Source organism: Mus caroli, unplaced genomic scaffold (genome assembly GCF_978045245.1).
Source record: "Mus caroli unplaced genomic scaffold, Mus_caroli_1 scaffold_8, whole genome shotgun sequence".
Taxonomy (NCBI): Eukaryota; Metazoa; Chordata; class Mammalia; order Rodentia; family Muridae; genus Mus; species Mus caroli.
Window position 1 is genome coordinate 103,626,182 of NW_028227263.1, and position 113,655 is coordinate 103,739,836.

At 46.0% G+C, this 113,655-nt stretch overlaps 5 protein-coding genes and 2 pseudogenes across 8 annotated transcripts in view; 3 read left to right on the plus strand and 4 right to left on the minus strand.

Moving 5' to 3' along the window:
• Klk14 (kallikrein related peptidase 14) overlaps nt 1-10,153 on the minus strand; it is a 10,584-nt gene extending 431 nt beyond the window's left edge. The window contains exons 1-5 of the mRNA XM_085842454.1: nt 10,065-10,153; nt 8,378-8,433; nt 2,517-2,685; nt 419-672; nt 157-293 (exon numbers count right to left, since the gene is read on the minus strand). Of these exons, the coding sequence (XP_085698580.1) occupies nt 157-293; nt 419-672; nt 2,517-2,685; nt 8,378-8,433; nt 10,065-10,153 (705 nt within the window). The remainder of the gene's footprint in view (nt 1-156; nt 294-418; nt 673-2,516; nt 2,686-8,377; nt 8,434-10,064) is intronic.
• Nucleotides 10,154-15,635: 5,482 nt separating this feature from the next.
• Nucleotides 15,636-23,129, minus strand: Ctu1 (cytosolic thiouridylase subunit 1). Its single transcript, XM_021168173.2, has 3 exons — nt 23,068-23,129; nt 18,745-19,287; nt 15,636-17,516 (listed from the first exon to the last, which is right to left on the minus strand). Exons 2-3 carry the CDS (start codon nt 19,250-19,252, stop codon nt 16,762-16,764), a joined length of 1,263 nt encoding a protein of 420 aa, XP_021023832.1. The 5' UTR covers nt 19,253-19,287; nt 23,068-23,129; the 3' UTR covers nt 15,636-16,761.
• A 9,211-nt stretch (nt 23,130-32,340) lies between these two features.
• Nucleotides 32,341-33,133, plus strand: LOC110299085 (ubiquitin-fold modifier 1 pseudogene; annotated as a pseudogene).
• Nucleotides 33,134-36,448: 3,315 nt separating this feature from the next.
• Nucleotides 36,449-45,575, plus strand: LOC110299045 (sialic acid-binding Ig-like lectin 12). 3 transcript variants are annotated; one of them, XM_085841814.1, is made up of 8 exons: nt 36,449-36,897; nt 37,103-37,381; nt 37,571-37,618; nt 38,790-39,047; nt 40,214-40,307; nt 40,659-40,740; nt 40,990-41,039; nt 44,919-45,041. In XM_085841814.1, exons 1-7 carry the CDS (start codon nt 36,468-36,470, stop codon nt 41,017-41,019), a joined length of 1,221 nt encoding a protein of 406 aa, XP_085697940.1. In that variant the 5' UTR covers nt 36,449-36,467; the 3' UTR covers nt 41,020-41,039; nt 44,919-45,041. The 3 variants fall into 3 exon arrangements, with proteins under 3 accessions (XP_085697940.1, XP_021024293.1, XP_085697941.1); XM_021168634.3 differs by lacking the exon at nt 40,990-41,039 and having other exon boundaries at nt 44,919-45,575; XM_085841815.1 differs by lacking the exons at nt 37,103-37,381; nt 40,990-41,039 and having other exon boundaries at nt 44,919-45,575.
• A 2,652-nt stretch (nt 45,576-48,227) lies between these two features.
• On the minus strand, nt 48,228-67,756 carry Ceacam18 (CEA cell adhesion molecule 18). Of its 2 annotated transcripts, XM_021167520.2 has the most exons (6): nt 67,705-67,756; nt 66,274-66,627; nt 63,885-64,157; nt 60,982-61,257; nt 57,364-57,501; nt 48,228-48,369 (listed from the first exon to the last, which is right to left on the minus strand). In XM_021167520.2, the coding sequence occupies exons 1-6, from the start codon at nt 67,754-67,756 to the stop codon at nt 48,332-48,334; spliced, it is 1,131 nt and encodes a 376-aa protein (XP_021023179.1). In that variant the 3' UTR covers nt 48,228-48,331. The 2 variants fall into 2 exon arrangements, with proteins under 2 accessions (XP_021023179.1, XP_085697942.1); XM_085841816.1 differs by lacking the exon at nt 63,885-64,157.
• A 1,917-nt stretch (nt 67,757-69,673) lies between these two features.
• On the plus strand, nt 69,674-70,093 carry LOC110298340 (small ribosomal subunit protein eS24 pseudogene; annotated as a pseudogene).
• A 16,612-nt stretch (nt 70,094-86,705) lies between these two features.
• On the minus strand, nt 86,706-97,147 carry LOC110298338 (uncharacterized). The gene is made up of 6 exons (XM_029479564.2): nt 97,042-97,147; nt 96,514-96,583; nt 94,002-94,194; nt 92,770-92,896; nt 92,253-92,345; nt 86,706-88,507 (listed from the first exon to the last, which is right to left on the minus strand). The coding sequence occupies exons 3-6, from the start codon at nt 94,071-94,073 to the stop codon at nt 86,967-86,969; spliced, it is 1,833 nt and encodes a 610-aa protein (XP_029335424.1). The 5' UTR covers nt 94,074-94,194; nt 96,514-96,583; nt 97,042-97,147; the 3' UTR covers nt 86,706-86,966.
• Between the last annotated feature and the right edge of the window lie 16,508 nt (nt 97,148-113,655).

Sequence of the window (113,655 nt, forward strand, 5' to 3'; positions counted from 1 at the left end):
GAAGAATAATAGAGTTAAGTCCAAAGGGTCTGAGTTATCCCTGTATCTCTGTGCCCTGAGTTCTCCCAACCACATCCTCTGAGTTTTCTGTTATTGAGACAGAGTGGTATCCAAGACCTAACTCCATATTGTCCCAGAATGGAATCTGAGCCTCACCTGACAGGAGTCCTTCCCGCCTTCGGGGACCCCAGCACAGACCATGCCAGATGTTATGATTCCAGGGTAGGCTCGATGGCATGCCTGCTCCGACATGATGTTGACATTCACACACTGCAGAGCAGTGGGGTACCTGGCTGATGGGAATGGGGGAGCACAGAAGAGTCACAAATAGAGTACTATGAACCCAGGAGTCCAACATCAGCTTCCTCCCTCAGACCCAGAGGTCCAGCTTTGTACTTTCAGGCCCAGGGCTCCTTACCAACGGGACTGGCTATGGTTCCCCAGCCCGACACTAGGCAGGGAGTCCCTGGGCTGGCACAGGAGCTGGCCACAGAGATGGTCTTCACTGCTCGTCCCAGCCGCACCTTCTTCTGCAGCTTCAGCAGCATGAGGTCATTATTGTGGGCCTGGGGTTGGTACTGGGGATGTGGCACCTGGCGGACCACACGCACCAGCTGCTGAGTCGCTTCCCACCTTCTTATGTTGTGCTTGCCCAGGGCTACATGAAGAATCCTGTCCCATAAATTCAAAGAGTGAATGCTGCTTAAAGTCTGACCAACCCCAGGCCATGTTCCAGCCCCATTTTCTTCCATGGTGATGAGTTTCCCTCAGAGTCTAACCTGTGAACTTCTAATTGTAAGCTGAGCATTTTGTGGCCTCTTGTATACTTTCTTTCTTCATGGCCTGGGCATTCTCTCTTTACCCAACCTCATTTGCTATCCCTTCCTTTAGAGGAATATACTCAAGGGCCATTTCAACTTCTTGACTCAGTTTCTGAATCCTTGAGGGTTTCTCAGTGTTTCTGGAGACTAGAAATCAGAGTTGATATTCTAGGGAAAACTCCATTATTGTCTCTGTTCTAGACATTTTCTAGGCAAGGGTTGGGGTTCTAGATTTTGTCTAGATTATGGCATAATTTCTGGATTCAGATGTGAGCTTAGTGTTTCAGAATAAGCTATGGGCTCTGCCTTTAGCTCTGTAATGCAGATTGAATTTGAGTTCTAGATGTCAATATAGGTTCTCAGTTCATCTTGAGTTCCACTTTGAACAGTGACTTATGATATTAGCAGATTGATTCTGGATTCTGAACACTGATGAGAGCTCATGTCCTAGATAAGACTCTGGGTTCTAGGCTAACCTTTGTTTATGAGCTGAGTTCTAGGCAATGGTTTTAGGTTCTGGGCTGTGGTTAGGCTCAGGTTTCTAAATATTCAGCTTATACTCTAGACAAAGCTGTCTCAAATTGCACAACAGGTGATGATTCTAGACTATGCTCTGTGTCCTCAACCATGAAGCTTTAGGTTCTAGACTAAGCTATACATTATCACCTATATACAAGGAAATACAGTCTGGTTTTCATCCTTGGCTCTGAGTTCTGCTAGACTCTGTTCTGCTCTCGAGTCTCTGGGTTCTAAGTTAAATTTTTTGGTTTTGGCAGTCAACTAGGTCACGGTCATGGTGTGAGCTATATATAGGCTTGACTTTACTTCAAGGCTGAAGTCTGAGCTCTAAATTCTTGTTGCAAATCTGGAAGGAGCTGAGTTCTAAAGCACAAATTATGGTCAGTATTTGGCGATTCAAAATCTGGGATGGAGTCAGGGTTCTAGGATGCTCAAAAAGGATCTGGTAACTAGACTCAGAATTCAAACATGGATTTTGAATAAGTTCTAGGTCCAGACTATTCTTCTCTGTGTGAGGTGTGCATGCAATGCCACACATGTGTAAGCCTGAAGCCAACCACCTTGTTTGAGAGAAGGTATCTCTTGTTTTTCAGTTCTTCATCTTCCAGGATAGCTAGTCCCCCAACCTCTCTATAGGAATGTTGTAGTTACAGACATGTATACTACCATATCCAGATTTTAGGTGAGGTCTGAGGATTTCAGTTCAGGTTGACAGTTTTGTATGGTAAACACTTTACTCACCGAGTCATGTCCCTTGGCCCTGACTATTCTCACAGTTGTGTGTTCTAGCTGCAAAATAATTTCCAGACTTGTGTCTGGGTCATGTGCTCCGAACTGGATTCTGGGTTCCAGGTATGTTCTGAGTTTCTAAATGTAGACTATGTACTAGTCTGGGATGGGCCATTGCTGGTCCTGATGTGACACTTGGTAACTGGATGAATAATACAAGCTTGTGACTTAGACCACCTGACTGGCTTTTGTTATCTAAGCACCACTCTAGCTTGATGGCAAGGGTTCTACATACACTCTGAATTATGCCTCTCAGCCTAGATTCTCTTCTAGTCTCCAAATCAGGACCCAGCCTCTGCACTGTTCTATGCATGGATCTGGGTTTATAACTAAACTCTGGGACCCTGGGATTTGGAAGTCATTGACTTAACAAAAAGGAATACTCACGGGCGGGCACAATGAGCAGCAGTGATGACCCACTGATCTGACAGCAGGACTCCTCCACACAGTAAGCTACGCCCAGGCCCTGCTTGCAGAGCGACCTGCCATGGCTGGGAGTTCCGGACGCATGTGTAGCCACCAATAATTTTATGATCTCCTTGGCTCTGGGCTATGGCTACAGGGAGATGGGTTGGGATGGGGGAGAAAGGAGATGAACCAATGCCCAGCAGACAGAGATCTTTCCATAATGCCCAACACCTAAACCATCTGCTTCTTTCTGCCCCACCAAGTGTGATACACATTCAACATCATCCCCAACAAGACAAGGACTTCTCTGACCCCTCCCTCAATTGACATTAATGGTTTCTACTATGAGAAACCTCCCGTGAGCACTTTATTTCCTTTAGGTTGAGACAAAGTCTCACTATGTTCCTGGCTGGCCCTGGACTCCCAGCATTCTTCCTGCCTCAGACTCCCAAGTGCTGGCAATCTCAGCACACACCAGCACTCCTGGTTCCCATGAATATTTTTGTTTTCCCATTTTCATGTGGAGATTTCCTTTGGTATTTCCTTTCCATTTCCTTTGGGGATCCCCTGTTGGGCCCTCCAAAGCTGAAATTAAACATCACAAACAGCTGCCGTGTAGGCTCTGGGGATCCAAATTCTAGTCCTTACGGTTGCATGGCAGGTGCCTTAACTGCTGAGCCAGCTCCCTGGCTCTCTAGTGCTCCCCTCAGAATGCCATATGCCACTTTAGTCCTTCTTCAACACATCTAAGGAGTTCCTGTGCCTTTCCAAACCCTCCTACTGGGTTGGTCCCCAGAGCTTCTTTGCCCCGGACTCCTTCCACACCTTCACACTCCACTTTCATCTTCCCTGACACAAGAAAGACAGCCCCATGAACCTCTTCAGAGATGGCAGAGTCTTCTCTGATTCCTTATTTTCTCTATTTTCTGTAGTTGCCTCTCTCTGGAATCCTATTTCTTGGTATCTCCAGACTTAGAATGTGGACATGAACTTCGAGTTAAGTGAAGCCCTCAGCATCAATCCCCAAGCTACCCCTCCTTTGTATGTGGATCCAATCACTCCCTGCTCTGTGTATGCATCCCTGTGACATCTGGTCTACCTGAGTCCCAGTACCAGGCCTAGAGATGAATATGCTGTGTGAAACCCAACATGAATGGTCACAGTGGGGCTGCTCCTCTGTGCCTCTGACCCTGAATCATCAGAGATTCTTTCTCAGAGCATGTTTCCACACTCATCTTACTCCTGAGCCTTCAGATCAACTAGTAGATGAAGCCAAAGATTAACCTCAAATGTTATTTATTAGGCACTATCCATCTTCGTTTGTTTTGAGGCAGTGTCTCTCAGTGGTCTAGAACTTGCTGACTAGGCTAGGCTGGCTGACCAGTGGCTGACAGATGTTCCTGTCTCTGCCCTCCCAGTGATAATTACTGTACCCCACTGCTTCCATTTTGTTTTAAAGGGGTGAGCTCCGGAGGGATCAAACTCGGGTCCTTGTGCTTACAAGACGGAGCCATCTCCCAGACCCTCTGGAACTCTTCATAGCAGACTGTCCCCCAAAGCATGCTGATACCCCAGAACACATCCCTAGCTCATCTCAGAGTTTCCAGGGGACCACAGTGCTCTTACCTACAGCCAAGGCTTGGAGTATGATCAGTAGAAGGAACATTCTGGAGCTGGAGGTCCAAGTCTAACAAATGCAGAGAGCAAGTGGAAGGGGGGGGGGAATCAAAGGCAGAAAAAAGACTCAGGGGCCGTGAGTACCACTCACACTGAGGCCTAGACCCCCAGTGACATGGAATAAGAACAGAGGTGTAGATGGCAGAGTTGGAGAGGGTAGGGGTCACAGGCTCCCCCAGACTGTGAAGAAAAGATGCCTACCAGGATCCAGTCACTTTGGCTCCTTGCAAGCTTGAAAGAGGGAGGGGTGGTGTCTTGGAAGACACACCAGCAAAGCCTTTTATCCCTGGTCTGGGCAGTGGCCCCACCCACCCCCTTCTGCCTCTTGTTTTTATTGGCTAGTTTCCATTCCAAGATTTTTTTTTGCTCCCTTCCCTCCCATCTCTGACCAGAGAAGCAGACACAATTTTTAATGGGAACCTGCCTGGTGAAAGATGCTATAATCTGGAAAGAATGGAGTGGGGAGGGGAGGAGGGGAGGAGCTGATCCTGGGCAGGGAGAGTGAGAGAGGTACCCAGCCTGGTCAAAGAGCATGCAGTGGATGGGTAGAATCTGGGTGGGGGCCCTAAGGATGATACTGGGGGAGGGGCAGAGGGGAAGAGAGGGAGAGAGAGAAGCAAAGACCCAGAAAGAGAGGGACCTAGACCTTGAGAGAGTAGGAGAGATGGAAAGTGAGTTTACATGAGCCTGTAGTGAGCTCTGGAGCTGAGGGGGGGGGTCTCACTGCAATCTGCCCCCTCTTGGTCCCTCCCCCAGCCTTTTAAAGTATCTAATGATTATAATTTGTCCCTAGGTCTTGGCAGCCCCATTCCTGGACCACGCAGTGACTCAGCCTGTAGCCTCTCCCCTCACTCACCCCACCTCATTTCTCAGTGACTTTCCTCCCAGAGAAGCTCCTTTATGGCTGTCCCTCAAGGATGGCACTTCTCCGGGACTCATCTCCACACCTGAGGAGAGCTACATGCCTGACTTTCATTGAACTGTTTCTGCTCACTGGGAGCTTCATCTACTAATTGATCTGAAGGCCCAGGAGTGAGATGAGTGTGGAGACATACTATGCTTTGAGAAAGACTCTCTGATGATTCAGGGTCAGAGGCACAGGGGAGCAGCCCCACTGTGACCATTCATGTTGGGTTTCACACAGCATATTCATCTCTAGGCCTGGAACTGGAACTCTGGTCCACCAGATGTCACCATTGGGGTGCTCTTCAGGGAAAGGAATGTGGGTTTCTCCTTTGTGCCTGTGAAACTAAGGCTGGGTATGTAATTATCTCCATTAAAACTTTAAAACAATAAAATTCCTTTTCTTCAGAAGAATACCTTGAATGGTAGTTATTGTGTCTCACACCTGTACTCTCAGCACTTCAGACGCTGAGGCAGGAGGATTGCCATGAGTTGAGGGCATTTTGGGTAATATAGTTTCTGGCCAGAAGAAGAGGAGGGAGACCAGGAAGAAAATGAGGAACAGAAGAAGAGGGGACAATCAAGGGGCCATGGTGCCCACAGGGCTCTTGGCAAACGGTTGGGGGATGAAGCCATGGAGGAGAGATATTGCCATGACCTGCCAACCAATCCATAGAGGAGACAGTGCATCATGTAGACCCAAGGAAGTCCACAGCCTTAGAGTGCAAGACATGACCTGGGTGCTAGAAAGGAGGATGTGGACGCCAGGAGGAAGATGAAGAGATGGAAGTGTCCCAGGAGCTGACACACACTACTTATTTCAGTAATCCGTTGTATGTATGTGTGGTGCAGATGTAGAGTGTGCACATATCTGGGTGCACACACCTGTGTGCATGCGGGGAGGCCAAAGGAGGATGCCTGCCATCTGTATCTATTCCTCTCTTTCTATTCCTTTGAGGCAGGATCTCTTGCTGAGCATAGGTTAGCAGCCATCAAGTGCCTGTGGTCTTCCTGCCTCCACCACCAAATTGCTAAGATTACATACTTACATGTGGTCAAACATGTTTTTTGTATGTGGATAGTGGGAGTCTGAACTCAGATTGTCATGCTTAAGTAGCCAGCCACCTACACAGAACCATGTCCTCTGATGCCTGAGCATCTTATATGCAAGTACCACATGTGTTCCTGTCACCACAGAGGCCAGAAAAGGGCTTTGGATTCCAAGGACTGGAATTACAGACAGTTGTGGGACACTATGTAGATGCTGGGAACTGAACCTGTGTCCTCTGTAAGAGCAGTAAGTGTTCTTAACTGCTGAGCCATCTCTCCAGCTCCAACCCTGGATGCTCCTAAATAGGATAGTGGCCTTGGAGGACAGAAGACAGCAATGATAAGGGGTTCTGGGGCTGTGTTGTGTGTGGAGAGAGCTAAGGAAGCTGTGATGGGGAAGAAGAAGGAACAACTGGGTATCCTGGAAGAAAAAGACAGCAGTGTTGTCCTGTGCCTTTTTCCTCTTAACTGCTTTCAGGGCAGGCCAGTGAGACTAAGTGTATCCACACTGCTGAGCTCTATGGGTACCACCCAACTCACCCACAGGCTTCTCTTTCCTTCCCTTTCTCCCCCTCCCCTTCCCTTCCTCCCTCCCTTCCTGTATGTGATATATGCATGTGTCAGTCTTCATGTGTATGCACATATGTGTCAGCCAGAGGTTGATGTTGGGTGTCTTTCTCAATTGCTCTCCACCTTAAAATTACCTCTGTCTGTCTGTCTGTCTCACTCTGTGTGTGTGTGTGTGTGTGTGTGTGTGTGTGTGTGTGTACAACTCATAAGACAACTTATAGAAGTTAGTTCGTTCTTTCTACCATGTGGGACCTAGAGATGGAACTCAGGTTTGGTAGCAAGTCCCTTCATCCATTGAGCCGCCTTGCCAGCCCCACCCCTGGTTTTTAAAGATGGGTGTCTACATAGATCAGGTTTGTCTTGAACTCTTTTCCTCCTGCAGCCTCCAAAGTACTAGAGTTACAAACATCTTCTACCATGTCCAGCTTTCCTAGATATGTTCTTTTTATTTTTATTTTGACAGGGTCTCGTGTAGCCTAGGTCTGCCTCAAATTTGCTAAGTAGCAGAGAATGACCTTGAACATTCTGATGTTCCTGCCACACTACCTCCTGAGTACTGGGATGACAGGTGTGTACCACCGTGCCTAGTGCATCTGGTTCTGGGGATGGAGCCTGGAGATTTAAGCATGCTAGGTAAACACATGCTAGAGAGGCACTCCATCCACTGAGCCACATCCTCAGCTCTCTAGCTCTGTTCTGTATGCAAGTTAGCTTCTTTCTTTGGAAAACAAAGGGACTCTTTCTATTCTCCAATCTACCTTTCTTTCTCTTGCCTCCATACTTATAACTAATATTTACTAAGCTCCCAGGAAACAGGGGCACCATAATAAACAAAACTGACCAAATAAGAAAAAAGAAATATTCTGCCTTGTATTCTGGAAGGGAAAACAGAGTAAATAAATGCAATATGTAATTAAAATTATATGCCATATAATTTTAGAGACTATATGAAAAGAAGCAGGGGCTGGAGAGACGGCTCCGAGTTAAGATGAGCATTGCTCTTGCAGACAGCTGGAGTTTGGTTCCCAGCCACTTTTGGCTGCTCAGAACTGCCTGTAAGTCCAGCTCCAAGAGATCCAGTGCCCAACTTTGGCCTCTTGGGACGCTTTACTCATGTGCACATACACAAAAAGACATACATGCTTCTGCATAATTAAAAATAACAAAAAAAAACTTTTTGTTTAAAATGGAGTAGAAGGGTCTGGCAGATGTGAGACCACAGGGAGACCACCATGCTTAGAGGAAAATGGAAACCCAAGGGGTGTCATGGGAAGTCTGTGGACACTATCTCGTGTCAGGATTACAGATTGGGAACTGAGGCTGGCTGAGAGGAAGCTGCACATTTACCTAGCTGAGAAGAGAAGGAAGCAGCATACAAAACGCACAACTGTCCTGAATCTTTCTTCTGTCACCTCAGGGAAACTGCCAACTGCGTCAGTACATCCGCTTATGTGACCAATAGGATTTCACGCATGTTGAGCAAGTTAACTGGATGGATCCTTCCCCTACCTGCGTGAGAACTGAAGCATCCCGGTGTCATTCTGACCCTCCATTGTACTAGACAAGGAAGTCAAGATGAAGTCAGCTCCCTTGCCCAGGGTTGCACAAAGCCATGTAGCCACATGGAGATCTGAACCTACCTGAAGGGCTCTTCCCAACTGTAGTTGGGAAATATTCAAGTGGACGGTACAGCCGGCTAAGTGGTGAGATTAACCCCAGATAAGAGGAAGGACGCCTATTCCATTGTCCAGGGAAGGAAGAAGGAAGGGCGAGGTTCTCTGTGGGGCGTGGGTCAGGTGGCAGGAAGCAGAGGACGTGCCTGTCTAATGGCTCGGTTGGGTTTTTTGTTTTTGTTTTGTTTTGTTTTGTTTACTGAGAGAACTCACCCAGATCACCTTCAGGACCACACATGCTCAGGTGATGGGGGAAGAACTGGAAATGACTGGGAATTGGTGCCCAGGTTCCTGAAAGGGCACTGTTTTGGCAAGTGGCCAGAACAAGGAAGCCAAGAAAACACTTGCCTTGATGCTGAGCCAGTGGAGTTGAGGATGGTCAGGGATTAGGTCCGGGTGAAGGAGAAGCAAAGGCAGGAAGGGTTGGTGGTGAGACCTGCGAACAACAGTTATGGGTGTGCTATCTGCAGCACCCACCACCAGAAGTGTGCCTTAGAAAGAGCATTTCTTCCTAGAGGAGATAAGAGGCTCAGCTAGGCTATGGAAAAGGGAGTGGAGGTAGGGGAGGCATTCTGTGGCCATTGGAAGATTATAGATCTGTAAAGTTGGTAGTACTTCCAGGCTCTTGACCTTTTGCTGACAGGTGCTGAGTTAGGCAGTCTATAAGGGACATATCTTGACCCCCACATCTTCTCTGGGGGTTCAATAGACTCCTGCTTGTTTGTTTGTTTGTTTGTGACAGTGTCTCAAGTATCCAGGTTGGTCATAAACTCTCTACGAAGCTTGCAATTCTGCTCTTCCTGCCTCCACAAGTATGATTTCTTTTGGAGTTGGGAGTGGGATTCTTCCCTGTGTTAGGTCTCGATTCCCCGCACACGTGCTGACACATATTTTACAGGTGAGGAGACCAATCAGAGTCCCAGCCCTCCTGACTCAGCGGCCCTCTCTGGCTCTGGAGCTCACGTGGCTCTCTGGTTACTCAGACTTCATCTGGCAAAGGAAGTGTCTACAGAATCCAAGAGAGGGTGTTGGATTCCTGGAACCGTAGTTACAGGTGATTGTGTGCTCCTTGAGGTGGGTGCTGGGAACTGAACTCCAGTCCTCTGGAAGAGCAATGCGTGCTCTTAATCACTGGGCCATCTCTCCAGCACCATCTCTAGATGTCTACGTTAGCATCCACAGCTGCTCATGCCTGCTAACACCAGGCATCCTTCATGGTGGTGGACACCCTCTGATTCCTCTGTCTGTACTGTCTCCGTGGTCCATTTGAACCCAACCTCTCCTCAGCTGCTTAGGTCAAAAGCTGGGAGTGGTCTCCAACTGCTGCCCACAGTCCCACCTCCCAACCACAGTCCCGCCTCTCACTTTGGCAGAGAATTCCCCCACTTACCTCTTCTCTGTCACATCCACCCAGCCTCCCAGCCCCCTCACCTACACAGGTGAAGTAGCACACAGCCTGGTCTCTCTGTTTCCACCCCCACCTGACCCTTCCCCCTCCCCCTCCACCAGGCCAAGCCTGTTCTCCATGTAGCAACTATGGTCCTAAAGCTCAAAACAGCACCTTGTTCAAAGCTAAAACCTATCTAAGACCTTGCTGTGGAAGCATACTAAGTATACCAAACGCCCCAGGCAACAGTGTCTCCCCCCCCCCAGCCTTTCCATCATGTCCTCTGCCTTGGGCCCCTGTGCTTCCTTGATGTTCTCAGCATGGTTGATGCCTTTGCACCTCAGGGGCTTGGTCATTGCTGTTCCCTCTGCCTGGCACACATTTGCTACCACCCTGCCCATGTCATCCCTCCAATTACCTTCTCTGAACCGTGCATTCTCTTCTTGTCTCTGCCTTTCTCACACTTAGCGATGCACTTATCAATGCTCAATGTCCTTCGTGGGTATTTTTTAATTTACTTTGATTCAGAATAAAATTTTATTCAAGTCTGTCTCTAACAACTTGAGTGTCAGCTCTGACGAGGGAAGATGTTCAACTACTTAACCCTCTGCCCCCTCCAATAGAAAGAACCCTCATAGAAAGAAGGAATGTGTCTCCCAGAGGATTCACGAGGGCAGGGACCTTTCCTACCTGGTCAACCACTGAATTTACTGTACTGATCTGGTGTCTGGTGTATGGGAAGGGATGATATACTGGGTTCTCTGTGTTTCAATGGGGTGGAGAGGGGGAGCCGCAGGCTTCCTTAGGGATGCCCAGCTCTTCTTCCTGCCTCAGCAAGCCCCCCAGCCTCTCCAACACCCTCCATTATCTGCAAAGCCCACCTGAGTGGGAAATTTGTTTGCTCTGCTCATCAGGAGGGACACCCTATATCATCTTTTAGCATTTTAAAGTGTGTGTGTGTGTGAGAGAGAGAGAGAGAGACAAACAGACAGACAGACAGACAGAGACAGAGAGAGTGAGAGGGAGACAGAGACAGAGAGTGGGAGACGGAGACAGAGAGAGGGAGAAGGAGAGGGAGACAGAGACAGAGACAGGGGGACAGAGACAGAGACAGGGGGAGGGGGAGGGGGAGGGGGAGGGGGAGGGGGAGGGGGAGGGGGAGGGGGAGGGGGAGGGGGAGGGGGAGGGGGAGGGGGAGGGAGAGGGGGAGGGGGAGGGAGAGGGAGAGGGAGAGGGAGAGGGAGAGGGAGAGGGAGAGGGAGAGGGAGAGGGAGAGGGAGAGGGAGAGGGAGAGGGAGAGGGAGAGGGAGAGGGAGAGGGAGAGGGAGAGGGAGAGAACTATGAGTGCCTTCAGAGGCCACAAGAGGGCATTAGATCTCTTGGAGCTGGAGTTACAGGATGTTGTCAAGCAGCCAAACTCAGGTCCCCTGCAAGGGCAGTGTTAGCGTTTTTGTCTATAAAACACAATAGGCAGTACTTGCTCTCAGTGGATAAGCTACCTCTCCAGCCCCTATTTATATAGTCTATGAACTCACACAGGAAGGAGTTCTTTAAAGTTTTAAAAACACACCCAGTGTCGGTAGGATTCACAATTCTTGGTGAGAGGTTTAAGCCCTTGCACCTGTTCTCAGCATTACCAGGTCTTCCACTCTCTCTAGCACAGATCCTCAACCTGTGTGGTCTTAGTTTTAGTCTCCATGGCCGCTCCCACAGAGCTCTTGGTGTTTTGAGACAGCATCTCCTCCTTACCATGTACCTTAAATTCATGAACCTTCTGCTTCTACCTCCCCCGTGCTGGGATTAGGGCTGCGTGTACCAGCACACCCCATTTACCCCCATTTACGCAGCATTGAGGATGGAGACCAGAGCTTTGTACATGCTAAGCAAGCAATCTATCCACTGAACTACATGCCCAGCCTAGCCTTGTCTGCCTTGAGTCTTTCCAGACAGGCCCTGTTCCCAGCTAAGGCAGCATTCTGACTTCTGCACCAGGAGCAATGCTTCCCCACAGGGAGAGGTGCTTCTTGTCGGGGGCTGAGGCCCACCGCCATCCTACCAGACACCACGCCCCTCTCTCATGCCTTTCCTGGCCTCAGTCTTACTCAGCTCCTGGGTCTTGGTTCAAACATCACCTCCGCATTCTATGACGCACCACACCGTGCTGGGCGCCCCACCTCTAGGCTCCCTTCTGAAGTCTCACAATGGCAACAGTGGCATGTAACCCTCTGGTCCTGACTTGTCAGTGCCTGCACCCGCTTCCTTCACCAGAGGGAGAGCCCACTGAGGGTAGGGACCAGCGCTGAGTCAGGTCTTTCCTCACTAGCCTAGGCTGAGAGGTGTTAGGAAATGTCTGCATCCGAGATTCTTATCATCCCCTGCTGGGAGAGTTCAGGGCTTGCTTCTGCATCTCAACACCTGCCCCTCACACTCTCTCCTCTGTCACTTGTCTTGTCCTCCAGTCTCTAGGCTAGCCATTCCCTCTTCCAGGAACGCTTTCCAGCAGTCAGCCAAGTACCGCCTCACTTTGCACGGTTCTCTGCTGGTATGGGGCTATCTCTTTTAGGCCACCCCTTTTCCGCTTAAATGGACAGGACACAATCCTTACCGACACCTGTCAGAATCGAACTGTTGCAGTACATTACTGCTGTGTGTTCCTTCTTTTTCTTTTTCTCCCTCTCCTTCTCTGGCCTCTTTCCATCTTCCCGGCCCCTTTCTTCTTCCTCTCTAGCCTTTAGGCTCTGTCCTGAGCAGTTTCTGCAGTTTAGCTGCGTTACCGGGTCTCATGCTCAAGAGTCTGTGCAAGGCAAGGAAGGACACAGCATCGTTATGGAAACTCAGGGGTTTCAGGCCTCTCTAGATCCAGTGCTGTCTGGACCTGGGCTGGAGACCCAGTTTTGATGCGCAGATGTGGTCACAGCGCCCCCTTGTGTTCAAATGGGAACACAGCACCTTTCTCACACCAGAGGCCCAGGAGCAGGGCAGAGTCCCAGATACTCCAGAAATGAGAGGTGCCCTGCTGTGCATGCATTTGGAAGCAGGTCCTCTGGATTCCAGTTTAAGAACCTAGAGTCCCTGCTCCCTCCCTGAGTCACAGTTATGTGAGTCTGGGCAAGTTACTTCACTGGGTTGCATGTTCATCTAGCGTAAGTGAGTATTAAACAAGCATTACTCTCCTATCACTGCACTAGCCGGGATGGAACGCCCTCTTGGTACGGGTCCAGTCCCACAAGAGGAAAGCTTGGAGTTGTACAATCTGCCTAGAGAGTCTTCAGTCACACCCTTACTGCCCCCAGCCCTTCCCCTGTTCCCCCATTCCTGTCCACAGCCACTTCTCTGTCACAGCAGTTGTTGGGTAGACCCAGAATAGAGACTGGCCTTCACTGTTAGAATAAAATTCAAGTCTTGACTCCACACACCTGGTCCAGCTGCAGATGCCTGGAAGAGATCAAGGTTATTCCTATACCCTAGTTGCTGAATTGGCGGTTCCCTCCTCCAGGGGGAACTCCCTCCCCCATACTTTTGAGATTTGTCCCCCTAGCTTTATGTGGGTCACTGCTCAAAGGCCACCTCCCCAGAGGCCTTTCCTTCATGGCTCCTTCCTTCCTCCCTCTACTCTATTTTTGACAAACAAACCTTTGTGCTGGGGATGTAGCTCAGAGATAGATTGTGTAGGATCCCCCTGTGAGGGGCTGAGGGTGTGGCTCGGCATGTTAGGTCCTTAATTCAATCTTCAGCGTTGAAAAAGGGGGAAAAAACTTCTTCAAAACTGACCATATAATCAGTCACAAGACAGGCCTCAACAGACATAAGAAGATTGAAATAATCCCCTGCATCCTATCAGATCTCCACGGATCAAGGCTGGTCTTTAATAGCAACAAAAACAACAGAAAGCCCATATACACATGGAAGCTGAACAGTGCTGTACTCAATGATAACTTGGTCAAGGAAGAAATAAAGAAATAAATTAAAGACTTTAGAATTTAATGAAAACGAAGGCACAACATACCCAAACTTATGGGACACAGGAAAACTCATAGCTCTGAGTGCCTCCAAAAAGAAACTGGAGAGAGCATACACTAGCAGCTTGACAGCACCCCTGAAAGCTCTAGAACAAAAAGAAGCAAATTCACCCAAGAGGAGGAGAGGGCAGGAAGTAATCCAACTCAGGGCTGAAATCAACCAAGAAGAAACAAAAAGGGCTATACAAAGAATCAACAAAACCAGGAGCTGGTTCTTTGAGAAAAATCAACAAGATATATAAACCCTTATCCACACTAACTAGAGGGCACAGAGACAGCATCCTAATTAACAAGATCAGAAATGAAAAGGGAGACATAACAATAGAACCTGAGGAAATCCAAAACACCATCAGATCCCACTACAAAAGGCTATACTCAACAAAACTGGAAAACCTGGATGAAATGGACAACTTTCTAGACAGATACTAAATACCAAAGTTAAATCAGGATCAGATAAACCATCTAAACAGTCCCATACCCCCTAAAGAATTAGAAGCAGTCATGAAGTCTCCCAACCAAAAAAAAGGCCAGGATCAAATGGGTTCAGTGCAGAATTCTATCAGCCCTTCAAAGAAGATCTAATACCAATACTCTTCAAACTATTCCACAAAATAGAAACAGAAGGAACACTACCCAGTTCATCCTACGAAGCCACAGTTTGCATATTCTCCCTTGGAGATGGGACGGTTTCTGTCTAATCAGGAACTTGTCACAATTCCCTTTCATAGAGGACTTCATGAGAGATTTTTTTTTCTACTTCTATCATGTTTAATGTTCCAAGTAGATTTTAAAAGCTAGTTGAGTGCATATTACTTTTAGCTTCAGAAGAATTCATGTATATTTAAGAGGCATTTAACTATTATAAATTATTTTGATGACTTAAAAATGTCAATACTGAGCTGTATATTTTTTAAAAAATTAAAAAAAAAAAAAGGAAAAAGCGACAGTCACAATCACTCGATGTTATTTGTTTGCAATGGCCCTCCCTCCGCCCCCACCCCAGACTGAAAATTTGTGGAGGGGCTCCTGTCTCTGCCCATTGCAGCTTCCTGGCACTTGCAGGAGGACCAGACAAAGAGATGTCCAATATTTGCTGAATGAATATTTGACCTGGTGCTTTATAAGCCTAGGGGGACCTGATGGCGGCAGGGCATCCACCTTTGCTTCTTAACTTATCTTAATTTGGTAAATAGAGACCGATGGAGTCACTTCCAAGAGGACAGGGCCACAGAGGCTAAGGAGCACCCTCTGCCCAAGGTTGGGGGAATGATCGGGGGAACTTTTTAGTACTCGGAAACAGCTTTTGAGGAGCCCTCTTCTTGGGGAGGTTCTTCAGCCTCTCAACTTCTTAATATGGCAAGGCAGCACCCAGAAGAAGCCTGGAGCCCCCTGGTGGCCAATCCCCAGTATACAGAGCCAAGCTGGACATGGACTTTGATAACTAGACTCTCATCTCCCAAGATAGGGGTGAAGGCAAGACAGTTCCATTTTCACAGTAGGAAATGGCACCTTAGAGAGGTTAAGGCAGAGACTTAGCACAAGTTCTGTCTCCAGAGTCCAAGCTTGGGGTGCCCTCCTCACTCACAACATCTGTTGTGAGTGAGGACTGGGCAAGGCAGTCACCCTATTATAGATAGGACTGGTGACAGGCCCTGTGGTCCCTTGAAGTTGCTATGGGGAAGAAATGAGAAGGTACATATAAGCACTCCAAAGCAAAGATGAAGTCCCCTTGAAAGCAACATGTGTGTTGAAGGCCCGTATGTGGACACTCTTATTTTCATTTCCTATTGCTATGATAAAACACCAGATCAAAAACATCTCTCGAGAAAAAGTTTTATTTCAACTTACATTTTAGGTCACATTCCATTACTGAGGGAAGTCAGAGCAGGAACTGAGGCAGAGGCCATGAGGGAACACTACTACTGACTGGCTTACTCAGCTGGCTTTCTTATAGTATCCAGGATCACCTGCCTAGGGACTGGACCGCCCACAGTGGGCTGAGTCCTTCCATATCAATCATCAATCAGAAAATGCCCCACAGGCTTGCCTGTAGGCCAATCTTATGGAAGCATTTTCTCAGATGATCCCAGCCTGTGTAAAGTTGACAAAACAAAACCAAAAAATGGCCAGCCAGGACACTAACTCAACAACCATGTGAAAACTACAGATTTGGTTCAGAATGTATCAGCTCAGCAGACCACTGGCTTCCAAAGACCCACAAGCTAAGAAAGTCATCAGATAGTTCCTGAGACTGACAGAAGGGATTTTAGCTTTGCTATAACCTGTCTACCTGCAGTTCACACCGACGTATTTGACCAAAGTCTTGATTAATGACTTTCTATTGTCCTAGGGCTGTAAAAGTTTGTGTAACTGCTCCCATGGCAGTGTTTCCCGGGCAACCTCAACATACCCGCCCATGGAAGGTCCCAACTGGTTCAGAACAAACTTTCTCCGGTTCCCGTAGGTGCGAGAGCTGTGCCTGGATGAGACGGGTATAGTGATGACTGTGAATATTCCTAGTACACATGTGACTTTGTTTACCTGACTTGGGAAAACAGAAAAGGTGGGCCAGGGCTACCTGAGCCCAGAGGTGTGCGGGAATGCATGGCTGTTGGTCCCTTCTCTCTTAGACCTGGTAGCTGTGCCTAGAGCGCCCTATACTTCAAGGTTCAGGTTGCTCTACAGGGCCCATCCTTCCATGGGGTACAGGTAGGACACAGGGCTCAGGTTGCAGGGCACTGGACACTTTAAATAATCTGCAGGGCTCAAGCGACTCTGCACGGTACAGCCACTCCACAGTGAAACAGGTCAGTCCCAGGGTGCAGTGCACTGAAGGGAAATCACTTCACAGTGTATAGATTACTCCACAGTTACAGGGCACCGGGGGGGGGGGGGGGTACAATCACTTCCCCTGGCACAGGGCAATGTAGAGTTCAGAGCTCAAGTCACTCCGCCACGGGGCTCAGGTCACACTGCGATACACAGGTGGCTCCTGCCCGGTCCCCTCCATTCCCAAGGCTCAGGTCACTCTGCGATATACAGGTGGCTCCTGCCCGGTCCTCTCCATTCCCAGGGCTCAGATCACACTGCGATACACAGGTGGCTCCTGCCCGGTCCCCTCCATTGCCGCATAGGTTGGCTTTATCTTTCGGTTGCTTGCAGGTGCAGGGTTCTGCTGGAGCCACAGGGTCACTGGTGACTAGGCTTGGGTTCCCAGGCTGTGGCGGCTCAACTTGCAGCACACGGCGGCCCTTGCCGATGGCCAGGCGCGGCAGGCCTCGGTTGAGGCCATCCAGGAGGGCACAGGCCTGGCAGAGCTTGTGGCTGGCCAGGGCTCCGCAGCGGGAGCAGGTGCCTGGAGGAGGGGGCCTTGCTGCCGGAGCCAGAGCTAGGCGCTCTGCCGAGTGCACGAGGTCCAGCACGGCTGATGGTCTGGCCGCCTCCAGGAGCTTAAGCAGGTCCCGGGCATGGCCACGGAAGGCCTCAGGGGCATACACGCACTCCTCGGAAAAGTAGCGTAGATGGCGGAAGTGCGCATACAGCACCACCTCCTTCTGCGAGGCAAACTGCAGAGGCCGGCACCGGGGAAGTGCGCACCCCTCGCCCGTGGAGCCCAGCACCCCACCCCTCGCCAGCCTCCCAGCATCACCGCGCAGGAAGTTCATGAGCACTGTCTCAGCCATGTCGTCAGCGTTGTGGCCTGCAGGAGAGAGAGCTCAGGTCAGGGGAAGGATGAGAACAAAGAAGAGAAGGTAAAAAGTCCCAGCTCATTTCCTGGTTTGAAAAGTTACCGAACTAGCAAGATTTTGCTGAAAGGACCCAGATATAGCTGTCTCTCGTGAGACAATGCCGGGGCCTAGAAAACACAGAAGTGGATGCTCACAGTCAGCTATTGGATGGATCACAGGGCCCCCAATGGAGGAGCTAGAGAAAGTACCCAAGGAGCTAAAGGGAACTGCAACCCCATAGGTGGATCATTATTATGAACTAACCAGTACCCCAGAGCTCTTGACTCTAGCTGCATTTGTATCAAAAGATGGCCTAGTCAGCCATCACTGGAAAGAGAGGCCCATTGGACTTGCCAACTTTATATGCCCCAGTACAGGGGAATGCCAGGGCCAAGGGGGGGGGGGCACTGGGGGGGAGTGTATTGGGGACTTTTTGGATAGCATTGGAAATGTAATTGAGGAAAATACCTAATTAAAAAAAAAAAAGAAAAGTTACCGAAATCCACCAATCCCTGAGCCTGAAAACCCAGCACTCGGGATTGGCTTGAAATGTCACCAATCCCTACCTTGGAAATCTTCATCCTGTAAACTCTTCCCTGTTAAATACTCTAAGCCTGTCCCCTGCTCAGTACTCCATGGCTTCTCACTGCAGCAGAGCCACCTTCTTGTGTCACTTTCAATCAATCTCTTGTGCGAGGTTTGTTGTAAGGTGTGACTCTGTGGTATTCCTTGGCTCCCGACTGCCAGGATACCTTTCTCTTCAGAGCTGTGTCACCGCACTCATAGACTGTTGTTGCTCTTGCCAATGGCCAGACTCAGTAGGCCCCAGCTGAGGCGTGTGCACAAGCCTGGCATTTACACAAGGAGGGGGACCCCAAGAAGCCCTGGACAACAGGAAAAGTGGAGAAGAGGCCGGGAGCCCCTGGAGCAGGAGGGGATGAGAGGACCCGGTAGATCCTCCCTAAGGAGAAAATGTAAAAGGGACCATAGAGACACTGGGGCCTGGGAGAGTGGAGGTGGGCATTGGAACGAACACTCAGAACCCATTGATAAAAATGAGGGACAATGGAACTTCTTGGCACCATAAAAGATGGGGGGGGGGGGGAGAGAGTGGAGACCCCAGCCCACCCCACTATCTTGCACTTCCTGGCACGCTACTCTTCCGCACCCACACCGTTCCTGCTGCACACCAGTGCTCACCTGTCACAATATGTGTAGCTCCCACAAGGCGCGCACCCTCCTCCAGCGCGCGCCTCCGCAGCACCCCGCAGAAGGTGCAGCAGGAACGACTGCGACCGGAGCCTGCGGTGCTGCGGGCCACGGCGTCCATCGTCCAGCCCCCGAAGAGATCTTCGTAGGCCACGATGGTGAGCGGCAGCTCCCAGCGCGCTGCCTGACTGCGCACTGCCTCCAGCGCAGCGTCCCGGTAGCCACCGATGCCCTCATCCACGGCCACCAGGTGCAGGGTGATGCCCAGGCGGGGCGCAAGCTCGCGCAGCACGTGTGCCAGCACTGTGGAGTCCTTGCCACCAGAGGCACCCACGGCCACTACAGCGCCTGGCGGCAGCAGGTGCCCAGCAAGCACTGTATGTAGCACCTCAGCCTCAAAGGCAGCACAGAAGCAGGAACCGCACAGCGCCTGTCCAGAACGTGGGCGACGGAGGGCAGCACGGGTCTTGTGACAGGAGAAGCACGTCGGGGCGGGCATCTTGAAAGAGAACTGGGTCGTCTGAGAGGTCTACACTGTGGAGGAGAGAGAAGGGAGTCATCTGGGGAGTCTACACTGCAGGGTTGATGGGAGAGAAGAGGGGAGGGGACCACACAAGATACCCAAAAGGGAAGCTGGTCATCCAGGATATCTGCATTTCAGAGCTGAGGGGAGAAGTGGATCACACGGATAGTCTGTGTTTTGGGGAGGCTGTGGAGATGGCGTCCTACTGAGTGGCCCTGACACAGGGGAGCCCACGGGAAGGGCAGCTTCTTCCTATACCAAGAAAATAAAAACCCGACGACAGGGTTTCAGGGAGACAGAGGGGGAAGACATGCAAAGGATAGACAGAATGGAATTGTGTCTGTTTTAGGAAATGGAGCACAGTTTTGCAGTCACTCTTGCTACAGTCTCGATCATAGACAACTTCCAGAGCTGATCAGATCCCAGAAGAGCTTGCTACTTGGAAGTAGAGGGCAGATGTTTGGATTTTAGTAGGGGAGGTAAGATACTGGAACCCCCGAATGAGGTCCTGATTGCTTCCCCTGGAAGGCATAGTGGCCTCTTCTAGGCACACAGAAGCTGCATGCATCTCTTCTACATCACCAGCTGTAATGAATCAGTAAAATCTCTCCAGGCTCAGGCCTCTCTCCCAGACCACCTCATCTCCAGCGTGGACAACCCGGGAGCATCCCGCCTTTCAGAACAGGTCAGGCTGTCCCTGGGATTTACCACAATGACCAGAATGATCTGGCAAATATTTGTTTACTGTCAGGAACTTCCATGAGGTCAGGACCGGTACCACTGAGCACTGCATCTCAACTCCGACCTCTCTGATTCCTTTCACTGAATGGTGTCCTGCAGTGGAGCTCAGGTCTGTCCTTCTAGATGCTCAGACTAGAAGCCCTGAGGTCTAGGACCACCCTGGTCACTCGTCCTGTGTGGGGCTCAAAATTCAAAGTCCAGTCTTGACTTGTTCTCCAAAGGTCCTAGTCCATCCTCAGAACTCATGCTCAGATCCCCTAAAAGGATACAGCCGATCCTTCTGTGGCCTCAGATGCCAGACACTTCCCACCTACTCCATGGCCAGGGCTGTAGTAGAATTCTAGTAACTCGCCGGGCGCGGTAGCGCATGCCTTTAATCCCAGCACTTGGGAGGCAGAGGCAGGTGGATTTCTGAGTTCAAGGCCAGCCTGGTATACAAAGTGAGTTCCAGGACAGCCAGGGCTATACAGAGAAACCCTGCCTCGAAACACAAAAAACAAAAAAAAAAAAAAACAAACAAACAAAAAAAGAATTCTAGTAAATCGCTGTATCTAGGGTAAACTTTAGAATGAAATGGTTGTCTTTCAGGGTACCAAGAATAGACATCAAAATGAATTGTTCTCTAGAAGTACTTTGGCCTTGAAGACGTCATCGCAGAAGACGTAGATCATTTCCTATTGTCTATGAAGTTGTTTTCTGAAGGAGCTTGAGGGCCTTGGCATGACTTGGTACAAGACAGTCCTGATGCACATGCAATGTCTTGCATTATTGAGTACAGCAAACAGTCCACAAGAGGGACCAAAGTTTCAGGGGTGTGATGTTTCCTTTGATGAGGAGTTTTGGTTTGAGAAACTTTTTTTTTTCTTTTTTTACGTATTTTCCTCAATTACATTTCCAATGCTATCCCAAAAGTCCCCCATACCCTCCCCCCACTTCCCTACCCACCCATTCCCATTTTTTGGCCCTGGCGTTCCCCTGTACTGGGGCATATAAAGTTTGCATGTCCAATGGGCCTCTCTTTCCAGTGATGGCCGACTAGGCCATCTTTTGATACATATGCAGCTAGAGACAAGAGCTCCGGGGTTCTGGTTAGTTCATCATGTTGTTCCAACTATAGGGTTGCAGATCTCTTTAGCTCCTTGGATACTTTCTCTAGCTCCTCCATTGGGGGCCCTGAGATCCATCCAATAGCTGACTGTGAGCATCCACTTCTGTGTTTGCTAGGCCCTGGCATAGTCTCACAAGAGACAGCTATATCAGGGTCCTTTCAGCAAACACTTGCTAGTGTATGCAATGGTGTCATCGTTTGGAGGCTAATTATGGGATGGATCCCTGGATATGGCAGTCTCTAGATGGTCCATCCTTTTGTCTCAGCTCCAAACTTTGTCTCTGTAACTCCTTCCATGGGTGATTGTTTCCGATTCTAAGAAGGGGCAAAGTGTCCACACTTTGGTCTTCGTTCTTCTTCAGTTTCATGTGTTTTACAAATTGTCTCATATCTCGGGTATACTAAGTTTCTGGGTTAATATCCACTTATTAGTGAGTACATATCATTTGAGTTCTTTTGTGATTGTGTTACCTCACTCAGGATGATGCCCTCCAGGTTGAGAAACTTTTTAACCCAAAAAAAAAAAAAAAAAAAAAAAGGCTACCTCCACCTAAATCTTCACATATTATTTAACTATGCAACCTAATTCTTATTTCATTTTAAAAGTTTTTCTGCTGCCCAGAAGTACCTGTCCTAAAGGAGATACACCCTAAAGTAAACGCTAAATAAAAAGAAAGAGCCTAAGGTTCAGTTCATTGAAGCTGGACCTCCTTGCTGCCTTGGAGCCCGATTACATCCTAAGGTGACCCTCATTGTTTGATTGTCCTGCACAACTCAGAACACTGGCACAGCCTGCTTGTCTGGGTCACTGGTCTCTGCCTTGGCCTCCCCTCCTTCACGACAATTTGCATATGACAACCTGCAGATCCAGCCCAGTTACCTTTTTGACAGTTCCGTGAATGATGTTAGCACTTGCTGACTGACAGCTTGGGAGGCCCCGTGGCTCCTTTCCGGAATGCTCTCAAGTACCCCAGGAACACTCCTTCCCTCTGGCCCCAAGAGTTCTTTCTGGTCACTGAACCCAGCAAGTAGCCCTCAAGACTCCCCTAACTCTCCTGGCTGAGCACTGCCCCTTGAACTATCCTCCTCAGCCTTTGTTTCTCCCCTTCCTCTCGCCCGGATTAGGTCCACACCAGTCTCACTTCTCCTCATGCCCTGCCCAGCAAGCCCTAGAATCATCAGGCTCAGAGGTGCCTCCAGGCTTGACCTCCTAACGACCCACTTAGGATCCTTGCAGGGCACCTTTCAAGTGCTCCCCAAATCTGTCCCTTCTGCCTGGCTTATCTCTGTCTCCTGAGAGTGCCCACCACCTTCTACCCCCGCATTTATGCAGAATGGCGTGTAAATACACTCTCTGTTCTCAGTCATCTAATCCTGTGAGGGGCTTGCTGTTGTAAGGAATAGAAACAGAAAACGGGGATACCACATCAGTAGTAGCCCTGAGATCATGGAGGGAACCTGGTTGATAGATCAGTAGTCCTTAGCTGACGGAGCGAACAGGGCTTATGCTAATTAAGTAAGTATCTGGGATGATGGGGGAAAGAATTGTGTACAGACTGGCGGCAAACCCCCGAGGTAATAACAGGCGTGGTGGCGCACGCCTTTAATCCCAACACGTAGGAGGAAGAGGCAGTTGAATTTCTGCAAGTTCCAGGCTAGCCTGATCTACAAAACAAATTTCAGGGGTGCCTCCGGGTGGCCAACTCTCCTAAAGGGCAGAAGAGGAGTCTCCACAACATATTTAACAGGGGCAAGAGAAGGCAGATGATCTGTCACCACCAAATGAACAAAGCGGCCTGGCAAGATACCAGACTAGGAGATCCTGGCCAGAACACGAGTTGACAATCATAAAAGCGAGTGCCAAATCTCTAGAAAGACCTTCAACTCTCCCGTGGCACCATGGCCCCAAGCCCGTAGGAACCAGAGGAAGAGGAACACTAACCTGAGTGGAACAAGCTGAGTACTCTGCCTGCCACGCGGAAGCCTGGAGCGGAAAAATGCCCTGGGACTACAATTCCCATAAGGCCTTGAACTGCTTTGCCTACGACTTCCAGAATGCAACAGCTCCAGACGCGGCCTGTAACTCTGCAGCAGCTTGGACTCCAATTCCCAGCAACACTTGAGAGTACCGCTTTCCTTCTGCCAAATGCCTCCCTACGGGCCCGACTCTGTAGGGCGCACACCAGGGCCTGGGAACGGAGCCCAGAATCCTGATGTCCGGCAACGCGAGGTCACCAGAAGGAAAGTTGAAATCGGAAGTGGTTGAAATCAGAATGGCTGCAGTATAATTTCCTAGTTTTGTGGACTATCATACACTGATGCTACTTGCTTGCTTCTCAGTCTCTGTTACTGTTCCTCCCTCCCTCTTCTCTGTGTCTCTCTCCCTCGCTCTCTCTTTCTTTGATTCTCTCCCCAGGATCTTACCATGTAGCCTAGGCTGTCCTGGAGGAATTAGCCATATAGACCAGGCTGGCCTTGAACTCCACCTGCATCTGCCTCTAGAGTGCTAAGATAAAACGTGTATGCAATCTTGCCCCTTTCTGTCTTCCTTCCTTCCTTCCTTCCTTCCTTCCTTCCTTCCTTCCTTCCTTCCTTCCTTCCTTCCTTCCTTCCTTCCTTCCTTCCTTCCTTCCTTCCTCAGAAAGGTGGAAGGAGTCCAGATGACACACAGCTATGTAAGCTATTGTAATACACATCAGTAAATTGTCATCTTGTACTGTTTAAGGTCACCAGGAACCTGGTGTCCCAGCCCGACTTTAGACCCAAGCATTTTGTCTTAAAGCGTTTGCCAAGACCGCTTCCTAAGTCACCACCCGGCTTCCTGGTCCTGTGAGAAAGTGAAAGAGAACAGCCAAATAGAGTGGAAACGCTACTTCCTTAAGAACAGGAGAGTAAGTTCTTAGAAGAAAGATAGTGTCTCCTTGCACACAGGTAGGATGGTACCCATTCCCAGAGACCTCTGCTACTTCTCATCCCATAGGACATCTGTGGTGGGAATGGTTAGTTGGGAGTCTGTCTTCCTGGGACCCTCTTCTTCAGCCTCCTGCAGACTGTTGTGGTTCCCAGCTTCCCCAGTCTGTTTCTACTGGATGTTTGTTTCATGTCTGTTCTGGTGCCCCATTATCTTTCTGCAGTTTGCTGTTTATGTACTTGAAATGAAAAGCATTCCTACGGTGGATCATTCTCCAGTTTCAGACAGCTTTCTACCGATGAACCACACTCCAGCCCCTCACTAGGGGATTCTAGGTAGGGACTCGATTATTGAGCCACTCACTACCCAGGAACTTACTGGGAAATTCTAGGCAGGGGTTTTAACACTATGCCACACCCTAGCCTCTCATTAGGGGATTCTAAGTGGATGCTCTATTACTAAGCTAGGTATATTCCCAACACCTCATTGGAGAAACTCTAGGCAGATGTTTTAATAGTGAGCCATGCCCCAAACTCCTCAGTATTGGTATTAGGTAAGCACTCTAATACTGAGCTATAGCCCCAGAATGCACCACTTCTATGCTTTTTAAATTTAAACAAAGTCTCACCATGTGGCCAGTGCAGTCCTCAAACTTATAATCCTTTGCCTCGGTCCTCCAAGTAGCTGGAATTACGGCCCTGAGCTACCACCCTGGGTTCAGCTGCGTGGTTCTCAATCTTCTTAATTTTGCAACTCTTTCACACAGTTCCTCATGTTGTGGTGACCCCAGTCATAAAATTATTTTTGTTGCGACCTCATAATTGTAAATTTGCTGCTCTTATGAATCATAATGTATGTATCTGTGTTTTCCAATGGTCTTAAGCAACCCCTGTGACCCCAAAAGGGTCACAGCCTACAGCATGAGAACTGCTGACCTAGGCTATGGGGATAGTGCTTCAGCACCACAGATAGAGTGAGCTTAGATAGATAGAGCGAGCTTAGATAGAGCAAGCTTAGATAGAGTGAGCCCACTTGTCTGGCCTGTCTACTCTGTCCTGTGGTCCTTATGTACCAAGCCTCTCTTCATCAGCATCCCAGACAAACTGACTCCAGCTTAGTAAGGGAAGAAGGAGAGAGACTTCACCACACTGCAGAGAATCAAGGACCAATGCAGATATCTGGTTGGTCCCCTCCACAGCCCTGAAGGAATGTGTGACCAAGTACTGGGCAGGCAGTTTTCTGGGGTGGGTGTTGTTGTGTAAAATGGAAAAACTTCCAGGTCTGGGGCTCAGGGGGGAGCACACAAAGAGGTCCAGAGGACTAGGGATTCCTAGGAGAGCTCATGAGTTGGCGAACTTAAGTCTCAGTTGTTCTGAGTTCTTGAGCGAGGAGAGAAAGAAAGGAGTCCAGGCCCCACCTTTCTGGTTGAGTCTATGGCTTCGTGTCCTAATTTGCTTCCCTGTTGCTGTGATAAAACACTGACCAGAACTAACTTGCATTTATTTTAGCTTAGAGAGCACAGTCCATCGTTAAGGGAAGCCATGAGAGGAGCTCAAGTCAGGAGCTTGAAGCAGAAGCCTTAGAGGAACTCTACTTACTTACTTCCTGGCTCACATTTAACTGCTTTCATAATACTAGGAGGTCCACCTTCCCAGGAGTGGTACCATCCACAGTGTGCTGGGTCCTCCCATATCAGTCAGCAATCAATAAGATCCCACATAGGCCAATGGAATTGAGGCAATTTCTCAGTTGAAGTTCCTTCTTCCTATGTTGTCTTAGGGTTTCTGTCACCTTTCCCCAGTGACACATTTACTCCAACAAGGCCACACCTCGCAGTAGTGCCAGTCCCTATGAGCCTATGAGGCCGTTTTCATTCACAGGGCCACAGAGGTCTTACCTTTCTGTATTAGTCACAGTCCCCGTGGGCTGCGGCTTTGCTCATCTTTTGCTAAGCACCAGAGCTTATTTGTGTCTTAAGAGATGGAAATCAACAAGGCCACACTGGCTTCACTGCACCCTCAGTTTTGTTCTGGGCTCTTTGAGGATGTTACACTTGAGAGGGCAACCTTTGCTGGGGCTGGATGGCTGACCTCAAGCACTCACCCACACAGGCCACTCTCCATAAGAGAGCCAAGAATTCCTCAGGTTTCTAGAAGTCCCATAAATCTATGAGTTGAGGATTGAGGTTGAGCTATCGGGGCCTTAGAGCCTTTTAAAAGGCACACATTTTAAAAATCCAGGCATGGTAGCATGCACTTGTAATTCCAGACTCACCGGTAGGGGGAGGGAAGAGACAGACAGACAGACAGACAGACAGAGGACTCCCAGGATTTACTGGTTAGCCAGTTAACCTACTGTTAAAGCTTATGTCTGGGCTGGTGAGATGGCTCAGTGGGTAAGACCCGACTGCTCTTCCGAAGGTCCAGAGTTCAAATCCCAGCAACCACATGGTGGCTCACAACCATCTGTAAAGAGATCTGACTCCCTCTTCTGGAGTGTCTGAGGACAGCTACAGTGTACTTACATATAATCAATAAATAAATCTTTAAAAAAAAAAAAAAAAAAAAAAGCTTATGTCTACCAGAGAAGCCCTAGATTAGTGAGGTTGTCCTCTGACCTCCACATGCATGCAAACACAGGTGACTCTCCCTACATGAATGTACCCTTCACACACATACATGACCATAGGCTCAATTCATATTTTAGGTTGGGGTCTGGGAACCACTGCGCAACTATCAGACAATGATCTCGGTCAAACAGGGATACTTTATTAGATGGCACACCCCAAGACTGATTGATCAGGGCCACAGATCAGACTTGGGAGGTGGCTGTGACATTGAGTTAGGATCCTATAGGGTTTTTAAGCCTAAAATCCACAAACATTTGTGCCAAGTTATTTCACCAGTCAGGATGTAGGGGACTTCCTCAGGAACATGTCTTGCTTGTACACTTATGCTGCTGCCATTTGTAGGGGTATTCAACTGTGGTGAGGATTTGTCTTGCTTAACATTCATGTTCTAACTTGCCTACTAGCATGTCAGTTACCCGTGTAATATGTCTCTTTCTGCCAAGTATGATGTCAGTTCCCAAGGAGGTCTTGGGAACTTAAATTTTACTCCACTCAAAATGGAAGTCTTACTCCAAATAGCTTTTTATATTAGTGCAGGTGTCTCTCTTATGTTGGGGTCCATTCCGGGGGTGGCTTATAAAAAGGGAAAATGATAAAATCTCAGACACAGGTGCAGGAAGTGGTTCTGGTCCAGACTTCTTGGGGCTAACTAGCTGACTTCTATCGTGATGGAAGAACACCAAAGCATAGACTATAACAAGATATGTAATCAGCTTGGCATGAGAACGTTTCCTAGTAACCGTGATTACAGCATTTGAGAAAGTTTCCTTGTATCATTAGTAACAGCACAAAATGGCCGGCTTGAAAGGTAACAGTTACCTAGGCCTTAACACTTTAGAAGAGGCAGAGATGATGATGATGATGGTGGTGATGATGATGATGATCAGTGTCTCTTATACTGAGTGGAATGTCATATTTGTATAGGAAATGCTTGTGGTTGTTTAGAGAATACTTCCCTAAGCATGTGATGCCTTGCATGATCTGTTGTGGGGCGGAATCACAACCTTTCAGGGATGATGAGAGGATCAATGAGACTCACACATAGAGAACAACTTATTGCCATCACTTTCTATCCACAAGGATAGGCAGCATGGAGTCTCCTCGGTATGTCCATGCTAGCCCTTTGACTCCAGACTAGGGTCTCTGTTCTGTGTGACCAGGCTCTTCTGTTGGGGCAGCAATGGCTCAGTCTTCATTGACACCATGGACAGCATCATCCTCTTGTTTAAAGCTCTCCAGAACCAGTCTGTCCTGGGCAGAGACAGAGGGCATCCCCAGCTCTCATGGGCATATCTGTCACCCATCAAGATATTGCTTCCCGGGCTGGTGAGATGGCTCAGTGGGTAAGAGCACCCGACTGCTCTTCCGAAGGTCCAGAGTTCAAATCCCAGCAACCACATGGTGGCTCACAACCATCCGTAACGAGATCTGGCGCCCTCTTCTGGAGTGTCTGAAGACAGCTACAGTGTACTTACATATAATAAATAAATCTTAAAAAAAAAAAAAAGATATTGCTTCCCATAGCAAGAATTTTGCTTTCTTTGAAAAGCACAGACATACTATGGTAATACGTTTTTATTTTAGTCCCAGGTGTGGGATATGGGGCTGCTTCAGGTTGTCCACAGCAGCTGACTGTGATTTGCAGTCAGTCATACTCTAGCAGGGGTGTGATTTTGCCAGCTGCAAATAGTTTCTGCAATTGTGTGACATTTGCAATTCAGGGACTTTTCAGAGGGTATATAAATGCTAGAGCCCTAATAAGTTGGGTGGTTGTTGTTGCTGGGTTGGTTGGGGTTTGTTAAGTAGTTGTTAAAAAGAAACAAGAAGAAATTAGATATCCTGATGGTGAAGATCAAACTTGCCCCAAGGAACTTGACACTCCCAATCAGCAGGAAGTAGTCTAACGATAATATCATCCCTTTCCCCTCTATCCTTTTTTCTCTCCTATCTATAGTTAGGAGGAATTAGTGGTTTCAATAGGTTTGGCACCCATAGACTCGTGTGTTTGAATGCTTGACCCACAGGGAATGATACTATTAGGGGGTATGTCCTTGTTGGAGGAAGTATGTCATTGTCAGGGTGGGCTTTGCCAGTCTTCCCCTGGATCCCTTCAGAACAAGGTGTAGAACTGTCAGCCCCTTCTCCCATGCCTGCCTAGATGCTGCCATGCTCCGACCTTGATGATAATGGACTGAACCTCTGAACTTCCAAGCCTGCCCCAATTAAATATTGTCCTTATAAGAGTTGCCTTGGTCATGGTGTCTCTTTCCAACAATGGAAACCCTAACTAAGACAGGGGTTAAAGTGTGGAGAAAAAAAAAACAAAAAAAGAATGTAGAAGGATGGAAGAAAGAACAACCCACAAAGTAGCCAAAGACAGGCTACAGCTGTCCTCTAGATCTGCCCTACCTGCCTTTTCTGGAGACCTGAAGACATAGCATGGATGTGCTCCACCAGGCGAATGAATGAATAATGGATGGAATGAATGAATGAAGTTCCATCCAGAGTACCATGGGTCACGGGCAACAATTCATATGTATTAATTTGATCCCAGTAGACAATAGTTGACCAATGGCGTGTAAGGTGGAGAATGCATGCAATGAGACAATTCCCTGCCCATACTATTTATATGGCAAGATACCACAAACTAGGAAGCTTACAGATATCAGAGGTTTACTCCTTATAGAGCAGGAGGTTAACTGGTGCACTGGCAGACTCGATATCCTGTGAAGGTGAATGTTCTTGAAAATGATACTTTGTCTTGTGGTAGAACAAGCAAGCAACCTCCCTTGGGTCTCTTATATAAGTGGCATTAGTCCAATTGTGTGGGCCCATCCTAATTCCTACCTAAGTGTGCTGGCTAGTTTTATGTCAACTTGACACAAGCTAGAGTCACCAGAGAAGGGAGTTTCAATGAATAAAATACTCCTGTAAGATAGGACTATTGGCAATCTGTAAGGCATTTTCTTAATTAGTGATTAACGAGGGATGGCCCAGACCATTGTGGATGGGACCAGCCCAGGACTGGTGGTCCTGGATTCTCTAAGACAGCAGACTGAGCAACCCATGGGGAGCAAGCCAGTAAGCAGCACTCACCTATGGCTTTTGGAACTTCCACTGCCTCCAGATTCTTGCCCTGCCTGAACTCCTGCCCTTCCTGATTCTGATGACGAAGTGTTGTTATGTGGAACTGTGAGTGAAACAAACCCTTTCCTCCCCAAGTTGCTTTCAGATCTGGGGTTGCATCACAGCAATAGAAACCATGACTAAAACACTAAACAACTCACCTCCATGGCTCATTGAAGTGTTCGCTACACAAGCATGAGGATCTGAGTTCAGACGTGCAGCTCCACATAAAATCCAAGGGCAGGGTGTAGGGCTGTATTGACAGTGCTGGAGTGTGGGGGGAACAATGGCAGATGCCAGGGGGTCACTGGCTAGTGGGGGGGGGTAGGGAGGAGACTACCTTAAGTGTGTGCTTGTTTGTTTGTTTGTTTTTGTTGATGAAATACCCTAACAAAAGCAACTTATAGGAGAACTATTTATTTACACTCTAAATTCAAGATACTGTTGTGGGAGAGAAGTAAGGACAGCAGAAACTCAAAGCATCCACAATCAGGAAGCAGAGAGCAATGCTTGGGGGTGCTCAGCTCAGTTTCTCCTTTTCATACAATCCAGGATCCCAGCCTAGGGAACGGTACCACCCACCGAGAAAGCATCTTCCCGCCTCAATTCATCTACTCAAGATAAGCCCCCCACAGGCATGAGCAGAGGCCCATCTCCCAAGTGATCTTGGGTTTTGTCAAATTGACCATCACAGAACCTGCTCAAAAAGTAAGGTGGAGAGTGACAGAGAAAGAATATGCCCAAAGTAGAATTCGGGATTTTATATGTGCATGCATGTGCACAGGCAAGTGCACTGCCTCCCACACACACATACATACACATTCCCTCCACCCACAAGGACCCATGTCTTATCACCATAGCCTTGGGGAAAAAGATCTTAACATTTGTGTTGTAGGGACTTTAGCACTTCTATTCTGGAACTCGGTGTCTTCTGAAAATGAGGAAGAGACATATATATCTTCTCAATTCTTATGGGCTATGTGTCATAAGTTCCTCTCTTAGATACAGATTCTCAGGCTCTTTTCTTCCTGTGCTGCTTTTTTACAAAATGGGGACAAGAGAGAACCAGAGAGGCAAATGGCCCAGCCCTTCTGACCACTGAATTGTTGCAATTTCTAGTAACTAGAAGAGAGTATTTGGGCGAAGATGGGGTAAAGGTTGGTTGACAATTGAAAATTCAGAAAGTGGTGCTAGAGAAAGAGAGTGAGAGAGAAGAGAGAGAGAGAGAGAGAGAGAGAGAGAGAGAGAGAGAGAGAGAGATTGTTAGTTGAGGATGATGGACAGACATACTTAAGCCCACATGTATTAATCAGGGTTCTCTCAAGGAACAGGATATTTATAGAATGAATATGATATATATCACATATATACACACATGGGGTTTATGTTAGAATGATATACAGCCTATGGTTCATCTACTTCAACAATGGATGACTACCAATGGAAAGGACAAGGATCCAGTAGTTGTTCGGTCATTGAGGCTCAGCTGGTCTTCAGTATATGCTAGAATGCCAAAGAAGTGGGCTCTACTGCAGAAGGTGTGGCACAGATTAAGGATGGATCTTCTCATATCAAAAGATCTGTATTAAAGGTTTATTTTCTCACTGCAAAAGATCCAGATTAAAAGTGGGTCTTCCCACTTCCAATGATTTAATTAAGGGGGGAAACCCTCATAGGTATGCCCAACCACTTGGGTTTTGACTAATTCCAGATGTAGTTTCATTAACAACCAAGACTAGGCATAACAAGGAGCAAATGTAGAAATAAGGAAAGGAGTAGGTGGATGACCCAGGAGGCTCACAATGGGAAGTTTCTTGATGGCATTTCTCTTGTGGTATATCTCTGGGTCACTTTTCAGATGTGTTATATATATTTTCCCTATCTTAAATGTTTCAAGGAAAACTGACATAAGTCAAAAGAGACTTGACCTCTCAGGATTATCTCCACTCCCTCCTAGCTCCCACCACAAGTTAAACAGTCTTCTAGGAATTGCTGACCATCCCTGAGGGGAGACAATACAAGGCTGGTGTTTCTCACTTTATGTCTTCTCTTCAGTTGAACCCCTTGGGGAAGATTCTGAACAGACAGGTGGTCCTCTGGAGCCAGGCAAGAGTAAGAGACAACAGCAGGGAAGAAATATGTTTTGTTAGGCTGTGGCCATGACTCAGCAGTACAGAATACCAGTGAGAGGGTAGGGGCATGACTCAATAGGAGAACCCTTTCCTAGAGTCTCCCAATGAGGCACTGATAGTGTGGTTCAGGATTAGAGCTCCTGCCTAGAATCCCCCAGTGAGGGGCTGGGGATGTGGCTCAGTCGTAGAGCATATGCCTAATGTAAGTGAGCCTGAATTCTGCCTCCAACAAAAAACCTTTCCTTGCACAAGGAAGAGAGTTTTTACCTCTTTTTAAAATCTGTGTTATTGTAGTTTTCTAGGTCAATGCTTGAGCGCTAGTAGCCCTAACAGACCTAATAGACCTCAAGTCTATCTTCAGGGTCCTGATAAGAAGTTTAGGTTTAATTACAGATCGAGAAGTATGTATGGGCGATGTGTGTCAGGCGGTTCTACCATGTCGAAGGTGTCCTTTAAAATCACGTTGATGTCGGACCCGAGGCTGCCGTACAAAGTTCTCAGTGTTCCTGGAAGTACAGTGTTCACAGCAGTGCTAAAGTTTGCAGCAGAAGAATTTAAAGTTCCTGCAGCTACAAGTGCGATCATTACTAATGATGGAATAGGAATAAATCTGCACAGACTGCTGGGAATGTTTTCCTGAAGCACGGCTCAGAACTGAGAATCATTCCTAGAGACCGAGTTGGAAGCTGCTAATATATGCTTGTTGGAACACACAGCCTTTCAGAATAAATCCTGGTATTTGTCGTTGCTGTACAATTCAAATCAGGCATTCACAATACAATGGAAGCACCAAGAATCAACAGAACAGGGAAAGCGGGCGCTTGTCCCTTCCTGTTCATTTTTTTCATGGAAAGAGAGAATGCCTTTGAGTGGAGGGTACGACACCACAGGTCACACTGTGGTGACTGCTGCCTCACTGGGAGAAGAGAGTACCTCTGAGACAAATGGACTGTGCTTTAAAACAAAAACAGCAAAGTGGAAGGATGAGTGCCAACTCTTTTCAGGAGCATTTGAAAATTCAAATTCACAGAATTGGATGTAGTTTTTAACTTTGAAATTTAAAAGGCTAATTGATCATAGAGGTATGTGACTTGACAGCATCTCCTAGTTAGATTTTTAAATTATATAATTTGTGATGAATGTAATAGGTATTTGAATGAACAGTTAAATTTATACAAAACCAAACATTAAATTATAGGATCTGACCATTATAAGTTGCTATTGTCCGTCAAATAGTTTGGATAGTAGAGATCTTGTGAATCCAGTGTGTCGTGGTGGGGACTGACAGTGCCACAGAAGCACCCTTAGCTATATTATGAATTCCTTGATAAATAATAAAGCTTTAGGACAGAAATCCTTAAACCAGTCTTTTTGAGCAGCATCCAAAAGTATTGTTGCAGAGATGATCTGAAGCATTGGTGGGTGTCCTTAATGAAGAGGGAACTTTAAAGAAGCTGTTCATATAGTCACAGTGGATAAGGAACCAGGGATGCAAAGATAGCCAGGCCCTTCCCAGAAGAGCAGAGGAAGTGAGGAGGAACAGGAGGCTGGCAGTGTCCAAAGGCAGAGGTCAGAGAACGAAGCCGCAGCAGGGGTGGGAAAGTGTGAAAGGGAGAAGGGTACTGGGCACAGGGTCAGAAGGCCATGCACAGGCATCAAAACTCACCGTAGCCATCTACAAGGATTTACGTAAGATTTCAGGGCTGGCACCCGGTGCCCAGTACTCTTCTTCTTCAGAATGAAGGAGATTACCAACTCCCCAGAGTCATCCTCTAACCTTACACAGACACCCAGATGTGAGCCAGTCCCCTCCCACCATAACTATTTGCCTTTACACAGAAAGTCCATGTCTGGCACATGTTTCAGGATGAATTAAATGCTGACAGTGACTGAGTGAGAGCCAGGCAGCTCTGCTTTAGTGGGTTAGCCCTTTGGAGGTAAGGGGTCTGTCACATGCTCCTTAGAGTTAGAGATACGAGTTCTCAATAAATATTTACTGAATTCATAAAAAAAAAGTATGTATGATTAAAAGTCCTGCTAAAAGCTGGGCCGTGGTGGTGCACACCTTTAATCCCAGCACTTCGGAGGCAGAGGCAGGTGGATTTCTGAGTTCGAGGCTAGCCTGGTCTACAAAGTGAGTTCCAGGACAGCCAGGGCTATACAGAGAAACCCTGTCTCAAAAAAACAAAACAAAACGAAACGAACAAACAAACAAAGGAGTCCTGCTAAAGGTTTGATACAGCCCATCGTTGACAGATCCTTGTTTGGCTCGCAAGGTGTTCCAGTAAGTTTTGTCAAAACTGTGTGGATTCTTCCTGGGTTTTGAGTTCAGCCTGTGGGTATCATCTGGACTTTAGCATTTCTCTGACTCCAGCATGGTACTCCTGTGGAAAGTTTAACTCTTTGGAGCCCTTTATCCTCCCCCCCCAAAAAAATGTGATAGCAAATGGAAGGCACAGCATCTCTTTAAAATGTCTCCTTGCTTGCTAGATCAGCTACATTAGATTTCCATTTGAAGCCGGGCGTGGTGGCGCACGCCTTTAATCCCAGCACTCGGGAAGCAGAGGCAGGCGGATTTCTGAGTTCGAGGCCAGCCTGGTCTACAAAGTGAGGTCCAGGACAGCCAGGGCTATACAGAGAAACCCTGTCTCGAAAAACCAAAAAAAAAAAAAAAAAAAAAAAAAATAGATTTCCATTTGACAATCTTCTCTCTACCAAGTTTCAGTACAAAATTTCAGCCTCCATATCCCCTGATCTACTGTGAGTGAGACTCCCCTCTGTAACCTTGCTGTATTTTGGCTTGTGCTGTGTTTGTTTTGGCGTATATGTTTTGAGCCTGGGTCTGCTGAAGCCAAGGCTGAGCTGAAACTCACTATGTAACCAACCAAAATTGACATTGGACTTCTGACCCTCTTGCCTCCTATTCCTAAGTGCCAAGTTGGCAGGCACATACTACCACACACAACCTATGTGGTGCAGGAGATGGAACCTAGAGCTCTGTGAATATAAAACAAACACTCTACCAAGCTTGCTATATATTCAGTTCCCTTGATAGGTTTTAGTGGGAAGAATGTTAATCTCCACCTGTTAGTCGTTGTACTGGCTGGTTTTGTGTATCAACTTGACACAGCTGGAGTTATCACACAGAAAGAAGCATCAGTTGGGGAAGTGCCTCCATGAGATCCAGCTGTGGGGCATTTTCTCAATTAGTGATCAAGTGGGGAGGGCCCATTGTGGGTGGTGCCATCCCTGGGATGGTAGTCTTGGGGTCTATAAGAAAGCAAGTTGAGCATGCCCAGAGGAAGCAAGCCAGTAAGTATCATCCCTCCATGGCCTCTGCATCAGCTCCTGCTTCCTGACCTGCTTGAGTTCCAGTCCTGACTTCCTTTGGGGATGAACAGCAATGTGGAAGTGTAAGCTGAATAAACCCGTTCCTCCCCAACCTGCTTCTTGGTCATGATATTTGTGCAGGAATGCAAACCCTGACTAAGCCAGTGGCAATATGTAAAGTGTTTGTTGCAGTTTTACTCTTAATCCAACTAACTCCTAAATAATTGAGATTGGACTATTATATTGATTTAACAAGCTTTAAGGGCAAAACAATTGAGCAGTACCAGTCTACTATAATCCTCTAAATTAATCTGGCTATGTCCCAGTGATACTTGCCTTGTAGTACTGATCTGCCTCCCTGGGATCCAGGTCTTTCTGCATATCTCCTGGACTGTCTCCCCGTGGTGAATCCCCACTTCCTTTCTCTGTCCCCCTGTCCCTAGCTGGGAGGAAGTCCAGTCCTATTCTCCCCCCGGTTCAGTCATTGACTGATCAGCTTCTTTATTGACCAATCAGGGAATAATTGGGGAGCAATGTTTTGCAACCAGATATGGGGGCACAGAAATCAGCATTTGAACAATACAAGGACAATCTTTACACACTGCACAGTAACATTATGTCTATACAAACCCCTCTATAGCAACTAGCCATTCAGTCTTTGCTACCTTCACTGAATCTCTGGCTGTGAGATGCTCTAGGGGCCTGAGATCCATCTCCTAATTGGACAGTGGAGCTTTGGGAACAAGTCTCAGGTCATTGTGCAGAGAGGGTGGTGAGCCAGGACAAGCTGCTAAAGGAAGGAGGGATGCTTCCCAGCCTGTACCTCCCAGTCCCCCTTCTTCCCTATGCCCTAGAACCATCCCCAACTCCACCAATATCATCAGCCTCAGGGAAAGCTCTGGGGGGCTCTGGAGGGAGCAAATGCATTTTCACTGGGCAAAAAATGTCACTCAAAGACCAAGGTTAGTAGAGAAGGAGGAGAGGTGGTCAGGCCCTGAACTGGTGAATGTGGGAGAGGCCATTTTTGGTCTCAGGAGTAGGTCTGGGTGGTAAGTAGCTGATACTCAAGGGTCCTGACAGTGCCTGGGTCTGAAGCTCCTCCTCCTGAGGCAGCCACTTTCCTGGCCTCACCCCTGCTTCCGCTGGGGCTTCCTCAGGGCCTTGCATCTCTTAGTTCCTCAAAGCAGAGCCTGGAGAGACAGTTTTAGCTGGACATGCTGCTGTTGCTGCTGCTGCTCTGGGGGATAAAGGGTGTGGAGGGTCAGAACCCCAGGAAGGCTTTCACCCTGAATGTGGAAAGGAAGGTGGTGGTGCAGGAGGGCCTGTGTGTCCTTGTGCCCTGTAACTTTTCCTATCTCAAGAGGTCAACTGACTGGACTGACTCAGACCCGGTTCATGGATTCTGGTTCAGGGAAGGACCCAACAGACGCAGCGATTCCATCGTGGCCACAAATAACATATGGAGTAAAGTAGTGAAGGAAATCCAGGATCGATTCTTCCTGCTCGGAGACCCTCGGAGGAATGACTGCTCCCTGAGCATCAGAGAGGTCAGAAAGAAGGATGCGGGGTTATACTTCTTTCGCCTGGAGCATGGAAAAACAAAGTATAATTACATTTGGGACAAGATGACTCTGGATGTAACAGGTCAGACATGGTCTGCAAAGATGCCATGGGTTGGGGGCAGTGTACGGGATCACGCCTCAGGGCAGGGCTGGGATAGAACTCTGTCCTGGGAGCAGCTGGGTTTGAGTATCAGGGCTCAGGGGAGGAGCTGGATCAGAGCCGGGGCTTCCTCTGAAGCTGCACCTGACCCCATCCTGATGATCCATTTCTCCCCTTTCCTCACCAGCCCTCACTAACACCCCCCAAATTCTTCTCCCGGAGACGCTTGAAGCTGGCCATCCCAGCAACCTGACCTGCTCTGTGCCTTGGGGCTGTGGGTGGACGGCACCCCCCATCTTCTCCTGGACTGGTACCTCTGTGTCATTTTTGAGCGCCAACACTACGGGCTCCTCAGTGCTAACCATCACCCCCCAGCCTCAGGACCATGGCACCAACCTCACTTGTCAGGTGACCCTGCCTGGAACTGATGTGTCCACAAGAATGACCATCCGTCTCAACGTGTCATGTGAGGCTGGGCTGGGATGCCTGTTTTTCTAGTACAAAGTGGTCCCCAGGGTGGGGTCAGGGTCTGGCCACTAGGTCCTAAAATCCTGATAAGGGGGATCATCAGGATGATGGCTCCCTGCCATACCCACCTAGGCACCTGCTGGGGACAGAGGGCGGTTGATGAGTTCACTGTGTCATTCTCTCTTAGATGCTCCAAAGAATCTGACTGTGACCATCTATCAAGGAGCTGACTCAGGTAGGTACCATCCTGGGTGGGGGATATAGCATCTCTTCTGTTCAGGGAAGGCTGATTCTGCCTCACACTGGGCTCACCCTGGAGACAAGAGGTTCCTCCTTGGGGAATCACTGGATCAACTCCCCTGAAACTCCTAGGAGTTTCCTAGGTATTTTCCTAGGTATCAACCCCTCACTTTCCCAGATGTGCAATGCCCCTTGACCACCACAGGTACAGAGTGATAAGCATATAGCAGAGCCACACCATCCAGGACCTTCTCCCCACTTTTGGATCTACCTGCATTTCCCCAGTAGCTGTGCTCTGAGTTCTTGTGCAAAGAGACATAGCTACACAGTTAGGCACTCAAAACATACAGTGCTGTTTTCAGAAGCTCAGTGTCCAGTCTATAAGTGACCAGTGTCCTGTCCACATAGGCTGTGAGCCTGGGCTTGTCCACCTGAGGTTCTGAGAGGAACCAGATGTCAGTAGCAGAGATTGTCTTTGGTCTCTATGACCACAGTACCCAGAACTCATGGATCTAATTCTGTGGGTTTCTAGTACCAATGGGCAGCAAAGCCATGGAGTTCCCTGTGCCACCAGCAATGAATAGTGAATAGGTCTTATATCTACGACAACAGTGTGTGTCTTTTGAGTGATAAACCCCTAAATGCATGGAATGTGGCTCAACTCATAGACTACTTGCCCAGCAGGCACAGAACCCTGGGTCCCATTCCCAGAACCGCATAAGCTGGGCACAGTAATGCACACCTGCACTTAGGAGGCGGAAGCAGGAGGATTAGGAGTTAAAGGTCATCCTTGCTACATTGTGAGTTTGAAGCCAGCCTGAGCTATATGAGACACTGCCTTCAGTCCTCAACCCCTCTTTTCTGTCCCTCTGTTTCTGTCGCTCTCTGTCTCTGTCTCCCCCTTCCCCCACCCGACCTCTGTTTGTCGGACTCTCTCTCATCATCAACTCCAAGTGTATACCTGGATCACATGTTCTCTTTCATTTTGAGGCTTATAGTCAAGTAGTTCACATGGCAATGAGGCAAGTTTAGGTTCTTGCTGTGGCGATAAGTGAACGCCCATGTTTTCCTATCCTTTGCTCCCTACTGCTGTGGCAATGCCCTCTCTGGATTCTAGTGTACCTTTTCTTAACCACATCACACTGACTCTGGCTCCTTCTCTACAGTTTCCACAATCCTGAAGAATGGCTCATCTCTTCCTATCTCTGAGGGCCAGTCACTGCGTCTCATCTGCAGCACCGACAGCTATCCCCCTGCGAACCTAAGCTGGTCCTGGGATAATCTGACCCTGTGCCCATCAAAGTTGTCCAAGCCCGGGCTCCTGGAGCTGTTTCCAGTGCATCTTAAGCACGGAGGAGTGTACACCTGCCAAGCTCAACATGCCCTGGGCTCCCAACACATTTCCCTGAGCCTGTCTCCACAGAGTGAGTGGTTTGTGGGCCAGAGGCAGGCAGGCAGGAGGAGGTCAACCCCTGTGTCATCCTGGCAGTCTCCCCATTAGCCTTGTTAGCTTCATGGGGGGTGGCGGTGGGGAACCTTAGCTCAAGTCTTGCTGAGCTGTGAGGCCTATAATGTTCTGGCTATCCAAAACCTTACTGTCTTACTCCTGCTGTGAGGAGGGTGTGGGTCAGGGAGAGGAGTTACTTCAAGAAACAGCAAATCCTGAACTGAGGGGAGGGTCTGGGACTTAGATGGCTGAGACTTTGATGGCTGGGACTTAGATGGCTGAGCTTTGAGTACAAGATCCTTGCTTCTGCAGGCCAGGAGGAAAGGACATAAAATTCAAGGGGAAACTGAACCAAAGCAAAACAGTGTAAAATAAATGTGAAACAACTCAGTGGTCAACCCTGTGTGGTGGCCCGGATCCCATCCCGTCACTTGGGGATTCTGGGCAGGCACTTAACAGTTGACCTATATCCCCAGCCCACGTTTTTATTTTTATTGTGAGATAGACTCATCAAGTTTCCCAGGCAGACATTGAACTCAGTTTATAGCCCAGAAACCCCTTGCATTTGAGGGCCTCCTGCCTTTGCTTCAGAGGTAGCTAGAATGACAGGCATTCTTTACTACATCTGGCTGGGGTGAAATATTCCTTTGCCTGTTATAAATTTGGGGTTGGAACCCAGACCCTAATACATGCTGAGATATATTTAATGATCCAATTGTATTATTTTTTTAAAGATTTATTTATTTATTATATGTAAGTACACTGTAGCTGTCTTCAGACACTCCAGAAGAGGGAGAAGAGGGAGTCAGATCTTGTTAGGGATGGTTGAGAGCCACCATGTGGTTGCTGGGATTTGAATTCTGGACCTTTGGAAGAGCAGTTGGGTGCTCTTACCCACTGAGCCATCTCACCAGCCCCAATGATCCAATTTTAAAATGCAAAATAATTCTCTGCTGAAAAGGATACCAAACAAAGCTGCTGCCCAGCTTTTTATGTCCCCTCTGCCTTCTCTTGTCCCTTCCACCCCCGGTCCCTGTTCTGATATCTGAGCTAGGGTTGAGAAAGGTGGAAAGTAAGTTCAGCTTCCTGTGTGGGGCTAGTGTAGGAGGAGAGGCGAGGTTTCTTAGCATTCTCTGTCTGCAGGCAGTGCAACTTTATCCGAAATGATGATGGGGACCTTTGTGGGTTCAGGAGTCACAGCCCTCCTTTTCCTATCTGTCTGCATCCTCCTCCTGGTGTGAGTATCGGCCTTGGTGGGGAAGAAAAACCCCACATGGTGAGGGACAAGCCTGATACCTGACCCTGAGTCCAGGCCTGGGGGAGAGACCTAGGTGGGTGGGGAGCCTGAAGTCAGGGGAAGCTGTGGTCTAGGGATATGGTGAGTGTGTAGAAGTCTGGAAGGTTGCAACCCTCAGGCTCCACCATCCCAGATGGTGGGAGCTGCTTTCCAACACAGGAGCCTCTGTGACGGGAGCACTGGCCACCTTGACCACCCGTCACAGACTTAACTGCAAGCAGAGGGTGGGGGAGTCTGCCACCTGCACTCCTTCCTGCCATACTTAGAGGCTCCTTGGTGTCCTTCACCCAGAGTAAGATCCTACAGGAGGAAACCAGCCAGGCCAACTGTGGTAGCTCCGCACCCAAATGCCCTCAAGGTCTCAGTTTCTCAGGTGAGTGACCAGTGTGCCTGTGTTCAAGCCCAGGGTCCTCCTGCCTGGACTCCTCCCCTGAGATGGATCCTGGGTTGTTCTGCTGAGTGTGGTCCCAGTTGGGTGTCTTACAAGTGGACCTCTCTAGCCCATTTCCCAACTCGATGATAGTAAATAGTGTCTGTCCACACTGCTTGCTCTCTGACTGAGCAGGGAGGACTCAGATTGTCTCAGATTGTCTTTCTCCTTTTTTTTCTTTTCTACCTCAAGTTCACAGGTTCTCATCCCATCTCCCTCTAAGGACACAAAGCTGTAGAGAGGTATGTGCATGTGTTGTGTGCTTGTAGGAGTATGCATGCACATAGATGCACATGTAAGAGGAGGTGTGTGTGTGTGTGTGTGTGTGTGTCTGTGTGTGTGTGCATGTGTGCACGTGTTGTGTGCTTGTAGGAGTATGCATGCACGTAGATGCACATGTAAGAGGAGGTGTGTGTGTGTGTGTGTGTGCACGTGTGCATGTGTTGTGTGCTTGTAGGAGTATGAATGCACGTAGATGCACATGTAAGAGGAGGTGTGTGTGTGTGTGCACGTGTGCATGTGTTGTGTGCTTGTAGGAGTATGCGTGCACGTAGATGCACATGTAAGAGGAGGCTTGAGATTGATGACTGGGATCGTCCTCAGTGGCTCTTCCACCTTGTCACTGAGGCAAGGCCACTTAACCAACCCCAGAGATCACTGATGTTATTTTCACTAGCCAGGGATCCCCTGCCTCTGCCTTCTAAAGCTAGAGTTATGGGTGAGCCACCACATCCAGCTGGCATTTACATCATTTCTAGGGATCCAAATCCTGGCCCCCATACTTCCACAGCAAGCACTTTACCACTGGGCCATCGCCCCAAGTCCCTTCCTTTCATCCACTTGTGAAATATTAAGTACTAACAAAGACCAGGCTCCAGGGACCCATCTTGAAGAACCGTAGAAAACCTTGGACTCAGTCATTATCTATCTATCTATCTATCTATCTATCTATCTATCTATCTATCTAGTCTGTGCTCTAGATTTAGTAATCCTCTCAGAAAGAGGAGGCAGCAGGCAGTGAGTGGAAGAGCAGCCATGAGGGCTGTGTGAAGAGACAGGGGAAGGATGGGCCACCACAGGAAGTGATTTTGAAGAAGTTGAGTGTACAAATCACTTCTGAGCAAACAAACCACTATGAGGAACGAGCTTACTGTAACTTCCACGGGAAAGGAACAATCTGTTACCTCTGTGGATGCCTCTGGATGCAACAGCAGCCAACACCTTGGCAAGGGGAGGACAGAGGCAGAGGCATTAGGAAGGATTCTAGAGATGATGTGGAGGAAATCTGGACTGGCTGATGGATCACTCATGAAAGGGATACATGTGGGCTGAGAGTGGGGTTTGAGTGACAGGGGATGCAGGATGATGAGTGAAAGAGGTTGGAAGCTGACTCGGAGGTTTACCTTGAGTAGACAGGAAGAGAGAGGTGCAGGTCACTGAGGTGAAGAGACTGCAGGAAAGAGTTTGCGGCAGAAAAGGAGGAGCGCAGATTGTTCAATTATATGTCTGAACACACACACTCGGGTGTGGTACCCATGGAGGACAAAAGAGGGAGCTGGGTCCCCTGGAGCTATATGTAATGTGAGTGCTGGGAATTGAATCCTGGTCCTCTGGCAGAACAGTATGTTGTCTTAACCTATGAGCCATCTCTCCAACACAGAATGTATTGTTTGACTGACTGTTTGACAAGGGTTGAGGGTTCAGGTACAAACAGTCCAGGTATACAATGTTTCCTGTTATACGTGTTTAGATTTGTGAGTTTTCTTTTTAAGGTTTTACTACATTTCTACATTCATTTATTTTGTGGTGTGTGTGTGTGTGTGTGTGTGTGTGTGTGTGTGTGTGCATGCCAGGGTGTGCATTCAGGAGTTGGTTCTCTTCTTCTGCCATGTGGGTGTCAGGGATTGAACTCAGATCATTAGGCTTGGCAGCAAGCATCTTTACCCCTGAGCCATCTTGTCAGCCCAGCTTAGAAGCTTTTTTAGTTTTAACATCACCCAAAAGCAATACCCATTCTGTGGAAATCATACTTCCAAGTTTGAGTTTTGATTATCTACTGGAACCAGTAGCATGCGATTCAATCTTCTCTGTGATTCTGAGCACCAGCCATGTATCACAGCCTCCACTCTGTGGCCCCAAGGCCATGGGGTGTGTGGTCCATGGTTTTTCTTTTCTTCTCTTTTCTTTTTCTCCTTCCTCTGTTTTAATGTTGCTATTCAATACTTAAGTATAAAACAGACATTGTGTTCAATGATTTTGCCCTATTGTAGGCTACCGTTAGTGTCCTGGGTGCATTTAAAGGTAGACAAGAAAGCTGAAGAGGTAGGTCAGAGGCTAAAAGTGCTCCCTGTTCCTGCAGGAGACTTAGGTTCAATTTCAGCACCCCCGACATCAGGCAGCTCAATCTGCCTGTTACTCAAGCTCCATGGGACCCAACACTCTGTTTTGGCCTCCATGGGTACTGCCTTCACCTATTCATAACCACCACCCCCCCACAGATACACACAGATACACATACATGAAAATAAAATAAAGTTTAAAACATTAAAGGTAGGCAGGGTTCAACTTGGCTACACCTTGGGTTACATGAATTAAAAGCATTGTCTTTTCTTTCTTGAGCCTAGTGTATGTGTATTTGGGTGCATGTTCATACAGTTTCTATCCAATCCTGTCTTTAGCTCAGTACCACCTGTGACGTTCCTCCTGCTTACATATTTACAGGTTCTAGGTATTCGGGGTGGGAGTGTCTTAAGGGGGCATTCATCAGATGAGATTTCTTTGGCCAGCAGCTGTTCCTTACCCTGCTCTGCAGTGTGGAAGCTCCTGGAAGCAGGCATCATGCCTGAATCAAGACACTGCACCTGCCACTCACCCTGTCTTGCCCGTATCATGAATCATGATTAGATGTCTGTTGAATCATTTGTTTTGAGATGTGTCTTGCTGTATACTCCTGTCAGATCTAGTAACCTTGATATAGCCCAGACTGACCTTGAGCTCACAGGAATCCTCCTGCCACAGCTTCCCAAGTGCTGGGATTACAGAAACACCACGCTGAGCACTCAACAGACACTATTATGACCGCCTTCAAAAGGCTGGGGCCGAGGAGATTGCTCAGTGGGTAAAGTGCTTGCAAGCATGAGGAGTTGAGTTTGGATCACCAGGCACAGTGGTGCAGACCTACAACCATAGTGCCGGGGTAGGGGCAGAAACAACTGGACCTGGTCAAATGGTGAGCTCCAGGGTTAATGAGAGGCCCTGTCTTAAAAAATAAGGTGGAGCACCATAAAGGAAGACCCTGATATAGACGTTTTACCTCGGCATTCATGTGTGTACACACACCTCACACTGATGTAACACACATATATCAAGAATAAAAGAGGCCATGGTCCTACGTCTGTCATACCCATTCCACCTTAGAATATCCAACAACTGCCTAAGAATCTCACACTTGTGTCCCTAGTACAATATAGGTATTGGGGGTCAGAAGAAATGGATTATGGTTTTAACTGGGATTTTGGTTTGGGTTTCTCTTTAGGGCTTGTTACAGTAGCCCAGACTGAACTGGAATTCCAATGTAGACCACACTTGTCTTGAACTTGTAGTGAGTCTCCTGTCTCTACCTCTGTCCCCTAAGTCTAGCATGGCAGCTGTGCACCAGCTTTCCCAGGGACTCTGGTTGAGTTGCTTATTTCCATCTCAGCTTCACATCTATAAACTAGAGGCAAAAGTACTTACTATCTTGCTGGTGGAGCTAGGGAGACGGGGTGCTTGTTAAGTATTAAATGTTTTCAGAAAGTAGGAGTAAAGGTGATTCCCCTCCCCCGCCCCCCAAAAAAATTGCACATGGGAGGCTGGAGAGAGGCTTGGGTTTAGAGAGTGTGTTGCCCCAGCAGAAGACCTGAGTTCAGTTCTCAGCACCTACATCGAGCTCCTCACAACCTCCTTTAACCTCAGCTCTAGGGAATCAAATGCCACCTTCTAGCATCTGTAGGCACTGCACCATATGTGTATATACCCCTACACACATACATGCAATTTAAAATTTAAAATGTTTGTGGGTGAGTAGATGTGGGGCTCCAGGGGCCCCTGCTGTCTTCTCTGACTCTCTCCTCTCTTTACAGAATCCTCTGGTTGAATCCCAGGCAGATGACAGCTCTGAGCCCCTGCCTCCCATACTTGAGGCGGCCCCCTCCTCCACAGAGGAAGAGATACATTATGCGACCCTCAGCTTTCACGAGATGAAGCCCATGAACCTGTGGGGGCAGCAGGACACTACCACGGAGTACTCAGAGATAAAGGTTCCGCAAAGGACCGCATGACCATGACCATGGCTGGAGAAAGCATGGTGGCCCCAGGAGGCTGGCTCTGGAGAAGGAAAGAGTCACCTAGGTTGACATGTGATGCACAGGGCTTCAGAGCCATTCCTTCCGTGACACAGGCGTTCTGTGCTGCCCATGCCCCTATGCTGCCCTGTCCACACAACTGCTATCGTGCCCTGGGAATCATAAGCTTGACGTTTTTACTCCTCTCTCCCCTCCCCCTCCTTCCCCGCCCCCTCTTCTCCTCCTCTCTCCCCTCCCCCTCCTTCCCCGCCCCCTCTTCTCCTCCTCTCTCCCCTCTCCTCCCCTCTTCCTTTTGTTTTTTCCAAGACAGGGTTTCTCTGTGTAGCCTTGGCTGTCCTAGAACTTGCTCTGCAGACCAGACAGCCCTTGAACTCTTCTTTCCAAGTCCTGGAATTAAAGATGTGCACCACCACCCAGCACTTGACTTTATTGTAACTGTATGTGTGTGAATGTTTTGCCTGCATGCACGCCTGTGCGCCACCTACATGCCTCCTGCCTGCAGCGGCCAGAAGAGGTCATCAGATAGTCTGAAATTGGAGTTACAGAGGGTTGTGAGAGGCCACATGGGTGCTAGGAACTGAACCCAGACATCTGTAAGAGTAGCCTGTACTCATAACGACTAAGCCATCTCTCCAGTAATAAGATTGACTGTTTTAGATTTAATTTTTACTTAGAAATTGGCATACATTATTTACACAGTGATAGACTTTGCTATATTTTCTTCCAAGTGTATCACATATTTTGGCCATGTTCATCCCCTTCTCCTGTTAGCATCCTATTAGTCGCTAGGCTCCTTTCTCTCCCCAGGCAATCCCTTTATGGTTTCATGTTGTACGTATTAGTTACCTTTCTTGTCTTTGTTGATAGGGTGCTGACAGAAACATGAAGGATAGAAAGGTTTATTCTTGTTCATGGTTTCAGTCTATCATGGCGAGGAAGGCAACATGGTGCTCAAGTGAGTACATGTAGTGGAGGCTCCACATCTTGATGAATCAGGAAGCAGCAGGCTCAAGCCAGAACTAGATGTAGATATCATCTTCCAAGCCCAGTCCTTGACACCCCCTTCTATAAGCTGTGCCTCATGTCTGAAAGATCCCAAGGCTTTAGAAAATACTGCGACCAGCTGGATACCAACTGTACAAATATATGGGCCTTTGGGGACAATGTACATTTAAACCCAAACTAGATGGATGATAGATAGATAGATAGATAGATAGATAGATAGATAGATAGAATAGAGATAGATAGATAGATAGATAGATAGATGGATGATAGATAGATAGATAGATAGATAGATAGATAGATAGATAGAATAGAGATAGATAGATAGATAGATAGATAGATAGATGGATAAATGGATAGATGGATGATAGATAGATAGATAGATAGATGATAGATAGATAGATAGATAGATAGATAGATAGATAGATAGATAGAATAGATAGCAGAAAGAAAAGGGTTAGTAGATGATATATTGATAGATGATAGAAAATAGAGACATAGAGATGACAGATAATGATGGAAAGGTAGATAGATGATAGAAGATAGATGATATATAAAAGGTAAATGGTAGATACAAGATAGATGATAGAAAAAAGATGATAGACAGACAGAGATGCTGCTCCACTCTGCTTTGCTATTGGTGATGCACCACTGAACGTAGCTCAGAGAAAGTGCAGATGGCAGTGCTGGATGCTGAGGGGCTGCCAAACGTGCCTTAACTCAGTTTCCTTTTCCTGGTTTTTAAAAACAGTGCACATACTTTGTGAGAGAAAAGCACTTGAGAACAAAACATAAAGAAGATTCTAACGTAAGAGGAAATACTGATAATACTTAACATTTTTGCAAATGTTCACTTGCATGTGAACATAAAACTGGACTGAACCTGTATTTGTGCTTATCATTGTTGATTAATCTATGCTTTTTGATTTAAGTTGTGTTTTTTTTTTTTTTTTTTTTGAGACAGTGTGGTGGTTTGAATGAAAATGTCACTCATAGGAAGTGGCATTATTGGAGGTATACCCTTGTTGGAGGAAGTCTGTCACTGAGAGAGGGCTATGAGGTTTCAGCAGCTCAGCCAGGCCCAGTGTCATCCTCTCTCCCTGCTCCATGCCTATCCAGATGCAGAACTCTCAGCTTTTCTCCAGCACCATATCTGCCTGTCTACCACCATGCTTCCTGCCATGATGGTAATGGACTAATCCTCTGAACTGTAAGCCAGCCCCGATTAAAGTAAGAGTTGCCGTGGTCACAGTGTCTTTTCACAGGAATAGAATACTAACTAAAACAGACAGGGTCACAAGTACCCCAGGCTGTCCTAGAACTTGCTATGTAGCTTAAGATGACCTTGAACTCCCAAACCTCCTGCTTCCAGCTTCCAAAGCCTGGGATCATGGGCATATACAACATACTTTCTTATATATTCGTATATATTTTCAAATGTGTGTGTGTGTGTGTGTGTGTGTGTGTGTAAATGCAGTTCATGCTGAGTTCAGATGAGAGCATCAGATAACCTGTAGTTGGAGTTACAGGTGATTGTGAGCTGCCCAACATGGGTGCTGGGAGCCCAACTTGGGATCTTTGCAAGGGCAGTATATACTCTTCCTCCAGCCCCTGATCTGTTCTTTCTGTTTCTGACCCCATCTCTGTGCCTCTGTGGCCCTATCAGATGTAGCTTTGTGTATTCATCTATAATTAGAAGGCAACTACCTTCCTCATTGGGAAGCCTTTCTACCAGTGTGCTTCTTAAACCTGAGTGTAGGACCCATTTAAGCAACTGACACCAGTTGTCTGAACTTAAAATTGCTTCATTTCTCTGTCATTGGCATCTGCGCATCTTTGAAGAATCTTTCAAGATTCCCTAGTGTCAGAGTAAGGATGTGGAGCTGGAAACTGGAGGGATGGGGGAGGGGGTGTCTAGAATTAGATCCTAGAACTCTTACATGATCCGCCCCAGCTTGGCCAGCTCTGATTAGCAGATGGTACTAATGGCCAGGCTCCCTGTGATGTCACCCCTTGTCCAGGTCCCATAGGGAGTCTTCCCATTTATCCAGAAGCCTAGATTTCTTCAGCTCACTAAACCTGGGATGGTTCCCTTCCTGGAATGTTCCAGAGACACCTGGTGCTGGTGCAGTTCAGCCGGTCCCCACAGGAGACTTATTCTTCTTTGTCTCTCTCCATCATCTCCTTGCCTAGTTGGTCTGCCATGGACACTTATGACAAGTTTTTCCTGTGGGACGAAATGAGAGAAGTCACATCTTGTGTTCATAAAGTCCTGGGAAAGAAATTATTGTAGATTTGGTTTAACGCTTATGTTAATTGGGTTCCTCAAATTACTCGAGACACTGAGTCCCTGCCCCCAGTTGGTTATGATTGGTAAATAAAGTTGCTGGCAGCCAATAGCTGGGCAGGGAGACATAGGCAGGACTTTAGGATTCACGGACAAAGGAACCAAGGTAGAGGAAGGAGGAGAATCGCCATGCAGAGAAAGGATAAGATCCAGGCTTGAGAGCATCAGAAACGAGAGTATACCAGTCATATAAGAGCCAGGAAAGAGCAGCCCCAGGGGCCACACATTGGGTCTAGGGTAACAAAGATAGAACATAGATTTTAGTAAGTAATAACTCAGGAATATCGGAAGGGAGGCATTAACAACGTGAAAGTTTGGGAGTGGCACAGCCATTGAGCTGTTTAAGACATATTAAAATAGAAGGCTACATGTGTGTCTTTCATTTGAGAATCCAGAACACTGGGGTGGCAGCAAGAAACTCATGGTGCCATGGCCATGGGGCGATTTTGAGTAGCACTAACCACTTAATGCAACAAGAAATAAATAAAGGGATCCAATTTTTCCCTCTACACACTTGCCGGTGGAAGAGATGAACCTGGGGCTTAACCTCGGTGCCTAGCCGAGTTCCTAACATTTCCACCCATGCTTTTTAATATTAATTTATTTTAATGTCAGGGAAAAATAAGTAGCAAAACCCATCTGTTCTAGTTTCAGCTCTATTGCTGTGATAAAACACCCAGACCAAAGTAGGGACAGAGAGGGTTTGTTTCAGTTAACAGTTCCAGATAACAGTCCATCACCGAAGGAAAGCAGGGCAGGAACCTGGAGGCAGGTCTGCTTGCTATTCCACACAGTGTAACAGTCAACCCAGAGTCTCACTCACCACCACGGAAGTGCAGCAGAAATCATGGAGGAGGCTGCCTGCTGGTTCCACAGACTGGCTTATACCCAGCTGCTTTCAAGTATTGTCACCACATCAATGTCACCGTCACCACCAGCATCATTAGTAGTGCCATCTTTATCACCATAGTCTGCTGCATTGGATCTATAATGTTCCCTATAAGACTACACGTTAAAAGTTTAGTCCCTAATGAACTGAGAGTTGGGAAACCCTTAAGACATAAGGACTAGCTCTTCCGGTCAGAAAAGCACCGGAGTAGCTAGGGCGCAGGGTCGGCTGACACCCGCCAGCTACCCACGACCCCCGCCACAGGATTTTGAGACTGCTGGTGAGTGGAACACAGCTTCTGCTCCAATCCAATTGCGCGCGGGACCTGAGACTGCATTAGTTAGGGAAACAGAAAACCGGCCTGAGTAGGGCCACAGGCCTCTTCCAGTCTGAACAGCACCGGGGTAGCTAGAGCGCAGGGTCGGCTGACACCCGCCAGCTACCCACGACCCCCGCCACAGGATTTTGAGACTTCTGGTGAGTGGAACACAGCCTCTGCTCCAATCTTTAAACAGTGACAACGACAACAACTAACCCCAGAGATTACCAGATGGTGAAAGGTAAACGTAATAATCTTACTAACAGAAACCAAGACCACTCACCATCATCAGAACCCAGCACTCCCACTTCGCCCAATCCAGGGCACCCCAACACACCGGAAAAGCTAGACACAGATCTAAAAGCATATCTCATGATGATGGTAGAGGACATCAAGAAGGACTTTAATAACACACTTAAAGAAATACAAAGGAACACTGGTAAACAGGTAGAAGACATTAAAGAGGAAGCACAAAAATCCCTTAAAGAATTGCAGGAGAACACTGCTAAAGAGTTACAAATCCTTAAAGAAAAACAGGATAACACAATCAAACAGGTAGAAGTCCTTAAAGAAAAACAGGAAAACACATCCAAACAGATGATGGAAATGAACAAAACCATACTAGACCTAAAAAAGGGAAGTAGACAGAATAAAGAAAACCCAAAATGAGGCAACACTGGAGATAGAAACCCTAGGAAAGAAATCTGGAACCATAGATACGAGCATCAGCAACAGAATACAAGAGATGGAAGAGAGAATCTCAGGTGCAGAAGATTCCATAGAGAACATCAGCACAACAATCAAGGAAAATGTAAAACGCTAAAAGATCCTAACTCAAAACATCCAAGAAATACAGAACACAATGAGAAGACCAGACCTACGGATAATAGGAGTGGATGAGAATGAAGATTTTCAACTCAAAGGACCAGCAAACATCTTCAACAAAATTATAGAAGAAAACTTCCCAAATCTAAAGAAAGAGATGCCCATGAACATACAAGAAGCCTACAGAACTCCAAATAGACTGGACCAGAAAAGAAATACCTCCCGACACATAATAATCAGAACAACAAATGCTCTAAATAAAGATAGAATACTAAAAGCAGTAAGAGAAAAAGGCCAAGTAACATATAAAGGCAAGCCTATCAGAATTACACCAGATTTTTCACCAGAGACTATGAAAGCCAGAAGATCCTGGACAGATGTTATACAGACACTAAAAGAACACAAATTCCAGCCCAGGCTACTATACCCAGCCAAACTCTCAATTAACATAGATGGAGAAACCAAAGTATTCCACGACAAAACCAAATTCACACATTATCTCTCCACGAATCCAGCCCTTCAAAGGATAATAACAGAAAAAAACCAATACAAGGACAGGAACCACACCCTAGAAACAACAAGAAGGTAATCCCTCAACAAACCTAAAAGAAGACAGCCACAAGAACAGAATGCCAACTTTAACAACAAAAATAACAGGAAACAACAATTACTTTTCCTTAATATCTCTTAATATCAATGGACTCAACTCCCTGATAAAAAGACATAGACTAACAAACTGGCTACACAAACAAGACCCAACATTTTGCTGCTTACAGGAAACTCAACTCAGAGAAAAAGATAGACACTACCTCAGAATGAAAGGCTAAAAAACAATTTTCCAAGCAAATGGTATGAAGAAACAAGCTGGAGTAGCCATTCTAATATCTGATAAGATTGACTTCCAACCAAAAGTCATTAAAAAAGACAGGGAGGGACACTTCATACTCATCAAAGGTAAAATCCTCCAAGAGGAACTATCAATCCTGAATATCTATGCTCCAAATACAAAGGCAGCCACATTCATTAAAGAAACTTTAGTAAATCTCAAAGCACACATTGCACCTCATACAATAATAGTGGGAGACTTCAACACACCACTTTCACCAATGGACAGATCATGGAAACAGAAACTAAACAGGGACACAGTGAAACTAACAGAAGTTATGAATCAAATGGATCTGGCAGATATCTACAGAACATTCTATCCTAAAACAAAAGGATATACCTTCTTCTCAGCACCTCATGGTACCTTCTCCAAAATTGACCACATAATTGGTCACAAAACAGGCCTCAACAGATACAAAAATATTGAAATTGTCCCATGCATCCTATCAGATCACCATGGACTAAGGCTGATCTTCAATAACAAAATAACTAATAGAAAGCCAACATTCACGTGGAAACTGAACAACACTCTTCTCAATGATACCTTGGTCAAGGAAGGAATAAAGAAAGAAATTAAGGACTTTTTAGAGTTCAATGAAAATGAAGCCACAACATACCCAAACTTATGGGACGCAATGAAAGCATTTCTAAGAGGAAAACTCATAGCTCTGAGTGCCTCCCAAAGGAAACTAGAGAGAGCACACATTAGCAGCTTGACAACACACCTAAAAGCACTAGAACAAATGGAAGCAAACTCACCCAAGAGGAGTAGACGGCAGGAAATAATCAAACTCAGGGGCGAAATCAACCAAGTGGAAACAAGAAGAACTATTCAAAGAATCAACCAATCAAGGAGCTGGTTCTTTGAGAAAATCAACAAGATAGATAAACCCTTAGCCAGACTCACTAGAGGGCACAGGGAAAGCATCCTAATTAACAAAATCAGAAATGAAAAAGGAGACATAACAACAGATCCTGAAGACATCCAAAACACCATCAGATCCTTCTACCAAAGGCTATACTCAACAAAACTGGAGAACCTGGATGAAATGGAGAAGTTCCTAGACAGATACCAGGTACCAAAGTTGAATCAAGATCAGGTTAATGATCTAAACAGCCCTATATCCCCCAAAGAAATAGAAGCAGTCATTAATAGTCTCCCAACCAAAAAAAGCCCAGGACCAGATGGGTTTAGTGCAGAGTTCTATCAGACCTTCAAAGAAGATCTAATCCCAGTTCTTCACAAACTATTCCACAAAATAGAAACAGAAGGTACTCTACCCAACTCATTCTATGAAGCCACAATTACTCTGATACCTAAACCACAAAAAGACCCAACAAAGATAGAAAACTTCAGACCAATATCCCTTATGAATATTGATGCAAAAATCCTCAATAAAGTTCTTGCTAACCGAATCCAAGAACACATCAAAACAATCATCCATCCTGACCAAGTAGGTTTCATCCCAGGGATGCAGGGATGGTTCAATATACGGAAATCCATCAACGTAATCCAGTATATAAACAAACTCAAAGACAAAAACCACATGGTCATCTCGTTAGATGCGGAAAAAGCATTTGACAAGATCCAACACCCATTCATGATAAAAGTCTTGGAAAGATCAGGAATTCAAGGCCCATACCTAAACATGATAAAAGCAATCTACAGCAAACCAGTAGCCAACATCAATGTAAATGGTGAGAAGCTTGAAGCAATCCCTCTAAAATCAGGGACTAGACAAGGCTGTCCACTTTCTCCATACCTATTCAACATTGTACTTGAAGTCCTAGCCAGAGCAAGTCGACAACAAAAGGAGATCAAAGGGATACAAATTGGAAAAGATGAAGTCAAAATATCACTCTTTGCAGATGATATGATAGTATATATAAGTGACCCTAAAAATTCCACCAGAGAACTCCTAAGCCTGATAAACAGCTTCGGTGAAGTAGCTGGATATAAAATTAACTCAAACAAATCAATGGCCTTTCTATACACAAAGAATAAACAGGCTGAGAAAGAAATTAGGGAAACAACACCCTTCTCAATAGTCACAAATAATATAAAATATCTTGGTGTGACTCTAACTAAGGAAGTGAAAGATCTGTATAATAAAAACTTCAAGTCTCTGAAGAAAGAAATTATAGAAGATCTCAGAAGATGGAAAGATCTCCCATGCTCATGGATTGGCAGGATCAACATTGTAAAAATGGCTATCTTGCCAAAAGCAATCTACAGATTCAATGCAATCCCCATCAAAATTCCAAATCAATTCTTCAACGAATTAGAAAGTGCAATCTGCAAATTCATCTGGAATAACAAAAAACCTAGGATAGCAAAAACTCTTCTCAAGGATAAAAGAACCTCTGGTGGAATCACCATGCCAGACCTAAAGCTCTACTACAGAGCAATTGTGATAAAAACTGCATGGTACTGGTATAGTGACAGACAAATAGACCAATGGAATAGAATTGAAGACCCAGAAATGAACCCACACACCTACGGTCACTTGATCTTCGACAAGGGAGCTAAAAACATCCAGTGGAAGAAAGACAGCATTTTCAACAAATGGTGCTGGCACAACTGGTTGTTAACATGTAGAAGAATGCGAATCGATCCATTCCTATCTCCTTGTACTAAGGTCAAGTCTAAGTGGATCAAGGAACTTCACATAAAACCAGAGACACTGAAACTTATAGAGGAGAAAGTGGGGAAAAGCCTTGAAGATATGGGCACAGGGGAAAAATTCCTGAATAGAACAGTAATGGCTTGTGCTGTAAGATCGAGAATTGACAAGTGGGACCTCATGAAACTACAAAGCTTCTGCAAGGCAAAAGACACCATCAATAAGACAAAAAAAACCACCAACAGATTGGGAAAGGATCTTCACCTACCCTAAATCAGATAAGGGACTAATATCCAATATATATAAAGAACTCAAGAAGGTGGACTCCAGAAAGTCAAATAACCCCATTAAAAAATGGGGCTCAGAACTGAACAAAGAATTCTCACCTGAGGAATACCGAATGGCAGAGAAGCACCTGAAAAAATGTTCAACATCCTTAATCATCAGGGAAATGCAAATCAAAACAACCCTGAGATTCCACCTCACACCAATCAGAATGGCTAAGATCAAAAATTCAGGTGACAGCAGATGCTGGCAAGGATGTGGAGAAAGAGGAACACTCCTCCATTGTTGGTGGGATTGCAAGCTTGTACAACCACTCTGGAAATCAGTCTGGCGGTTCCTCAGAAAATTGGACATAGTACTACCGGAGGATCCAGCAATACCTCTCCTGGGCATATATCCAGAAGATGTCCCAACCGGTAAAAAGTACACATGCTCCACTATGTTCATAGCAGCCCTATTTATAATAGCCAGAAGCTGGAAAGAACCCAGATGTCCCTCAACAGAGGAATGGATACAGAAATTATGGTACATTTACACAATGGAGTACTACTCAGCTATTAAAAAGAATGAATTTATGAAATTCCTAGCCAAATGGATGGACCTGGAGGGCATCATCTTGAGTGAGGTAACACAATCACAAAAGAACTCACACAATATGTATTCACTGATAAGTGGATATTAGCCCAAAACTTAGGATACCCAAGATATAAGATACAATTTGCTAAACGCATGAAACTCAAGAAGAATGAAGACGAAAGTGTGGACACTGTGCCCCTTCTTAGAATTGGGAACAAAACACCCAGGGAAGGAGTTACAGAGACAAAGTTCGGAGCTGTGATGAAAGGATGGACCATTTAGAGACTGCCGTATCCAGGGATCCATCCCATAATCAGCTTCTAAACGCTGACACCATTGCATACACTAGCAAGATTTTGCTGAAAGGACCCAAATATAGCTGTCTCTTGTGAGACGATGCCGGGGCCTAGCAAACACAGGAGTGGATGCTCACAGTCAGCTATTGGATGTATCACAGGGCCCCCAATGGAGAAGCTAGAGAAAGTACCCAAGGGGCTAAAGGGATCTGCAACCCTATTGTTGGAACAACATGATGTACTAACCAGTACCCCGGAGTACTTGTCTCTAGCTGCATATGTATCGAAAGATGGCCTAGTCGGCCATCACTGGAAAGAGAGGCCCCTTGGACTTGCAAATTTTATATGCCCCAATATAGGGGAATGCCAGGGCCAAAAGAATGGGAATGGGTGGGTAGGGAAGTGGGGGGGCGCTATGGGGGACTTTTGGGATAGCATTGGAAATGTAATTGAGGAAAATATGTAATAAAAAATATTAAAAATTTAAAAAAAAGACATAAGGACTAGTGAAGTAAGATATGTAGTGGGTTTGGCCTAATGCTGCTTGTATTATGTAATTTTGGTCCCCAAAACTGCCTACATGAGTGTCTACACGTAAGACACTGAAGGGACCCTGCTCCCAGTTGGTTCTGATTGGTAAATAAAGAGTCTGGCAGCCAATGGCTGGGCAGGCCAGACAGGGGCGGAACTTTTAGTATTCCCAGGCTCGGGAGTGAGAGGAAGAAGGAAAAATGAGAGCTGCCATGCTGGAACTGTGTGCAGGAGAGGAGAGATGCCATGCCTGAGAAGATGGCAGGAGAGAGAGGTATGGCAGCCATGTGAAGGAGCTGAGAGGGTGCAGCTGGAGTGCGGCCCAGCTGGGCAGCCCTCTGGGTCCACAGCAGCAAACATAGAACACAGAATGTATCAAGTAGTAACTCAGGATTATCTCGGGAGGCAGATTAACCACATGGAGGTTAGGAAGTGGCCCAGCTATTGTGCTGTGTAAGGCATAGCAAAATATAAAGGCTGTATGTGTCTTTCATTCGAGAACATAAACAATTGGGGTGGGTAGCAGGACCCACTGCTGGGACGGTTTATTAATTATTTATTTCTACAAAGATAGGTTATTGGAAGGGATACCATTGAAGGGAGGACTGGAATCCCAGCTTCTTCCCTTTGCTTTCTGCTCATTACAAGGTGAGAAGCCAGAATGCATTGCTTTGGCACAGGTCCAGTAGCAATGGGGGCAACTATGAACTGAAAGTTCTGAAACTGTGATCCAAGATTTATCTTAATTTTTGTAAGTAAGTTGACTCAGGTATTTTGTTACAGTAGCAGACTGATACCATCACCACCGTCATCACTATCACCATCACCACCATCCACCACCATGATTACACCATCATCTCATGATGTATCCCCTAGCTAACCTGGAGCTCACTATGTAGACTAGGATGGCCTAGAACCCACAGAGACCCACCTGCCCACTACTTCCCAAGTGCTGGGACAAAAGGTGTATGCCAGCACATCCAGACCCACCTTCCTTTTTAGGAGTCTCTCACTTACTGTTTCAGCTAGCCTGGTGGTTGACCAGTAAGCCCCTGGAATATGCCTGCCATCCTCTGCTGCTCGGATTACAGACACACACTGCCATGGATGGTTTTTACATGGGTGTTGGGGATATAAATTTAAGTCTTCATTCTTCAATAGAAAAAATTTTACCATTGTGCCATTTCCCTGGCTCCATCACTATTACTTCTGAATTTCATGCCAGGGCAGTTTTGGTCCCCCTAACCTAACCTGGGTATATTTTTAGCTATCTAATCCAGAATAGTGGTGGATTTTACTACTGGCATTTAGTGGTCAGGTGCCAGGGGTGGTGCTCACCATCTTACCACACCCAGGATAGTCTTACTCTCCCATCTGGAACAACTAGCTCTCTTAAGTATGGTCAGTGCTGAAGTTGAAGTGCTGTACTCTTCGGAGACCATGACTAATCCACCCTTCAGCACCCAGCACGTGTCGCTAGCTCCTTCATCATGAGCTCTCTCTTCCACTAGCTTCTGGTCCTGGGGATCTATCTGTCTGCCTCATAAGAACCCTGGTGTCCAGTTCTGGACAGTCTCGCCATCTCTCCATGCCTCCTGGATCATGAGGCCAAGCCCTGACCCCATGATGTAGAACAATGGTCACCTCTGGAGCAGAATTGGAACAGGTTGCAGACCAGGACTTGACACACGAAGGCACCTCCCAGGGATGTCAACAGGATGAGAAATATCACCAAGGGTCCTGGGATGTAGAGCTCTCTGTTCACAGTAGGCAGTGGTGGCCCTGGGTGGAGAGGACAACACCACAATTAGAACACTCATTAAACTCATTTCTTCACTCACTGTCATAGCCAGAGTTTCTATTGCTGTGATAAAACACCATGACCAAAGCAACTTGCAGAGGAAAGGACTTATTTTATCTTACAGTCTATCATGAAGGGAAGTCAGGACAGGAACTCAAGCAGAAATCTGGAGGTAGGAACTAAAGCACAGGCCATGAGGATCAAGACTTGCTGTCTGATTTGCTCAGCTGGCTTTCTTATAACAGCCAAGACCACCTGTTGCCCAGGGGTAGCACTGCCCACAGTGGACTGGACCTTCCCACACAAGTCATTAATTAGGAAAATGTCCCACATATTTGTCTACAGGCCAATATTATGAAGGCATTTTTCTCAGGTAAGATGGCTTTCTTCCCAGATACTTCTAGGCTTATGTAAATTGACAAAAAAAAAAAAAAAAAAAAAACCAACCAGCACACTTGGCCACCTGGGGGTTCTTCAAAGATTTCTCGGTACCCACTGTGTACAAAGTACTATTCAGTACTTTGATCATCAGTGATCAAAATGAATTCCTTGGGGCTGGTGAGATCGGTCGGGGAATAAAGTGTTCACAAAGCAAGCCATGTAAAGGTGGAAGGGGAGAACCGACTCCACAAAGTTGGTCTTCACCCTCTGTAGATGCACCACTCTGTAGATATGCACCATGTACACACACAATAAAAATAAAATAAAGACAACCCCTTGCTCTTCTGGGATAACTTCCGGGGGGGGAGGACATGATACTTGATATTGAGAACTTGACTGATTTAGAGTCAACAATGAGAGACACTGCGGGACAGGTCTAGTAGGGGATTTCCAGAGAGGTTTAGCTGAAGAGGGAAGATCCATCCCATGGGCCGTGGTACCAGACTAAATAAAAAAGCGAGCCCAGCACCAACACTCAGCTCTCTGCACCCTGACCAGCTGCCTCCCACTCCCACTGCCATGACTCTGCTGACACAATGAGCTGCGCCGTTGCACCACAGACTGAGATAAAGTCCATCCTTAGCTATTTTGAGAGTGGGGATGGATGCAGACAATGGATGGTGGAGCAAAGAAGCAGCAAGCATACTAGGTCCTGCGGATAGGGAGTTGTAAGGGGTGCAGTGCTGGCTACACAGGGTCATTAACTCGCTGAAGACGATCGCAGAGCGCCAGCGGCATGCCAGACACTGCAGTAAGGGACAAGGAGCGAGCTAATGGCTGGACAGCCTTGCCTTCCTAAAGCCCAGTCTTGCGGAGTAGAAAATGATGAATGGGGGAGCCTCAGAAGCACGCTCTGCTGAATCAGCCTCCAGTCTTCCCTGGGGTGTGCAGCAGGCTGGCCACCTTTCATGCAGTCTTCTACAGTGTTCTGATTCTCACAGCAACCTACTGCAGAGGCATTGTCCTAGCTCTGCACATGGGAAAACGGAGTCTGGAAATGGTGACATTCTTGCTCCTGGCTCACATTAGTTACAGAGCTAGAAATGGAATCCTTTGATTCTAGAGCATTGTGTGTGTGTGTGTGTGTGTGTGTGTGTGTGTGATGTGTACACATACATGTGTTTGGTCATGCATATGACGGTCAGAAGTTAATCTCAAGTGTCATTCTGAAGGTGTTCCCTAATGTGAGTTTTTAAAAAGTTACATCCAGTTACTTGCCTGTGTGTGGATATCAGAGGACAATTTGAGGGAGCCATCCCTCTCCTTCTTGTATTATTGGAGGTCTCTGGGATTGAACTCAGTTTGCCAGGCTTGGAGGCAAGTACTTCCATTTGCTGATCCGTCTTAATAGTTCACCTTGCTATTTTGTTTTGTTTGAGACAGTATCTCACTGTATAGCCCTGCCTGGTCAAGAATTCTCTATATAGATCAGCTGTCCTCAGACCCAGAGATCTGCCTGCTTCCTCTTCCTGACCTCATTTCAGTTTTCAAGATAAGCTTTCGCACTGGCCTGGAACTCTCAAAGTGGGCAGGTTGAGTGGCCTACAAGCCCCAGGGATTCTCCTGTCTCTGCCACCCGGGGTGCGATCACAGTGCACCACCATAGCTGACATTATTTTCACCTGGGCTCTGCATACGGATCTCCGGTCCTCACGCAAGCTTGCGTAGCAATCACGTGACTGCACCAAGCCCTCAGCTCGAGTCCCGCAGGGCTTAGTACCCTTGCCTTGGCTCACTCCCTGTTCCTGTCACTTTCTCTCTTTGTGGAAAATGACAGAGCTGCTGGGGAGAAACTGGGGCTTTCTTCGTTTGCAAATCTGCCCCAAGTTCCTTGTTTTGAAACCAGAAGAAATATGTATTTCTGCAGTGTCTTCCTGCTCTCTCCTCTGGGAGAGATACAGTACACTATGGATGCACTGAGAGCAAAGACTGTGGCGTCAGAGCCCCTTGGACAGGATTTCTCCACTTTCCCATATGCTATGGAGCTTTGGGTCAGGTACTCAACAACCCGGGGCTATGTTTCTTTACCTGTGAGACAGACGTGGATAGTATTGAACCACTCACTGTGCCAGGAGACCAGGATAGTCACACAGGCCAGGACTGTGGCTAGCACATAGGAAATAAATGCTGGCCAGTCTGGTGGACGTTGCTCTAACTCCAGGACTGGGGACTATGCATGATTGACAGAACGGGCAGCTTTGGTCAGATCCTCAGAGGATGAGGCGGGAGGGCTTCACTGAAGGGCTCTAGCAGGCAGGCCTGAGCATGGCAAACAAGGCTCTGGCAGGCCTTGCCCTTCCCCATTTTTTCTGCCCAGTTAAATTGTTAGGTAACATTACTAAAGCTAGCTCTTAAGGTCTATTCCCTTATTTGACCACTTCCTCATCCTGAGGCTGACTGCCAAGGTCCAGCTATCAAAGTTTTGAAGTCCAGCAATCAAAAGCTCTTTTTGGCTCACGTAATTAACATGCCCAATTAAAACAAACCAACTCGCCGGGCAGTGGTGGCACATGCCTTTAGTCCCAGCACTTGGGAGACAGAGGCAGGCAGATTTCTGAGTTTGAGGTCAGCCTGGTCTACAGAGTGAGTTCCAGGACAGCCAGGGCTATACAGAGAAACACTGTCTCAAAAAAACAAAAAACCCTCATCCTAACACTGGACTTCCTCTTTTTCCTCTATAAACTGCCATTTGGTTAAGGGCCACATCTGTTTCCCCTCTATCCAGAAGCAGTTCTTTGTCCTTTGGAGCAAATACCCCTTTTCTTTATCTCCCTTGTTCCTTTTCCCTTCTCTCCCACCCTCTGTCTCTGGTCTTTGTCTCTTATTCCCCTTCCCTTTGTCTTTCTGAGGCAAAGACACCTCCTTTGTGCTGAGAAGTTGGTTCTTGGTGTGTCCTATGCCGATGCTGGTCCCTTCATGTCACCAGAAGCTGTGAGTGGGGTGTAGCAGCAGAGGGGCCTCCTGTCTAGACAAAAAGCACATGGGAAGCAAAGTTTGGAGAGCATGGTGGTTGCACTCACGAGGTGGCTGGATGGTGACATCCCTGTAGAAGGTCAGCTGGGTCTCCGGGTTCTCCACAACACACCGGTAACTGCCCATCTGCTCCCAGGAGAGACTGGGGAGGGTCATGGTCTTCTCTGGGATGCTTAGGAGGGAGCCATTATGGATCCAGTAGTACCTGGACTCCGGCTTGGAGAAACAGTTACATTCCAGCTGCACATTGGAACCAATATCAGCAGTCAGCACACCAGCAAAGAAATAGGGCTGGGTCCACAGTGACACATAGTCTGGACCATCTGCAGAGACAGTGAAGGAGAAGACCACAACTGTATTTCTGATCCCTTGGGATGGCATCTTGTCCAGAAGACACATGGTGTCCCTCTATGTGCAATGAGCCCACCCCAGGTGACAACTGAAACAGTAGAGGTAGCTTCCATTCTGGGTTCTTGTGTACTAAACCTTGGTTGTCCTACACGCTCTATATAGTAAAAGGCATAAAGCAAAGCAGAAAAGCTCATCACACCAACTGTGTTACAGGAAGCAAGCTAGGCTCTGAATGTGTAATCCACAAAACTCATTGTTATGAGATATAAAGCAGGGGTGGTGGGAATAAGGGAGTACCTGGGGGAGGAGCAGGGGTGCTGCCAAGGTGTCTCCCTGAGAAATCATGCCATGTGACTGATCTGGTTTATTGTGGACAGGGAGCAGGGGGTGGGGCGGGGGACCTGGTGAATGGGTAGGGGCAAACAGAGCCAAGAGGGCAGAGAAATCGGGGATAGAGAAAGAAAGAGAGGCTGGCCAAGAATTCATGGGAACAGAGAGAGAAAGCATGAGGGGGAGGGAAGGTGGAAAGAGACAGACAGAGAAGAGAAGAGAAGAGAAGAGAAGAGAAGAGAAGAGAAGAGAAGAGAAGAGAAGAGAAGAGAAGAGAAGAGATGAGGAGTCTGGAATAGCCAGCAGTCCTCTTTATATGCTATGTCACTGTTGCTAAGTCCTTGGGAGGAGCCTAATGGGATTGTCTGTTAACCAACACTCATGTCATTTGGTCCATAAATGTTTCATCTTCAGATGCAAATCTCAGAGGAGAGGAAGCAGGTTCAAGTGCCCCTGTTCACACAAGAGCAGCAATTAGTTAGGGCTTAGCTACAGTTTAGGGGGCCTCAGTCTTGGTTCCAACCTGAAACCCATAAATGGCAGCACAGAGGTCAGGGGTTGTCTATCCTCCTGGGAATTAGTTTTCTTCAGATGGTGCCACAGGATTCATCTTAAGAAACAGGAGAACCACTGCGCAGTTTCTAACTAAAATGTAAAAATGATTTGCAATGTCTGACTGTGACTTTCAGCTGAGATTAAGTGTAAAAGGCAGTTGGCTGTTGAAATGTTCTGAGTGGGTGTTTACGAGTTCCTCGTGTTTGTTGGTGGTGCTGGTGGTGTGCTTGGGATCACATGGCTTCGTGCATGCCAGTGGGATTAGCTCCATTACTGAGTCGCACCCCATTTCCTCACTGCGGGATTCTATTCTATTCTAGATGCTATCAGTGACCTGTTTCTCACACCATGATTGGGTTTTTAAATCCAACTAGCTGTTGAATGTAGCAACGTCAGTGCAATGGGTGCGAGAAGAAAAAGTGAAGGTGATTTTCCTAAATTCAGAAGAGCATAACAAAATTAGTGAAAGGATCTGAGGGTTTCAGAGAGGTAACTAAATATTAATCTAAATATAATTACGGAGGAAGAGATGGCTCAGCAGCTCAGAGTACTTGCTGTCCATGCAGAGCTTGGTTCCCAGAACTCCACCCACATCAAGCAGTTCGGAACTGCCTGTAATTCCACCCTCTTTGGCCTCTGTTGGCACTCACACATACATGGCATAGACTCACACAGATATACACACATACACATAAATAAAAGCAAATGAGAAAGGCAAACTTGTGATCTGAAATGAATAAAGAATAATGAAATGAATAAGAATAAAAGATGGATTGTGCTGTGTGTGTGTGTGTGTGTGTGTTGGATTCATACATGTGTGGTGCATGAAAGTGTGGGCACATATATGATTTATATGTGCAGGTCAGAGGTTAATATCACAGGCATTCCTCAATCACTCTCAAGACATCTTTATTTCCTTTTTTTTTTTTTTTTTTTTTTTTTGGTTTTTTGTGACAGGGTTTCTCTGTGTAGCCCTGGCTGTCCTGGAGCTTACTCTGTAGACCAGGCTGGCCTCAAACTCAGAAATCCACCTGCCTCTGCCTCCCAAGTGCTGGGACTAAAGGTGTGCGCCACCACTGCCCGGCAACATCTTTATTTCTTTACTGAAAAATTTGTTTTCACACGATACATTCTGATTATGATTTCTTCTTTCAACTCCCCTCAGATCCTCCCCGCTTCCTTACACACCCAACTCCATGTTTTTTTTTCTTTTTCTCTATTAAAAAAGAGACAAAGCAGACAAATAAATGAATCAGATAAAGTCTCTTTCTGACTTAAAATTCATCTATTCTGGTCAGGCTGGCTGGCCAGTGAGCCTTGGCAATCTGTCTCTAAACTACTAGTCTTGGGATTATAGGCACATACCACCACATGCAGCATTTATGCAAATGTCAGAGATCTCAGTTCAGGTCCTTGTTTGAGGACAGCCATTCCCAGCCCCACTTGCCTCTTCTAACAAAACAAACAAGTAAACAAAACAAACAAATAACCAGGTCTCAATAAACTCATCCTGGCCATTTCTAACCTAATAAGGACTATGTCCCTCTCCTAAAGTCCAGCATCCCGTGGGGAGGGCAGTCATGAACCCACAGAGCTAAGTACTCAGAGCTGGGATATTAACCACACCTAGCTGGCTGCAGGCTGGCTCAGCCGTTTTCCTGGATACACACACGAGTCTACCACTGGCTTCCCTCCCACTACCGTATGCACTTACAGGCCACAGTCAACTGAATCAGCTCACTTTTCTGGAGTATTTCTGGCACATCTTCTATGGCACACTGAAGAGTGCGGTCATAACGACTGACTCTGTGGATGATCAGAGTCTTGCCATCCGGGGAAATTGTCATGCGGTTACTGCTTGAGGTTGGTACAAAATTCACATACCAACTGATGTTGGAGGAGTTGGTAAGACATTTGGCAACCACGGGATCCATGCCCTCCACCAGGGCACTGGTATTGACTGAGATGCCTGGATTGCTTCTCAACTCTAGGGGAAGCAGAAAAAAACAGGTCAGGTATAGTGTCAGCTTCTTCAAGCTTTGAGGCATGTTGAAGAGATGTGGAGAGCCCTAAGATAAGGCAAAAGAAAAGCCTCAGCACTGAGAGGGGCAGAGGAGGGAGGGGTGGGAAGCAGACTGCATAGTCCTGGGCAGGGCCTGAGCCATTCTGTACAACTGCAATAACAGCAGGTTCCTGGTCCTGAATAGGTGGTCTAATGGTTGTTTTTCCCCTCTTCATGTCTATGTGTATTGTCTATAGAATATGTGTTTATGGGTGAGAGTGCTAACACATGCCACACATGCTCAGTGCATGTGTGGAAGACAAAGGACAACAGTGAGGATCAGCCCTCACTTTCCACCTTGCTTGAGGTAGGGCCACCTCTGTGTAGCCCGGATTAGCTGAGAGTTGTGGTGGTAACCTTCCATGTGTCCAGTAGGAGTTCTGAAATTAGATGTATCCACCACCCCCAGCATCCAAACTAGGATCTTCAAGCTTTCTTGACAAGTGCTTTTCTTACTGAGCCATCTCTCCAACCTTGCCCCCCACCCCCAAGAATTTTAAAGTCTAGGATCCTCATCTGAGGAGCTGGGACAGGTGGCTTTAGAACTACTCATAATAATTAGATCCGCTGTCTGTGTTTCACTCCATTTACCAAACTCTCTCCAAACACATAGAACACACATGGTAGATATTGACCCTTTCTGCAGATGGAAGAACTTGGGAACATAGTTCCACACTGAGGAAAGAAAAGGCTCAGGGCCACAGAGTATAGACTAAGAAACACAGTGTATAGACTCAGAAATAAGCAGAGGGCTTCCGGTCCTCAGAAAACTACATTCTCCCCTTGGTCCTAGGGCACCAATGGGAGCTCTCTGCAGTGGACAGATCTCCAAGGCAGCCAGCCATGTTACTGCCTCCAGGCCTGGAGTGACCATCATTATCATGAACGAGATTGCTATAATGAACTACAAAATACTTGGCCCTATCGTTATGGCCAAAAATAAAACAACACAGTGATAGCTAAGTCTGTGATCATACAGACAGCAAGAAATAACGGCCTCTGCAAGCCAGGAGAAGGGTGGGAGAGGGTTCTTCCTGAGGTAAGTCTCCATAGGAGAGCACAGTCTTTACTAGCACGTGTGAGATTTGAGGGGCTTGACCAGGAAAATGACCAGACCTCTGGTCCACAGAAGTCACGTGATAACAAGCTAGTGCATGCCTGTGGTTCTAGCACTCCGGAAGCAGAGGCAAGAGAATTGAACGTTCTAGGCCAACTTGGACAACATAGTGAGTCCCAGCTACAGATATAGGTCAGTGGCACAGCCCCTGCCTAGAATCCCCAGTGAGTGGCTAGGGTATAGCTCATGGTAGAGTGCTTGCCCAGCATACAGAACACTCTGGGCTCCATCCTCAGTTCTACAAAAATAAATACAATTAATTACTTCATTACTGGTTGGATGGTTGGGATGGTTGGTTGGTTGGTTGGTTGGTTGGTTGGTTGGTTGGTTGGTTTGTGAGGCAGGGTTTCTCTGGCTGTCCTGGAACTCCATCTCTTAGAGAGATGCACCTATCTTTGCCTCCCAAGTGCTGGGATTAAAGGCATGTGCTACCACTGCTCAGCTGGAGTTTTTGTTTTTTGTTTTTTGTTTTTTGGTTTTTTTCTTAAGCCTCTAAACATCAGTTCTCAACCTGTGTGAGTCATGGCCCCCCTCTGGGTGGTCACATATCAAATATCCTACATATCAGATATTTACATTATAATTCATAACTACAGCAAAGTTACAGTTATAAATTAGCAATGCAATGGCTGGGAGTCATCACAACATGAGGAACTGTACAAAAGGGTCACAGCATTAGGAAGGTTGAGAAACACTGCTCTAAAGTATGGCTGTTACACAACAGTGGAAAATACTCTCTTCCACAAGTGAACTGAGTTCCTGGATGTACAGAGTGGCCCACATCTGCAGGAAAAGCCAGCGAGCCACCTTCATGGCTGCCAGGGTCACTTTCAGGCAACATGTCCTCCAAGGAAACTCCCTCTCAGAGCCCTTAGGACAAGCTTCCCTTTTTTGTTGGGGGAATTGGTTGCCATGCCAACTCACTTACGATCTGGAGCCAGCCAGTTGCTCTTTGGGTCCCGTTGTTGGTGTCCACTTCAACAGTATAGAAGCCTGTGTCATTTACCGCCGACATCCTCACCACCAGGCTACCTGCACGGGTCACATTCTCACGTCCACTGTACAACGGTCCAGGGTGTCGGGTATTGGGAGGTTTATAGCTGAAAATCATGTTTTCTGTACTGTTGTCCTTGCCCCGATACCAGCTGTACTCCAGGACATCTTCTGGGACATTTTCTAGGGTCAGGATGGTCCGGTACTTCTCCACTCCTAAGAGTGAGTCTGGGCTGATGAAGATCTGACCAGAAGCCTGGCAGATCCCACAGGTCAGCAAACTGGCTGAGGAAACCAAAGAGGAGAGAGTGTGGGAGTGGGGAGGTTAAGGGAGATGAGGAAAGTCGGGGATGAGATGCAGGTAATGACTTTCACAATTCTATAATTGTCAGAATTTGAGTCTTCAATGTCTCCCATAGGCTCAGATTTTGAACGCTTGGTCTTCTGCTGGTGGCACTATTTTGGGAGGCTGTGGCCTTTTGCAGACAAGATCTTAGTGGTGGAAGCAGGCCACTAAACGGAAGCCTACAGAGCTCATACCCAGCTTCTGGCTCCTGCCCTGCTCTGTGTTCCTGGTATGTGCTATGGTGTGAACAGCCTCCACCCTACCTTGCTGCTACTACGAGCTGAACTATTGTTTCATCATGCCCCACCCCCACCCCAATCCACTAGACTGAAACATGAGCCAGCAAATCCTCCCTCTCCAGTTCCTGTCCAAAATAACTCATACTGTAAATGAAGAAGTCCCAGTACAGCTTGCTTTCCTCTGTTCCGTAACCTTCTATGTATGGTGGTCCCCATCTCCATACACAGATCTCTGCTCCACTCTCCCCATTTGCAGCCTACCTGAGAACTCATTTCTCCTTCATCCTTAGCTCTGACATATTCAAGGCCAGTATCTGTGCCTCCTAGCACATCACAGTAGCTGTGAGTATCAGGGAGCATAAAGAGTCCTGAGAAGAAGGGGATTAGAAAGAGACCCAGGCTGGGCAGGAAGAGAATCCAGACAGATAGGGGAAGCCCAAGGAACACAGAGTGGTTGCAGGGAGCTAGGGGTCCAAGTTCACCAGTTTACATGGCAGGTAGATGTGTGTGTGTGTGTGTGTGTGTTCTTGCTGTGGTTGTGTGTATTGTATGCATATGTCTGAGTCTGTGTGTCTCATCTGTCTATGTCTCTATGGGTGTGAGATATACCTTAGATGTATGTGCTCATGAGAGTCCTGGTGAGGGACCTGGCTCCAACCCTCTTCCTGTTGCTTCCATCATAAAGCTTCTAAGTTATGCCTCAACAGATCTGTTTCCTGCTCCTTCCGAGCTTCTCCCCTCCCCCAGGCTCAGAAAGCAGATTTTCTCCCCTCTTACCCACAAGGGTGAGCCACCTCCAGGGGCTAAAGCTAGGCCTAGAAAAGTCCATGGACTTGTTAGGTCCTCCAGAGCTCGGCAGGTTCTGCAATGTCCCTGCCCTGCCCTCCCCTCTTCATGTGGCTCCTCCTAGAAAGGGCTTTGCCCGGCAGTGAGGGCAGACCTACGGCTGCACGTCTTATCTTTATAGCTCTATGTCATCGTCCAGCTTTTGCTTATCTCACTTTTATACCTATTAATATTTTTATGACTATGACACAAACAACACCAGCTTCTTGCTAGTTTTCAAAAACTGGGAAATACTGAAAAGCAGTTACAAAGACAAGAGCATCGTGTGTCTTTTGGTTGTTTAATTTTTTTCCTCCAGTACTGGGGATTGAACACAGGACTTTGCATGCTAGGCAAAGGCTCTACCATTGTGCTATATTTCCAACCACAAACAGCATTTGTGTGTGTGTGTGTGTGTGTGTGTGTGTGTGTGACACACACATGCAAGGTTAGAGGATATGAAGGAGTATGTGGGTCCTAGGGATTAAACTCAGGTCATCAGGCTTGGTGGCAAGTACCTTGACAGCAAAAGACCATTACATTTTAACCTGTGTCTCCTTTCCATTTTATCTGGCATTCGTGTTCAGGGCTGTGATTAATCTTTTAATTGCTTTGTCTCGGTTTATGACTATGCTCTTTCTACAGAATAATTCCCCATGACACACTCCCTCATGTTCTTCACTGGGTCATTTTTAAAGACCTGTACTAACTCCATTCAAGTGAAACTTCATGAAGCCGCACACACACAAGACACATCTGGCAATAAATCACTTTAGGGTGGGTTTTCTCCCTTTAAAAGAAGGGAGAAAATTCCTACCACCTAAGGCAGCCATGGAAATGCCACAGGGCAAGGCATGCCTTTGTTCATGGTGCTGGTGCCCATAGCTTGCTATCTATTGTGGTGGTATAAACACCACCACCAAAAACAGCTTGGGGAAGAAAGAATTTATTTTAGCTTACAGCTCTCAGGTCACGATCTACCACTGAGGGAAGACAGGGCAGAAGCTTGGAGGCAGGAACTGAGGCAGAGACCTGGAAGAAATGCTGTTTAAATGCTTGCTTCTCATTGGTTACTCAGCCTGCTTTCTTACACAACCCAGGACCACTTGCCCAGAGGTGGAACCACCCACAGTGATCCGGGACTTTCCAGATCAAGAAAATGGCCTAAAGGCAATCTGGTGGAAGCATTTTCTTAACTGAGGTGCCTCTTCCCAAATGTGTCTTGGTTTGTGTCAAACTGACAAAACCCAGCCAGCACACAGAGCCATTGTAACCCAGCCAGGACCTACCTAATACCCTTTACTACCTTCCTGTAATAGGAGAAGCCCATTGGCCACATCAGAACTCTCATGACCTAACTCTATCTGGACACACCCTCAGAGATACACTCCTAGGCATGTCTGATCACTAGGTTGACATACTATCACAGTGCTGGAAAGATGGCTCTGAAGTTAAGGGTACTTGCTGCTGCTGCTGTTGCTGCTGCTGCTGCTGTTGCTGCTGCTGCTGCTGCTGCTGCACAGAACCCAGATTTGGTTCTCAGCACCAACATGGCAGATCACAATTGCCTGTATATCCAGTTCCAGGAGAACCAATACACTCTTCTGGCCTCTGTGGGCTTCTGAATGCGTACAGCGCACATAAACTCACCCAAGCATACATACATACATACATACATACATACATACATACATACATATGAACAAAAAACTCAAGGTGTGAGTGCGTGCTGGAGAAACGGGTCAGCAGTTAAGAGAGAATACTGCTCCCTAGAGGTTTTGGTCCCCAGAGCTTACGTCAGGCTACTTTTGTACTCCACACCTGGGAATCTAATGTCCTCTTCTGTACTACACAGGCACACACCTGCATATAAGCCACCTCCAACACCCACACAAACACACAGATTATTGAAAATAAAAATATGCTCTACAGCTCTGGCACCATAGCCATCATGAATGACACAGTAACCATCCAGACCAGGAAGTTCATGACCAACCGTCTGCTTCAGAGGAAACAGGTGGTCATTGATGTCCTTCATCCTGGGAAGGCAATAGTACCAAAGGCAGAAATTCGGGAAAAGTTGACCAAAATGTACAAAACCACACCAGATGTCATCTTTGAATTTGGGTTCAGAACCCATTTCCGTGGTGGCAAGACCACTGGCTTTGGCATGATCTATGATTCTTTAGATTATGCAAAGAGGAATGAGCCTCAACACAGACTTGCAAGACATGGTCTTTATGAGAAGAAAAAGACCTCTCCAAAACAGCGAAAGGAACACAAGAACAGAATAAAGAAGGTCAGGGGGACTGCAAAGGCTGGCAAAAAGCCAAAGGAGTAGATCTGCAGTAACTTGATGTTCTGCTGTGATGTGCAGATTTCTGAGAGGTCAAACTAAAAAGCTTCTACAAAAGAAAAAGAAAAAGAAAAAGAAAAAGAAAAAGAAAAAGAAAAAGAAAAAGAAAAAGAAAAAGAAAATCTTAAAACTCACCCATTAAAAAAATTATGCACCAGGGCTGGATAGTGAAATCTTATGAGTGTGTGGTAGGGGGGGGGGGACGGGGGGGGGAGCAGACAGTGTTCTCTCTCTGTGGTTAAGTCCTAGGTGATTTTAACAATTTCCCAGGCTCCTCTACCCTGTTACTCTGTGATGCTCCTGTCTCCCACCTCCTGATCCAAGATGGCAGCTGATGCTTTGTCACGCATCACCGAGTAGGAAGTGGGAGGTCTCTGGAAGAACCCCCTGAGGGACACTTTCTGAGAGTGGCTCACAACACTTCTGCCTGTATCTCATGGCGGCACCCTTAACTGGAGGGAAAACTACTGGATGTAACTTACCTGCAGATGTCTGTCTATATGAGGTCCTTAACTCTGGGGAAAAGGAAAAAACAGCAAATTCTCCCTTGTACTTGTTTTTTTTTGTTTGTTTGTTTGTTTTGGTCTTTGTTTTTTTTTTTTTTTTATGATGCCAAGGGTGGAACCCAGGGTCTTGCACACCCTGAACAAGTGCTCTACTGCTGAGCCACATGCACAGATTATGGAGACAGGATCTCCTGTTATAGCCTAGTTGACCCTAAAACTTGTGAGTACCTTGTTTCTACTTCCTGAATGCGGGGATCACAGCGATGCGTTATCATCTCTAACTATATCTATAGTTTTCCATCAAAAGAGCAAAAACAGCACCATCCTTCCCAGGGCAAGGTCTTCCATCCAAACACCGATATCTGGAAATACTGTCATGGTCACACCCAGACATGTTTCATCCAAACACATTCACACTGGCATACAGAGTTAACTGTTGCACTCAGGTGTCCAAATTAGCTGAGCCAATTCCTTACCTACGATCATCAAACTCAAGGGCAGTGTAAACTCATGTTTACACTGTAGTGAGTGAAGCAGAGCCACGACACTGCCCCTGTGGTGTGCAGAACCATGGACCAACAGACTCCTCTTCCTGGCTCATAAGATAGCACCTTCTCAGTGGAATCTTTCATAAGGACACTAATTCAACACTGAGATTCTTCCTTCTGGAGGCTCTCACCGCTTAGTACCATCATCATGGAAGTTAAGAATCCAACATATTTTAGGGGAACTCAAATATTCAGGTCATTAAAAAAAAAAAAAAAAAAAAGAGCCTGGTGTGGTGGCACACACTGTAGTGAGAATTCTGGAATTTTGGTTTCTTTAAAAAACAGAAATATTATATGTTTTTGCTTTAATCCTGGGTGTGGGGTGTGGAGCTGCTGCAGGATATTTGATCATACTGTGAACCCCAAGATTGTGTTATTTACCGAAAACCCCTGTTTCTAGTTATGGTGCGGCTCCGCCCTTAGCACCTACTTTTAATCCCTCTGCCTGGAACAGACACACCATTAGTACACACCTTTAATTCCAAACAATGAAGGGTAAATTAGTCTGTAGAAGGAAGCACTCATGTTTGAAAGTGATGTCTAATTGAGTGGTAGAGAAAGTGATGCTTCCTTCTCTATGCTTTTTCCCTTTTTTTATTTCTCTCTTATCTAATGTTAGGGCGTTAAGAGGGTAGAAAAAGGGTGCAGAAGGGTGGAAGCAAGAAGAACCCACAAAGTAGCTAAAGACAGCTACAGCATGCTTTTAATCCCAGCACTCAGGAGGCAGAGGCATTGGATCCCTGTGAGTTAGGGGGCAGATGTCAAGGTTCTCTACTCCTTCCTCAAGAGGGCTTCTAACATCTCTTTGGCCTCTGGCTCTGAGGTGTTTTTCTGTTCTCTGCAGATGATTTTGCCCCTCTGTAGGCCTGAGGTTTGCTCTCTCACAGCAGCTCCAGCCCCAATGTCCATTCTCTTTGGTGATCCCTCATAGGAGCCAGAACCCACACACTTCCCACAATGCTGATGGCCCTACACCAGGCAGATGCGTGGCCTTGGAAATAGGGGTTATAATGTCTGAGTCAAGCTGAGCCTCATCTCCTCCCATGGGTCCTGACATGGAATTTATGATTCCCCCATCAAAATATCAGAAACAGCAACCATTCAGTAGCCTTGAACACCAGTGATCACCCTACCAAGCCTCGACTTTGTACTGTGTCTGTCTCTGGCAACTGATTCATACAGGGGTTAATACAGATACGACTTCAGTGGCCACAATCACACTGGCCCAGCACAAATTCCACCTTTATTCTGTGGATATTTGAATTTCACAAGAGATAATGGTCTTTCAGGAAGAAAAAAGAAACTTCAAATGAAATTACTGTCGCAGTCCCCATATGCATGTAGCAGATATGTTCCAAGCTCTGGGAGGTTACAGGATCTGCACTGTGGGGGTGGTATTGGGACCCTGTCTTGAGACTAGCGAAGGGTCGAACAGCAGGGATTTACTGTGTCTGGTTCTAATCCTGATTCTGCATGTCTCTTTCTCACTAGCCCTCATGTATATTCCACATCCACATTCCAGGACCCCTGGAGTCTGGCTGTGCCAGTAACCTAATATGCTCTATGTCCTGGGTCTGTGAGCAAGGGATACCTGTTACCTACTGGCTATCAGCTGTCCCCACAACTCCAAGATTACAACCAATCTCACCTTTCAAAAAGCATTCCATGGAGTCAGTATAACCATGAAGGAAATAATGTAGATAAATGTGTCCCTTTGGTTTGGGACAGTTGGGGACCCTTGGTGACTGTGTGAATGCCATGGCATTCCTGAGGACTTGGAGCTATCTGAGAGGCATGGCTCCCCCATAGCAGAAATGTTTTTAGTGGCTGTCTCAGGACAGGGTCGGGGGTAGATGTCAAGATTCTGCTTCCCAGGTCCTGCCTCTTCTTCCTTGTGTGAGCATACAGTCCCCCAGAACATGGAGGAGGTGAGGGTCAGGGACCCAGTGCTGGGTCTCAAGATCCTATCTATGCTAGGAGGCACAACAGATGAGCTGAGCCCTGCTCTCATCAAATTAGTGAGATGAAAGACTGTACAGAGAGGCACACTGAGGATAGATCATGCAGGAGACTACTACTAATGGAAACTACTAAGGTTCCCTAGTACTCAGTGGGGGCTGGAGGGAGAGAATATGCAGAACACATTCAAGTGGTGTGGGATTTCCGTGCTGGATACTTGAGCTGTGAGAACATGGTCTAGTCTTAGTCCTGAAGGCTGGACTTGACACACCCTTGTCTATAAATGCTGCTCTAGATAGTACTACAAGTCAAAGTTGATCCAAACATAAGCCCCACTCTACAGGCTACAACAGAGGCTTAGAAATGTTGAGTCATTCCCTGAAGCAGGACAGCTTGTGTCTGGTATTACTGGAAGGCTTGGCGGGGGACTAGGCTACAGAAGAAGAGGCTCGACCTTTGTATAAGACAGCTACTTCCTTCACAGAGGCAGCACGGCGTTGAGTGGCTTTGGACCAGCCTCCCCTCTGTGGCATCTGTGAAAAGGAAAACAGGAAAGCCTTCATGTGAAGAACTAGACTGGGCCCTGTGGTGCTAGGCATAAATGTGAGGGCTGCCATGGGAAGGATCTTGTGTCCTAAGAATGAAACCTCACAGGGGCTCCAATCTGGGGGCATTCCTTTAGCACAACTATCACCCATCCAGACTTCATCTCTTTGTTTCACACCTCTTAACACAAGACGTGCCAATGGTGAGAGAAGAGCTGTGCTTGTTGGTCCAGGTTTCTTGTTCAGGGATTCCAAATAGGGTATCTACTCCAGCCTCAGCCAAGATCAACCTGGTGGACATCAGCCCAAATGTCCTGATGTCTTAGCTAACATTTCAGTAAGCTTGGGTGAATGGGCCCTAGTACTGCTCCTGGTATGAGCTGCTTGCTGTCTACTTCAATATGATCTGTTGTTGAAGGCTTTACTAAAATTAAAAAAAAAAAAAAAAAACCACATCACTACATAAGGTCTCACTGATATAAAACCACACTCAGTCAGGATTCATCACTTAAGCATCTCCCAGTCACAGAAGCTCATCTTCCATGTAAATTCTCTGGTGTGTGCTAAGTGTGTGCTAAGTGTTGACTTCTGGTTGAAGGTCTTCCCACAATCAGTACACACAAAAGCTTTCTCTTATGTATGAATTCAGTGACCCAGCTATAGCCACTGTATTTCAAAGCATCTCTCCTATATGACATCTCTGACAGAAGACCTTTCCAAATTAAAAATCCAGTATCTACATGTAACGAATTTGGTGATGCCCCCTTTAGCTGGGATCCACTGCTAAATAACAAACCACAGTTGCCGTGATAATAACAATTCTCCTCATACTTGTTCTGCATTATGGAACGGTTCCCCACAGTAATGGCATTCATAAGGAAGGCTTCTTCTCCAATGTGTTTGCTGATGACATGACAATGCTGATTTCTAGTGGAGGAGCCTTCCTCATTTGTGACAGACATTCTCTCCCTAGTGTGTTAAGTGATGTCTTTACAAAGATAACCCGCTACTGAGAGCCTTCCCACACTTAGGACACACATATGGCTCCTCACCTGTGTGAACTTGCTGGTGATCTTGGAGCTGGATCTCAGAAGTCAAGGCTTTCCCACAGTCACTGCATTTATAAGACTGCTCACCAGTATGAATTCTCTGACGCATTCCATTCTGAGTACTGACTTCTGACCAAAGGCTTTCCCATACTCATTACATATGTGTTTCTCTGGTATGAATCTTCTGGTGTAGACTGAGAGAGAATTTCCAGCCGAAGGTCTTCCCATAACAGACCATATGGAAAGTCTCTCTCCCGTGTGAATGCGATGATGCACCTTCAGGCAGGATGTTTTACTGAATGGGTTTCCACAGTTCTGACAGCCACAAGGCTTCTCCCCAATATGAATTTGATAATAGGATGTCAGCTCTGATTCTGGAAAAAGGAATTCCCACATTTGTGACAAATGAAAGGTCTATCCTTAGTGTGAGTCATCTTATGTGTATGGAAATCTAGCCTGGCACTAAAGGCCTTGCTTCATTCTGTGCACACACAGGGTTTCTCGTCTCTGTGAATTCTTTCATGGACTTGGAGTTGGGCCTTAGCAGAAAAGGCTTCCCCACAGTCATTACATATGTAGGGTTTCTTCTGCCCTCTGTGAATTCTCTGGTGTGTGCTGAGGACTGACTTCTGGCTGAAGGCCTTTCCACATTCAGAACAGACATAAAAGATCTCTCATCAGTATGAATTTGGTTATGTATCTTCAGATAGGTTCTATTACCAAAGGACTTGTGACTGAATAATCTCCCACAGGAAGGACATGCATGACACGTCTTCTCTCTTATGTGAGTTCCTTGATGGGATACCAACTCAGATTTCTTGAGGAAGGCTATCCACACTTGTGACAGACCAAGGGTCTCTTCCTAGCATGTGTTATCTGGTGTTCATGAAAAACTGACCTGCCACTGAAGACTTTTCATATTCAGTACACTCAAGTGGTTTCTCCTGAGTCAGACTTCCATGTTGCTTAAGTGGTAGTTCCTGGCTAACTTTTCGAAACTGATAACGTTTGGATGATAACTCCTTATGAGCAATGTTACATTTAGCACTACAAGAGCATCGTGAAGAGTGGATCAGATACAACAGTGTCATTAGGCTGTTGTGTGATGCTGCTCGGATTCTGACCATTTGCTTCTAGGTTAGGGTTAAAATCTTTTACAAATGAACATTTGGAAGTCCTTCTTACGTAGAAATACAACTGTACATCACAGCGATGGTTATCCCAGACTCGTTACATTCACAGAGGCTGTCTGTGTTCAGTATTTTCTTATTGATGAAGGCATCAGGACTGATCTGATGGTGAGATCTGATTTGTAGAGAGAATATCTTGTGTGTTGTATGGACGAATTACCTGTCAATTAAAAACCTTATGGCCTATGGATTAGGCAGGAAATAGAAGTGGGACATCCAAGAGAGAGAAAGGATTCTGGGAGAGAGCCAGGAGGGAGATTCACTGGGAAGATGTAACAAGGACACATGGTATCTGAGCAGAGGTAACCAGCCACATGGCAGAATGTAGGCTAGAATAAGTGGGATATTTTAAGTTATATCTAGTCAGAGAAAAGCCTAGCTTTATGGCCAAGGTTTTGTAAATATATTTTGAGTCTGAGTCTTATTTCTGGGAGCATGGAGCTGGGAGGAAGAACCAAAGACTAACTTCTACATATCTTTGTAGGGTCAATATCCTGCCACAGTTCTTGTAAAACAAAGCACTGTGAACCACTTCTTGTGACTCCAGGTGCTGTAGCATTTTGAACTAAAACTTTCTCAGAAACTTCCTGTGTTGGGATGTCAAGTCCAGAATGCCCTTCTAGGAAGAGAAAGATAGCAGGATGGCGATGGAATCACATTGAGTTGATTGCGACTGAACACAGAGACATCTGAGTCAGGTACCTAAGGTTGCTGATGTTGGTAACGATGAACATCCCGCAGCTTGTGTGGTATGTCAGACACTCATCTTTATAGCACTCAGTAAGTGTCAGGCACCTAAGCTATGGACATAATAACTACAGCAACTGTACCCATGCTCACTGTTTTAGAAAGTAACAAACTGGAGAACAGACTGCTTCAGGGAGTGGCCAAAACTACCTCGCTCCTCTACAAGGAAGATCAGGTTAATAAATGCATATTGATGTCCCTCTACCCACTTCATGTGCTTATGGTTCTTATTGCTTCTTTAATTTTTGTCCTGTGGTGTTGGGGGATTGAGCCCACAGCCACTCTCATGCTAGAGCCCCTCTATCCTTGAGCTAGAACCCAGACCCTTAAATTTTCTTTATTTGGTCATACTTTCAGATAATGTCTCATGCAGCCTAGGTTAGTTTTAAATTAGTTATGTAGCTGAAGATAAACTTGAACTTCTAATCCTTCTGCCTCCACACCAAAGTGTTGTGATTCCAGAAGTCGGCCACCATGCCCAACTACGGTTTTCACTCTTAGCAGGAACTTTACCACATATATTGGCTTTGCTTATGCTCTTGATATTACATTATGTATCTCCAGACATATGCTTAGGGCATTCCTAACTTTCATGTTGTAGATATCATATAATGTACAAAGATTTTAACTGACTACTGAAAATGTCTAATATAGCCTATCAGGACCATGCTGGAAAGCTTTTCTATCATGCTCCAATATATCTAACTCAGGTGGACATGGAGCTATCTAATGGCTCTAAAAAGTTCTCGCCTATCCTCTACCCACACTACATTTACTTTCTCTGCTCCTTTGTTCCAGTTCAACACTGCTTCACGGAGCAGGGCCCCTATTTGACTGTGTGTCAAAACAATAACTTACAGTGTCACCTGACATCTAGGGTAAGACCACTGTGTCTAACTTTTAGAGGCAATTACTCTCCAGGCCTTCACGTTGGCTTGTATTCTGAGCAGCCTTTCATTAAAAAAACAACAGTACCAAGGCTAATGCTCTTCCCACCTCATGCCACCATTAGTTGTGTTAGAATGCTTTCCTTTGAGTTTCCATAAACAAATATGGATCTGCCTATTTTTGGAAATGTTCTTTTCCATTCATCCATCCATCCATCCTTCCATCCATCCAAAAATAGCATCCTTATTCTGTCTCAGGAAGTAAGGGTAAGGATGATGGGATGGCTCAGCAGGTAAAGGTATTGGCTGCCAAGCCTGAGTTGGATTTCCAGGACCCAAAGGGTGGAAGGAGAGAACCAACTTCTGTATGCTGTCTTCTGAATTCCACACATGAACCTTTGGCATTCTTGCATATGCATGTGCACACACACACACACACACACATACACACACACACAGACCACTAAATATGGTAACATGGCTGAATCATTTGAAGCAATTCCCACAGGAATAAACAGCTAAAGGAATATCATGCCTTGGCACAGAGATCTCTGGGCAGAGTCCAGCTGCCACCATTCCTCCTGGATGAAGTTCACAGTCACATCATCAAATGACACTAATCTCTGTGACATGAATGATGGGTGTATCAATGAGGACTGGGATGTGACACGCAGGGCTGGGCTAGTAGTGACTATTCCTCAGGCTATTTATCAGACTAGTCACTAGGCTTCTTATAAACACCCATTTCGTGTTCTACTCTAGGGATTAAAAAAGATTACTTAAGCTGGAGAGATGGCTCAGCGGTTAAGAGCACTGTGCTCTACTGAAGGTCCTGAATTCAAATCCCAGCAAGCACATGGTGGCTCACAACCATCTCTAATGAGATCTGGTGCATCTGAAGATAGCTACAGTTTACTTAGATATAATAATAAATAAATCTTTAACAAAAGAAAGGAAGGAAGGAAGGTTACTTTTTAAAAAAAGTCTTGCTATCATATATTTAAATTGTTTTCTTTATCACGAATGCCAGACACGATTCACTCTAAACTGGAAGAGTTGATGTTAGAAAGATCAGCCTACAGGACAGCCAAGAAGACAGTTACAAACAGCAGCACCTTTTTCTCATTAGAAAAAAAGGGGGTGGGGGGGCTATTAACTGTATTGATGAAGCCATCCTGGGGTCCTCATAAAGGAGGATTGAACAGATAAGAGGTAGGCAGATCTCTGAGGTGTAGGCCAGCCTGGTCTACAGAGTGAGTTCCAGAACAGCCAGGGCTACACAGAGAAACCCTGTCTCGAAAAACAAAAAACAAAACAAAACAAAACAAAAAACTTAAAGGCCAGTGAGTAGACATGGGAGAGAAAAATCAAAGGATTGATGACTTGGCAATCTGAACACATGTATGAAAGAAGTTTTTGGATAACTGTTATTTCTATGAACAAAAATATTCAATGGGGGAGTGAGGATGGGAAGAGTGGACTCTTCAATAATGCATCTCTCTGCCAGCTGCACAGGAATCTCCGGGGTCTTTTCTCATTCATGACTCTTCCTCCATGCTGAGACAGGGCTTTCCAGTGAAATAGGTGTCCAAGTTACTAATGCCCCTTAAGGAAACACAATAAACTCATGGTTTACCAAGCTGTGCTCAATGGAAAAAAATTCCCTTGGTCTGTAGTTGTCTTCTTCATTTGAGGTATAGAAAAAGAGACTTTACAGGAAGTCACTGGGCCCATGAACAAATCTAAACAAAGCACTCAAGAGGCAGCATAATCATCATGTCACGAAAGGATATGTTGAGGGGCACCTGTGTCCTGCGGTCTACTAAACCATTTCAGAAACCGGGAGCCCAGAACCTGCTCCTTCCAGTGTCTGTCTCTAGTTCTGGAGATCTGAACTCAGGAAAGCTCCTGCTTGCCTCACATGACCCATCCCATTCTTGTGCTCCTAGCCCCTAGGGATCCTGAGATAATTTTCTATCAGCAGGCATGTTTTCACTGGTTTCTACTCTTGGTGTCTCTTGCTAGAAGATTTGATTTCCACACGAGCTAGAAGCAGGGTGGTTGGCTGGGCAGAGGTCAGCTGTGGTATCACCTGAGTACTGCAGTCTGGATGACGTGGCATGACCATGCATCTACAGACACACTGGAGAGTCTTGGGAAGTCAATGACCCTTGTGACTACTAGCCTAAACATTTACCTCGGGACCCAAGTGATGCACTATGTAGACTTGGCAAAGCAGGCAAAGTTTAGGGAAGTCCCACTCCTGTTATCAGAGTCTAACTTAGTCATTGCCAAAGTGAGGATGCAGGTGATGCTCATTAGCGCTGCGTGGGAGTCTGATGAAGAACAAGGCTCATCAAGACCAGGCACCTGCCTGGCATGTGGCAAAAATCAAGTCAAAACCAGCCAGCTACCGAACTTCACTTTTATTTAAATCTCACACAACCACCTCAGTCATGCACAGTAACCTTTAGTATTGAGGCTGGGTGCTATTCTGTAATTTGCCCTATGGTCACAGAGTTAAGAGCAGCCAGGGATCAGTCTCCCATGACACACTGTCCCTGTTGTCTCATGTGGTCAGCACCCAGAAATAACCATCGGTTGTTTCTCCTGACTTAAAAGCTCAAGGGGAAACTTCTGTTTTCTATTCAGTTTCTACAATAGTCCTGTGTCCATACATGACATGTCACACAGCCTAGTCTTTTCTGACACATCACTTAAATTCACAAACCCAATTTCTTTTTTATTTCTTTCTTTTTTTCTGTTTCTTATTCCTTTAGAGCCCCCCCCCTTCCTTCTTCAGAAACAGCTGGGTGCTCTCTGCTAGGAAGGGGTAGGGACAGAGCTCAGTGGTAAAGCATTGCCTAGGGTAAGACCTGGGCTCCTATCGCCAGAACAACAACCAGAATGCATTAGAGTGAAGAGCTCAGGGCCTAAACAGGCTAAGCCCTAATCCCACCACAGCTTGCCTCTAGGGACAGCCTGACTGCAGCACAGCCAGACTCCATAATAACCTGCCTCCTAGCACAGCATGACCCCAGCACAGCCTGACCCAAGAACAGCCTAACTTTCAGAATACTCTGAACCCAGCACATCCTGACCCCAGCACAGCTTGACCACAGCAAAGCCTGCCTCTCAGCCCAGCCCAGCCTGACCCCAGCACAGCCTGCCTCCCAGGACAAACTAACTCCCAGACAGCTAGCCTCCCAGGATAGCCTGCCTCCAGCACAGCCTGCTTCCCAGTACAGTGTGACCCCCTGTACTGCTGCTGCGGAGACCCTGCTCCTGTTATTCTCAGCATAGCAGACCCAACTCTAGAACCAGCGTGTTTGAGGTCTCCACCCTGACTTCATTGCTGGCTGGCACTCACTGGGCGTACAGACCTTGTGTGGCTCAAAACCCTGCTCTTGTGCACCAGGACCTCAGTTCACAGATGATGCCATGCCTGTCCATAAGGAGTCACCTTCATTACACCAGAATGCCAACATTAGCATGAATGACATTTAGTATCCTCTGATGACGAAAACAAACAAACAAACAAACAAACAAAACCCCTGCAGTTTGACCTTCTGGTCATTGAGACCTTGAAAGTCAATAGATAGTTCCCAAAGAATCTAATTTACTGGTTTCCTAGACTCAATCCCAAACACGGCTCAAATAGCATGTCCCAATATAGAAATCGAAGCAGCAATCATTTTGGTTACCCGTTAATCAGAAACCATGACCCCTGGGTCAGAAGGAGAAGCTAGCACCAGTTCATACTCATATACATGTCCTAAGGACACAAGTGGCGACTATGTTTTCTTCTTTTTTAAAAAAATCGTCTTTTCCACTCCAGAAAAGAGCATTCTGGGATTGGAAATTCCCCAGAAGCCCAGCACCTGCTCAAAAGCACCCCACCCCGCCCCCGCCCCAGCTCTGCTGACTGGGGTCCAGAGGCAAATGTGCTTATGTCCCCGCATCTGTTCTATCCCTCTGTAAGTTTCACCTCTGGCATCGAAAAGGCATAAGCAAGAAGCTGAGAATGATTTTCTTCTCAGTTTTGGCACAAACTGTGGATAAATTAGTTTTCCATTTTTATTTCCTTATGCCATTTTTCTCTTCCTGCGAGCTAGTATTTGTCCCAGAGCTAGACCTCCCGACAGGGTCTCATGCTCACTCCCCAGCCATAAAGTACTGCAGTTGCTACATCACAACCTCAGCAACCGGACTCCCACAGGACTTTTGCCCCAGCTCAACCACTGCAACCCCCTGCAGCTGCCTCAGCCATCACTCACACAAGCCAGCGCTCAGCAGCACAGCCCCCTCACCGCACAACCTCTGGTCACTTGAGTCTGCAGCTCAGAGCTCTGCACTCGGCACGCAACACCACCCCACCTCCCAGCCCCCACTGGCCCAAGTACACCAGGGAATCCCTGATGTAATATTCCAGATTGTCTCGGTGTTCAGACAGCCACATCAATGTAGACCCTCCTAAGGAATTAAATGGAAATGGTCACTCCTAGACGCTTCTGCTTTTCCTTTTCAGTTGCATTAGCATTAGGCTCTCTCCAGAGAAGTCACGCTGACTAACCCTAGTCCTGATGTGCCAGTACTACTGATGATCATTCCTGTTACCTGAGGAAGAGCCATGGCAGTGTTCAGAGGATCATGATATTGGAGGGCAGAATTAAGGAATGTCTATTCAGTACAACTAAGAGGTAGGGTAAAATTAAAGGAAAAATCTGGCGCTGTGCCACACTGACAGGCCATTGTTTAAATATCATGAACCTATTTCTAATGTAAACAGACATCGCATATTTTCAGTTTTATTTCTTTGCTTTGGTTTTCAGAGGCGATCATCCCCCACCCCCTCAGATTCCCCCTTTTGGTAATTACAGACACCTGGATCCACACTGCATGTACTCTAAAAAATACCTTCCACCTGTATTTTTTCCTTAAAAAAAAAAAATCAAGTATACATGTGTACGTCTTTGTGCATGTATGTGTGGGTGTACAAGCTGCCTAGGAAGCCTAGCAAAGGGCCTTGGGTTCCTTGGAGTGGCAGGTGGCTGTTCACTGGCCTGTGGGGTGCTTGCTGCAGGTAGGACAGCTCAGCCCACGGAAGAAGACTGAGAGATGGCAGTGTGAACTTTCAGCAGGGGAGGATGTGAAATGTTGCCTTGTCTGAGAAAGAAATGTCCTGCGTCTAAGCACACTCGGACCCGACACACTGACAGACGGAAGCAGTGTGTCCAACAGACATTTCCACCTCAAGGTTCAGGGAGTGTAGTGCTGTTTCCTCTTTGGGCTTGCTAGGCTTCCAGATATTTTTCTACCCATATTTTGTTGTTTTTATTTTCCATGGTGATCTATTAAAAAGACATTCTGTTCCTTGTAAACACACACACTTTAATCAATGTATAATATCTTTTTTTTTTTTTTTGAGGTTTTTGAGACAGGGCTTCTCTGTGTAGCCCTGGCTGTCCAGGAACTCGCTCTGTAGACCAGGCTGGCCTCGAACTCAGAAATCCACCTCCAAGTGGAGGTGGATTTGAAGGCATGCACCACCACTGCCTGGCAATGTATAGGATCTTTACATGCAATTGCTTCTAAAAAAAAAAAAAAAAACCTCAGCACTAGATATACTCTGGATCCTTAGATCTTCTCAAATGCTCTTTGGGTCCCCAGACTCTCCTGAGGAACATCCACACTGCAGACCCTGAGTCTTTGTTTTATGGACCTAACGCCATTAAAAATCCAAAGGGCAAAATAGAAACTGAAGAAGGCACATTTCTTAATTCTTTTCACGAAGACAATATTATCCCATACCAAAAATGCACAAAGCCTCAACAACAACAAAAAAGAAAATTATAGAGCAATACCCCTTTATGAACATAGATGCAAAACTTCTCAATAAAATTCTTGCAAAATGAACTCAAGATTACACACCATGATTAAGTTAGCTTCATTCCAGAGAAGCAGGGATGGCCAACATATGTAAATTAATAAATGTAACCCACCACATTAAGAAAAAAACCCACATAATCATCTCATTTAGATGCAGAAAAATACCTTTGACAAAATCCAACGTTCTTTCATGATAAAGTCCTGTAGAGTTTGAGGACATAAAAGACAGCAAGGCCACAGCCAATATCATCCTGAATGGAGAGAAACTTAAAGCATTTCCACCAGAATCAGGAACAAGACAATGTCCACACTCTCTCCCTATTTATTCAAATGATATTTGAAGTTTTAGCTAGAATAGCCAGACAACTGAAGATCAAAGGGACACAAATAGCAATGGAAGAAGTCAAAGCATCCTTATTTGCAGATGATATAATTTTATATATAAAAGACCCTGAACACTGTATCCCCAAACCTCTATAGCTGATAAACAATTACAGGAAAGTAGCAGGATACAAAAGTAACACACAAAAGCTAGTAGCCTTCCTACTTACAAATGACAAACATATCTGAGAAAGAAAACAGAGAAATACAATTGTCACACACAAACAAACAATTTGGGATAACTCTAACCTAACAAGTCAAAGACTTGTATACTACTACTACTACTACTACTAAAAACTTTAAGACACTGAAGAAAGAGATTAAAGAATTTATCAGAAGATAGAAAAATTCCCAATGCCCATGGATCAGTAAGATTGATATTGTGAAAATGGCTATCCTACCAAAAGCAATCTACGTAATCCCCATCAAAATTCCAACACAATTCTTCACAAAAACAGAAAAAAAAATCTTAAACTTCATATGGTAACATGGAAAAACGAAACAAAACAACAAATACCACACAGGATAAGTAATGATCCTGAATAATAAGAGAACTGCCTGAGGTCTCACCATTCCACATTTCAAGTTATACTACAAGCTACTGTAATAAAATCAGCATGGTACTGGCATGAAAACAGACACATTGACCAATGGAATCAAACTGAAGACCCAGATATCACTCCACACATGTATAGACACCTGATTTTTGACAAGCCAAAAATATTCTTTGGAGAAAAGACAGCATCTCCAAGTGGTGCTGGTCTAACTGGATAGCTATGTAGAAGACTGAAAAGATCCATTATCTATCACCCTGCACAAAACCCTAGATGGATCAAGTACCTCAACATAAATCAGACACCCTGAGAGGAAGTGAGGAATGGGTTGGAACTCATTGGACCGGGACTTTCTAAGCAGGATACCAAAAACTAGGGCATTAAGACCAACAATAAATAGGACTTAGTGAAGCTAAAAAGCATCTGTATAGCAAAGGACACTGTTGTTTGGACAAAGCAGCAGCCTATAGAATGGGGAAAAAAATCTTTACCAAGTATACATCTAATAGAGGATTTGTATCTAGACTAAGACAAAGAAATGTTAAAAAATGAACATCAAGAAAACAAATATCCCAATTACAAAATGATTGGATGGTAGGGAAACCTTGCTGTTCTTGTGGAGGACCCAAGTTTGGTTCCCAGTATCCACATGGTAGTTCTCAACCACTTGCAATTACAATTTCAGATCTGAAGCCCCTTCTGCCTTTGTGCAGGCAAACACTCATGCAACATAAACTACACCAGTGATTTGCAGTGATGAGACAGACTTCCAGAGATGTGAACAAACAGTTCACATCTGAGTTCACAACAGGCCTCAGGCACTGAATGAGGCGTACATTGACTTGGAAGGGCAGTGAAGAGAGGTGGAGAGGGTCTGAAATAGGGAAGTCCACATGACAGAGACCCTGTTGGTCAGGATCTCTATGGTGCATTTTCAGGTGAAGACTAACTCTGGAAGTAACAGTAGGTGAGAGCAAGCAAAAGACCATATTTTTTTTTAAAGCTTCACTTCTGTGCAAAGTTCAAAAGAGGCAAGTACACAGATAGACACTACTGTGTATACACAAACACACAGCAGGTTCAATGGTCACAGGAGAGTACTGGGGCTAGGGTGAGAGTAATGAACAACACTGCCGCTACACCGGGGATCCAGTGGCGAGGGAGGGGTGTGTGTGGACTTGGGAGACAATATCTAAATATACATACATACTTAAATGCTGGCTAGACCTTACACTCATACAAATGAATGAGCAAACATCATTCACTTGCTTTCTGGCACTTAAAAAAAACTCATATTCTGTAACACAGAAACAATTGCTATAATTTCCCACAAACTCTGCAATAATTTGGTAAATGTATACCTCAAACAAGTAACTACAGAGAGACTTATCTCAAATCATTATTCAAGATATCTTTATGTGACAATAGTCCTTTAAAAGTCTAATACAAGGCCAGGGAGATGGCTCAGTCAGTAAAGCCTTTGTCTCACATGCATGAGGACCCAGGCTTGGCCCCACAGAACTTAGGTGAAAGGCCAGGAATGATGACACATTTGTAATTATCAGTGATGTTGAGATGGGAAGTTGAAAACCAGTAGGTCTTCAGAGCTCATTGGACACCTAGACTTGTGGAGGGTTCAGGCCAATAAGAAACTCTCTCAATCAAAAAAAGGGAAAGTGTCTACAGGTGCCTAAGAAATGACACTTGAGGTTGCTTTTGACATTTCTGCTTGCAGACACATATCCTCTGAGCATAACTGTCATCAACAGAGCAGCTGTGATCACGTTTAAATGCACTTGAGGTTGGCTCTGTGGTCTCTCTTTATAACATTCCCTCAAGGGAGGGGTGTAGAAGGCCATCAGTCCCTCAGCTGACATCTCAAGTACCTCTCCCTGCCAACTGAGTCTGTAGCCTCACTGTCTTGGAAGATACTGAAGTAGACTATGGTAGATTAACTAAAAAAGAGATGTCATCTATGCAGTTATGGGCAAGTTGTCATCCAGACTTTTAAGTACTGTGGTGGCCTTGGGGTCACCCAAGCTCCTGGGAATATCCCTTCCTCATGTTCTGTAAGTATGCCCAATGAACTCACTAATTCCTAAGTTGGGCTTTGGTGGAATACTTGGGGGGCAGCGGGTAGATACTTGTTTTCTCAGGAAAGGTCCTCACAGTACACAACCCACAAACAGGGGCACCCAGACTAGCAGCAATGGATGAAATGTGGGTATTTGTACTTCTTACAAATTCTTTATTCTTTTCCTCAGGTATAGTAATTTGTGTATTTAAAATAAGCAATGCATAGCTATAATTAGGTCTCTTTATTTAAAAACATGGAAGAGGAATTGACTTTGTGGTAAAGCCTTTCATAGGACCAAGTATCTATAGTGTCAGGTCTACTGGGTCTACTGAAATCTGACTTGTGTTTGAAGGACTTTCTGCATTTAAAAACCCACCTCAGGATTCTCTGCACAGAATGAAAGACCGAGAGCCTTCAGCTGTTGAAAACTCTCAAGGTCAAGGTCATTTTCTTCTGCTTCAATCGGATGATGTCCCTTCAGCTGATACGTATGAGCGAACAACTGCACACAACACGCACGGCGCTCCTAAGGGTTCTCACCAGTGTGAGTTTGTTGGTGAGATGACAACTGTGACTTGTGCAGGAAGCCCTTTCCACATGTGTGACAGACAAACGGCTTTTCCCTACTGTGAGTTCTACGATGTGCTTGTAAGGAAGATCGGCAACTGAAAGCTTTCCCACAGTCGCTGCACACATAGGGTTTCTCCCCCGTGTGGATCCTTCGGTGCTCATTCAGCTGGGCTTTAGAAGACATGGCCTTCCCACAGTCGCTGCATAGGTAAGGCCTCTCCCCAGTGTGAATTCTCTGATGTGTGCTGAGAACTGAACTGTGGCTGAAGGCCCTCCCGCAGTCAGGGCATACATAAGGCTTCTCACCAGTGTGTGTTCGGTTATGCACTTTAAGGTGGGACTTTCTCCTGAACGACTTCCCACAGTCGCAGCATCTGTAAGGTTTCTCACCGGTGTGAATGCGATAGTGCACAGGCAGGTGAGATTTATTATTGAATAACTTCCCACAATCTCTGCACTCATAGGGCTTCTCCCCAGTGTGAAACCGACTGTGCTTCTTCAGATCTGATGCATAAACAAACAATTTCCCGCAGTGGTTACATGTGTAAGGCTTCTCCCCAGTGTGAATTCTCCGATGCGTGGTGAGGACTGACTTTTGGCTAAAGGCCTTCCCACAGTCAGAACACACATAAGGCCTCTCACCTGTGTGTATTCGAAGATGGATCTTTAGGTGGGATGCATAACTGAATGACTTCCCACAGTCAAGGCATCTGTAAGGTTTCTCCTTTGTGTGAGTTTCACGCCGTGCCTGCAGGCTGGATGTACTGGTAAGTGATTTCCGACAGTCAGGGCATTCATGATGTGTCTCTCCTCTGTTTGTTCCTGGATGAAAACTCAACTCAGATTTCTGAAGGAAGGATTTCCCACATATGTGGCAAATAAAATGGGTCTCTTGACTGTTAGTTGTCTGCTGCTGACACAAAGCTGACCCGGCAGTGAAGACCTTCTGGTATTTGGTATATTCAACTGGCTTGTCCTGAGAGAGAATTCCATGCTGCATAAATGGTTGCTGAGGGCTGGGAACACTTGCACACTGGTCACCTCTGCGTGCTTCCTCTCCTGTGCTGTGAATTGGACACACATCAGTGGGAAGGCCTTGTGTGAAGGACTGACAAGAGTCAACAATGCCATCAGGCTGCTTTGTGGCGCTGCTTTGATAGTCTCTGTCTGCTTGAAGGTGAGGTTGCAACGTCTTTTCACATGGGCAACATCTCAGAGATCTCTTTTGTGTAGAAATGAGGTGGGCGCCTAAAGGAATGGATCCCCCAGCTGCTTCACATCCATCACGATTGTCTGTGATTAGTGTTTTCTGGCTGAAGAAAGCACCAGAACTGGAGGGTGGGATGTGGTTTTGTGGATCTGAATTTTTAGGGTCACCACCCTGCCAGGGTTCCTCGATAATGGAACAGTGTGAGCCACCTCTAGTGATTACTCTTGATATATCATTTGGAAATGCAGCCTTCACACACATTTGGTGTGCGTCATGCTCTGCCTCCCCTGTTGAGAAAAAAGATGAAGGAACAGACACGGTGAGCATGGCGGAGGAGGAATCAGCGTCTGGACACAGAGAAATCTGCATCAGGTAGAAATGACTCTGACGATGGTGATAATGGTGAGAAATGCTATCATGGTCCGTATCGTATACCGCACACGTATGTAATACAGCGACTTTCTCTGCAGTGAATACATAAACTCACTGACTCCTCAGACACCCCACTGTGCACCTACACCTATACACCTTGCTTTCTTCATGAGGACAGAAGCCTGAGTCAGGATGGCCAAGATATGTTGGGAAATTGGTTTTGGTGAAAGACAAGCCATTTATGCAAGAGGTCAAGTGCTATAAATACAGATGGACAAATAAGTAAGGGAGAAAACAGACATGGCTATCACTGAACATAGTCAACCGGCAGCCAAAGTCAAAAGAAAGAGATACAAGCCATTTTCTCACCCGTTTTGTCGTTGTTACATTTTTTTAATTTCCCTCTGTTTGTAAGGATTAACTCCAGACTTCGACATGCTCTTGCAAGCCTTTGCTCCTAAACTTTACACTCCCAAGTTTTTTTTTTTTTTGTGTGTGTGTGTGTGTGTGTGTGTCTTATTTGTCTGCTTACTGTGTTTGTGTATGTGTTCACATGTGTACATCTGTTTACTCGTGCATGTGTGAGATTTCCAGCACCCACATGACCACTCACAATCATCTGGAACGTCAATTCCAGGGGATTCAACACTCTCTTATGGCTCACCAGGCACACATGGGGTACACGGGCATCCATGAAGCAAAACACTCATACATATAAGATAACTCCAATAGAGCTCAACGATGTCAACACAGCAATGGTCAGTTACTCCTAACTCTAAGCATTTACTCATTTCCTCTAACTCAGTGGTTCTCAACCTGTGTGGCTTGCAACCCTTTGCAAGGTGTGGAGAGGGGTCAAATGACCCTTTCAAAGGGGTTGCATATCAGATACTCTGTATATCAGATATTTATAATTTAATATAAATTATAGTAGCAAAATTTTAGTTATAAAGTAGCAATGAAAATAATTTTGGGGTTGGGAGTCACCACAACATAAGGAATTAAAAAGGGTCACACAGCGTCAGGGAGGTTGAGATCTACTGCTCTAACTCAACTAAGCTTGCTTGGCTTGGTCTTTTATACCAATTCAAAATTACTTTATGGAGTAAACCACTCCATGTGTGCTCAAAATCAACTCCCATGTCACCTCGGACTGAGGGTGATGCTATCTCATATGAACCCCGAGAGCAGGCACTCCCCCCACATCCTCCTGAGATGGCTGCATCTCAAACAGCCTTTCCTTAAACACTCAGCACACACAAAGGCACCACCGCTATTCCACACTGTCCACTACAGCCTGTTTCCTTCCATTTACTTTAGCGGACACTGAAAAATCTAAAACAGGAGAAAACAGTACCTCCTGCCTATCTGTAGGAATTGAATACACAGAACTCCTTATTTGCTGAAACCGCTTTTCACAAGGCTTAAAACTCTGACGAAACAACAACAGCAGCAACAACAAGCACAGAGAAGACAATCGAACTGGCAGGCTGTATGCCATGGGGAAGAGCAGCCGAGCAGACATTAGCAGAGACCTACAACTGTGGCTCGAGCACAAGTGAGGGAAAATACCCAGGGACGTTTACTTACAAATTGGTAAGAGACGGCCACTGAAAGAACTGATCACTTCTACATCATACGAAAAACTTAAATATTTGCATCAACTCACTAGGGAGAAGAGAAAGAAATAGACATGTTTGCTGTAAGAGAAACTGTCAATAGAATATTAACTAAGTTCCTAAGTGGGACCCACAAATATCATTACGAACAAAAGGCTTAAATAAGGATATAGAGAATTGGTTTGTACTGATTTCAGTGGAATTAAGAAACAGTCACATAAGCTGAATACTAGAAAATAAAAACGAGAAGGAAATATGAAGTAATAAACTCAAGAATAGAGAAACGCCAAGAAACCAAAGTTTCTCATAGGAAATCACTTTCTAACTTGGATGAGGATGACCCCAGCTTCTCATGTCTCAAGACTAAGGAAGGGGCCATCCACAGGACTAGTCCTCTAAATAGCTAGCTCTGGTAGCAGGTTTACCACACACAGAGACTGCAGATGCTAACATACACATCGTCACACTTTGAATGTAAGGCCCGTCCGGTTTCATTTCTGTTGCTGCGATAAAAACACCCCAACAAAAGCCATTCAGGGGGAAAAGGACTTACTTTAGATTGCCATTCTAGGTGAGAGGCCATCAGTTCTGGGAGTTCTAGGTGGTAGGAAACTGAAGCAAGTGGTCCCATCACAGTGAAGAGAAGAGGAAGATTGAACACAAGCCTCGCTATTGCTCAGCTTGATCTCTGTACTCCTGCACCATCTTCGACCTGATTGCAGAACAGTGCTACCCACACAGTTGGGTCTTCCCAGGTCAGTTAATGCAATCAGTACCGTTCCCCAGAGACACCTCCACAGACCAGCCTAATGAAGACAATCCCTCATTAAGACTCTTTCCAGGCCGGGCGTGGTGGCGCACGCCTTTAATCCCAGCACTTGGGAGGCAGAGGCAGGCAGATTTCTGAGTTCGAGGCCAGCCTGGTCTACAAAGTGAGTTCCAGGACAGCCAGGGCTACAGAGAAACCCTGTCTCGAAAAACAAAACACAAACAAACAAAAAAAGACTCTTTCCAGATGGGTCTACATCGTTTCAAGTTGACAAAACCAGCCAAGAGATCGGAACAGAATGGCTCCAAAGGGCAGTTCCTATAAGAAAGTATGGCCGGGCCCACAGGATGGCTCATTGGGTCAGTTGCTTGCCATCAAGCCCGATGACCTGAGTTTGACCTCTCAGAGAGAACTGACTCTGCAAGTTGTTCTCAGACATCCACGGGATGAGTGTCCTGTGCTTACACAGAGAAATAGAGACATAAAGGTGGTAAGAGATAACAATACGGGAACCTATTAAAAAGGAATACAGTGGTGCCACAATTAGGAGGGCACAAAGAAGATCCAGGATGAAAAAAAAAAAAAAAAAAAAAACACTCACGAAGAGACAAATAAATGGAGTGAAAGAATTAGAAGACCACAAAATGATAAACCATACAAAAATAACATATACATAGAAAAATCTAGTTATATAATGGATATAATGAGATGCTCTAAATAATTAGGAAAAGATATCACAGAAGGGCCTAGAGAGAGCTCAGTGGTTAAGGGTGTCAGCTGTTCTTCCAGAGGGCCCAAGTTCCGTTTCCTTCACCCACATCGGTGCTCATCACCACCTCTAACTCTAGTACTCTTTGGGCCTCTTCCAACACACACACACACACACACACACACACACACACACACACCACACACACACAATCTCAAAAACAAAAATATACTAAAGGGAAACTTTTTTTACTCATTACAAAAGCAATATATTGATAAGTTGATAATGTCAACTGTTAAAACTAAGATGTACAAGCAGAAATCTGCGTGTGATTTCTGTTTCATGATTTCCAAGCATAGCCTGTGAATTTGTGCAGATCATCAGAAGTAAACTTAATCAGGCTTATCTGCATGGATATTCCCCAGTAACCACCTTTCTGTCCCTATTACTTACTCATGACAAAATGGAGTACAGTGTTTACTGTAAAAACTGGGGCTAGGATGGGGTGGGGGGCAATGTAGGCACTCTCTGCTATCTACCTCCACCTGCCAATAGTCGCTCACCTTGACCACACCTCTGATGTGGAAAATCAACCTTCCCCATCAGCGGGCCCTTAACTTTCTTCATCTTGAGGATGACCTCTGGCCTGGGATACCCTGTGGATTAGAAGGATACTGGATTGGTGTGCATTTATCTTCTCGGGCTTTAGAGGGTATCCAATGAACTCTGCATGGGCAACATCAAGTGCTGTACAAAAAGTGACATTTAGGGCTGGAGAAATGGCTCAGCGGTTAAGAGCACTGACTGCTCTTCCGCAGATCATGAGTTCAATTTCCAGCAACCACATGGTGGCTCAGAACCATCCATAATGAGATCTGATGCGCTCTTCTGGGGTGTCTGAAGACAGATAGGGTGTACTTACATATAATAATAAATAAATCTTTTTTTTAAAAGTAACATTTAAGAGGTGCCCAACAGGAGTGAACAAGAACAAGTAAGAAATCAGACTTCCGACAGTCTGTCACTTTCTGCAAAAAGAATAGGAGGCCCATCCTGGATCCCCCGGCCAACCATGCTCACCCACTGCCAAGAGGTGGCTGTAGATCTCCAGCATCACCTCCTGGTACAGGCATCTCTGGGCGGAGTCCAGGTGCTGCCATTCCTCCTGGCTGAAGTCCACAGTTACATCCTCAAAGAACATCCATCTCTGAAACAACATACTCACTGTGAACTATTCCTTGAAAGATACACTAAGTAGACATGTGTTTTTAGTGATCTCCCCACCCCCACCCTCACCCCCAGTCATAGCACTAAACTTACCACAAAAATACTGATTTCACATTTTATGTTCAAGCATAAAGAAGTATAGAAACAAGTATCCTGCCATGTATCGTATACTTTGTCTCACCCACTCCCACCCCCAAGGAGGACAGAATTTCTCCACTAGAATTATGCAGGGTGACAGCTATTAAGCTATGATATGCTTGTCTAGAATGGTGTGGGGTTCCTGGGGTTCAGTGTTCTAGTATGAGCTTCAATGCTGTGAGAAACTCAGACTGGTAGAAGAGCAAATGTAAAGACTCAGTGTGGGCTACAGAGGAACATTTTACAAATATACACAGAGACAATGTTGGGAGGGACAAATTGAGGAGCAGTTGTCACACAGCACAGCAGCTTCAACTGTAACTGAGATGTTCAAACTATGCTAGAACACTGTTCTTCCGGGAAGGTGTGGGGTGGGGCGGGGAGGAGTGTGAAGGCAGAGAGGTAGGGAAACCCACAGTGAATTTAGAGAGCACCAGAGGGCTCTCTTGGAAGGTCCAAAGACCCCTTCCAGAAGTAATAAAAACCTTTCAGCGGGACACAACTGGGAGTGGGGCAATTCTAGGGTTATAGCTTTCACAAATCACCAACTATGGTGGGGATGTCAGTGACACAGCTGCCCAAATTCTTCATGCCTATGAAGGCCACCCCTCACCTGTGCTCCAAATAGTAAGTCAAAACACTCTGGTTCCGCAAGCGAAACTTGGATGCATCTACTTCTTTAAGTGGCTAGTCCTCTCTGCCTGGGTGGAACAGAAACAGGCCTCCCCAGGGAGTCAGAGATGGGCAGAGAGATAAACCCAAACCCAAGAAGCAGCACAATGAACAACAGGACATGAAAAGATTAAAAAAAGGCTGGGATTTCAGCTGTCCAAGTTCCGCCCTTAGCTGGAGGCTCAAGGCTGTCCCAGGAACGGAACTCACAGTCTGATACTTCCAATGTCTCCACTCTAGTTCTGGAAAATGGAACCAAAGTCGCCTCTCCTCACCTCACACGGCCCATCCTGTTCCTCTGTTCCCAGTCTCTGGGGCTTCTGACAGAAATTCATGTCAGCAGCCATGTCTGGATTTCCTCAGGATTCAGGTGAGCATGTGGAGCCTTTGGGTAGAGCTGACAGGCAGAACTCAGCTTGGTTGTGCTAGAAAGTCAGCAGCATGAATGACTTGGCCTGACTCAGGAATCTACGAAGACACCAGAAAGTCCTGGAAAGTCAATGACTGTGGGACACTCAAACGACATTTGTACATGAAGTTTTGAGGGCCCCTACCTGACAGGTATTATAGACATACTGATAAGTAGTAGACATGGTTAAGAAAAAGCCCAACTCTTTCTTTTTTGTTTGTTTGTTTGCTTGTTTTCTGTGTAGCCCTGGCTGTCCTGGAACTCCCTCTATAGACCAGGCTGGCCTTGAACTCAAAGGTCCGCCTGCCTCTGCCTCCCAAGTGCTGGGACTAAAGTCATGCGCCACCACCGCCCGGCTCAAGTCTTACTTTTACGAAGATCCAGGAAACAAACAAACAAAAGACCATGATTTTGAACTAATGGTTAGGAAGAATTCAAAGGAGATTCCCTCACCTTTTAGCGGTAAGAAGAGAAGACAGTAAGCAACAAAGGAAGATGCATGTTGCTTAGCACTTGCCTGGCAGTAAAGAAAATGTACATAAAAGAATACTCTTTCTGAGCTGGGCCTTTAGTCCCAGCACTTGGGAGCAGAGACAGGCCTGGTCTACAGAGTGAGTTCCAGGACAGCCAGGGCTATACAGAGAAACCCTGTCTCGAAAAAAAAAAAAAAAAAAAAAAGAATATTCTTTCTGTTTAATGATGTTCTAATCTACTACGAGCATCTCATTTACAGTTTAAGCTGCTATTTTCTATGGAGAATAACAACATCTGCTCCTTCCTTCCTTTGTCCTGTCCAACATTTGTATGTGTGTTTGTAAAAATGTCCCATTTTGGGCTGGTGAGATGGCTCAGTGGGTAAGAGCACCCGACTGCTCTTCCGAAGGTCCAGAGTTCAAATCCCAGCAACCACATGGCTGTAACGAGATCTGGCGCCCTCTTCTGGAGTGTCTGAAGACAGCTACAGTGTACTTACATATAATAAATAAATAAATAAAAAAAAAAAAAAAATGTCCCATTTTAGCAGATGCTGAGTCTCTGTTTGCTATTTTACAAGTCTGAATAAAGGTGATTCCAGCACTCACACCAGTGGCTCACAACCACCTGCAATTAAGCTCCAGGAAGAACTGAAGCGTTGGGCCGCCACATGCACCCACATTCGCCAAACAGGCACATACATCACACGAGGAAGAGTTGAAAACAAAAACTAACAGCAAGTGTTCTCAAAAGGCACCCAGGCAAAGCCAGTACATTAAGTTTCAGTTACTTAGAGCCACACTATATATTCCTAAAGACAACTTGAATCGGCTTAGCACCAGCTACAGACAGATAAAATAGACCACTGCTAGTGTCTGCTGCCCATCTCCCATTCCACCGCACACACCCCAAAACAACCCCTTAAATATTCAGAGTAGAAGATGACTACCAGCCAAGTTTGCCCAACAGCAATCTGCATACTTGACAAAGGTCATACATCTACCAGCTTTAAAATAAACAGGGAAATAAAATGTAGAGGTGAAACCACAGGGGTTTTTGCTGAGAAAACAGAAGAATGAACTCAGAAGGATAGGATCCCATATAACTGTGTCCCCTGACTACTCGGTCAATTAAGCAAAAGACAAAAACAAACAAACACAACAACAACAACAAAAACAACCTTTAAATTTTCTGGGAACTTCAAGCTACACCACACATTCAGGAAGTAGAAGCAGGAGGATGGCTGCCAAGTTTGAGACCAGCTTGGTCTACTTAAGTAAACCTCTTTGGTCTAGACTTCTGCTTGAGAAAGTTCAAATTAGCCACAGAAGAAGAAGTAACCCCAGTTAGTCCCGGAGACTCAGAGATTACGGATTGCCCGTCAAGAAGTTTACATATAACAAAGCTATCTGGCAGGGTGTGGTGTCTCCTCCCTCTTACCTTAGGGGGTAGTAAGGGCTGGATCCCAGAAAGAGGAGGCTAGGGTGCTAGGTACTGCCCAAGGAGGCTAATTTGAACTTCCCCTCCTCTTTGCTTTTCACTGTGACTAGCAAGTCTTTTCAATATGGGTACTAGATCATGGCCAACCTGTCGGGGCTGCAGGAGACCAAGCACTTTCCTTAAAACTTGTTTACAGCACCACCCTGCTCAACTGCCAATCACAGATCCTTGCGGGCTGGTGAGATGGCTCAATGGGTAAGAGCACCCAACTGTTCTTCCGAAGGTCCGGAGTTCAAATCCCAGCAACCACATGGTGGCTCACAACCACCCATAATGAGATCTGATGCCCTCTTCTGGAGTGTCTGAAGACAGCTACAGTGTACTTACATATAAATAAATCTTAAAAAAAAAAAACACAGATCCTTGCCATGTTCATAGGGGTCCCATGGCCATCACGGACATACCTTCAAGGACTCCAATATTCATCCCGGTAATTAGAAAGCTCCAATTTTTTTTCTTTCTCAGCACCAGCCCCTATGGGAAATATTAGGGAAACGGCCCGAAGATCAGGTCCCCAGCACCTGAACAAAGGCTCCTCTCCCAGTTCTGCGGGCTCGAGCCCACAGCTACGAGCTTGAAAATCGTTCCATCCCTTCTATCAATTCTGACACTGCTTAGGCTTGGACAGACCAAGGATGCTGAAGCCCCAGTGTAAGTCAAAACCACGAATACACTCATTTTCCATCTTTACTCACTTTTTCGCCTCTCGCATGCCAGTGTCTGATCCCGACTCCAGCCAGTCATGGTCTAAAGCAAACACTCCCCAGTCATGCAAGCAGCACGGTCGCCCTCACAGACTCACCGGTCCCAGGTTCACAGTAGCTGGCTCCAACGCCACCCTCGACCCTGCTCTCCTGACTCCCACTGGACGCCCACCCCAGCTACGCACCGGCACCCCACTACAGCTGCCTCAGTCATCACTCAACACATACCAGCGCTCAGCAGCCAGCATCCTTCCTGCGCCGCCGCCCACCTAGCGCAGCACTTCAGAGAGCTCTGTACGCAGTACCCCGGGTGGACGCTGAGGATTCCCTAGAGTTCAGAATCCAAACTCCCGCGGAGTTCTGGTAACAAGAACAACTAACCACGTGACGATCTAAGCGGAAATGGACGCTCTAGGACACTTCTGATTAAAATGAACTTCACCTCAGCCACTTTTCCCGTGAAAGTCCGTGTTGCCTATAGCCCCTATCGCTTGCAAGCACTAAAGTTGTGTTGCGCATGCCCACCACCACGTGCGAAGTTACTCTTTGCCAATAATTATAACAGTGTACACTCTGCCACTACCACCACCCACGCGCCACGCCCCACCCCCATATTGTCATGGCTATGTCAATATTTCAATTATGCGAAAGTCATCATCAGAGTACTTCACTTCCGTACATCCATGGATCATGTGGAATGTCACAGACTAAAGGTCTGAGGCTCCTTAGACACGAATTTTTTTTTTTTTTTTTTTTTTTTTTTTTTTTGGTTTTATGAGTCAGGGTTTCTCTGTATAGCCCTGGCTGTCCCGGAGCTCACTTTGTAGACCAGGCTGGCCTCGAACTCAGAAATCCGCCTGCCTCTGCCTCCCGAGTGCTGGGATTAAAGGCGTGCGCCACCACGCCCGGCTAGACATGAATTTAAGAGACATTTATATTGCATATTCCTAAAAAATTTCTTCGTGTTTTCACACGGACTTAAGACTTTTCTTCTAGTTTTCTAAAACTTGAAAACTAGAAAGAGTTATTAGGAAATGGGAAGTGAAGCCATATGGAACATTAAAGATCTGAAATGAGCCTTCTTGCGAACCATTTGTAATACCAAAAATTAACCTACCCAGGGACCTGTAACTTCCTGGAATGCTGGAAATTGTAGTTCCTTTTTGTTGTTGTTTTGGTTTGGTTTGGTTTTTTCGAGACAGGGTTTCTCTGTGTAGCCCTGGGTGTCCTGGAACTCACGCTGTAGACCAGGCTGGCCTCGAACTCAGAAATTCGCCTGCCTCTGCTTCCCAAGTGCTGGGATTAAAGACCTGCGCCACCACGCCCAACTTGGAAATACAATCTCGTGGCAAAGTACATGGCCTATAGGTTTGTTCTTATAAACGCCTGCAACATGTCAACACGTGGCTGGAGACTGGGAAATTTCAGGGAATGGTTCTGACCTAAGTTCATTTTTGGGTCAGTATTTAATATTTAATGAAGCTTGCTTTAAATTTGGCCCAAAAGCTGGAATTGGTTTTTCTCTGACAAATCTCAGGATTAACACATCTTTGGAACATGTCATGGTTCCCTGAGGAAAAGTATCTATTCTCACTTACAGGTAGAATTTAAAAACGAAACAAAACAGAAATAAACAAACAACAACAATAGCAACAACAACAAAGACCAGTGCATAATAGAAACAGTGCTGAACTGGCTGGCGAGGAGGAAAACAAGGATAGGGAGAGGCCAAGCAGCAGCATGTGGGGAGGACATGCAGGGACGACGTGCGGGGACGATTTACAGAGTGAATGACTTGGCCTGATTCAAGGGTCTGAAAGATATCAGAAAGCCCTGCAAAGTCAAGGATCATATTACCACTCACCCAACATTTGCCCACTACGAGCTGAAATCCCTATGTGAAGGTCACCATATAGACACTGCAGAACAGACAAAGCCCAGGAACGTCCAACTCTTCCTCCCACTTGTAAACTCTGGCAACAGAAAATTATTAAGTAAGGTCCTGTTAGTAAAATGAAGATGCAGGTGTGGGTCATTGGCATTGGGAACTGATGCAGAATGGGGCTCATCAAGTTCTCAGCCCCTACCTGGCAGGTCATAAGTATGACTAAGAATCAGCTAGCTATCGCCCGATTTTCCAAACACTCTTTTCATCTGTATGCCAGAGGCGTTACTCTATCTGCTGTTTTATGAGTTGTGGCAAATGAGGCTTTGTTCCCATAGCCATTTGGCTCAGGGCTACCAAGTAGAAAAGCAGGGAGGGGATAAGGTCAATCTACTGCTGCCTAATGAAAAATGACAACCACCCCTTCTGTCTAATGTGCCTTCCCATCTCGTGAGCCTCCAGAAATATTTTCATTTCCTAGTGTCTTCTGCAGAGTGAGGGGGTTATGGCTAGTTCAGGCTGCTTACACTTCTAGACCCAGTGCACCTTATCTCTTCTGAGGCATCACTTCCTTTTCCTCCTGGATTAGAAGAGCTACAGACAAGCACGGGCACCAGGACCTTTATTCTGTGAGCCTACCCTTCCTTCTGTTGTTGTTTTGTCTACATCACAAGCTGACCAAAACTCACTGTGTACCTCATCAAGGCCTTGAAGTCAGTTCCTCTCCTGCAGAGGCATACCAAGTATGGGGATTAAGGAAATGTGTGACCCTAACAGGCTTTTAAATTCAAGAGTCCTTGTTTTGTCTTCCCTGAGTCCTGAGCACACCCTTGATTACAGGCTGCTGCAACCCACCCCCAGGCCCCTTTTCATCCATGGGAATAGTGTCAGCCATACCCTCTCATTCCCTCTTGGGATGCCTCTTAGAAAACCTCCAGCCACTCAACCTGGCTGGCACTGGACCTGAAGGGCCCCAAACTTTATTGCTTTTGCAATCATATTTGCCCTTAATATCCCTTAGATAGGCAATCCAAATGGCCACCTAACATCCTAGACACCAATGTTATTTGATCCCACCCCCTACATTCCAGCTTCCTCTTATCTCTGCTCCAAGCCCTTTCTCTGTTCTTCCTGTTTCCCCATCTAGTTCCACTAACTATGAAGTCAAAATCCCATCAGATTCAGCAAAGGAGCCTCCCATTACTGGCCTTGACCTTCAGCTTCTTTTCTCCACCCTTCCCCCGCCCCCCCCCCTCCTCCCTCTCCAGCTACAGGCTGCCCTGGTCATCCCTGTCTGGCACCCACTTTTAGCCTACTGTCAGTCTTGCAGTATGAGAACATCAGACCCAGATCGCCCACTTACTGGTCTCGCAGGACTTGCCATGGATGACTGAGGCCTGGGATCCCTCAGGCCTGATTCCTGCCATCTCCGACATGAAGCCCTTTGTACCAAGGCAAACCATCTCCTTCCTTCTGTACACAGGAGTCTCTTACTTGGTCTGGATGAAGTTTTGTGGACCCACCTCCTTTCTTCACTCCTCTATTGATGGGGCGGGGGATAGCATTACCTTCTTCACCAAACCCCACCACTTAGTTGTGATTTTAGGGGTATCCTTCTTGCCCATTCCTTCCTAACAGTACCTATCCTGTCCCCTTACTAGGGAGGGATCTCTTAGCCAAAGTGTCAGTCTCTATTTCCTTTGGTCCCCACCAACTGCTTGACTCTAGGCTTGCTGGCCAGTCCCCTTGTCCTGCTGCAAATCATACATCCCGATATACCTTTCTCTTTCTGGCCATTCACGACAGACAGAGTGTCTGGGACACTCAAACCCCTCTATAGCCAAGCATGACCCCCCCTTCTCATCATCCAACTACAAAATCCTTTCACTCTTGTCCAAGGTGAGGCATCACCCACCCATCTGGTTCCAGTTGCTTGGAATGTTTTGTCTGCCTATTTTGTGCATGCAGATGGGTATGTGCTTTCTGGCCTGTACGTAAGTCTTTTTGTTTTGTTTTGTTTTGTTTTGTTTTGTTTTGTTTTGTTTTGTTTTGTTTTTGTTTTTCGAGACAGGGTCTCTCTGTGTAGACCTGGCATCTTGCAACTCACTTTGTAGACCAGGCTGGCCTGGAACTCAGAAATTCGCCTGCCTCTGCCTCCCGAGTGCTGGTATTAAAGGCATGTACCACCACGCCGGGCTTGTACGTAAATCTTGTGGCAAACATGGGAGCTGAGATGGAAACGGGTCAGGCTCAGTTGAATGTATGGATGATGGTTGCCACTGCATGCTTTGTTTCTGACTGGTCTCCTTTGAGCATGTGAGCTTTTAAACACAGCTTTCCCTGTTTATTGGTTGTGTTTTGCTTTCTCTGCCACTGCCAGCTGCCGGCCACCACTGCTAATGCCACTCACCATAGCTGCTTTGATAATCAGGGCTCAGAGTTTATCTCTGGGCTTTCTGGTCACTGGATTCAGTTGAGCAGAGAATCGGATGTATTTTGAGTATGTATATTACAATTGTTTTATGCTCTCCTGCTTTATTTGAAAACTAGCTCTGGAGCTGGGTTATGCTTCTCCCTCCTTCAGACATAAGCATGTTTGTTTAAAGGTTTTCTCCAAAATCTAGGTTTCGTGTCAGGTGTGCCACGTAACTGTGACAGGGAAAAGAGAAGAAAACAAGATGAAAGGATTTAAAGGAACTTTCTTTGCAATGATTGCTCTCACTAATAATGGTTAGTTGGGAAATTCGAAAGCTTATGTAAGTTCTGAGGGTCTAAAAAAGTGTCTCAAGGTATGTAAATATAAGTTGCAAAGGTATTTTAAAAAAGTAATCTAAGCTGGGCGTGGTGGTGCACGCCTTTAATCCCAGCACTTGGGAGGCAGAGGCAGGCAGATTTCTGAGTTCGAGGCCAGCCTGGTCTACAGAGTGAGTTCCAGGACAGCCAGGGCTATACAGAGAAATCCTGTCTCAAAAAAACAAACAAACAAAAAAAGTAATATAAGGTAATGAAAAAATGTTTCAGATTGCCTTCACCCTCTGTTTTGAAGGTTCAGAGTTTTAATATTGATCAATGAAGTTTTGATAAGCTGATAAAGCACTGAATAAAGCACTTGTCAGTCACAAGCTCAAGATTGTAAAGTGCCTTTGGTTGTCTTCCAAGTACGACTTGAAGATGCTTCTCACCATGCTGAAAACATCTCTGTCAAGTCTCTATGTTCAGCTCTCTGGATAGAGAGAGGAAAAAAAACCTGTGTTCATGCTCTTAACCTACAGCTTCGGCTATGGCTCGAAGGTATGGCGTCTGGGAGCTACTTTTTCTACACTGTGAAGTTTTGTAAAACAGTGGTGATGCTGATACATCTAAAATTTTATCTCTTTTTATAAACAAACAATTTATATAAGCTTCAGGAAGTCCAGGGAGTCTTAAAGCTTGGATTCCTCCCACAGGTCCTGTGAGGGGTCGTCCTGTGCACTCTGGATTCAGATGCTGATTTCTATGCTCAGACATCTGTCTACAGTCCAGGTGAATAGCATGGCCAAACATCTCCAGTCTCAGGGTTATGTAAACATTCTTCTCCATCACCATCTGATTAGTCAGTCAGGAGCTGAGTCAACCAACCTATGACTGGGCAGACGAGGAAAGAAGGCTGAGCTCTGACCCCGGCCAAAGGTGACCAGAGAGAAAGAGGAGAGGAGGAAGAGAAGAAGTAGCCATGAGGCAGAGGGGGTCTAGGAGGAGCCGTGATGAGCAGGTCACTAAGGGGTTCCCCATGAGGTTGTGATAAGAGAACAGCTACGAGGACACACATGGACAGAGCTAGACAGACCAAGACTCAAACTGCAACTAACACAGTGCCTGTGGCTGGGAGGTAAATAGCTGAGAAGGTTAGAATAGCTTACAACCTACACAGCTTAGGTTTGCAGCTTGTTAATAATACCAGGTTTCTATGTCTATCATTCGGGAGCTAAAACAGGCATAGAAAAACCTCAAAGAATTTCATTTACACAGACTGCAGATAACTACAGCCTAAATTTCCCCATCGGCCTATTCCTGAGTGTGTAATCTTTCTCTCTGATCTTGGGACTTCCCCTCCCCCTCCAACCCCCCAACTACCAGGACTATGGCCCTGGAAGTTCCAAATGTAAGATTTTCCTATAAGTTTCTAAACTTTAACTTCTGTCCCTAGTCTCTATCTGTTTCGGCAGATTTCTACTCAGCAGATAGACACCATCCAGGAATCAGCTAGGAACCCCAAACTGCTCCAAATGGCTGCAAGCCCTGGACTTGCTGGAAGCTGGTGTGAGCCAGTGCAGCTGATGTGAATGCTCCCGACCTCTTCAGCAGAGTACACTGACCAGATGTTTCTGATGAATGCCCCACTAGCTGAGTCTCTTCCAGACCTTTGACTAGCATTCCATCCTTCCTGGGCCCTGATAAGGACATTCCATTTGCAGCAGGAAGTGGTTGCAGAAGACAGCACACCACTCATTCTCTACAAAGGCTGAAGTGTTAAATCAAAAGGAAACTCCCTGGCAGAGGGGACAAAATAGCTACCTATAGAGCCTACTGGCATACTAGGAAAGGTACCTGTTAAAACAAAATAGACCCAAACTTATCATCAACAGCTAATTCATTAGCTCAAATAGTTTTACCACATGATAGGGCATTTGACTTGTTTTACGCAAGTCAAGGAGGCTATTGTATGGCTTTAAGAAAAATTCTTATTTCTATTTAAACCACTTGAAAAACGTTAGACACAATTGTCAAGAATTAACTCTCCTAACAGTGAAAAAAGGTGGCCTTTCCTCAGGGAGGAATGTTGTTTCTATATCAACCAATTGGATATTGTAAGAATTAAGATCTAACAGCTCCAGACAGATCTCCAAAAAACATTCTCAGGCCTGAGCTATGGAACTGGAGGCCTGAGACTCTGGTTTACACCTGATGGTGAAGATTAAGCTTGCCTGTTGTGGTAAATCTCTAACCCAAATAAGCCCAAGCAATGAAAACACAACTCGATTAATATGAATACAAGCTGCATGCCTAGATTGGGCAGATCTACCGCTACACTACCATCTTCTCCATTAAGAGACCCCTTAGAACTTGCTGTTTCTCTAGGCCATGCGCTTCTGCTCTGCTTTCCTTCCACCTCCTCCTCCCCAGTCATCCTCCCCCTCTGTCTCCTTTTCTCCCAAAATCTTCAGCTCCACCTTCCCCTCTTTATCCCCCAATCACCGGCTCTAGCCTTTATTTATAAATTAAGGCGGGAAGACGGTTTACAGGAAATCACCCAAGTGCTGATTCACTCCTTGTTTGCAGCCCCTCACAGAAGAACAGAATAACATCAAAAAATATTTGCCCCTATGGATTCACCCCCATACAGCAGGAAGCAGTTTAATGATGACATCATCCTCTTTCCCGACCCCTGATTAGTTATCAATAGCAAACAAAAAGGAAAGAATGTAGTAGGGTAAAATGGCCAGTGGAAAATCCCCCTGCTTGTGGCTTGACCCTGAACTCTGAGACTTAGAAATCCCAACCCCCATGACTAAGCGATAATGGCCAAGCAATATTTCAGGGTTAACAGATAAGCCCTGTGCTTTTCAGTGAGCTCACTGCACAGGCTTCAAAGATCCTGTCTCTCTATCCAGCCCTGTGACGTCTCTCTTTTCATTCAGAGGCAGCTCCCATTCTCGGTTTCTCCCCCAATAAATCTCTTGTGCGAGGTTTGTTGCACGGTGTGATTTTGTGGAATTCCTTGGCTCCTGACCTTCATAATACCCTTATGCTGGAAAAAAACCCTTACACATTTCCCTACAGGAAATACCATATGGGCAACAGAAAATGATCAAAATCCCTGGTCCCTGGCAGCCTCACTAAAAAGCTCCTCTCCTGGCTCTGCTGGGAACACTGGAACACCCTTTTGTAAAATCTCTTTTATTAGTCTTGAAGATGCTGTGTCCCTAGTTTGAGTCAAAGTTGAATACATTACTTTCCCCATTTATATCTACTTTATGTTATTTTTCTCTTCTTGTAGGGTATGTCAGGTCTCACAGCAGGGCTCCTCACACACTCCTGGCCAAAAAGCAGGGAGGTTGTCCTTACAGCCACACACCAGCCCCAGACTCTATTGACGCCCTTAGCAATCCTGCTCTCTGGACTCCCATAGGACTTTCACCTCAACCCAACCACAGCATCACTCTGCAGCTGCTTCGGCACAAACCAGTGTTCAGCAACATCAGCAACACAACATCCTCCCTACTGCCGCCACTCAATTCATACCACACCACAGAGAGTTCTTCACACAGCACGCCAGGGCCCAAACTTCTGCCCACAAAGGCCAGGAGTCCTTGTTGCTAAGAGTCCAGATTCCTTCTGTATCCTGGCAAAGACAACACTATCAGACGAGCTGAAGATCTAAGCGTAAACAAATATTCAAGATTCCAGTTCCAGTTTCCCTTCGACTCTCTTCAGGAGAAGGTCAATGAAGCACAAGTTCGCTAACAGTTGTGGAGTTCTGTTAGCTGTTTTCCTTCAGAAACTGTCATGATTGAGCGCATTCCATAATGGTACTGAAGGTGCCACCAAAGAACTTCACTATTGTACAGTCAGGAAAGGCTTCAGAATGTCAAAATGTAAAAGTCTGTCTTACATTGGCAGGGGACTTATTTTCCTGTGTGTGTGTGTTGTGTATGTATATGTGGTGTGTGTGTGTGTATCCAAGAGGCAGTGAAACTGCATATTATAAAGAATTCACTCCTTTGGTATTTCCCACAGACTTCAAAGGTTTCTTAGTTGACTTCCTTTATAAATTGAAAACTAGACAGGGTTATTGGGGAATGGGAAGCGAAGCCCTAGAAAACATTGAAGGGAGGGTCTGAAATGAACCTTCGAGTATATGACATTTACTGAGAGCACATCAGGGACTCATGAGAACAAGATGTCAGAATTTTCTAAAAGGATCTTGAGTACATAGAAACTGTGTAGAGCCAGAAGGTGTGTGTGTGTGTGTGTGTGTGTGTGTGTGTGTGTGTGTGTGTATGTGCGTGAGCGCGCGCAGGTTTGTCAAAGGGTGAAAAAAATCCAGCACTGCAGAGACCTAACAGAACATGAGAATAAAGTGAAGAATTTGGGGAACACTCTCTAGTCTGGACTGTTTTCAAGCTCTTTGTGTAGAACAGGGTAGCCTTAAACTCACAATAATCCTCCTGCCTCTGTCACCTAAGTAAGTGCTGGATCACAAACATGTCTCATTACTCCCTGCTTCAGAGACAGTTTTGATATTCTCACTGAAAGAAGACATTAGGAGTGCAACTCTTGTGAGCAGTTTTAGGGTCAAAGACACAGCTCCAGGATTCCTAACAGTCTAGGCTCAGACAGTTGTCTCGACATGTCAAAATTAACATAAAAGTTAATTTAATGCAAAATCAATCTGCCCATTTGTCTGCATCTCTTTAGCATATCATTATCCACAACCACTTATTACATACACTCACCACCTTGGTTTTCCAGAGTCAAACAATTTCCATATTTTTATCTTTCCAGCAACAGCTGGCTTCTGAGTCACACCATCAAGAAAACAGCATGTTATATTTTCTTCTCTGTGGCGATGAGAAACACCATGACCAAAGCAACTTGGGGAATTAACTGGTTTATTTCAGCGTACAGGCTACAGTTCATCACTGCGTGAAGTCAGGGCAGGAACTCAATACTCAGCTAGTTTTATTATTTTTTTAAGGACTTACTTATTTTTATATATGTGGATACACTGAAGCTGTACAGACGGTTGTGAGGCATCAGGTGGTTGCTGGGGATTGAACTTAGGATGTCTGCTTGCTCGGCCCCATTTGTTACAGCCCAAAGATTTATTTATTGTTATATGTAAGGACACTGTAGCTGTCTTCAGACATACCAGAAGAGGGAGTCAGATCTCATTACTGATGATTGTGAGTCACCATGTGGTTCCTGGGATTTGAACTCAGGTCCTTTGGAAGAGCAGTCAGTGCTCTTCACCACTGAGTCATTTCTTTAGCCCAGCTAGCTTTCTTATGTAGCCTAAGATCATCTGCCTAGGGAACTGTACTACCCAAGGTGGACTGGACCCTGCATATCAATCACCAAAGGACCACATTCCCACCCCCAGCCAATCTGATCTGGGTAATCCCTCAATAGAGATGCTTTCTAAGGTGACTTTCAAGACTGTCAAGTTTACATTTAATGATAACTAGAACACTTGGCTCTTTGAGTTGATGAACCACAATCAGAAGGCAAAAAGTGCCTCCTTCTTCTTTGTTCTCAGTGGCATCAACAAAAGAAGAGGTGCAGAAGCTGCCATGGGAATTTGGATTAACTTTTCATTTCTTAGTGGCCTGTACTGACCACATACACAGACTTAAATATTTCATCTCGCAAAACTGTTCACTGTTCCTCTTGACAAACTGCACTTACACACTTTCCGACCCTTTGCTGAATTATTTCTTTACTGTTTTGACAGTCCTACCACTATGCAGTGTGGTGAGGCTGTTCCTACTTTTTCCCCTCCCTGTTCCTTACTCAATGGACTATGGCTTTGACCCAGCATGGAGACCTGGAGTATTCCCATGTCTCATCTCTCCTTTCCAAAGGCCTATCCTCATGCCTGGAGGGAACTCACAGATCCACTTTCCTCAGGCTGAGCATTGCGTTCACCAGACTTTGAGCCTGTTCCCACTAGGTGCCTTTCTAGAACTTTCTACTATCTCTTCCTTGTCCTAAAAGACAACACTTTGCACATGGGCCTGTCCATATGGATAGTAGCTGAGTGTGGTCTCAAGATAGTTCTTCTGGGAAAGTGGTAGTGTTTGTTCTTCATGGACCTTGAGAACTCTTGACAGGATGAGGGTGAGAAATATCTTCTCCATGGTAACTGGACTTTCTGACGTTATTCCTAGTTTCCAGGACTCGAGTCAGATTAAAATAGAGCCTGAAACCCAGTAACCCAGTAACCCTTCACTTCTGTGATGCTGTGACTGCCCCTACTGAGGGCAGGTGAGTGGGCAAAGGGACAAGGCCTGGTGGAGGGCAGATGAGCTGTCCCTTATTTCCCCCAGAGGCTCCTGGGTCAGGATTCAAGACTGTGGTTGGCAGTGCCAACCTGGGTGACTATACAAAAGGGTCTGTGACTCTTCATGTCATATAGTTTCCTCTGTCCCACCATCCACTATTCCAATGATTTGTCTGTGGCCAATGAATACAGGGCAGGGACAAACTATAGCACTCCTGGGATTACACCAACAAAGATCAATCAGTGGAAGGCCAATTCTACCTCTTCAAGGAATTGAGGAAAACACAACGACAACAATAACAACAACTAACCCCTGCTCATCAAAGCATGGAAAAAGTACATAGGAAAAAGGCCCTCATGTGACAGATATAAGAGAGCCAGCACTGTGTACATAATGAGCAAGGAATAAAATCAGAAATGGGGCTGTGAGGATCACCAGGGCAGAGCTAGAGGGGATTGTGGAGACTGGATTCCAACCTGCCTGGCAGCAGGCAGTTGAATTGAGGCAATACTGAATTTCAGGGCACAGTTGTTCCACACAAACAAGGACTTCTTCTCCTTTGTCTCTCTTCTTTAGTGGATCACAGAACCCTAGCATCCACATCCTGGAGAAGCTAAGAGCCCACCCATGCCAGGTCATCCTGACCTCTGTGCTGTATCTGTGAGCTAAGGACAACCTTACCTGGAGGATGGCAGCTATCTTATCTTTCTGTGTCCTAAAAACCATCTGCACTCCTCAGAGATGCTGTTCACTATTATCTTAGAACTATGATACGAAATTATCTGCCCAGTGACCTCTCCTGGAGCCGGTGTAACTACATGTAGAACTGTTAAGGTAGAGACTCCTGGGTGTGGAGTTAAGACACTGAGTGCCTGAAGGTGTGGGAGAAAGGGGAACCAGAGCTGGAAAATAAAGCTGGCTGTTACCTGGAGGTGCAGCTAGGGGACAGAAAAGGGTCCATATCCTATCCCTCTGCATTTGTGTTCTGTGGGATAGTGTACCCTTTAACATATTTTCCTAAATATGGAAAAATTTTCTCTTCTCCAAGATACTGTATAGACTCTCCAAATCCATGCCTCAAGAGGGGCAGGCCCAGGTAGCAGGGAGCCCTTCTGAGCTATAGAGCACGACCTCTTCACTCAGTTCAGATGGTCATCTCTCACCCCCCATAAACCCTAGAGAAAGTAACCATGGTTCATAAACAATGAACCATCATGTAAGCTGCCAGGTTACTTGTCTCTACTGCTTGTCACTCCTCTGAATAACTGCCACCAGAGACACAGGGCAACTTTCATATATAAGAATTGTGTGTTTCAGGCTCCTCTGATCCATCTGTATCAGTTCCCATATTCTTATTTGCTCAAGGTTAAGTGATTGTTCTAGGAGACAGAAACATGGGCAGTATTCAGAGGACACAAATAGTGCATCCCAGAGTATTTTGCTCAATTCTCTTCCAGAAATGATCCCTATCCAAAGCATACCTTGATCCTGATCCTGGGATTGTTCCCTGGAGTGTCAACAGTGAAACTGGATGTCAGAAGCACAGATGGTCCCTGTTTCCCTGACCGAGAAACCCAGTGCGTGAATGGACCCCAATTCTCTGGCAATCTTGTACTAATGGGCAGCCACTGCTGATTTCTTTATGCTAACAGAAATGTGCAATCAACTTGTATTTGCATTGTGTATCTTTTAGATCAATTCCTAAATGCAAAATGTAGCTCGATCAATCCATGGAGAATCATGGTCATGTTGTTCATGATGGGTGGACAATTCTTGATATTGAAGAGATAAGTTTCTACCTACTGAATACAGGACAAAATACCTTGGTTTTGTTCTGGGGATGAACTATTTTTGACACAAATGTTAAACATAAAGAGTGAGACATTCCTATCTTTGTAATTGTTGGACTTGAGACTGGGTGACACCTGAGTTGGTAACAGATAAAGGAAGATCTGGAGATATATGCACACACACACACACATTCCAAATCCTGACATTAAGAGGAAGGATCCAGGGTTCAGTTAGCAGTTTACTTCAGCTTCATTCACATTTCTAAAAGAAGACCTTATCCCTAGCAGATGGGATCGTGGTGCCCATCAAGATCTGCTTCTTGAGCTCTGCTTCATTTTCCACATTGAATGCTGCTCTAAGATGAGATGGTTTGGAGAAGTTGGAGCTTGGTCCTGGGTTCTTGTAGGACCCATATACAGGTGAGTTCTCATCATTGCCCTCAGCAAGTTGCTATTGTCATAGGAAAGTTGTAGACAGACACATCCATGGTGGATTATAGTAGGAATAGGGGGATAGCTGAGTAAACCATGAGCCTGTTGTTAATTGGGGTGGTAGTGCTGGTGTTTAGATTTAGCACACGTGCTATAGGATGCCTTCATGACTGATTCTGGAGACATAAGAACCAGACTCAGTCATAAAACACTGAGCTTGTGTCACAGTACAGTCTTAGTGCTACAATCCAGCATAGCTGCCAGTCATAATTCCTACTTTACAATCAGAACTCATGTTGAGTTGTGCACTGGCTGGTTTTCTGTGTCAACTTGAGTTGGAGTTAAATCACAGAGAAAGGAGTTTCAGTTGAGGAAATGCCTCTGTGAGATCCAACTGTAAGGCATTTTGTCAATTAGTGTTCAAGGTGGGGAAGGCCCCTGGTGGGTGGAACCATCTCTGGACTGGTATAGTCTTGGGTTCTATAAGAAAGCAAGCTGAGCAAGCCAGTAACATTCCTCCATGGCCTCTGCATCAGCTCCTGCTTCCTGACCTGTTTGTGTTCCAGTCATGACATCCTTTGGTGATGAACAGCAATGTGGAAAGTGTAAGCTGAATAAACCCTTTCCTCCCCAACTTGCTTCTTGGTCATGATGTTTTGTCCAGGAATAGAAACCATGACTAAGACAAATTGCTTACTAGGAAAGGTAATTACTAAGGGTTTAGAGGGCTAGGGCTGAAAAAAAAAAAAAAAAAAAAAAAAAAAAAGGAAAAACATGGACATACACTGAAAGCAGTGCCAGCTTCACACAGTATTGTACTGAGTACTCTGGCTTGTCTTTCACTCTGGCCTCAACTCTGTGATGTCCTCAAGGCCAATAAGACAGGGCTGGGTATATGTCTCATGGGGATGTGGCAGAATTGAGTAGTATGTAACAGGAAAAATGAACTTCAGTGTCATTTTCCAGGATGTAGCGGCACAAGTATCCTGGTATTATTTCTTGGTGCAAATGGTACTTGTAGGTGCATCCTTCTAATAAAAGTATCAATGAGACTTATCTCCTTTACGCCCCTCCTAAATGGCAGTGATGAGAGATGAGAGAACTGCCCTCACTGGGCAGGAATTCCTCACTGGAATGCTCAATCCAACCTTAGTTAGAGCTAATTTATGGACATCAGTGAGGAGGATGTGCCCAACTGCCCCATCACCTCACCCTAAAGGACTAGGCTTGGCTTAGTCTTAGAAGACAGGGCAGTTGAGGAGTACAGGCTGGCAGGAGCATGATTTCAGAGCTAAGCCAGGAGCATAGCCCTGGGCAAAGGACAAAGCGTGCTTTTTAAGATTAACCACAACAGCATAGTTGGGGTGGTCAAGGGAGAATATTCTGATTACTTGTTGCGACACAACACACCAAAGTGAATCTTAGTGTTCTAAAGTTACTGTTCCATTTCAAGGTTCACATTAAGTCAGATATCTGGGAAAGATCATCTAAGCAGTTGTGGTACTGATTTTCCATACAGCTGATGAGGAATATTTCAAGTCCCAACCATAGGAATGATGTCCTGGATCAATCTTCTTGTGTTTTATGTCCATCTCTGAGTCTCTCCACATTGGCTCAATTGGATTTTCTCATAGTACATTGGTCTCAATATGATTTGATTTACTCCATGGTAGGGGAAGGCTTCATGAACAAGCATTCAGATAAGAAATGTAGATACTCTGCTTTTAGTATGGCCTCAAACACCATGTTATTTCCGTTATATTTTACTCATTGAACTTGAAGATAAGGACAGACTCATCTTTCAATAGTGTAGTCAGACTTACATTGCAAGTATCTGTTGGATAGGAGACATTATGAGTCTCCCACAAAGTACCATCCAGCACGTTGTGGATGGGCCTGGTGCTGTTTGTATTTTGATGCTAATTCGGCTCTCCTGGAAGGGGTTGCAGGTACTCAGGTGAGTTCTTGTGAACCAATCCCCTAATGAGTAAAGGAGCCAATCACTGGGTGAATAGGCAAGACTTCTGGGTTGGACAGAGGAAGATTGTCTCCTGGTTTCAATGACCGATCCATCAGGATTCACCACTGAAGGATTTAGATTTATTAAGGCTTACAAGATTAGGATTTTTATTGCTGCGTCCTGCAATTGAGTTACTGCCATTTCTGAACTAAGTTTGTATTGTGTTTTCCTTCATGCAGCTTGTCCCCGTTCAAGAGAAATAGGTACGGTGGCAAAGTGTGGGTTTGCCTGAGGTGCACCACAAAGGCTGTGGGGGATTTAAAGCATGGGGTTGGCATGGTAGCGACCTGCCAGTGGGAACCTAGTGAGCTGGGTGGAGAGATTTCAGGAGCTCTGGGCCAGAGTCTCCTCAAGGTAAAAACAGGCATCCATTGCCTTGCCTACCAGTGCATGGCCGGCCAGACCTCATGGGGCAGAGTTGCCAGTACCTGGCAGTAGCAGGGGAATCTGCTGGGTTTTTGTTTGTTTATTTGTTTTTTTAGTATTTCCCCAAGACAGTGGCACACCTTGGTAATCCTAGCACTTGGGAGGTAGAAACAGAAGACTCAAGATTTCATAGCTATCCTCTGCTATACTAAAGTTAGAATATAGCCTTGACTACATGAGACTCAGTCTCAAAAAAACAAAAACACTCCCCCCAAAAAACCCCAACCAAACCAACCCTCCCCCACCACTCCCCTCAAAAAAAAAAAATCCAAAACCTGAAATAAACAAGAAATACATGGTCTAAACCAATAAGGAGTACATACCTGGTAGGTCAAGGCCATTGTTTCATAGAAAGAATAGTTACATGAAATAAGCTTAGTAAAAGAGGAGCTAAAAACATAGGAACCAGAGTGAGAACAAGGGGCCCCAAAGTTCAGGAATAACGTATGAGAAAACAATGATTACAGAAGGTACTGAGATGTAATGGTAGAACCAGGAAGGCAGGCCATGCGTTTACATGGGCATCCCAGAGCCCTCTATTGGTTTTCCTAGATTGGTTTAGAATAGTTGACAAAACAATAAAACTTATTTTCTCACCATGTTTGAGACTAGAATGTGGAATTCAATATACGGGTGAAGGAATGGCTCATTTAGGAAACACCCAAGGAAGAAAACATTCTGTTTTGTTTTGTTTTCTTTTTTAGTTTCTGTTGCTAACAGTCATCAACATTCCATGGCTTGGAGGTATATCACCAAAATCTCTGCCTCGATGATCCTGCCTTCCAAACTTTTTGAGTCTTCACATGGCTTTATCGATTTAGGACCAACCCTGACCAAGTTTGTCTACAGCCTAGTTACTTTTACAAAGAAGCCATTTCTATGAGGACATCTTCTGAAGTTCTGGAAGAACATGAATCACAGCAGTACAAACGGACTGTGGAGACACTGGCACCAGTTCATGAATATTCTGGGTGTCTCTCTCTCTCTCTCTCAAATGGCACCCTGAGGTAATGATGTCCAGTAATCCAAGACTGGTGAAAAATCTAGTGAAAGGCCTAGAAAGTCAAAATAGCTGCTTTGTCTGTTGGCCACCATGGTAGGGACAAGCCCAACATAATCTGTCCCTTCCTAGACAGAAACAAGGAAAGTTTAAAAATATTAGTATCATCTTGTAGAAGAGGGGGAGGAAGGATTGAAGGAGTCAGAGAGGTCAAGGGCACTATAAGAAAATCTACAAAATTAACT

Excerpts from the sequence above, each read along its gene's own strand:
- Ctu1 (XM_021168173.2), bottom strand. The coding sequence starts at position 19,252 with ATGCCCGCCCCGACGTGCTTCTCCTGTCACAAGACCCGTGCTGCCCTC. Across the intron at positions 17,517-18,744 it reads AGCTACACATATTGTGACAG|GCCACAACGCTGACGACATG; the intron begins GTGAGCACTGGT and ends TCTCTCCTGCAG.
- LOC110299045 (XM_021168634.3), top strand. The coding sequence starts at position 36,468 with ATGCTGCTGTTGCTGCTGCTGCTCTGGGGGATAAAGGGTGTGGAGGGT. Across the intron at positions 40,308-40,658 it reads GTCTGCATCCTCCTCCTGGT|AGTAAGATCCTACAGGAGGA; the intron begins GTGAGTATCGGC and ends TCCTTCACCCAG. Across the intron at positions 40,741-44,918 it reads TCAAGGTCTCAGTTTCTCAG|AATCCTCTGGTTGAATCCCA; the intron begins GTGAGTGACCAG and ends CTCTCTTTACAG.
- Ceacam18 (XM_021167520.2), bottom strand. The coding sequence starts at position 67,756 with ATGGACTTTTCTAGGCCTAGCTTTAGCCCCTGGAGGTGGCTCACCCTT. Across the intron at positions 61,258-63,884 it reads GATTCAGTTGACTGTGGCCT|ATGGTCCAGACTATGTGTCA; the intron begins GTAAGTGCATAC and ends CTGTCTCTGCAG. Across the intron at positions 57,502-60,981 it reads TGTCACCATCCAGCCACCTC|GGCCACCACTGCCTACTGTG; the intron begins GTGAGTGCAACC and ends CTCTCCACCCAG.
- LOC110298338 (XM_029479564.2), bottom strand. The coding sequence starts at position 94,073 with ATGGCTGCTGACATGAATTTCTGTCAGAAGCCCCAGAGACTGGGAACA. Across the intron at positions 92,897-94,001 it reads AACAGGATGGGCCGTGTGAG|AGATGGATGTTCTTTGAGGA; the intron begins GTGAGGAGAGGC and ends ATGTTGTTTCAG. Across the intron at positions 88,508-92,252 it reads ACATCAGAGGTGTGGTCAAG|GGGAGGCAGAGCATGACGCA; the intron begins GTGAGCGACTAT and ends TTTTCTCAACAG.